The following is a 144,179-nucleotide window of genomic DNA, read 5'->3' on the forward strand; positions in this document are numbered from 1 at the left end:
TTTAGCTTATTATTCAGTTTTTTCCTTTTTTTTTAGTTTTTTTTAGTTTTTAGTTTTTTTAGTTTTTTACCTTTTTTTAGTTTTTTTTAGTTTTTTTAGTTTTTTAGCTTTTTTATTTTTTTTATTAGTTTTTAGTTTTTGCCTTTTTTTAGTTTTTTTAGTTTTTTAGCTTTTTTATTAGTTTTTAGTTTTTTTTGTAGTTTTTGCCTTTTTTTAGTTTTTTTAGTTTTTTAGCTTTTTTATTTTTTTTATTAGTTTTTAGTTTTTTTTGTAGTTTTTGCCTTTTTTTAGTTTTTTCAGTTTTGACGTCACCTGATCCAGTTTTTTCAGGTGACGTCACCTGATCCATCCACAGATCCACAGACAACTTATTTTTATATATATAGAAGATAGATAGATAGATAGATAGATAGATATATAGATATACAGTGGGAACATGGAGTACAAAATCGGTGTGATCACTATATCTAAAATGATGGTCAGAATCACCGATATAATTACACCCATTGGGTTTTCCTTAAACAAATCATCATATGCGAAAAACCAGGCTTTGGCAATTACCAAGCCCAAATTGATGATATTTGTCACCACCAACAAACATGTCGATCTCTGTTTAATCTGCAAAATGTTTCTCACATATTTTCTTGAATTTTGGCTGGATGTCTTCTTTTTGATTATATTGATTATTTTTTTGATTATTTTGACAATATTGCCATCCTTGAAACCTGCAAATCATGGCTTTAAGCGCTGCTCTCGATTGTCCAACAAGAAGCAGAAGATTTTGGACTCAATATCAACGCCAACAAAAGCAAAGGCATGGTAATTAGAGGCTCACCTATTAACATCAAATGTGGGGGTAACGACGTAGAACAAGTGGTCCATTTCAAATATCTTGGCAGCACCATCGAGAACACGGGATACACAGCCAAAGAAGTCATCGCCAGAATTGGACAGGCTAACAGCGCCTTCAACAGAAATTTGATTTATAAAAATGAAGAGAGGTTGTGGATGCCTTTGGAAGGCATATAAAATTCTTCATATTTTGAGTTATAAAGACACTTTAAAACATCATGGAGGGACACAAACCCTATAATAACCTCTCTCTCTTCAGAATTTTTTTTTTCTTTTATAACAAATGCCCTTGTGTCTCGGCTTCTTCCAAACTCTTGGACTAATTCCGATAATGAATTCGTCTTTAATACTTTTGCTTGGACAGAACATGCATCATTTATTTTAAAAACTGTTTTTCCTCCGTCGTTTTTTAGACTCCAGAAGGTGGAAATATCCTTCAATAAGAGATATCCTATGCAGACATTTTCTATGTCTTTTACAATAATTTCAGCATGCCCTCTGGAATGATAATCAAAAAATGTTTCAGGGCTAAGGATATCTCCTTGTTTGACCGTGCCAATGGATTTGCAGCAGCTTTGTAAGCAAGAATTTGTTCGTTTATGTTTCACCTTTTCGATCTGCCTCATAACATCAGCCACAGTGAATTGACAGAGATTTGACCCCAAATCCAAAATTTTTTCTTCCATGGGGTTGATTTCGCCTGCATCTTTTGCCAAAGCAATTGCAGCTTTTAATTGATGTTTCTTGAACTTGGTGGCATGGTTAAGATCTTTCTTCCACCAGATACACGTCAATAATTCCATAAGGTTGCTCATTAAATTTCCAATCATTATCTTACTAGTATCTAGTCTTTTCTTGATTTATAGATTAGTAACGAGCGTAACGAGTCGCAAGAGGAAAAACATACTAATTTAAATCTTTACAGGTATTTTTGGTTTGAGTTAAAAATCGAACATTATTCCTCAGACCCCATGCATAGTTTTGCAGTATGCAGTTAAATAAAATTATTTTATTATTCTATAAATTTTTTTTTTTTTTACAAACTTAATGAATGACGTTATAATCAATTAGATTACAATCAGTTATGACGTGATAAGTGAAAGTAATAGTCATGCACACTTTTCTTTCGACAAGATGATAAAGTAAGAAATATTATAATAGAGAAAGAACTTAAGCCAATTCTAATTCAATCCAATTAAATTTATTCAAAAATAAAAGAAAACACATAACAACAATAATAATAAAGATCCTAGAAGCGAACTTGTTAAGGACCAAAACAACAAAAAATTGAAAATGAAGAAGAGAGATAAAAAAAAAGAAAAGAGAAAACAAGGGTAATTAAAGCAAATTGAAATATAATATCAGGATTTTAGTTTATTGTTATATAGCGTCCGAAAACTTGTGGATAGCTCGACACTGGAGGGTATTAAATTCCATTGAATTATAGATTTATAAATTGGGGATCGCTGGGCGGAACTAGAGATACACCTGGGGACAATGAAGGAACGGTTGGATGAACGGATATAGTGGCCTTCAGAATTATTACTATTAAAATAAGATAACAAGTGGGGAGGAAGATTTTTATGGTAAGCGGAGTATGCAAGGGATAGCTTTAATTTTTTGATGATTTGTTCAAAAGGGATAATACCAAAATCGGAGTACAAGTCCTTGGTGGGATATAGTCGTGGCAACCGAAAAACTGCTTTGACGGCACGGTTTTGAGCGAATCTTAATTTATTGGTAACTGAAGGATAAGTATTGCCCCATATGGATCCGCAGTATGAGATATATGGGTAAGTAAAAGAATAATAAAGGGTGACAAGGATATCGGGAGGAAGAAAATAATTCACACGATTAATCATACTTACCTGTCGCAAAATTATGCTCTGATATAGAACACATGTGTTGCAAATGATAGGCAGGAGTCTATGTGGACACCAAGAAACTTGGCAACTTCGACCTGCGGGAGGAGATTGGTAGAATATTTTAGGCCAAGTGCTGGCTGAGCTTCATTTTTTTGTAAGGGGTTCGAAATAATACCACCTGACTTTTCTTGCTGTTAATGGTCATGCAGTTAATGAGACATCACTCCTGTACTCCATTCAGAAGGGTTTGAGTAGAGGTGACGACGGATGGTAGATTAGGACCGGTGATGAAAAAGTTGCTATCGTCAGCAAAAAGTACTGGGTGCACTGATGGACCAAGGTCCGTAATCAAATCATTAATATAAAGGAGAAAAAGTATTGTACCAAGAACAGAGCCCTGTGGGACGCCCCTCCGGACAGGTAGGGGATGTGAAGTCACCCCGCCCAATCTCACACTCTGTACTCTACCAGAGAGATAAGAGTCGAACCATGAGAAAGGAACTCCGCGAATCCCTAGGTTATAGAGTTTACTTAATAAAACACTGTGATCAACCATGTCAAAGGCCTTTGAAAAATCCAAAAATAAGCCCAATACAGTATTTTTAAGGTCAAGGTGGGAACGTATAAACTGTGTAGCGTCTATTAGTGCATGAGCAGTTGAAAATTTGGCACGGAAGCCATATTGATGAGGAGAAATCAACGAATCTGATGAATGATTCCCAAATACAAAGGGAGAAAGACGTCGGAATATAATTCTCTCGAGCACTTTAGATATAACTGGGAGAAGTGAGATTGGACGATAATTACTTATCTCAGACGGATCGCCTTTTTTTATGAATCGGGATAACAATTGCTGATTTAAATATTTCTGGGAAAACTCCATTGGTCATAGACAGGTTTACTATGTGCACAATGGGTTCACAAATATAGGAAGATACGGTCCTAAGAAGCTTATTACTTATGCCAAAGAAGTCAGGTGTACTACTATTAGAGAGAGATTCGATAACTTGAAGCACCTCTTTGCGATCAGTTGGAGGGAAAAACATGGATCTGGGATTCTTGCTAGGGTGTACTGACTGTGAGAAGGAACAGGAGTTAGCATTTGGAATATTAGTGAAATAATTATTAAAAGCATCCGGTACTGAAATTGGGTCAATTAATCTGCCACTAATGTTCCTAAGGTTGATAGGAACAGATCTTGAATTCCACTTTTTTTGAAAGAATTTCACTTATTATAGACCAAATTTTTTGCAAGTTCCCTTTGCAGTGAGAGATTTTTGAATAATAATAATTTTTCTTTGCTTCTCGGATGAGTTTGGTATATACATTTTTGTATTTTTTATAATTAGTCAGGTCAATAACGCCACTGGTTTTGCAAGCTAACTCATATAGGTCATTTTTTCTGTATGAAGAGATTATCAGGCTATTTGACATCCAGGGGCGTATAAGGGTAGTTTTTCGGTTTGATTTACGAACTGGAAAGGTTGAACTGATAAGATCACTCAATCCCTGTGTAAAACTACTTGTGGCTGAATTAACATCCTGACAATCCATAGTCTTGGACCAGTCGAAGGATTTCAAACAATCCGTGAACCGGTTCATATTCACAGTATTATATATTCTATTAGACGTAGGGGTATTAGTTCTACGGGGTTGAGTAGCTGATAGGGAGAGTAAGGAAAGATAGATTGGAAAGTGATCTGACAGGTCAGAAAATATTATTTTAGAGGAGAGGTGGTTTCCCAGGGAAGTGGATACAAAAATGTTATCAATTAAATTAGTGGTAGACCTCATGGGATCAACTCTAGTAGGAATTAAATAAAAAAAACTAATTTTTTTAGCTGAAAGTAAGGAGCAACATTAAAACTTAAAACGAACAGAAATTACTCCGTATATGAAATGGGTTGTCCCCTCCGCAATCCCTCGCTCTTTGCGCTAAAGTTTTTAATTGTTTTAAAAAGTAGAATTGTGGCAAAGAGTCAAACTTTAGCGTAAAGAGCGAGGGATTGCGGAGGGGACAACCCATTTCATATACGGAGTAATTTCTGTTCGTTTTAAGTTTTAATGCTCCTTACTTTCAGCTAAAAAAAATTAGTTTTTTTTATTTAATTTCTGAACGTTTTTGAATTAATGCATGTTTGGTTTTGGCTCTCCACACATAAATTATTAAAATGAAATGTGTATATTATTTATCTCGTCCTAAATACCTCGCTCTTTATGCTAAAGTATTTTTAGAACCCCCCATATGCGTAATAATCTCTGTTCGTTTTAAGTTTCAATGCTACTCCTTCCTTTCATTTGAAAAAAACGTTTTCATGTTTATTTTTCATTGTTTTCTTATAGTAATCCTAGAAAATCCTGCGCCCTTTTCATTGAATTTTTCTTCCCCCGTGACAGATTCCTCCAAGGAAAGATACTCCAACATAGCCCCCTCCCCTCAGCCCCACCCCCAAACAAAATAAAATCCCCATGAAAACGTCTGAACACTTCCCAATAACCATTACTATATGTAAACACTGGTCAAAGTTTGTAACTTGCAGCCCCTCCCCCAGGGATTGTGGGGGAGTAAGTCATCCCCAAAGACAAAGTTATTATGGATTTTCGAGTATGCTGAACAAAATGGCTATCTCAAAATTTTGATCCGTTGACTTTGTGACAAAAATGAGCGTGGGAGGGGGCCTAGATGCCCTCCAATTTTTTTGGTCACTTAAAAAGGACACTAGAACTTTTTAATTCCGTTAGAATGAGTCCTCTTGCGACATTCTAGGACAACTTGGTCGATATGATGACCCCTGGGAAAAAAAAAAAATAATAAAAAATAAACACGCACCCGTGATTTGTCTTCTGGCAAAAAATACAAAATTCCACATTTTTGTAGATAGGAGCTTGAAACTTCTACAGTAGGGTTCTCTGATACGCTGAATCTGATGGTGTCATTTTCGTTAAGATTCTACGACTTTTAGGGGGTTTTTCCCCCTATTTTCTTAAATACTGCAAATTTTCTCAGGCTCGTAACTTTTGATGGGTAAGACTAAACTTAACTTCATGAAACTTATATATTTAAAATCAGCATTAAAATGCGATTCTTTTGATGTAGCTACTGATATCAAAATTCCATTTTTTAGAGTTTTGGTTACTATTGAGCCGGGTCGCTCCTTACTACAGTTCGTTACCACGAACTGTTTGAAAAGGATTGTGGGAAGAAGACCACTTGAGGTAAATGTTTCAAAGAAGGTATCACAATCATTGTTATTGCAAACATTTAATAAATTACAATTGAAGTCCCCAAAAACTATTGCCTTCTTTTGTGGTAAATTAATAAAACTAGAAAAATCATCCAACAGATTACAAAAGAAAGGTGTCGGAAATGAGGGTGGTTTATAAAATAACGAAAAAATAAAAGAATTCTGGTCTACACTTATGGCGACGATTATTGAATAAATGCATCTATTATTTCTAGGTTGCGAGAACAAGAATTCTCAGTCTAATAGTCTGGTGAATTTTAGACTTGATCGGATATAAAGAGAAATGCCGCCAGAGGACTTAAGAGGTTAATTTTCTTTCAATATGAATAGCTTGAAAGCCAGTGAGGGAAAATTCATTAGTATCATCAATTTCTGAAAGCCACGTCTCCGTTATTCCAATTACGTCGAAAGGGCAGTAACCATTTGTTAAAATTAAATCTTTAAAATTAGCCCACTTATCCCGTATGCTTCTGATATTAAAGCAAATTTCATTAAGTTTGGTCTCTTCCATTAGCTTAGGTTTCACATTTTTCACAAAATCAAAAGTGTCGAGATATTTACAGTTAGTTTGGTTTAAAGAGCTATCGGGGCTAGCTAAGGTGTTGGTGAACAGATTATTTTGGTCATCGTAATAATTAAAAGCAACATTATTGCACAGTGATAAATTAGTAAGAAACGTAAAATCTTGTACAGTACTTGTACTTGCGTTTGTCTGACTGTTCATTTCTTAAGCAGTAGTTTCTGTGCTTCTGGACATTTATACGAATAACAGGGGTGGTCGTAGGAGCCACAGAGAGCACATTTCATGACAAGTTGACACGGGTTTTCTTTGGAGTTCTGGTGGTCACCAGCGCATTTACAGGATCTCGAGGAAGCTTTACAGTTATTTGAAGTATGGCCGTGGCACTGGCATTTGTAGCACTGGGTAGGCAAAAACTTGTACTCAGTTATGGGTAGACGCTCGTAACCAATAACAAGGGGATTCTCAGTGGCATACTTTAGGTGGTCACGTGACTCAAACTTTAATCGAAAAGACCTCGTACTTCCTAACTGAACAACTTCTGTACAGTTATTAGCGAGATCGCATAGGTCACTTTTAGATGTTCCGTCAGGCACTCGGCGTACTATACCGAAAAAGGCAGGACTCTTCACTTTAGCATTAATGGATTGGTCTGCTTTGCTTAATGCATCTGCCAAAGTATTGGCGGCACCCTTGTCCGACAGAACTACTTGCCACGCATCCCTCCTAGGCCTCAAAACAACTATGCTTGAACTGACACCCCTACAAGCTTTATCCAGGAAATCTTTTCGAGCGTCAGGATTATTCAAGTTTTTTGGTGGATTTTTCACAATAACTGAATAGGACGGTTTTGCGGGTGGGGGAGGTTTCATTTCAGGAATAGTTTGCACGACTAACCTTGATTTATGGTGCTCAGCGAAGCTTTTAAATTCCATGTAGAGTTCATTAACCTTTCGAGTTAACGTAGCTGTTGTCTCCCCTGGCACACATGGGACCTGACTTGGCTCAAAAATCAGATACTGAGGTAGGCTGATCTTTTTCTCGTCACAAAGATCAAAGGCTCGAACCATATCGCTTACATAATCAGTCACTTTGAAGCGCTCAGTTACCCTAGTAATAGAGGCGTCAGCCCACAAAATCTTCTTTGCTTCAATTAACATCTTTCCTTTGTAAAAATCGCAAGCAATTTTTACGATATTATCAGCTGAACAACCTGCATTTCTAGCCCGTGAAATGAAATTCAACACGGGATTCAAGACAAGTCTTTCACCTGGCATCATCCGGTGAAATCATCAAAATTCGTGGGCGGGGCCACAATAGTTGTCAGTAAGGGCAATAGCAAATCAGGTAGCAATATTCACAAGATGCATATTCACAAATTGCGTACACAATTTTAATTATCCAAAATATCCAATTATTCAAAGCAAATTGTTCACAGCGCTATACAGCACGTTACACAACTTCAATAGCTGCGTACTCTTTTAATTATCCAATTATCGAAAGCAAATTGTTCCCAGCACTATACAGCATTGTACACAATTTCAATAGTTGCGCAATGAAATAAATATCCAAACAATAATCCTCTGTAAATTGACCAACCAATATAAACTGGTTTTGATCCATATAGGTCAAAGACTGAATGAAGACTGATAATTAAAATATTATCATGGCTGTAGCTGTATCATAGCAGCAACTTAGTAAGAGGGGTAATCATGATTCGTTCAAGGCTCATTTCAAATGAAATTGCCACATTTTGTGCCTTTTGTACCTTAAAAAAGAAATTTTTAAATATTGTAAATTCTGTACGAACTTCACTTTTCTATAACAATTGAATATATTATGTTATTATAAATTATAACACTGTAACAGCAAAACATAATTTTTCACACATGCATGTAAATATAGTTAAATAAAAGGGAATAACTCTTTCAGAGTCTTAACAAAAAATCTGGTTTGAATTGAAACAAGAGTAATTCCTTAAAATTTAAATAATTTTATTTCATGGATCGGGTTAACTGTTATGTAAGCTATAAGATAATTATGGTCTCTGAAAAATAATCTTAATTTTTAAATTAAAAATAGAAACATACCTGAAAATTTAAAAGATTAGTTTTATTTTTTGATCGGTTCTTACTGCTCGACGTGAGATTTTATTGGTATTAACAAGTAACATGCCGTCTTCTGAGCATATATATAAAGGTACAGTTCATTATAAATCGGGTCTGAGCTAATTTCATCAGATATATCTAAAAGCCGGGCTGCAGCGGTAGCTAGCAACATAGTAAGAGACAGTCATGTCCCATGCTAAGAATTATCATAAGTTATTATGCAAATGACCAAAATAGTTAGTTATTAGATATAGGCTATTTTAGTTTCATCGGTATAATGACTATAGAGATAGTAGAAACCTAGCAATGAAAAAAAAGGTATATATACGAAATAGTTCGCTACCTCACTCACTTATATTTTTCTGTTTATGATATAAATGATTGTCGCTCATCTGGGTTGAAGCAGTAGCTAACAAGCTTGTCAGAGACGGTCAGAGAGAGGGAAACAAACATAAGATCAAGCAGGATTATGATACTGATGAAGATTATAAAAACAATAATTAAGAGTCAAACAAAACACTGAGGAGTGTTATTATAATCATTAAGATTAAAGAGAGGTAATCTGGGTTGCACCAATAGCTAGCAACCTAGTGATAGACAATGACGCCCCACTGTCAAAAATGAAAAACGTCATAAATCCAAAAACTAGAATCCGATCAAACGAACTACACTATTAGAACCACCTTGTTCGAAAACCCTGTACAGCGAACTTATGGTCCCTTGTCTCTATCAACAAGGAAATATAATGCCTTGAAAATCAAGAAAAATGGCTGAAAATCAACTACAATTTCTGTATATAAAGCATCTCTTTTTTTCTTCTTCTTCATTTCCTCGTATAGTGTGTTACCGGAACATCATCATAAATGTATTCCTTACAAAAAACTGCATTTTTATGTTTAAGATCAATGAATGACTTCATAATCTTAACAATTTAATCATCATAATAGAGACCTGTTTAATAGCTGACTTTAAAGGAAATTGATGTATATAGAAATCTTTTATAATTAACAAAAGTAATTTTAAATATAAATAAGGTTTTACGAAAAACATTATTTTAGTATTATTTCTGGGTTACAGCTAGTAGACTAGTAAGAAACGATCAGGCCCATAGTAAAAATAGAAATTGGTCATAGTTGACTGCTAGAACCGCCTTGTCTGGAGCCCCCTATAAAGGAAACCTATATTCGTTTGGCCTGAACGAGAAGGGAAATAATCTGACTCAGATTATTGCAAAAATTAATTCTATAAAAAAATTGATTCTATAAAAAAAGAAGTGGCTGCAACCATGATATTCCACATAAACGGCATCCTTTTTTCTTCTTCTTTTCCTCAGATATCGGGGCACAGGAGCATCGTACAGAGATTCTAATTGCTCATTTTAAATGAAATTGATGGGATTGAAAACATTTTATAATTTTAAAAACTTATTTCTAATATGAATCTTTTTATATGAAAAAAATGCATTTTAGTTCACGATTGATTAATAACGTCATTATCGTAGGTATTCAATCATCATAATATAGTGCTATCTATTGGTTTATCCTAAAAGGAAAATGCTCGATATAGAAACCTTTCGCAGGGTTGCAGCAGTATCTAGCAACCTTTTATAGGTCCAATAATAGAAAATGTAATAACCCATAACTCCGAAAAACAAAGTCAGATAAAAAAAAGTACACTCTTAAAACCACCTTGTCCAAAACTCCTATATATGAAACCTAATTTCCATTGGCTTGAACAACAAAGGAAATATATTGGCTTGAAAAGTGTTAGCAATCAGGGTATTCTCAATGGAGGGAATCTTTTTTACTTTTTTTTATCTCCGCTTTTAGTGGGGCACTGGAACATCATAGAGAGTTGTTTAATGGCTCATTAAAAAAAAAATTAAAAACCTTTTTAAATTTAAACAAATATTTTTGAAATAGAATCAATTTTTGCAAAAATTATGTAATAAATAAAGAAATCTTGCCTTTGCTAACCTGTATAGGCAACGTAACTATGTTTAATTGAACGTCGTATATAGCTGTTCGGTGGCTCGTTATAAAGAAAATTACTGCATCTAGTGTCTTTTGTGATTAAAATCGAAATATTTTTTAAACTAGAATCGGTTTTACTAAAAATTCCATTTTTTTATAGCACTATACAAGCTTATGTCATCATATCATCAGGAATAATCGGATTCATCGGATCATCGGATATACCTGAATCCTAGTAAAGTATTTTACATTAGCCTTTTTAAATTAAATAAAAAAACAAGTTTTTATTAAATGAAAGTAAGGAGCAACATCAAAACTTAAAACGAACAGAAATTACTCCGTATATGAAAGGGGCTTTTCCTTCTCAACACCCCGCTCTTTACGCTAAAGTTTGACTCTTTCTCTTAACTCTACTTCTTAAAATAGTAAAAAACTTTAGCGTAAAGAGCGGGGTGTTGAGGAGGAAAAGCCCCTTTCATATACGGAGTAATTTCTGTTCGTTTTAAGTTTTAATGTCGCTCCTTAATTTCATTTTAAAAAAACTTGTTTTTTTTATTTAATTTCTGGACGTTTTTTAATTAATGCATGTTTTGATCTTGGCTCTCCGCACATAAATAATTAAGACGAAATTTGTATTTTTTTTTTTTTGGCTAAATGGCTTTTTCATAGTTTTAATCAGAAGATTTTTAGAAAAAAAAGAGAGGGAGGAAGCCTAGTTGCCCTCCAATTTTTTGATTACTTAAAAAGGCAACTAGAACTTTTAATTTTTTTACGAACATTTTCATTAGTAAAAAATATACGTAATTTACGAATTAACTTACGTAACGAAATTCTATATTCGTAAGTTTTTATTGCGTATATGAGGGACTTCACCCCTCATCGATACCTCGCTCTTTACACTAAAGCTTAAATTCGGTCCCAATTCCTTAAGAATGACCCTTGAATCACAAAGGCCGTAGAATAAATAGTTGAAATTACTAAAAATACTTTAGCGTAAAGAGCGAGGTATTACGAGGAGGTAAACCCCTCATATGCGCAATAATTTCTGCTCCTTTTAAGTTTAAATGCTGCTCTTCGGTTTCAGTAGAAAAAACTTTTCATGTTTATTTTTTCATTGTTTTTAAATAATGCTAAAAAATCCTGCGCCCCCTTCATTGAAAGTCTCTTCCCCCATGAGAAGTTTTTCCATGGAAATATCCTCCCACTTAACCCCCCCCCCCACCTCAACTCTCCCTCCCAAACCAAAAAAATCCCCCTGAAAACGTCCGTACACTTCCCAGTAACCATTACTATATGTAAACACAGGTCAAAGTTTGTAACTTGCAACCCCTCACATGGAGACTGGGGGGGGGGGGGGGTAAGTCGTCCTCAAAGACATAGTTATTAGGTTTTTCGACTATGGTGAATAAAATGGCTATCTCAGAATTTTGATCCGGTGACTTTGGGGAAATAATGAGCGTGGGAGGGGGCCTAGGTGCCCTCTAATTTTTTGGCCACTTAAAAAGGGCACTAGAACTTCTAATTTCCGTTAGAATGAGCCCTCGCGCGACATTCTAGGACCACTTGGTCGATACGATCATCCCTGGGAAAAAAAAAACAAAAAAAAAAACAAATAAACACGCATCCGTGATTTGTCTTCGGGCAAAAAATGCGAAGTTCCACATTTTTGTAGATAGGAGCTTGAAACTTCCACAATAAGGTTCTCTGATACGCTGAATCTGATGGTGTGATTTTCGTTAAGATTGTTTGACTTTTAGGGGGTGTTTTTCCCTATTTTCTAAAATGAGGCAAATTTTCTCAGGCTCGTAACTTTTGATAGGTAAGATTAATCTTGATGAAAGTTATATATTTATAATCAGCATTAAAATCCGATTTTCTTGGTGTAACTATTGGTATGAAAATTCCATTTTTTAGAGTTTCGGTTACTATTGAGCCGGGTCGCTCCGGGCTACAGTTCGTTACCACGAACTGTTTGATTCAGTTTTCATTCAGCCTTTGAACTGTGAGGACGCAAGCTGGATTATACTATGTATTTAATTGGATTGCAGAATAAGCAAAATTGTTGAAAGAAAATTACAAAACATTACGAATATTTTGATAACAAAATATTATAACTTACCGATGGCTTGATCGAATACAGACTATGATTTTGACTATCATTTAGATTATGGGTAAGTAAGTTTCCTTGCCCTCTAAACTTGACTGAGTTTATATTTGTCCAGTTTTAAACTTTCTACAGAGATAAATTGTTAACAAGGCAGGTAAGGATGTTGTTGTTAAACCAGTATTGAAATTTATAGTAAAAGATGCGTTCAAAGAGACGATTGAAATCTATCGCGATATTTTTAAAGTGGATTTTCTTGAGATAGGCCGGGTCTAAGATCCAAGTGAAGCTTTTGTGGCCTACTTTTAACAGTTACAATCAGACCGAATATCGGAAGGTGATTCTTTTCCACAATTTGCGATTATAGACCCGTCAGATATTCTGGTTTTCCAGAGTGAAACAAATACTATTTGTTTCAAGGTTAAATATCTCTGTTTGAATGTTAAATTCCCTCGTTGCAAAACAAGAGTTTGTTAGCACAGATATGGATTAACAAAACCGTTTGTAACTGGTTACAATTTTATTATTCTACATCGTTAATAAACCTAAGCTTTTTCAGTTATTCAGTGCCATCTATTTCTAGAAAAGCATTTTCCGCTAGGTGGATATTTGACAAAAATTTTCGCCTTCAGTGTTGTTCCTCATGATCACAGTAGAAAGAATATATAACATTAAACTGTGCTCATGATCAGTTATCGAAAAGTCAAATATTTAACTATTTTTGTGTGTTAAACAGTGTCAAAGTATAGAATTTTACTGAAATTAAAGGAAATATTAAGGACATCCAGAAAAAGGATCAAAATTAATCAGACGCGGAAGGTAAATCCATATAAGAAAAAAAAGTCACTACTAATTTTTTTTTGTTACTCATAGAAAGGATTTTCTGCAGAGGAAACACGGATGTTTTCATTGCGCCTATACCTCGAAAATAAATAAAACAAAACTATCGGTTCACGTTGTTTCCTCACCTGGTTTTGGAGAGCTTCCAATAATCAGGAACAAGCAATAAGACTAAAACATACTAAACTATAAAACAATGAGAATAAAAATATAAAATCCAGAAGATTTAACTCATAACCGGGGGTAAAGAGGGTAAAGGGGGATATAATTATGCTTCTGTAAGACACACCATTTATTCCAAAGTATACATATAAAACAAAGAGAAATTTATTTAAGAGTGAAGCAAAAAGTTATTTTTAACATTTATCTGCATGGCATTCTTCACCATTGTATAGGCCATTGACATTATATATTGTTCTTATATATTGTATATTTTATATTTTACATATTATATATATATATATATATATATATATATATATATATATATATATATATATATATATATATATATATATATATATATATATATATATATATATCTATATATTATATTATATTATATTGTATATATTATGTATTGCATTATATGTTGTTATGACAATGCTGTACGCAGGATATTTTTTCCACCCTGGGGGAGGGTGGAAATGACAAAGAAAACAAATTATATTTGATAACATGAATAAAAAGTACCAATAAATTGAGAAGATTTTCAGATTTCAGGGGAGAGGGACCAGGCACTAAGGCCACCCCAGCGTATGTCCCTGAACTATAAAATAGAACACTAAAATGTTATTTATAGATATTTTTTACATTTAATATACTTAATGCTTAATAAATGTTTATTAAACATTTAATAAACATTTAATTCACAAAAAGTTTTTATTTCATTTTATTAATATCCTATATTTTATTAGTATCCTCTTGCAGTTTTTTTTTGGTGGGAGCATAATATTAAAAAAATAATACAGAGGGAGAAGGCGGCTAATAATAATTTTTTTTGAATAAAAATTACCCAGATGTTAAAAAAATTTAGGGTTGGGGGGGGGGGGTTCAGATTTTGTACTTTTTAACGAAAGGCTGTTTTAAAGGAGCATAATTGTATTTTATTTTTTCAGCCCTTGATATTATTCAGAACTAATTTTCATACTAAAGGTTACGTAATTCAATTTTCAACTATTTCTATATTTGAGTAGAGAACAAATAAATACATATTTTGATAAATATATATTTCGGGAGGAATATATAGATCCAGTTATCTTCATAGCGAACAGGAGGCAAGAGAATCAGACTAATCAATTGGACCTGACTCAATTGGATGGCCTATAAATCTTATTTTAATAAAAATCACAAGATAGCTATCGAATTCCCAGTTCATCCCTTCATTGCTTGAACTGATAGCTTGTGTGTTGAAATTAATGATTTTAATTGAGCCTAAATTAATCAACCAACTTGTTAACTTCAAAGAAATGTAAAGAAACACATCAGGGCCATATCCAGGATTTTTTCGGAGGGGGGTAAGGGTGGTCACCAGAAACTTTAAAGAATGGATCAAAAATTTGTTTATATTCCTTTTTGGTACGTTTTTACGAGTCAGAATTTTTTTGGGGGGGAGGGTCAATCCCCCTGGCTACGGCCTTGAAACACATACCTTGCAATCATAACAAAATCAAAAGTTTCTATTTTAAATAAATTTAAAAGCAGTTCTTTTTATTACTTCTAAACAACAATTTGACATATTTGTTTAAAAGCTTAAAGTAATTAAACATCCAATAAACAGTTTAACAATGATAGTTTTACACCATAAAAAGCCAAAAATCACAATATTTTTCTGTCGTCTTGTTCTTACACTGCTTAACCAGTCAAAACTATCGAAATTTATTCAGAAATAAAGATAAGTAAAGCGATTCTAGTAGTGTAGGGGCTCCAGTTTTAAACACTTCGCCCTATGTGTCATTGCAAATCCAGCCGCTGTGCCCTAGCAACGAGCTCAAGCGTGTCCTATTAACCAGTACGTGTTATTAATTTTCTTCAAGATGTAGGTGTTTGTTACGTAATAGGGAATTCCACGACGCACATGTCCCACCATTCCACGACACACATATCCCACCATTCTACGACACACATATCCCTCCATTCTGACGACAGCCAGCGGGTGTTATTGATTATAGGCACCTGTTTGTTATGTAATACTATAGTACATCTAAATGTTACGTAGTAGGAGGTTGTCATAAGAATGACGCATTCTCGCGTGACTTTTTAGAGGTCAGGGCGCGCCAGTCAATTGGGGGATCCCCAGTTGCAACTGAGGACAGCGCATACCTGGGATGTTACGCAGGTACACTTGTATGTTAAGTAATAGGAGATTGTTTACCTGTGTGAACGATGACACAATCTTGCGTGAATTGCTAAGGGTCAGAGCCGCCAGTCAATCGGGGAATCCCTGGTTGTAACTGAGGACGGCACACTCATGAGATGTAATGTAATACTTTAAGAGATGTTTCATTTCATGCAAGATTTTCTTTCCTTTTTTTTCTTTGAGACATCTTCTTCAAGATTTTTTTCTCAAGGAACCCTTATAATCCAAAGAGTTTTGACCGCTTTAGGAATTGAACATAAAACGAGAGATTTCCAATGACCAGGTCAGAGGCTTAACCATCTGTACCAGCAAACTATTCATAATATTTTGATTCGGGCAACGAAATCTACGCGAAAAGCTGTTTCCCCCGCCCAGAGAATTTGGTGCATAGTTGCTGGAACGATTAAATGGATTACATGTACTTAAAAGATTGTCACCAAGCCGCACAAGTAGCAAACATTGTTGTTGTCTATTGCATCATTAGACACACCCGCATACCACATTTTTTTAATTCAAATCTTGGTGCTAGCAAAATAATATTTTGAATTGGCCTTAAATATTACACTTTATGCAGCAGAAGCCTCATTTCTTCAAACAGTTATAATAATAAAAAATGTCAACTTCACAATGCGTTTTCTTGCTGGTAAATAAAAGACGCAAACGAACAAAAGGAGACACTTTTTAGCATTCGGTTCAAGATGGGTCATAAATTTAAAAATTACTTTGCTAAATTCATAATCTAATATGCTAGGTGAATTAGGTACGCTCAGGAATGGATTCACAGTCTAAACTAGAGCCCGGGAAGGTGTTATCAAGTACCAATTCCTTTATTTCAGAGGAGTTCATTCTCGCTAAATTCGAAAGCTACTGTGCAAGGTGAGTAATGTGCGCTCAGGAATGGATTCACACTCTAATATAGGGCCCAGGAAAATGTTCTCAAGTACCTTTTTAGAGATGTTTTTCTAGAAAATGATCCAAGCTTGCTCAAAACATTGGAAAATGGTCTTACTTAGAGAATTTTTAGAGATATTCTCTTAGAGAATAATATAAACTTGCTCAAAATATAGAAAAATGGTCCATCTTAGAGAATTTTAGAGTCGTTTCTTAGAGATATTTTCCCAGAGAATGATACAAAATTGCTGAAAACAGGAAAATAGTCCTTCTTAGAGAATATTTAGATGTGTTTTCTTAGAGAATGAGTAGTGACCGCCCTGTGGATTCTACAACACCCATAGTCGCTCAGCCTTTCTCTCTTTCATGATTTAAGTTGAACAGCGACCCCCTTGGGCAAGGTGCAGGTGAATGTTACGTCATAGGGAATGGTTTCTAAGAGATGCAGGTGTCTGTTACATCATAGTTTCTTTGGTTCTTTAAAAACACTTTCAGGGGCCCGCTAGTAGGGAACCTTCAAGACGCTGGACCCTAACAACCAATTCCAACGAGGGACCCTAGCACCCAATTTCATTGGAATTGGATGGACCTAGCATCCAATTTCACAGGGCCCCCTAACCTAACCACCGGAGCCCTAGCATCCAATTCTATCGGGGCATAGAATTCGATTTCATCGGGCCCCTAGCATCAAATTACAACGGAGAGGGGGCTAGCATCCAATTTCACCAGCCTCCTAACCTAACCTTACCAACAGGGCCCCCTAGCATCCAATTCCACCGGAGCCCTAGAATCCAATTTTACCGCTCCCCTAGCCTAACCACTGGGGCCCTGGCATCTACTTCAACCGGGAAACTAGCGAGCAATTCCAGCAGGGTCCCTTAGCATTCAATTCCCATGGAGGGGGAGGGGGCCCTAGCATCCAATTCCATCGGGGAGCCCTTAATAACCAATTCCACCGACAAGACTTTTTCGCAAGACACACCAAGATTTCTTTCGTTGTCATGTAGTAGGGGAATGTTTACTTATGTTAAGATGACGCATTCTAACGTGAACTGCTTCTTCAGGCCCCCTCGGGGAACCTTTATATTACACCTTATTATTTTTTTCGTCAGGATTTCTTTTTATTTAAAGGCGTTTTTTCTTCAGGATTTCATTTTCCTTTGAAGGCACTTTTTCTTTCAAGTTGTTTTTCTCAGGAAATCTTTATACTCGAAAGATTTTATGTACACGTTAGGATTTAGAAGGGATTCCACCTCAACGGATTAGAGCCCTAGACAGTTGGACCAGTAATCTATTCCTAATGTTTTGATTCGGGAAACAGATTCTACGAAATAACCACAGAAACAGGCAAACACAAAATCAGACATACAGGAACAGTGAGAGAGAGACAACAAAACATGCAAACACACAGACAAAAGAAGACAGACACGGAGAAAGGCAATGACAGAGTTAGACACATACGCACGGTGAGAGAGACAAAAAATACACACAAACATAAAGAGTCAGACAAATAAACAACAAAGATAGACACAAAGACAGGCAAAGACAAATTCAGATACACATGCACGGTGAGAGAGAGACAAAAAACAGCCACACACAAAACACAAATATTCAGACACATACAAACACAAAGACAGAAACAGAGACAGGCACGGTAAGAGAGACTACACAGAGGCAGACAGACAGAGAAAGAGAGATACAAGTATGGTGACAAAGAGACTAAACACACACATAAACACACAGAGTCAGGCACAAAAACACACAAAGACAGAAACAGAGCAGGCAAACGCACAGTCAGACGCACAGGCACGGTGAGAGAGAGACAAAAACACATAATAAGACAAACAAGCCCACATAGACTAAGAGAGAGAGAGAGAGAGAGAGAGAGAGAGAGAGAGAAAAAAAATACACACACAAACAAACAGAGTCAGACAAACGAACCCACAAAGCTAAACACAGAGACAGGAAAACAGACGCTCAGACACACATAGAAAGAGACAAAATACATACAGAGACACCGAGTCAGACACACAAAGGCACAGAAACAGACACTAAGACAGGCAAACAGATACTCAACAGACATCTGACCACTAAAAGTATCAGCATCCTCAGCACGGGTACCTACAACCATCCAATAGCTAACCCGCGTATCTGCAACCTACATGTCGCACCCCAGGTACCTGCAGACGACCTGTTTCGATAGCTAGAAAAGCAATGTGGTTCATATGGGTATTTTATGCAAACTCACAATGATTTTAAGGATTCGGCCGTTTTTTACGTGCTATTAGGTTAGGTTAACCTGACATACACAGTTATGCTAGGTTAGGTTAAGTGGCACGCCATTTAACCTAACCTACCTTGTGCAGGTTAGGTTAACCTAACCTAGTAGCACTTAAGAAAAGGTTGTATCCTTAAGAACAAACCCCGTTGTTTTTCTAGCAGTTAAAACAAGTCGGCTGCAGGCACCCGGGGAGCGACATCTTGGTTGCGGGTATCTGGGTTAGTTATTGGTTGGTTGCTGGTACCCGTGCTGAGGGAGGCTTCAACTTTTAGTGGTCAAGTGTCTGTCTTTGTGCGTTTCTATGTCTGACTCCGTGTTTGTGTGTGTGTTTTTGTTCCTTTCTCACCGTGTCCGTGTGTCTGAGCGTATGTTTGCCTGTCTGTGTGTCTGTCTTTGTGCTTCTGTGTGTTTGTATGTGTTTTTTCTCTCTCTATCTCTCTCTATGCCTGTGTGTCTGAGTGCCTGTTTGCTTTTGTCCGTGTCTGTCTACGTGTGTTTCTGTGTTTTTGTCTCTCTCTCACCGTACTTGTGTGTCCGAGTGTCTGTTTGCCTTTCTCTGTGTCTTTCTCTGCGTGTTTGTTTCTCCGAGTCTGTGTCTTTGTATGTCTTTTTGTTTCTTTTTTTCTCTCTCTCTCCGTGCCTGTGTCTTTCTATGTCTGTGTGTTTCTGTGTCTGACTCTTTGTGTTTGTATGCATTTCTCTCTCTCTCTCTCTCTCTCTCTCTCTCTCTCTCTCTCTCTCTCTCTCTCTCTCTCTCTCTCTCTCTCTGTGCTTGTTTTGTCTGGCTCTATATTTTTGTATGTATTTTCGTCTCTTTCAACATGTCTATGTGTCTGACTTTGTGTTTGCCTGTCTCTGTGTCTGTCTTTGAGTGCTTGTGTGTTTAACTCTGTGTGCTTTTATGTGCGTTTTTAGTATTTTTCTCACCGTGCCTGTGTGTCTGAGTGTGTGATGGCCCGTCTCTGTGTCCATATTTGTGTGTTTGCTTGTCTGACTATATTTCTGTATTTTTTGTCTCTCTGTCTCCCACTGTGCCTGTGCGTCTGACTCTACATTTGCCTGTCTTCGTTTGTCTGTCTGTTTGTACGTGTTTTTATTTATCTCTCACCGTGCCTGTGTGTCTGATTGTGTTTTCACCTGTCGCTGTGTGTGTTTTTGTGTGTTTGGTTGCCCGACTCCATATTTTTTTATGTGTTGTTTGTCTCTATCTCTCGCCGTGCCTGTGTGTCTGACTGTACTTTTGCCTGTGTCTGTGTCTATCTTCGTGTGTTTTTCTGCCTGACTCTGTGTGTTTGTGTGTGTTTCTGTTCCTCTCTCACCGCGCCTGTGTCTCTGATTGTGTGTTTTCCTGACTCTTTGTCTGTCTTTGTTTTTGTCCCTGACTCTGTATGTTTGTGTTTTTGTCTCTCTATCACCGTGCCTGTGTGTCTGACTCAGTGTTTCTGTCTGTTTTTTTTTTGTCTCTCCCTCTCACCCTGCCTGAGTGTCTGACAGTGTGTGTTTTTTTCTCTCTCTCTCTGTGCCCGTGGGTTTGACAGTTTGTTTGCCTGTCTCAGTATTTGGACTTTGAAAAAAAGAATCCTGTCCATCTCTCAGAATTCGGCAAAAGCCCTGTTAACCTATTTTAGACACTATTAGACCCCTTCTGACCCCCTATACCTTCATCTCTGAAAATTCCTTTTCTTGCATCTCTGACTTTTGAATAAACATTCTAAACGATGGAGTTGTTAGCGCACCCTAAAAATAATGGAAATATAATAAAGTAATGCAAAAATTTTAAATAATGGCATGTGGGATATCACCTTAAAAATAAATGCTTTGAATCAATCGCATAAAATACTTCATCATGTTTTCTCTCGATATGTCACATATTCCATTTTGGGGTCATGCACAACTTTTAACAACCTCACTATACATTTCAGCATAAAACCATGATGGTAGTAGTAAAGTTAGCCGGTGCTTTGTTTTTCCTCAATCCATCTTTATATTCTCTGGTGATGTTGGCTGTCAATTCCCTTTTTATTCTACTTACGGTTTCACCGTCTATTACGACATTATCAAAACATAGGTTGGAGGTTTGGCAGCTTTAATGCTAATACCAGAAAGATTGCAATAGGATCTACAAACGGGTAATGGGTTACCAAAAGCATAAGCAAGAAATTGCCCTTCGTCATCAACTAAAAGTCTTATGTATGCTTTCTCTTTGAGAAATAATCTCAGGAAATGTTACTCTCGCATATCCACCGTTTTGATGATGGAAATCCTTGGGCACTTTAAAGGAATTTAACCCCTCACTGTCATGACAACGTAAGCATACATTTCCAATAGGATACCCATAATGCTTATTTCGTAGTTCAAATATTTCTCTTTGTCAGCATTCAATGCCACGACAACTTTATCATAAACACACGCTTTCTTGAGAGGTTTCATCTTCACCTTTTAAAATAAGACGTGAGTGTTTATCCTTCCAATGTACAAGTAATTCTGTTCGAAAACGTGCAATAAACTAGCTAATGTCAATGACCAGCCATAGGTTACCCCAGAGGCAGCCGCACACAAAATCTTTGAATCGGTGAAACTTGGAGCGGAATTGGTGGAATCCGAACTGTGGAATAGGGGTCAGAAGTTGGGGATCCGGAACTAACGTAAACGAAAACCGGATCTTGAACTGGGATCGGAGCGGGCACAGTAGGAGCTGGGACCGGTTGAATCGGAGTGGAAGCCAGAATAATCAAAGGTGGACCCGTTGTAACGGGGGGGGGGGGGTGGCAGAAGCGAGGGAATCGGAATTGGATATCAATTTATTGAAAAAAAATCTGAAAAATTTCTTAGGAATTATGAGAGGTGCCATAGTGTGCCAGAGGCCCAGTCATAGTGTGGTGCGGTGGCGTGAATTGACATAATTTAAGCATATTTGTAGCAAGAAAATATCTGAAAAATGTCTTAGGAATGATGAAGGGTGCCAGAGGGCCAGTCATAGTGTGGCACGTTGGCGTGAATTGACATGGTGTATCAAGGATGGTTGGCTTGCGAAAACATTAGCCAATGGATTTAAAGTATGATTTTCAGTATAAAAATATCTGAAAAATGTTTTAGGGATGATAAGGGGTGCCAGAGGGCCAGTCATAGTCTGGTACGGTGGCATGAATTGACATGGTGTATCACGGAGGGTGGAATTGCAAAAACATGAACCAATGGATTTAAAGAATGATTTTTTACAAAAAAAATCTGGAAAATGCCTTAGTAATGATAATATATATTACAGGGATGTCTTGGCGCAGCCACATATTGTCTCGGTGGCTTGAATTGACATGGTGCATCACGTTGAGGGTGGCTTTCGAAAGCACAAACCAATGAATTTAAAGCATGATTTATAACAAGAAAATATATGAAAATGCTTGAAGAATGATGAGGGGTGCCATAGGATCCAGAGGGATAGTTATAGTATGGCACGGTGGCGTGAATTGACATGGTATATCACGTAGAGTTGGCTTGCAAAAACATGAACCAATGAATTGATAGCATGATTTTTAACAAGAAAATATCTGTAAAATACCCTAGGAATGATACTATGTATCACAGGGATGTCACAGTGCGGCCACATATTGTCACGTTGGTTTGAATTGACATGGTGTATCACGTTAAGGTTGGCTTGCAGATGCACGAACCAGTGGACTTAAAGCATATTTTTAACAAGAAAATATCTAAAAAATGTCTTAGGAACGACGAGGGGTACCAGAAGGCCAGCCATGTTGTAGCACGGTGGTGTCAACTGCTACGAGTCATCAGAAGAAACGCTATTGGTAATTTTCCTTAAATTTAAATGATGGATTCTAGTGTAAACTGATGTTTTTTGTTTTGAGCAAGCTTAGATCAGTCTCTAAGGCAACATCTCTAAATATTCTCTAAGGAGGACTATTTTCCTATGTTTTGAGCAAGTTTACATCATTCTCTAGGAAAATATCTCTAAAAGTTCTCTAGAAGGACTATTTTCCTATGTTTTGAGCAACTTTATATCATTTTCTAAGAAAATATATCTAAAAATTCTCTAAGAAGGACTATTTTCTTCCGTTTTGAGCAAATTTATATCATCCACGAAGAAAAAATCTCTAAGCACTCTCTAAGAATGGACTATTCTTCAATGTCTTGAGCAAGCTTAGATTATTCTTTAAGAAAAATCTCTAAATGGGCACCTTCCTGGGCCCTAGTTTAGAATGTGAATCCATTCTTGAGCAAACCTTATTCACCTAGCACAGTAGCTTTCGAATTTAGTGAAAACAACCTGTTCTGAAATAAAGGAATTGGTACTTGAATACACCTTCCTGGACCCTAGTTTAGACTGTGGATCCATTCTTGAACGAAGCTTATTCACCTAGTATAGTAGGTTTTGAATCTAGCGAAATAATTTTCAAATTAATGACCCATCTTGAACTGAATGCAAAAAAGGCTCTCTTTTTTCTTCGTTTGCGTCTTCCATTTACTAGCGAGAAAACATATTTTGAAGTTGACTTTTTTCTTATTATCACTATTGTAAGTAATGATGCTCCTGTTGCATAAGGTGTAATACTTAAGGCACGTTCGAAATGCGATTTTGCTAGTACCAAGATTTAAATTAATACAATGTTTCATGCAGGTATGTCTGATAGAGCAATGGACAAAAACAATTTTGGATACTTGCTCGGCTCAGTTACAATGCTTAGGATACAAGCAATCCATTTAATCGACCTAGAAACCATGAAGTGAATTCTCTGGGTGAGGGGAAACAGCTTGTCACGTAGAACTGTTTCCCGAATCAAAATATTATGAATAGTTCTGGTCCAGATGGCTAAGGCTCTATTCTGGTCATTGGGGGAATCTCTGGTTTCATATTCAATTTCCAAAGTGGACGAAAATCTTTGAATTATAACGCTTCCATGAGGAAAAAATCTTAAAGGAAATTACGTAAAATAAAATGTGTGTGCCGTCCTCAGTTACAACCAAGGATTTGCAACTTGACTGGCGGGCCCTGACCTCGAACGGGTTACGCGAGATTGCATCATCCTTACCAGAGGTAAACAGTCTCCTATTACTTGACATACAGGTTTACGTACGTAACATCCCACGTGGGCACCATCCTCAGTTACGGCCGGGGCTTCCCCGCTTGACTGGCGTTCCCTCACCTCTAACAAGCCACGCGAAAATGCGTCATCCCTAACGTAGGTAAAGTATCTCCTACTACGTAACATACAGGTGCACTACAATATTACGTAACAAATAGTTGCGCATAATCAATAACACCTACTGGCTGTCATCGGAATGGAGGGATATGTGTGTTGTGCAATGGTGATATATGTGTGTCGTGGAATGGTGAGATACGTGTGTCATGGAATGGTGGGATATGTGTGTCGTGGAATGGTGGGATATGTGTGTCATGGAATCGAGGGATATGTGTGGCGTGGAATCCCCTATTACGTAACAAACACCTGCATCTTGAATAAAATTAGTAACACCTGCTAGTTGAAAGGGCCCACTTGAACTTGTTGGTATGGCGCAGAGGCCAGACTTAAAATGGCACATAGGACGCAGCATTTAAAACTGGAACCCTTACACGACTAATCCTTGGCACCATTTTCGAATGATAAAATCGGCCTTTGTTTCAAGTTTTAATCCTTTTTCAGTTATGTCCAATAAAGACAGTTTGAAACCTCCAGCCGAATTTATTCGAGCATGCATCTTAGATCCAAGATTCCCACGACTAGTCGAAGAAATCGAAGAATTCTTGTTGAACCAAAGCAAAATTGGACTGAAGGATAATCACATGAGAAAAGGTAAGGGTAAAAAAGGTAAACTAATAGGTAATGTCGAAAAGTTATAGCTAAAAATCTAAAAAATTAGCCAATAACAGCTGAAAATAATAGTCAATATAAAATAAATAATACAAATATAATATAAAATATATGAACTTTATATAAACATAAAAAAAATAAATAGCATCTAAAAAATAGCAAAAAAATAGCTGAATTAGGTGAAGTAAGGGTGAGGTTTCACATTAAAAAAATTAAGGTAAATGGAAGACGAAAATACGATGTAACAAAATAGCTTGTTTTTGTAAAATGTCGCCCACTTTCTCTTGTAAATTATTTTTTGCTTAAATTTTCTTTATAGCTTCACAATTAACCTAAAACCAGCAAGATTTTTCGATAATAGAAAGTCACCGGTCTTAATTTTCATCCTAAATTTACGAGCCAGGTTTAATTAAATATTTGATATACCGCTAGTCTCTCACAGAGGTTTTACATGTCTATTGGAACTATTGACTATTGGACTATTGGATAATACGTATCAACAACTATTGATAATATGACTATTGGAAAGCGAATCAAATCTTAAAGCCGACAATAGTTATTTTTTTTTATAATTCCAAAATAATTATAAAACCTGTTTCGGGTTTGCATTCTAGATTGCTATACTTGACACTGTTTTTGTGGGGTATCAAAAAATCGAGCAAAAATATTCTATTCAACAATCAGAAAATTATTTCTATAATAAATACTTGCTGGCTGCAGTCCCTTCAAATACTTTACATATTTGTGTTCCGAAGTCAAAAATTCCCCTCAAAAGACTAGATCCAGCAGTAATCGGAGCGTGTGAGAATGCATAAATTACACCAAGGGACTAACCACTCGGATTGTTCAGGAGCGATTCAGTCAAGTGTTAGTTAGTTGCAATCTGTTTAAACAGAGTCTAGAGAATAATTAGCGTGCAGACATCAAACTGCCGGTTAATAAATACACATAAAAAATTATATTGTATAAATAATTACAAGAAGAATTGCCAAGGATAGCCTGTGCCTAGTCGTAATTTTGAGTGAGAAGCCCCTTAAGTTCAACCTTCTTATGGTTGTTTAGTTGAAGCGACAAAGAAAACTGATACATTTGTATTTGACCGAATTGCCGCCTACGGAATAAAAGGCCTTAAGTCCAACTTCAAATTTCGTTAAGCCCAAGTTCTTACTAAAACTTATTAGCCTGAGTGAACACTGTATCTTTGGCAGAGTCTCTAGGTTACTATGAGCTCTTTTTCTGATTAAAAATACGTTCAGAAAGGTCAGCAAATTCAAGTAGACTTAGATGAACATAAATTGGTTAGGCTTGAGTTCTGGATGTAAGATTGGAAGAAATCGGGTTGGAGGGCAAGTTCTTCAAATGCAGCTTTGACCCTAGTCGTGTTTATCTTTAGAGCTTTAGCTTTGTGTAACTCAAAGTCACGTAGGCTACTCAAGGTAATAGAAGCATCATCATGAGAGCAATAAAAAGATAGCCTATTTCTCGCGCGTCCGTTATTTGATTTAATTTCTAATATAAGTGACGGTCAACGGATGTGGGAATGAGCAACGGACAAAATTTGGTAGAACTATATCTCCAGCTTTAAGCTCTATAGAATCTATAATGAAAACGAAGAAGGAAATTCAACTTTACTTTCTGCATGAAATTTTTCACAACATGAAAAATGAGCAAAATTCTTAACTTTCACTTGGCCTTCAATTAGCGCAAGTTTTGCTCTAAATGCCTTGACATGAACAAAGTAGTCACTGATCAAATTTGTTTTGCCTTGCAATTTCAGATTCAAGTGACTCATATGACCTGTCATATCTGCAAAAAATGCCAATTTATAAATCCATTCGCTATCTGATAATAATGGCTGAGGTTTATTTTTCTCTGTGAGAAATAAATCAATTTGTGATCAGAGCTCAAAGAAATGCAGCAAAACCTTTCCACAACTAAGCCATCTACTGCTGTATAATAAGACAAGTCAACAAACTCCGAATCAATTTCTTTCAAGAAATCACGGAACTGTCGATGGTTGAGTGCATGAGATCTAATGAAATCAAACAGTTCGTGGTAACGTGGTACAAACTTTGACCTGTGTTTACATATAGTAATGGTTGCTGGGAAGTGTACGGACGTTTTCAGGGGAATTTTTTTGGTTTGGGAGGGAGAGTTGAGGTGGGGGGGGGGTACGTGGGAGGATCTTTCCATGGAAAAACTTATCATGGGGGAAGAGACTTTCAATGAAGGGGGGGGGGGGATTTTCTAGCATTATTTAAAAAACTATGAAAAAATAAATATTAAAAGTTTTTCTCTAAAAAATGGAATTTTGATACCAATAGTTACATAAAAAAATCGCATTTTAATGCTGATTTTAAATGTATAACTTTCATCAAGATTAGTCTTACCTATCAAAAGTTATGAGCCTGAGAAAATTTAGCTCATTTTAGAAAATAGGGGAAAATATCCCCTAAAAGTCATACAATCTTAACAAAAATCACACCATTAGATTCAGTGTATCAGAGAACCTTATTGTAGAAATTTCAAGCTCCTATCTACAAAAATGTGGAATTTCGCATTTTTTGCCAGAAGACAAATCACGGATGCGTGTTTATTGTTTTTTTTTGGTTTTTTTCCCAGGGGTGATCCTATTGACCCAGTTGTCCTAGAATGTCGCGAGAGGGCTCATTCTAACGGAAATTAAAATTTCTAGTGCTCTTTTTAAGTGACCAAAAAAATTGGAGGGCACCTAGGCCCCCTCCCACGCTCATTTTTTCCCCAAAGTCACCGGATCAAAATTCTGAGATAGCCATTTTATTCACCATAGTCGATAAACCTAATAACTATGTCTTTGGAGACGACTTGCTCCCCCGCAGTCCCCGTGGGAGGGGTTGCAAGTTACAAGCTTTGACCTGTGTTTACATACAGGAATGGGGAGGTGGGGAGGGTACGTGGGAGAAACTTTCCATGGAAAAACTTCTCATGGGGGAAGAGACTTTCAATGAAGGGGATGTAGGATTTTTTAGCATTATTTAAAAAACAATGAAAAAATAAATATGAAGAGTTTTTTCTACTGAAAGTGAGGAGCAGCATTAAATTTTCAAACTAGCGGAAATTATTGCGCATATGAGGGTTTACCTCCTCGTAATACCTCGCTCTTTACGCTAAAGTATTTTTAGTAATTTCAACTATTTATTCTACGGCCTTTGTGATTCAAGGGTCATTCATAAGGAATTGGGACAGAATCTAAGCTTTAGTGTAAAGAGCGAGGTATCGACGAGGAGTGAACTCCCTTATATACGGAATAAAGACAGACGAATATAGAACTTCGTTACGTAAGTTAATTCTTAAATTACGTATATTTTTTTACTAATGAAAATGTCCCTAAAAAAATTAAAAGTTTTAGTTGCCTTTTTAAGTAATCAAAAAATTGGAGGGCAACTAGGCTTCTTCCCTGTCTCATTTTTTCTCAAAATCTTCCGATTAAAACTATGAGAAAGCCATTTAGCCAAAAAAAAGTTAATATACAAATTTCGTTTTAATTATTTATGTGCGAAGAGCCAAGAAAACAACATACATTAACTAAAAAACGTCCAGAAATTAAATAAAAAACACAAGTTTTTTTAAATGAAAGCAAGGGGCGACATTAAAACTTAAAACGAACAAAAATTACTCCGTATATGAAAGGGGCTTTTCCTCCTCAACGCCCCGCTCTTTACGCTAAAGGTTTTTACTGTTTTAAGAAGTAGAGTTAAGAGAAAAGTCAAGAGAAAGAGTCAAATTTTAGCGTAAAGAGCGAGCCGTTGAGGAGGAAAAGCCCCTTTCATATACGGAGTAATTTCTGTTCGTTTTAAGTTTTAATGTCGCTCCTTACTTTAATTTAAAAAAACTTGTTTTTTTTTTATTTAATTAACCACAAAAACAACAGGTTTCATGACACAAGACATATCAACATATTTTAGGCACAATGCTTATTGATGGATAAGGCAATGCAGAAAAATGGGTTTTGAGAATCCCACAACCTCGCAAGTAGTTGTAATTCGCCCAACCAAACCCCGTTTTGTCCCAGACATATTCTTTCCTCCATCAATTGTCACACACTGCACTTGTCTCCATTCCAGGTTATATTCTGTTATAGTTTTACTTACTTCATTGAAAATGTCTTTCCCTGTTGTTGTGCTGTGCATGCTGTGAACTGATGCTAATTCTTGGGTCACCTTAAATTCACTATCAACACCACGAATGAATACTAAGAGCTGAGAGGTATCATACACCTCAGTTGATTCATCCAAAGCAAGAGAATACCAACAAAAGCTTTTTGTTTTTTCCTTTATTTGCCAAATTCTGTCGCCTCTCAAATCTTCAATTCTACGAGCAAAAGTATTTGACCCAAGACTTATCATTTTGAAGAGGTTTACTTTTTCTGGACATACCTCTCCTGCTGCTTTCACTATACACTCTTTTATGATACTACCATCAGTGAAAGGTTTTCCTTTTTTAGCCAACACATAGGCAACTTTGTAACTGGGTCTAGTTGAAGTTTCATTTTCAGATATTTTCTTACTGAAAACAGCTTGTTGAGAATGCAGACTGTGCTGAAATGATTCAAACTTTTTAGTGCGTTCTGCTCCTGTGATGTGAGAATAACTTGAGCCATGTTTAGATTCATAGTGCCGACGAATATTGTATTCCTTCAGAACAGCAACACTGTCTCTACATATGAGGCATAAAGCTTTATCATTTGCTTTCACAAAAAAGTACTTTATTTTCCATTCGTCATTGAACTGACGACACTCACGATCTACTTTTTTTTTTCTTTGTATTTTCCGTATCTGAAAACGTAAGGATAAAATAATTTCTACAGGAAAAACGGCTTGTATGTGGTGTTACAAAGCACACGAAAACCTCCATAGCGAATGGTTCGTTGTGAAGGCCGCCGCTCTACTTACATGTGAATGCCCAAACGCACCGCTGAGCTCCATTCCGCTCTGCTCGTAGTGCGAAAGCACCCTAACCACACACCACGCAGCCGATGACAACACTGCTCGCAACACGTCATCAGCGATCAGACCCTATCAACACTTCAGTTCACTCACCCCCACGCTCTATCTCACATAACCGCACAGAATACAACGAAGCCCCACTCACCCTCCATCCCTACAATATACAGTTGTACACAACTGATTGGTTGTAATGCACAACACATAACTACCAGTACTGAAAGCCCCAGCTTTGAGTAATTCTGCGATGCCAGTCGTACGATAATTTTGTTTTCAAGGCCACCACACGGAGATTTGTTTGGCGGGCATGATGAAATTATGCTGCGGGACGGATGTGGCCCGCGGGCCATAGTTTGGAGACCCCTGCTATAGATAATAGTCCAAGATTAGTTTAAATAGCTTATCTTTTTGACGGGTACAGTGGTCATTTCCAGAGACAGTGGTCACTTTTTTTAGTATATCCTCGCCTTTATAGTGCTACATGTCACATTTTTTTTTTCATTTTCACTGTCATTCTACATCAATTTGGGGAAATTGGCTCCAACTTTGCCCTCCTCCCAGGATTTTGACAAAATTACGCTATCGTTTTTCGGTATTTCAACTGTAATGAATTTCTCTTTATTTCGTAGCCCGTAATAAATTCCATAAATACTTCACAAGTTTGTCCAACGTAGACTGAAGTCATTAAACTTGTAAAATGTACAGGGTTAGGTGTTGATGTTCACAGTTTAATTTTACTTGTGAAATTTTTTCTTATGTCAGTAAAGCGTTATTTTTGATTAAGCTTTATATTTTATTAAAATATAGTTAAAACTAGCATGGGTCACTGTTTACTTATAGTTTGTTGCAATGCTCTGTTTGTGTTGCTCTTTACTTTTCGTAAAAAAAAACACTATTTTTTAATTTAGTTAAGATATACCTCACTGGAAAACCTGTTAACATGTGTAATATGGAAACAGACATAAGAACAGGAGTAAAAAAAATATGACTATCCCTTTCATATGAATTGACTCTGAGGAAAAAATTATCATGCATTGAAGCCTTATAGCTAAATTAGAACTGTAGGCCACACTAGAACGTTGTTCTCTAACGTAATGATCGAAAAATCTATAATGAGGGAAAATTTAATAGAAAAACTCAAATGTTAAAATAGCGTGACCAACCAGAATTGCTGTTTGTTCGTTAATATTAGCGACGACCCTTTTAGACAAAGGTAAAAAATAACTCTTGAAGGTTTCCATAATAATAATATTATACATTAAAATTAGTTTTAAAAAATATTACTACGTCAGTCACAATTACCTTGCACGGCCCGGTATTTGACATGACACCCACGATTAGCCGGCACGTTTACTTCTACTATACCAGCTGAAAGGATTATTTTAAAAATATATGTTAATAGGAAGAATCATAATTCGTTTTTTTAATGTTGTCAAAATAGTTTAGATAAAACTCCTTTTTGTAATATTTTTTTCGTAAGAAGTTGATACTGGAATTGTAATTGCAATTGAATTGTCATTGGAGAACAGAGGCAAGAAATATTTACAAAAATTGAACTTAAAAAATTTAACAGAAAGGTAAATATACAGAAAAGAAACTTAAAACGAGCAAAAATTACTACAAAAGCAATTTAGCGGGAATGTATGTATATATATGTATATGAGATCCAGGAATATTCAGGAAGCAAAGACTACTATAGAAATATTACTATTTCTACCGCTTAATTAAGCGTAATTTATATATTTACTAGTTAATCCGTTGCCTATCACTGCGAGCTTAGAGAAAAGAAAATTTAAGGTAAATCCCCCCCCCCAAACGCGGGAAATTCCTCCGCGCATTAATAAAAAAAAGACGTCACAAAATTCTCCCCCGGAAAATTCCTCCATTGGGGAGTTTACTTCATTTGGGAAACTCGTTTTTAACCCACGACAAAGAAAATAATCCACTATTTTTTTTAAAGCTATTTTCACAAATATCCATAAACTAACAAAATAAGAAACTCACATAGGACATTCTATTGACCAAAATTTCATGTTCTTCTAAATTTCTTCAATTTCTTCTAAATTACAATGTTGCACTATTTTTTTTTCTCAAAATTTCTAATAATTTCAATAATGATCTACTTTTTTACATCACCCTCGCAAGCGATGCAAGTGTCATAGGCAAGCAACAATTTCGCCGTTAATCTGTAAATAAAATTGAGGCCAAGGAAAAATATTGGCGTGCACTTTAAGCAGGGGCGTATTCTCGTAAAAATCCTAGGGGGGGGGGCAAAGTTAGAGGCGATTATCCAAAATCATATGAAGATAGCCAAGTTAGAAATAATAAATGAGTCATATAGTACCATATAGACAAAGGTATACTAAAGAATACTGATCTGTTTGTGCAGATACTTGATTTGTATAGGCATATCTTAGTTTTGACAAGATTTTCAAAGACACTAAAGTTCAGGCGGGGAAGGAGATGCAAACTGAGGTCTGGGGGCAGTTGTACCCCTGTCACATAGTAAATTACATTCCCTGATTTTAAGAGTGGATAAACTCAGCTATTCTACTTTTGACAGAATGAGGTTATGCTTTTCAGGAATAGAGATGAAGCTATATGCTTTCAACGATTAATTACTGCAATAGATAACGTTCTCTTTCAAGATTATAGTGCACAAAAGTGATCTTGGCCACAAGACAGGTTGACATCTTCTAAAATTATCTTTTCTAATTCGTGAAATTCTGGAAAACGTTCTTCTTGGGAGTAGGGATGAACCTATGGGGTTGTCATTGTTTTTAATGATTAGTAACTGCAGTGAATAACATTCTCTTTCGATACTAGTAAATTAAGCCTCTTTCAAAACCCGCACCATAAAAAAAAATAATATTTTTAGGGGAATTAAAATGAAGCTATGGGCTACTATTGCCTTTAATAATTAATTACAGTCAATAACGCTCTCTTTTGAGATTAAATTTTACCTAGTCTAGGATATCAATTTTACCTTGTCTAGGATACCATCCATCCCTTTATCTACAAGCCTGTTTATTAAAAGTTACTACTATCTTTATCTGTCGGTTCTACAGGGGGTACATACTAGGGCCAGATCGATATATCGGCCGACCGATATTATCGGGCCGATATGAGGGTCGCTATCGAATATCGGGAAAAAAATATCGGCTATCGGCTGATATACTTTTTTCAATGTGCAACTTGCCCAGAAGATGGGACCAGATTTTCCAAGTAATTTTGCTTGTTCAGTCATTGGGGGTAGAGAGACCAGCTAAGTCTAACCATGGTGGAGAGAGCAGCAAAGGTGAGTGAAATGAAACCGAATCATATCTGCTGTCAATGCTTGTCAATAGACACCTGGTGCAGCAGTTTTCTAAATGTATTGTGACTTCAGGAACGTACATCTTCTACCAAAACAACTAAAAAAAATAGGCCCCTACAAAAATCATCATTCTGTTCAATGAATGTTTACTTGCGTTTGTAAATGATCCAAGATTCAATGGGTTAAACCATGATTTTCAGTCAAGAGCCCAGCTAAGGGGGACGGTTTTTTAAGGTTGGGAGAGGGGGATTTCCAAGGTGTCTTCACCGCATATCCACACATTGTAAAATTGTCCCATTTGCCTTGGAAATTCAGCTTGTGTATCCGCACTTATTGCCATAGTGGGCAATTCCGTCGATAAATTTTTTAAATACCTTCTCTAACCTTAAGACTCGAGCTGCATCCCTGTATCCCGTTTGCCTAGCATAGATTCGTTAGTAAGGGGCCATATCATATGAATGTAAAGAGAAGTTTTCACATTAATATGTGAATGATTAAAATTCAAAATATCACTATTAAAATTTGGACTTAAATAATCAATTTAAATAAATATCTTACACTTCTTTCAATCAGATTTCATGTATTTGGGTTTATGTAACTAAACTGCCTGCTTTGATTAAGTTTTTTCTTATTTTTCACTATTGCCGTTTCTACCAAATATCTGCCATTTCTCATATGTGCTCAGAAGCTGCTGATGAGAAAAGGTAAAGAAAATCAAACAACTCTTTTTGGAATCCCAAGTGAATTATAGAGGCTCTTCTTTGGTGTGTAATAGAACAGGGACAAACATGTGAGTACGGATATGGGCAGAGAAGGGGGGGGGGTTAAACTTAAGGTAACGTTTTCTTTCGGAGGAGAATTTATCAGAAAATTATATCGGTGCTATACCGGTATCGGTATCGAATCCCAAAAATCCATATGGGTCTAGTATAGGCCTATAGTATAGTATACTAGCACTATAGTATAATACTAATCCCCTAGTGTAGGCCTATACTTCTATGACTGATATCTTGCACTTTTTACTCGTAAAATGAGCACCTAGTACTTTATTACTAATATCTTCCCAACCCAAGAAAAACTTAGCAGCTCCCTTACTCATCATGAGTAATACTCCATGTATTACTCATGATGTCGTTTTCCATGATCACGATCACGATTATCCAGTAACTTTTTCTTGGGTAGGCATGTGGCTATGGGATCACCAATGTCTTCAATGCAAAAACGGGTTAAACAACAAGATAAGGTAGAATCCTCTAAGGCTAATCTTTCTAACCCGTAGCATCCTATAAGCTGTCCTGTTTCGACATTAAGGCGTATAAAGACTAGGTTGATGATGAGACAGGATGATGGTAGTGTGATGATGACATAGGATTGTCAAAATAGTTTCACCTTGATAGACTAAATGTCACTAAATCCAATTATTATGAGAAATTAACTTTCTTAATTTAGTTAGAGGAATTGATAAATCATTAGAATTGTATGATAATAAAGACACAACTCTTAAAAACAAATTCTTTTCGATTTGATGTGAGCAAATTTATGATGAATAACAGGACAGGAGTGTTTAGACAGACATACTCTGGTGAAAATTAAATTTATAATAAGAAATGCGATTGTTTAGACGCATCTTCAAATTCCCTCACTTTAAATGAGAAAATCTTTCTTGAAAAAGTTGCGTTTTATTTTGTCTAATATTGGCTATGTGTCACAAAATGACTTATCCTGGTACTCCCACAATACAAATACTGCACCTTTGTAAACAATCGTATTTTGAGCAATTATTCTCTTTATTTATCTGCATCATTATTCATTTGTTTAATTGTAACAATAGCCATGCCCAATACGAAATTATATTGTTTCCAAGGAAAGTTGTAATATGTTACTATGTGCCTTATTTTTAATCTGGTAAATTTACTTAAAATGAACGAGAGAAGAGATTTATACTATTATCAAGCTTTTTTAATTCGAATTTTCAACCATCTGAACATTATTTCCTTTGAGAAGAACTCACTTTTCATCTGAACTGATCAAAGTTTCACCCATCGAAATCTAATCATCGCAGTACATTTCATTTCTCCTATGAATACAAGGACAAGGATTTACAAGATATTCTGCCCAGTCAGAGAACAACCTAAGGCATTTGACTGAATTCTTATTGTTTTTTAGATTGGAACCCTAATTCTGAAGGGCCAGAGAGAGAGAACCAGCTACGCACCCAATAATCAAAAAGTAGCCAATGCAGACAAGTGTTTACGTGACATCGTCAATCTTTATACTATTTTTTTGTACATAGAAACGTTTTCTAATAAAGATGCAAGTTTCTAGAAAATAAGTGACCAGGCTGTATGAAAATAGTGCATTATATTACAACTAAATATGTTGCTTCGCTGAAAAAGCCGCATGTAATTATATATTTACACAGGACCCCATGGAATGCTACAAACAATCCCTATGATTTACAAGACAGCAGTGTGAAATCTCTAAAATTCCGGTAGAGAAGGCAAAGTATATTTTCTATATCTAGGAGGAGCAATAACCTGTCATTTTTTCAATTCAAATGCCAAAAACAGGCAATTTTCAATGAAAATACCCAAAAAAGGTATTTTCAAAATCTAAGGGTGGAGAAAAATTCAATATTCGTGTAGTGGATAAAATAAATTCGAAAACCCTGGTTTAAAGCCCGATATGACGATAGTAAGAATAACCCTTAGTTCCCACTGAAGCAATTTTTTTTCAACACAAAAAAACTCACGGATAGATGATATAAGAAAATGGCAAAAATGTTCTCATAGAAACAGTTCACTACAGCTGTTGAAGCTCAAAAAATATTACGATATATTTCAACAGGCAAACATAATAGTTTTATGTCACAAAAATATTATGAGATATTTAAATAGTAAATGCATAGGAATAGGCTAAATCCAGTTCTCGAAACATGGGCAGTATTTAAAGGGGTAACCTGTATAAGCCTTGCTAGCTTTACTTAATCAAAAATATAATTCTTAGTTTGTATGTCCATTTCTGTAGAAACCATCCTTCAGGCACTAAGGATTAAAACCTTGGAATCAAAGGACACGTATCCCTTGTTCTTTTGCCGAATATTAGTGGAAAACTTCTGATAAACATTACTACTTCCTCAGTTACTTACAATTCATGGTTCTAAAAAGTTTTCAGTTCAGAATAACAGATACGATTTTCAACGGCTGGCTGTTTTTGTGTAAAATCGCATCAGTGAGAACCCACGGTAAATCAGAGAACCCAGGGTAAAAAACAAATATGTAATTACTAGAGACGTCCCTGTAATTCATAAGATGTTATGGAATAGAATATGTTTATTCACTACAATAGCTGTAAGCTTGTTCAGAAGTAGCAAAGCACCGTAGGGTTCGGATAATTCGATTCCGGTGATGAGATTTTGCGAAAGCGTCATTAATCCAAACAAGAAGAAGGAGAAGTACAGCTTCGAATTCGGTCAAATGGAAAAAAAAACTATAATGCATCTTAATAAACTTAATTACCCTCCTATCAATAAGAAAAGAATGTAATAAAGTTGAACTGAGCCCTAGCATGTCAAATACGAGTAGTAAACTACACATTTTATTCCAAAAATATATTCTACGTAATCAATCTTCTCGTTAGCTATGGTCAATAGGCTACTCCCTAAACACTATTTAGGAAAAGGAACTCAATCATCTATAAAAAAGAACATATATAAAAAAAAGAAAATCACGAAAACACTGTATATCCACAGAAGTTCCTAGTCACGGTTCATACCGGCTAAAAAAAGGTAAAACGGCAAAAAAGGTAAGGGTTTGCTAAACTTCAATTCACAATTTCATGGATTCAAAAACCGAACATACAACTTCAATTTGAACATACTAATTTGATACAAAATACAAACAAGAACTTTTCATTTTGATTCGATAAGAATAATAATTGCGAGGGTAAAGAACTTGAAAACGTTTTAATTTTATAAACTGCAGTTAGGTATAGTGTAGTATAGTTTATCAAGTGGACCTGACGGGACCCATTCAGCGCAAGAGAGAACTAATATCTTCAGATTCTATGGTTGAGATTCCAAGCTCAATATTTTAAAAACCACATTATATTTTAAGTTGATTATTGAAGTATACAATAGTGGATTATTGGTAGTAATAATAAGGTATATATATATATATAGGTATAAGGTATACATATATATATAGGATTACATAATATATATATATATATATATATAGGATTATATATATATATATATATATATATATATATATATATATATCTATATATATATATATAGGATTATATATATATATAATCCTATATATATATAGGACTATATATATATATAGGATTATAAGGTATACAATAATTTGTTGGAACAAATAGGCAAACAATTTGCCGAATAAAATAAAATTGTAGTTATTTTCCAAAAAAAGGTTAAAAAAACTGTTTTTCTTTTCATCAAAAAAAGCTTGGTCCCCTGGTACTAAAAGATCTAGTCTTAAAAATCTCAAAATAACTCTTCATCAGGTAGCTCTTTCTTTTTCTAATATTCTTTGATTTGGTATTATTTTTCTGGATAAACATCCAATTAAACATATAAAATAAGATTCACTGAATTATTTTTTAGCTTATAGACCATCTTAATCCATAATAAAGCCACCAGTACAATCTGTTCTAGATGAGAGAAACCCAATAGTTATTTTCTAGGGTGGGCAAATGCTAAAAAAAAGGAGACATATCACTCTGAGAGGTTCCTCTACATATTTAATTCTCGAAATTTATCGCCGTTCAGGAATGAACCCGTAGCTTTAAGAAATGGAAGAATCTTCATAAATTGGAAGCCGAAGGATTTTGATTTTAAAGATTCAAGGATCTTCAAGATAAAAAAGAGGTTGTTTAAGTACAATAAATTGCTTCAAAATAATCTTGCACTTTTAAAAACAAAGTCACATGAAAAAACAGAGACATTGCTAGTGATAAATGTTATAATTCTAAAACTTCGCTTTTTTTTTACTTCTTTAATATTTCTCATGAAAGAGCCAATAGTCTCTCCAGAAATTAAATTTCCTTATCAGTATAGATATGGTATAACATGACTGACTTGCGAAAATGTTTCACAAAAATTAGAGCACACTTTTAACACTGAAATTTAGGACAATATACGTCATAGATATAAACTAATGAAATTAAAGAGCATTTTTCGCCTCGGAGCTATAGGAAAGTACACTCTCTGTTTCTCTTTCAAAGTATTCTGATTCAAAAAATGAAAACTTAACTAGCTAACAGCAGTTGCTGTTCAAACTTCATTCTTTGTTTCAATTGGTCCTAATTAACATAATTTTTCTAATTTCTTATAATATCAAATACGCTTGAAGGACTGAGAAATATACGTTCTTATGATCGTGACCTTACAAAAACAAAAAACAATTTTGACCTTAAGCTTGTTACACCCACAGAAATAGCAATTATGCTTTAACTTAAAAACAGTTGATGGGAAAAACAGACAAAAGAAATATATTTTCTATTAAATACAATCTTAATGTGACAAAAGGATTTTCACATTTATAAGATTTTGTTGTCCATTTTGGACTGTGATCAGATAATTCTCTGGAAAAGGCGTTTTCAAGACATCAACCAAACCTTCTAAATACGTTACAGAGAGTGTTTTAAAATCTTACTATAGCATTTTATTAATGTTCACATGTTTCACTATCCTTGGTCTAGCTTGGTTTTTTTTCTTATCTTTATCCTACCCAAGTTAATATGGCTCTTTCTTAAGGAGAAAGATATCCAAGACCGAACAGCGATAATATGTTGACACCAAGACCCATCCCCCTCCACTCTCAATTTCCAGCCCCTATGCGTTCTCGTAAATTTGTTTAAGGAAAAAATGCATCCCACAGAAAATAGGCAAATTAGGCTACTTTTAAAACACAAAAATATGAAGGAAAATCTTAAACACACTAATATTTCTAGGAACGGAACAGTCTAAAATTCCCTCTCCCATTTCTTGCATAGATGCATGATGTAACCCCTCCGATTTTTTATGAGTTTTTAGAATTGATAAATTTTCTCAATATACAGTTCTCAAAGTCTTACTAAGGGCTTTCAGGAGCCCCCCCCCCCCAAAAAAAAATACCCCACCGTCGAACTCTTTGAGAGAGGAGATACTCTTTGAAACTGATAACACTAAGGACCTGTCTTCTCTTTACCCTGAATGTTCCAGTCCCACATCCTTAGGTGGTTTTTCAGGCTTTACCAGAATTTGCTTGGGTAAGATTGATGCTTGAAACGTCAACATTGGCTTTCAGAGAATAATCAATTAACATCAAAAACCGCTATTTATGCGTCTCGTCATACTCTAGTGAAAACCTATATAGAGCGTTAATTCAAATTTTTAGCAAACCCCCTACCAAGGTCCTAGAATTAAATGCAAGTTTAGGCAACTAGACTTAAGGCTAAATAGCCCGATGATTTCAGAGGTTTAATTACAATTGCTGCTTCTACCAGTTATCCCCGTATCTAATTTCTACAAAATTGTTTGAGCGAATGAAATGATTTATATATTTTAGCTAAGAAGTCAATTAGATTTTGGTGGATACGAGGTAATCCGTAGATTAAATAGATTTCGGACTCGTTATTGCATACGAGGTTAGGTGGCAGAAGTGTTGAAATAAGCTTGATAAAAGACCACAACGGTAAAGGCAGCACAAAATTGTAAAGGTTTTTTTTTATCATGAATCCCAACTTTATATGCTAACTTCATTCAAGCCAATCTGTCTCTTAAGAAGCTTTATGACCGTGCCCGCACTAGTTACGCACAATTACAGTGCAAATTACGCAACCCGTTAAAAGTATTACGAGTTGAACAATGTTCAACTATTAAAGGATAAAATTCGTAATTGACCAATCAGAGTTAATATTTAAGACACATTTGAAAATTGTGGTTCAGGCATTTGGCAAGTACTCATATTCTCTTAAATAAGTAACTACCGTTCTACCAACGTTTCAGTATCTCGTGACGTCACAAGATAACCAGAGTTAACATTTTAAGAGGGTTTGGAACGCTCTCTTGTGGGGCTCCCACGGTGTCAATAAAGTTAGTAAGGTTTTTCATGGAAGTCTCATGGAAGTGCGAACCACAAAGTTTGTCCCACTCGCACAAGGATTTCACCTTTTTGACTTTACAGCAATTTTTCATAAAAGTAACTGAAATGATCAGACATGGAACTGTGAAAACCATTTTTTAAGCATTTTTCTTTTTGATAATAAATCAAAATATTTTTTTCTGTAACCCTTATTCTTTTACCAAGCAAAATATTTAAACAAGTATACACTATTTTATGTTAATATACACTAATCTGTGTGTGGTTTATTTGAAATTCTCCACAAGTCTTCTGCTATTGGATGAACTATTCGGAATTTCTTGAAAAAACTAAATAAAGCTCCTCTTTTTTCCAACAGCAATAAAGTCAATAAAGATATGCGAGGAAAACGGTTTATTAACTTTGTGGACAGCTTTATTCATCTTAAAGACGCTGGGGGAGCCACGCACTAACCTTTACAATGACATTTTATGATGCTTTTTGTAACACTTGAATTTTTATATCTTATTTTTATCATAATGTATTTTTTAGAATAACAATATATTTCATTTTATTATATTTTCATATTAAATATCGCTTATATATTTTTTTTGCATCCTTTAAGGCCAAACTAAATCAGTAACAGGAAGTTTATAAGGTATTATCAAAGGGTATAGAAAACTGACAAAAGGCAAAAGTAATAAGCAAAAACAAAATACCGACGCCATCTAGCTTAGCCAAGAATAGTCCAAAGCTAAATATCAAAACCTGAATAAAAAAACAACAGGATTTACTTTCACCTTTTCCTTTAGGGCTGAAAATAAACGAATTACTTCCCCAAAAGTTGGCAACAGATATATTTATGTAAATAAAAAAAAAGACTACGGCTTAGTCTCTCACAAGGCTCCAAGGATAGCTTGGGACAAAGCCTATCAAAATCATGTTAAGAGGCTTTCCACACTGTTTCGGCTTACCACTGAATTTATACAATAAAACAACAAGGACTGAGCAAATAGTTTTAAAAAACAGTACCCACCCTCCCTCTATGAAACCGTACCACCTTGGTCGCTATTCTATTTGAAAAATGTCTGATTATTGAGATACATTTAAATGAGGTCTTATGATACTGGACATTATACGTTTACATGATTTTACATGCTCAATGAATTTGCAACTTTAAAACGGTAGACTCACTCCCATATAACATATTTGAAAACCCCTGTACTAAGCCGTGAAAAATGTTTTAACAACTATGCACTTTTAACTAGTAAATATAAATACAAATGGCAGGTTACGTAAAGTCTAGTTCACAAGCATGTCTAGCAAGACATTGATGACTATGTAGCATCATCATCAGCCAATCAGAATTTGCTGTCTCCTTTAATCAGTCCTGATTGATTGAAGGTGATGTTAGCTAGACATTGGGACCTAGCAACACAAGCTTGAGGACAGGACTTCAATATCAAGACTCACATTGACACAAACTTGACATAAACTATGAATAACTGAAAGGCTGTTCATCATCAAAGTAAATTTTACGATAAAGATTCAATTTGGTGAAAAAAAGGGATTTCAAGGATTTTGGGGGGCTAGTTTAAATTATGACATTTTCTCAATTATACAATGTCAAACTAAATCTATAATTATTATAGATATTAGCAAACTTTATGCAGCTTGGTCCTTATTAGGACCTGGAACCAACTGGATTAAAACGAGGAAGAAAATTAAAAGAAAAAAGAAGGAAGGAAGGAAAAGAAAGAAGAGGGAAGAAGGGACAACAGAATAAAAAGAAAAGAGATCTGGCAAACTATCTAGAGCCAAAAAGTAAGTGTAGACTCAATACTTTTGGAACATCCAGTATTAAGCAGAAACGATAATCCAGAACGGATTATCGCCTAAAAATCATTTCAAAAATTACTTTTTTTGTAAAGAAAGTCAATTAAGAAATTTTTCAAGAAAAATCCGTTCTTCAAACCTAGAGCCTTTTTCTTTTTTAGTTTCTATTTAATTAATAATCTTAATATAGTTGATGAAAACTAATTTACTAAACTAAATTAATTTAACTAACTAATTATTAATTAATTAAATTAGAATAACTGGTTAAATAAAGTTAACTAATTAATATACAATTTAATCTTTTAAAATTAAGAAAACTTAATTACTAAATAAATAATAGATTTAATTTCATTTTTAAACATTAGTTAGGGTCTTCGGTCAGGTTAAAAGCTCCGTTGTATTCCTCTTTGAAGTTAGAGGAGGGATAAGCTGGATTTAATAGAATTTTGTTAGGGTTCGTCCAATCACAGATCTCCATCTTCAATCCTTAGTTGCATAGAAAAACTGAGAGATGTAAAATAAACAACAATATAAATAAATGGAATTAAAAGAAACGTGTGCTATTGTCAAGAATTCTTGGAGCTTATACGGCCTCTAAAGCCGTGAAAATTTTCCATGTGAACAAGATGAAATCATGAACAAGCCTAAACATTTTCATGGGCTAAAATCTTTACAACTATCATATCTATTAAAAAAAACAAAATTAATAATTTCAACAAAAGATTTTCTTTTACGATCGGGAAAGTCTGATGGACCTTTAACTTAACCCTTTTCTCAAAGAGAAGCTTCAGTTTTCGTGGGATCAAAAGGGGTGTCCCCTGACGAAACCGTCACTCGAAATAAGATCCCAAAATTACCGGTGGAACAAAGGAGCTTGCGAAACCAATTCGCATAATCGATTGTCGAACTGAAAACTATGGAACAGCTCAATTTATGAGCCCAACCCAAAACCTGGAAAAATATACAATGCTTTTTCGAACAAAGTAGTCAAATTCACAATGTAGATTATAAAATCTTATAATGACAGTAGAACAGCCTTTTGACAGTAGAACAGCCAAATGACAGTAGAACAGCCTTTTCATGATCTAAATTGTCAGTAAACGGCATATTCGCAATCAAGACTATGAATTTACATTCCTGTTCTAAGTTGAAAAACTATTTCCGGTCGAAATTTTTGAATTTAATATTTTTATTTTATTTATAATTATTTATATTATTTTATTTAAATTATTTAATATTAATATTTTTTTCACTCATCAAATCACTATCTAACCGACTGTTTGTCAATCGTTAAATCAATAGACACCCCAGTCTCAATTCTTTCTAAGTAAAAAAGTCGGTACTTGTGTATTATCCAAAAACACACTCAAGAAGTTTGCTCTGTTAGATCTGAGACAAACCGGTTTATCTGTCTACAATCGGTTATAATTAGCTTAGTCTTAGTAAGAAAACTATGATTTAGGTATATTTTAATTAAATATTTAATATATAGAGGTGGTTGGGTTAGGTGTTTCAAATAATGCGTTCTAGGTGGCCTGCTTTTCAAGATTCTTTGTTGTAGTTCCCATAATTTTGTTACTAAAGTCTTATATTTTCATCATATTTTGGTATATTTCAATGTGATTTACCTAACTTCACTTCTTGAGTGTGTTCTGGATAATACACAAGTGCCAAAGAGTCAATAGCCTATTTCTCCAAAGCAGCTCAATATTAACTAAATTAATAAAATCAATCAATTTAATTGATTTTATAGTTACTTATATAATTATTAATTAACTAATATTATTATTAATTAATTATAATTATATAATTAATTATAAAATCAATTAATGTTATATTAACTAATAATTAAATTAATCTATACAAATTCAGTCACAAAGCCGTTCAATAAAAATCATTTAAATTTGACACTCAATTTCAGATAAAAAAAAATATGGGATTTAGGAGTCAGTTTATCAGCCAAAATCATACAAATAATGCCACCCTATTCCACAAAAAAATAGGATTTATCAGCCAAAATCATGCAAATGCTGCCACATGAACCACACGGATTAGTACAATGAAGCCACGGAATATCCAAACGAGAGATGTCGCAGTGGCATTTGATTATAATCACAGCGTTCAGATCAAATTGATTAGTATTTGATTGGATGTGAAGTCCCATGAAACAAGGCCACAAGTAATTTCTAATTTCAATTGGACCTAATTATACTAATCCGTCACTTTCTCTTTATATTGTTACTGATCCATTCCAAGCCCTGGTATAGCCTGTAAAGAAAAAGCTCATGTCAATGGGGACAAACAAGTATGCAATTGCTCCAACTACTAATACTAGTGTGTTGTGGCCAAAGAGCATGGAGAAACTGGTGGGACAGGAAACTTAAATTAACATTGGCTTAATAGGAATTAAAGAATCAAGCGCTATTGACAGTGGCGCATTATCCAGCAGTATTAGAACAACCTGATTTTAATTCATTAAAAATATGGCTTTTAATTAAACATTTAAGTTAATTGTCGTTGTGTAAGCTGTTGAAGATTCAGGAGGAGCTTGGCAGTGATTTTACAATTTAACGGGCTACTTCAAGGACACCTATATAGGTTGTCTTAAGATTCCACCAAGGGATTTTTTGGGTGGTGGATTAATTTTATTGGGCGAGTCCTGGCTGAGTGGTTGGCGCGCTGGCGTGGAAATTCTGTGTCCAAGGGGCACGGGTTCAATCCCAGTTGTGACTAGTTATTTAGTTTGGGACAGGGGTCAGTGGCGTGACTCTGTAAGCTCAGCCAGTCGACCAAGCTCTAAATGGGTAATGGGTACCTGGAGAAATCTGGGGAAGGTAAGCAGGAAGGGTATGTGAAAGCACACGATGGATGGCCCCAACCCCCCATTGCACTTCCTGGCTGAAGGGACATGAAACGGAGACCAGCACCGCCGGTTTGAACCTTAAGGGTCTAGTGCCGTTTTATTTACTTTTTTTTACTCCTAGCACCGCACTAATACATAATAACATGAAACTAAAAAGTGTTATTGTACTGACAGCTAGTTTAGTACAGCGTCTATAGTACTCTTCTACTAAAAAGGATGATAGAATTTGGAGTTGATTTTGTAGCAACAGGCTTGTCTGTACTAATCTATAGACAATAATCTATAGAAAATCTAAATCAGAGAGTTAATTTGAACAGCTTTAAATTTTTTCAAAAAGCCGAAAATTCAAAACTAAAACATTTGTCTAGTTTGGAAAAAAAGAAAAAGTCAATGTTGTCAAACAAACAGTCAGTTATTATTATGACTACTAATTTGCCAAAGCTCAAGAGCGTGGGAAAACTGAAGAGAGAGTAAGCCTCAATGCTATAAGTTGGCTTAATACTAATTTACTTTTTTAAAACAATAAATTATACTTTAGATGTTGTCAGATTTAGGCTACTTTGTGTCCGGTGAATGCAAATTATATTCTCTTGTAAAGGAAGAACTGGAATACAATATTCAATGTTAACAACATTTAATTTCTGCTGATAGGAAGAATCAGAGGTTAGTTGTTGAAGTCCATAGACCTGAGCTGCCATCTATAGCATGAGAAGCAAGCGAAGGGAGGTGACAAAAACGCTTTGCTTGTCACGGCAAAATTACCAGAAATTGTTCAGTAGCTGAAAGATTTGTTTCTTGGATTAGGTTATAGATTTATTATAAGCGTTGGAAAGTGGTTTAAGAAAAGACGGAAAAATAGCAACCCTATAACCGGGCAATACGAAACATACGTCAGAATTAAACTGTAGAAAGGGATTTTGAACGGTTGACCTCTGAAGCGGCCAAAGAAAAATCGGTTTATATCCCTAATTTACCTTGTTTTCTGTCCCCATCCTAAAAATATTCATGCATACATGATTGGTTCTTACTCGGATTGGCGATTAAAGTTTTAAGATCAACATTGAGTTTGGGCGTTTTTTATATTGATTTTTATTTGACTTAATAAAACTAAGCCATCTAAACTTAAACGGATCTTCTTCTTATATTCCGTGTTTCACGCAATCTTAAAATATTTGCAATTCAACTGTTTTTTGCCACAGCTCAAGAGAGTGGGAAAACTGATGAGAGAGGAAGCCCCGATGCTATAAAGTTGGCTTAATACGACAACGAGCGCTACTGACCGTGCAGAATTATCCAGAAGAAACATTTAAAACAAGCTCAATTTTAATTTATTAAGCACGAATTTTAACTAAAAGTTCAAGTAATTGGGACAGAGCTTTACATTCTTCAGAGAGCTAAAAATACAGAACTAAATCCACCGCGCATGTCAATATAAATAAAACAAGGCTATAGCATATAAGATCAACTAGAAAAAGTATAGCCTGTAGGAAAAAAATCACGTCAATGTCAAACAAATATGCAATAATTTATAACAAATTATATAAATATGCAGTATGCTCTGTAAAAAAAGAAAAGAAAGTGGCAGATTTTGTTAAGAATGAAATCAGACATCCCATTTGAGTGAAATTCCAGCAAACAGGCCCATGATTTTGATTAGTTTAAGAATTATTTGGTTTTAATTAAATTTTTTTTTAATTAAACAAATTTATTGCCATGCTATAAAGTTGGCTTAATACGGCAAATATGAAATAATTTCTACTGCTACTCATTCGTCGCGACCCAAGAGTGTGGGAAAGTTCAAAAGAGAAAATCTTCAGTGTTTTAAAATTGGCTCCATAGGACAACAAGCGCTACTGACAGTGTACCATTATCAAACATAGCAAGAAACATTCAAAACAGACTCAGTTTTCATTTATTAAATTTGGACTTTAATTAATTAAAAAAAAAATTCGCATGCTGACCAGTTGTCCTCAGCCATGCACTACACTTCTCGCCAAAAGCAGTGAATCAGGATTTTATTTAAAGTTCTAAGCTAATTCGGATTTTAATCAAAGATCTAAGTTAATTTGGATTTAGCTTTGAATTATTCGAAAAGCCAATAATACAAAACTAAAACAACCGTAAATGTAAAAATAGGTAAAACAAGACTATAGCATTTAAGATAAATTATAGAGCTACAGCCTCTAGGAAAAACATTTAAAAAAAAGCTTTCTTTAGAAGATATGATGAGATTTATTACTGAAAAACGGCTATCACAAGCCCAATTGGGCCGAACTCGCACTTTAGCGTCAATAAACGAAAAAGAACCAAAAACAAACAAAAACGGAAAAAATGTCAAATAATTAAAAATGTCAAACAATTAGAACTCATAAAATTAAAAGGTCAATGCCGAATCAGCTAAATGTAAAAATAATGAAAATTAGTAAAATTAAAAAGAGAATAAAATAACTGAAATAGAAACAATTTATTTATGCTACCAAAAAGTTAAAAGCTCGAAATTTTCAAAATGAAGATTTAAGTCAACTATGTAAGGGATGAAAGTTTCTGTATCATTCAGTGGTCTTGTAAAAGGTCTATAAGACCTTTTCCCTAGCCAGACGTCTGTAAGAGTTTGAGCTGAGACATTTAAGCTCAAATCTTAATTCATCTGTTTTCAGCTGAGTTCAGTCCAATTTAATTACCGGTGTTTCATTCGAGTCTATTTTCAGGTCAAGACAGCTAATAAGTATTGAAACAGCAAAAGTGATGGTATCGAGCCATCTTTTTCTTACAATTTATTCAACAATAAGTATTTTAAATCTGATACAACTGAACGAGCCATGTTTATTTATTTATCTGCAAATTTTTTTTTATCGAATACGGCAAACTTTTTTTTTGTTCTGAAAATTGGCATAATAATATTTTCTGGTGTGGAAAAAAAAAAACGATCTAGATAGGTCATGACTTGGAAAATTTTTTTGAGGGTCTTATTTTTAGGAAAGCCTTTTTCGTATGAATGACGTCATAAACATTTGGAATAGTTGTGATAAATTTTTTTGAAGATGAGGAAGCTAAATATTCAAAAAAGCAAATTACAATTTAATTCAAATGTTGATAGCATATCATTTGTTAGTATAAAGATGCAAAAATGCAATCAATTGGAGTATTTGAATGAAAAACCTTTGAATTATATGAATTAGGGGCACCATAATGTTTCAATTGAGCATATTTGAAATTTAGCATTATATTTCAACTAATAACACGCGAAAAAAAAGTATATGTTTTCAACAGAGAATTGTTATATTACCACTAAAACCAAGATGCTATCGTTTTGATTTTTTCCCCTTTTTTATAAATTTTTTTTTAATTAAAATTTAATTAACTTGACCAAAATTGCCTCGAAACAAATATTAGGTGTATCTATAACATGTTCTACGAATCAACTTCAAAGAGATCTCGGTAATATAATCGAATGCACATGATATTAAGATCAATAGCCAAACTTACCCTCAGTAGAAAAAAAACAGCTAATATACCACAAAAATATAAATTAAGCAAGTTAAGAAAAAACAAATGGCAGTGGAGGGAGTCGAACCCTCATCTCCGAAGAGATGATCTATTCTTGTATCAGAGACGACATGACAACGACAACGGTTACCTAGGCAACATTTTATGTCTGAAACGAATAAAATAAGACGAAATTAAGAGGATTAAATATCCTAAAAACCATTTTATAAGCCTCAACGTCGGCTGACTGTCTCAAAGACAAAAGACTCATTGGCGAATTCTATTGGCGGACTAGTTAATTGAAGTAACTGAGAATTCGTGATGCAACAATGAAATTTGAAAAAAAGACAGTGAAACAGTGTCTGCAAGGTTTTCAATCAAAACGGGAGTATCACAGGAAACTCTCAAAGCTGCTAATTCGTTCAAACGCCATATCCAAAAAATCATTTTGTAAGCCTCAACGTCCGCTGACCGTTGACTCGTTAGCGACAAAAGACAAAAGACTCGTTAGCGAATTTTATTAGCGAACTAGTTATCCTTGAAGCAACTAAGAATTTGTGATTTGACTATGAAATTTGAATAAAAAGACAGTGAAATGTTGTCTGCAAGGTTTTTAATCAAACCGAGAGTATCACAGGAAACTCTCAAAGCTGCTAATTCGTTCAAACGACATATCCAAAAAACCATTTTGTAAGCCTCAACATCAGCTGACCGTCTCAAAGACAAAAGATTCATTAGTGAATTCTTTTAGTGGACTAGTTATCCTTGATGCAACTTGATGCAACAATGAAATTTAAATAAAAGACAGTGAAATAGTGTCTGGAAGGTTTTCAATCAAAACGGGAGTATCACAGGAAACTCTTAAAGCTGCCAATTTGATCAAACGATATTTATTTTCAGCAGGTTTTTAGTGCATTCCTAACAGGTACGCTAGAACATTCTTTGACAGCCCTTCCCTGAACTTTAAAAAGGAAATTCCATTCCGTTTTATCGAAAAAAAATGCACATTTTCTAATGATATGATTTTCAATAAAACTGAATATCTCCGGCCTAAAACGAGAGAATTTAAGAGCTTTAAAAAGAACTTTAAAGCTTTAAAGAGCTTTATGAAGACCTTTAAAAAGGAAATTCTATTCCGTTTCATAGAAAAAAAAATCCACATTTTCTAATGATATGATTTTCAATAAAACTGAATATCTCCGGCCTAAAACGAGAGAATTTAAGAGCTTTAAAAAGAACTTTAAAGCTTTAAAGAGCTTTATGAAGACCTTTAAAAAGGAAATTCTATTCCGTTTCATAGAAAAAAAAATGCACATTTTCTAATGATATGATTTTCAATAAAACTGAATATCTCCGGCCTAAAACGAGAGAATTTAAGAGCTTTAAAAAGAACTTTAAAGCTTTAAAGAGCTTTATGAAGACCTTTAAAAAGGAAATTCTATTCCGTTTCATAGAAAAAAAAATCCACATTTTCTAATGATATGATTTTCAATAAAACTGAATATTTCCAGCACAAAACGAGAGAATTTAAATGCTTTTTTCTAAGAGTTATGACAAAGTAGCCGTTGTCTTTAGTTTTTTGTGGCTTATTCGAATCAATTATTCACGCTCTATAGGTTATGATAAGACCACCCAATCAATTTTCAATAGTTTTTTGCTGCACAATTTAAAAAAGTGTATAATGGATGAGATAGGGTGAGGCATCGAATCCTCTCAAATTTGTTTTACGAAAGTTACGAAAAAAAACAGTTATTCTTTTCACCAAGCAAAGCACGGCCCCCTGGTACTAGAAGTAAAACAGCTATTAATTTGACTAAACAGCTATTAATTTGACTTCTGCGCATTGAAAGGCAACTAACGTGATCACATTTGAGATTGGCAAATTCAGAATTTCAATTGACTTCTTGAGAGTTTCGGAGACTCCTCTTTGAGGGCTGAGATATGAGATTAGGTGGACACAGACTGACCAGTCGAGCAGAGAAAGAATGTTCTTTAATGATGATATCTTCTTTTTAACTATATGCTTCGGCAAGGCGTTTATTAGGATTGAAGCTGGAACTTTAGTCAAAGGAATACACATTCCTCGCCATTAGTTTACGTTTTTTCTATTCCTGAAAGTTTAATTCAGATATTGGAGCAATTTTCCAAGTTGGTAAAATTCCGCGCAACTTGACACTTATCAAAGTCATTTTAAGACTTAAGTTACTTTTATTTTTGCTTGTCATTTTTAGACTTATTGGCTTGGGGAAGCGACAATAAAAGCCATCTAATTAAGCTGGAAACCTCTCTAGTGTAGAAATAGCTTACATTTTCGTAACATAAAAATGAAGATAAAATACAAATTCCAACGGATATTAAGTTAGCAATTTTAGATAGTAAAACAAGAGACACCCTTGAAGTTACTGAACCTGCTCATGATCAACTGCATGGCGGATCAAGCAAACCAAAACAGAAGGGCAGTAGCCCCCCAAGATTTTAAAAATACCCTTTTCATTAAATTAAAATGCCGAGATACCTTTTGTATTTTTATTGAAATAAGGTAAAATGATTCCCCCTCCCACATAGATTTTGAAAATACAATCCCCCAAAACACCCATTACATTTTCGTGAATTCTCGTCCCCTGTGTAATACAATAATTTTTTATACAATAATTACAATAATACAATTATATAAATAATAATATATAAATAATATATAAAATAATATATAAAAAATATTATATAAATAATAATACAATAATACAAATTTTATGCAATAATTTTCGATCATCTTGTATATTAAGTGGCGACAATGCAGAATGGAAATAAAACAATATACATTGGGAGTGTTACTTTCTTTTGATAATTAGGCATTACTACAAAATCATTATATATTTACAAAATTATTATTTAAACACCGAATTATAAGTTGAAATTGACAACTAGTGACAACTTCAAAGGGGTACGGAGGGGAATGAGCATTAGAGCCAAAGACTCCCTTCTCCGCTTGCAGAAAAATTAGTTAGATCAACTACATGGCGTCGCAAGCAAAAGACATGGAAAATCAGAGAAGGGCACTTAATGCATATATTCACTGACATGCTGAGCAGAAAGACACTCTTTCTCGGGTTGTCATTTTAAGTCACAACTAATCAAAGTACGGCTCTTTATGCTAAATAAAGAAAGTTAACCCCCCTCCCAAGCTAGAGTACCAGACTTTAGTTTTCTAATTCCTGTCTCAAATCAGTGGTGCAAGGGGGAGTGCATCTCACAAAAAGATTTAATTAAAAATCTGTGCTCATTCAGTGCTTTTTTCAATCCATTTTACTAAAATACTTTATTTTTTAGATAAATTTTAGTTTTGAACCATCTACGTTTAAATGAGGAATTGTCTGTAGGGGCTTAAGTTTTTACAAAAAAATAGTGTAATTTTCATTGGTTCTTGATAGTTAAAACATATACTTTGTCAAGTTTTATTCCAGATTCCCCTCTCAAGTGACATTTCCTAATACAAATCACACGGCCCTAACTGATAACTCCGCTGTTAATAAACTTTAGTAGCCAAAATTTAGCACTTTCTACTAATTAAAAAGAAACAAAACTATAATTTAAGGCCTCACCGAGCACACCTAGTTCGAATATGCATAAAACTAACGTTCTGAAGTTCTTGTAGCATCGAAACGAGTCAAATAAACTGAGCTTCAGTAACTACAAAAGCGGAAAGGAGGAGCTTGAGAGCACCCCAAATAATGGTCTGCAGCCCCAGGAAAACAATTTTGACCATATAGGGTTAATTATATGCTTATTCCTAAGAAAGCAATCTTGGGCACTCTTTCTCCACCATTTAGTCTTTTGACCTAATTTAATGTTTTTTCTAGATGTCCTACGATCACTAAAATTTAAAATAAAATTCATTTTCCTTTAATGTTTTTCAAGGCGTAAAAAGCCCACTCATTCCAAGGATGACTGCAGAGTTTCCACAAATCCATGAAGTTTGATTAAATACCCACCCGATTTTTGAGTAAAATTAAATTCATTCATGCAAATATTTTTTAAAGAGCGTTGAGTCCCATACTCTTTATTTCTCAAAGAAAGCTAGGTTAGAAACATTTGAGCGCTAGAAAATTACTTTGTGTCAGCATTTTTCAAAAAATGGAGGATCAAATCCTTGCACTGAAATCGCCTTCCCCAAAGATGCTACTCATCCAGATTCTGGCCGCCCCCTACGTACCGTGCCCATGCCCGTACGTACCCGTACCGTGTCGGCCTCTCAGAGTGGCATTCCAAACTTTAAATGAATATTTTGACCCTATTTCCAAGAGCCATCCTCCGCATAACACAAATGAAAATGTAAAAGGGAAACTTAAATTAAAATACGACTTGAAAATGTGCTCTAAAAATAAAATTAAATTTAAAATTAAAAAATAATTTTATTTAAAATAAAATTAAATAAAAATTGAAACTTAAATTAAAATACGACTTTCAAAACTAAAAAAAAACCTTTCGTTTCCTTTTTGTTCAATTTTCTTAGTATTTTATCAATTAAGTTACGGGAAGAAAATGTGCTTTAAAAACAAAACTGAAAGAAGAAGTTATTTTTTGGGCATACTATTTAAACCGGGTGGTGACAGGATAAGAAAAATTCGAAGAAGGGCAAATAAAACAAGCAAGTTTCTCATTTAGGTCTAAGTGAATATAAATCATCTATATGATGCTAAATAATCGATCTTTTTTCTAATTACTAATGCTTTTTTCATCATATAATAATATGCTGTACCATTGAACGTTCAAAAGTACGTTCAGCATCGGTCTGAAACGTGATTGCTTTGGAAGATGGAGGTAGATTTGCAGATGTTCCCCAGAAGTTTTGTCTTTTGATTGTCTGGGGTGCCCGTTTGACTGACTATGTTTCAAACAGTAAATGACTCTGAGCCTGTATCTATCATGTTCCTCGTTCACTCCTTTACTTCAAGATATGAAAGAACTTTGTTCCCTACACTAAAAAAAAAAAAAATCACAAACTATCCCAATAGTTTCCCTATTTTTTGTTATCCAAACCAGTTCCTTCGTTAAACCTACTCTCCCCATTTTGCGATTTTATTGACCTTTTTTATACACTAAAAAAGTCACAAACCATCCCAATTGTTCCCCTATTTTGTGTTACCCAAACCAGTTCCTTCGTTTAAACCCGCTCTCCCAATTCTATGTTTTTATTGACCTTTTTATTATACACTAAAAAAAAGTCACAAACCATCCCAATTGTTTCCCTATTTTGTGTTACCCAAACCAGATCCTTCGTTTAAACCCGCTCTCCCCATTCTGCGATTTTATTGACCTTTTTTTTGTACACTAAAAAAAGTCACAAACCATTCCAACAGTTTCCCTATTTTGTGTTACCAAAACCAGTTCCTTCGTTAAAACCCGCTCTCCCAATTCTGCGATTTTATTGACCTTTTTATTATATACTAAAAAAAAAGTCACAAACCATCCCAATAGTTTTCCTATTTTATGTTACCCAAACGAGTTCCTTCGTTTAAACCCGCTCTCCCAATTCTGCGATTTTATTGACCTTTTCATTATAAACTAAAAAAAAAGTCACAAACCATCCCAACAGTTTCACTCTTTTTATTACCCAAACCAGTTCTTTCGTTTAAACCCGCTCTCCCCATACTTCGTTTTTAGTGACCTTTTTATTTTTTTGAATATTGAACTAATCTATTCCGTCTTTAACCAATTTGATCTTTCATGGCTTGTGACATGTCTATTACAATCCCATGTATATCATTTTTATAAAAAGAGCCGAAATCCTAATTTAATTTTGAATTCAATTCATCTAGTCTTATGATAGTCGAAGAGAGAGAGAAAGAGAGAGAACATACCCTTCGCCAGTCAAAGCGCAGCAGGGCTGAATTTGCCACCTATGAGTTTTGATTGATGTCAAATTCAGTTGTCTTGAAATCTCAGCAACTGACATACAGCCTTTAACATCCTGTTTATTGGCAAACAACAAAATTGCCGCATTTTTCAATTCGTCTTGATTCACTACTTTGTGTAGCTCTTCTCTGCTAATGCTTAGTCGTTCTCTATCTGTTGAATCCACAACCAATATAATAAACTGTGAAACGGAATAAAACAGAATTAATAACTATAATCTATAAAGAAAAAAGAAGATGTTTCTGGGAAGATGAAAGTGAATTGTTTCTTTTTTGTCCTTTTTATGAATGAATTAAATTTTTCGAAGCAACGTTCTACCTACATTTACTGTTAGGGATGCAAAATAATCAGACTCCATTCTTTTACAAGAAGAATTAAAGAAATGATTTTTTATGCTCCGTATGTTCATCGGCAGATTTTTAAAATATTTTTCCTTTTTCTTCAATTTTTTTTTTAAATCCGTAATATAAAATAAAAATAATTTTGGTGACAAAATTTGATTTTCTAACCAGGCGCATTCGCAGCATTTTTTTGGTGCGTGGGAGGACAATTTTACATAAGAATTTTGGGCAGAAAGGCAATAGTGGAAAAGTAATTTAATTTGGTAAAATTATAAAACTTATTTGGACAAAACTATAATCTATTAAAGTCGGATTTAGAAACGACAAAACTGTTTTTAAAGCCATAATACTGAGTTTATTTCAGCATTCCTATATCCCTAGTTTCCCTAAATGGAAGCTGGCCAAAACACCGACACAAGCCTATCCATCCACGCTTCATCTCAATCAGTTTGGATAACAGAAAAATAAAAAATTATTACATACGCTTTAATATTCACAACATGGCAGAACAATGAGCAATCGAAAGAAAACACAGCTTATAATAATAATAATTTATTCTTAACCCACCAAAATACAGGACAAGTGGAATAAATAAAAGATAATGAAAGAAAAATAACACAACTATACGAGAGATAAAACACATACAACCCAACCATAACTCAACTAACGAAAGAACATCTAAAAGATAAAACAACTATAAAACGAAAACAGGTGAAAACTAACGAATAAATAAACGAACTAAAGAGTGGAAGGGGCCTAGAGAAAAAACATAATCCTTTTCCAATTTTGAGCCTAACTTCCGCAAATAAGTAATAATGTCACAACGAGAGAGCAATCATAAGAGAACATAACTTATCCTGACTGTGAAACTTAGATTCAAGATTCTTATTTAAAACAAAAAATAAAGAAACAAAAATGTTCATATAGAGCCAAGAAGGAGCTAAGGTCGAGTCCAAAGACATCTATCATGAAAATCGATTTTTTGATCCACCAAAATACACAAACAAAATAAAAACAATGAAAAAAGCTTAAGACATGATAACTTAGCGCAGGAGAGCGATAAAAAGGCTAAAAAGGATAAAAAGGTATTTACATATTTGCACATAAGAGGGGGGGAATATAGCGGCTCAGTATGTAAAATGTGTTAGGTACAATTATTTTGCATATTATGAAGTAAGAATTGTTTTCTGACTTCAAACTGTCCAAACCTCCTGATAACGACTCTGTTATCAAGGGTAAATAAAATATTCAGTTAGTTTTTTCTTAAAAAAGATCGGTTCTTCAGGTTTTTAATTTAATATTTAATTTGATTAAATTTGCAGTAAAATGGGCTTTTAAAACCTCATTGAAAATCTAGCTTTTTCACAATTCACTGAGGTGAGCTCTACGTTCATTCCAGAACAAGCCGAAAAAGAAGAAGCTGAAACACACTATGACTCTGGCACATAGAATTTAAGCGCTCGAAGTTGTGCCTTGAATTTACGAGCTCCACAACCAACGTTTAATTCACCCATTTCAAATGAAAAAATTGAGCTTCCTTTGCTCTATAAATTAGGCCCAAGGTATAATTAACTTATCAATTTTTCTTCAACATGGTATCACATCTGATATTGGCTTAGAAGAAGTCCCCCAAGAGCAGCAAAGCACCATAGCAGCAAAAAAAAGAGCTTTCCTTGTCCTACTGAGCTAGGTATATCAAGACTGAAGAAGCTTGCTTGCAAAATTACATTAGTACTACGAGAGCTAATGAGACATTACTATAACAGGGAGGGGCCCCCAAAATCATAAATTGCTGAAAATTTTTGGGTAATTCCTTTTCAAATTATTGAAAAAAATAATTCACTTTACTATCCCCCTTGACAAAAATCCTACGTACGACCATAACACTACTACTAACAGTTCATTGCAGCCCAAAGTCGAAGGCTAATATACTTATGCACGGAGGCTTGGAATCTATTCGAACCCTTCTTCTTTACACCCTCTCAAGATTTTCCTATTTTCCTTGAATCTTTTCTTGCGACCTCCACTCACCAAATTGGGGAACGACCTGCGTTTCGTTGACCGACAAGGACGATCTTCGGCAATCTGTCATACTTCATCCACAGAACTTGTCCATTGTAATTTGAAAATTATTATTTTGGTAAAATTTTATATTCCATCAAGCTTTGTGATTTCTTTAAATATTCAACAGCCGAATCCTTATGAGTCTGTCTTGGTTGGCCGATTTTATTAATTGATAACCGAAAATTCAAATCGATAATAAAATATTTCCACCAATGACATATTCTTCCTCATCGTCTATGGCTTCTTCTCATATTTCGAAACGCTTTCCAATCCATTTTGGAGTTTCTCGTCGTTTAGCATACAACTGATAGTTTTAGGAAAAACGCATACTTCCATAATATTGAGGTCCAAATAGGGACGTATCTAGATGGATCGGGGCACGTGCCCCCCCCCCAAGATCAGAAGCTGCACTAACTGCAGGGGCGTAAGGGCGAAAAATACAGACAGGGATGCTCAATTCTCATAAAGGCTCTTCTCAACAATAATTCTGTATCCAACCCTGGACTAAAAACGCTTTCCTTGAGCCTCATTTGTGCTGTAGGATAGATCTATTTCTGAAGATTTCACTTTTATAACTGATTGTAGTTGGCTTGAAAAGGCCATATTTTCATGAGTTTTTCGACGGCATCCATAACCCTGATTCAATCCTGAATCCCAACTAAATTATTCGAGTATACTTTTCAGTTAAAATTTATGTTATTCAGGCATGTTAATAGCGGTAGTTACTACTTTTTATTCGAAAGAAAGGAAACAAATTCAATAGCTCCTACAGATTTTTTTTTGGGGGGGGATTCATTTCCCCATGGAAAAGTTTTCTTGAAAATAAACTGTAAAAAAATGAGAGTCCAAAACGATGAGATTGGCATTAGAAAATGAACATTGCGGAAGTTCTGAGCTAGTTTCCTGAAACGTTCTCAGACAAGTCGTACAAGGGTTAGGTTTATAAAGGGGAATGGCAGAACTTCTCAGCTATTTTTCAACACCGCACTATAAAGAACTCAATCACTTTTATTCCGATCACTTGATCTTGAAGATCAATACACTTTCAGTAATGATGGATAGCAAAGTTGGGTTACGTGAATATTTCTTCACTTACAGCATTTACAAGGAAAAAACCCTCCAAATCCAACAAATGTATATCACTGGTCTTCCAAGGGTGCGCAAGGTTAGTTCGTAAACAATATCAATAAAAGGTATGATTAGTCATCTAGAATTGTTTCTTTGTTTTTCTAGAAAAGCTCTTTTCTTCTTTCTTAAATACGGAGCGTTACAATTTCCTTTCATATAATTCGTTAGATTGATTGCAGAAGTATCCCAGTTATAACTGTACTATTGCAAATCGCCACCTGAGAAAAGTTTTGCCTAAACTTATATTGTAATATTTTTTTAACTGAGCTGTGAGCGCAATCGTGGATTTTTTTTTTTTCACTCAAACATATCAATGTGCAGGGTTTTCTGGTCTTGGTTCTATGAATTGCTATAAAAATTTATTGTCTACCGAATCTATTTTTTAGTAATTTTTTAGGTTATGTTAATTACACGGTTAATAAAAAAAAAGCTGATCCTTCTTAAGTTTTCGCTTGTTCATAGTACATCAACCCCTTAAATAGGTATTTTAACAAATCCCAGAAAAATAAATTTTCAGAGAAAAATAAAGAAACACATTAAACCAAAGACAAGCAGAAATAAAATAAATAATAATTTAAACTTAAAGCAAACAGAATTACATTGAATAATGAAGTCAAACCTATGAGATTAGTTAAAACATGAGTACGACTAACGCCACTAGGCCCTCTAAAGGCCAGAGCATCACATCACTTTACTGAAACAATTTCATTTTGAGCAATGTGTTTTTGTCAAAACGTGAAAAAAAATCACTATAATTAACAAGATAACTGATAAGAGCTATTGAAAGTAGATCGACTGTTTCGGAAATAATGATTTTCATTCCTGGAAGTCTAATCAATTTTGGACTTATTTATGATACAAAAGAGAAAAGGCTAAAAACATTTTTTTTCAAGTTAAGTGCAAATTATGCTCTCACCTTTACAAGGCTTAGGGGCGTTAGTTCCTGTTTTTGGTAAATTCTCTTAGTTTTAAAATGATATAATTCCTTGTTGTAGTTTCTGTCTCATTTATTAATTAAGACTTCCATTTATTAATTAAGGAATCCAATTATTATTTAATCCAATTTATCATTTAATAAATAATTTATTTATTAATTCTCATTTATTAATTAAGGGTCTCATTTATTAATTAAGAGCGGTTTGTATTCGTTTTAACACTGAATTTTAGTTTTCCTTTATTTCTGCTAGTCTTTGATTAGCTCTTTAATTTTCTTTGAAAAACTTCATTTATGGAAATTTTTAAAATTGGTTTCTATTCTTTTTTAATTGACATTGTTTTTATTAGCTGATTATGACAATATTTGCAGAAATGTTTTTATTTTTGCTTAAGAATTAAGATTTTGGATTGCTATTTATATTTTGAAACAAATTTCATTAGCAGTTCTGTCATAGAACTTTGGATGGTTGGGAAAAGATAAACTCATTTAAAAAAATAGATTGAAAAACTGCGTGGATTATGGCCTTCTATATGGCTGAATCCACCCATAACCCATTCCTGGGTTATGGATGGGTATATGTCTAAATATAGACATATTTATATAAACCATTTTATTCAAACTATGGTGTGCTATTGTTTTAAGTGTGTTATCGTGCTTAAGTAAGTGTAAAGCCAGTTAAATGTCATTGTACTAAAAAATTTTAACTGCTTCTATGTTAAATAAACGCATTTTCAGCTAAACACTTGTTTCTTTAAATAAATTCATTTCAGGATTTTGTATTAAGAAGTATGCTAATTTGTTTGAAAAAAGTGAAAAGGAGACCTTAAGAATAAATACGACCAGATTTGTTTCTGGTTGAAGTTCCCTTGGTTCTAATAATTTAATTGAGGTGTCTTTGTGGCCTAAGATTGCAAGCAGATTAACCCCCAAAAATAAACTAAAATCATAATCAGTATCATATTTTTCTCCAGCATTTATTCTCCTTGGTAAACTCTCTTTAGTCCCCTAAGTAAAAACTTAAAATCTACTTCATCCTACCGCTCAATTTCCCTCATAGTTTGAACTGGGCACTTTAGTGATTAATTCACACCTTAGAAATTGAAAATATGCCCTATTGACATATTCCCAGATAGTTTCAACTTAATACCCTTAGCCTTTCCTGGAACATTGCAATTGATAAACTGTATGCACATAGGGTCTCGGTATTTAGTCCAACACCCCCACCAACACTCCTTGAAAGTTTCGACTTCATACCTTTAGCTGTCCTGAGATATTGAAGATACACCGTTTTGATAACCTTGACACATATTATTTTGATTTAGTATAACATCCCCTGAAAGTTTCAACTTAATACCCATAGCCATTCCTGAGATATTTGTTGATTCCCTGGTCGCACATTGTTTCTTTTGTTTAAATTCAAAGTCCCCTTCAACATGCACTGAGTCTCAAATTAATACACCTGACTGGTACTAATACCCTTACTCAATTACAAATTAATACCCACACTAAAAATTAATATCCTTAAAGCAGATGCACATAATGCCTTCCAATTTAATTTCACATTCCCTGATGGTTTCAACTTAATACCCTTAGCCATTCCTGAAATAGTAAAGGTACACTATTTTGACAACCCTTTCTTCACAACCACGCACGTCCTCACACAGCCCCATTGACGGAAAACTTTCTTCAGCACTTTAAGTGGGAAGATGTATAATATATAATGGCAGTGTAGTGGCGGTATAATATATAAGTATCCATCAATGCAATTGATGTTTATGCCAGGAATCTTCACCATTTAATTATGTGGAATTTTGCCTCATCTGATGTGTAAGAGTTAATTACTTTTTTTTTTCCTTGAGAATTTTATTTTACACATAAAATTTCATCTTCAAATATATTCCTTCAAATTCCTATTCCTTAGTATTTCCAAACTTTTGTTGAAAGATGATACTATATATTGAACCATCCTATACAAAAAAAATTGCCCACTGAAAAAGAAGAATAAAAAATAGAACAAGTGAAGACCCCCCTTCCCGAAGGAATTTTTGGTTTTAGATGAAAGCCACTTACTTAGAGTGTATTCCAAGATTTGAGGAGATGGACTTTCTACTAAGTAGCTCCTAGTGTTGACAGCAAATATATACCTCTCTCCTGGGGTGAATGTTGGAAGGGTGTGATTTACTAACACTATATGGGATTAGTAAGGTGAAATGGTTGTGGAATTTTGTGAATTTATTCCAATGCTCTGGATAAGGCGTATATACACCTTATAGGATACAAGTGGGAAGATGTTGAACAACTACTCAACTGTCCAGACAAAGACTCCACTGACTTTCGTTTATGGGTGGAAACACCTACAGCAGCAATTCAAAATTGGAAAAGTGGATTTTTCTCCTAGAATGTTTTAATTTTTCCAAAAGACAAGTCTTTTGAATCACCTTAATGACAGAAAAGAGGGGGGGGGGGGTCCTCTCACCATTCCCTACTATGTAAGCAAGTGTGTTTAATAAACATGTTTTAAGTACCATAATTTTATGTAACTTCTACCTCTTCGGGATTTTTATAGTAAACACACATATTTCTAAAGTGAACAGATTATGATAAACAAAATAGTGGACAAAAAAGAGGGTAAAAAATCAATAAAAAAAAGAATAGGGCTAAATTGACAAAGAAACAACCAAACTAGAAGAAATCACTGAAGCAAAACCATCAACCAAAAGTATATCTAATCATTTTGTACAAATTTGGAAAATAGACTAGGTTGTTTCTTGTATAATACCAGGAAAAAAAAAATACAAAGAGAAAAAAAATAAAAAAAAGTAGAAAATCATCTAACCATATTGAGAAACAAATACCAAGCATTACTTCCAAATTGAACAAGTAATGCATGAGCAATAACCATACTATGACTATATAGGCTAGTATCACTAAGCAACACAATAATGTAGTACAATCTAAATTTTCAGCAATCATACTAGTAACAGCTTACTGCAGCACCCAAACACTTGAGGCCCAGACAACTGTACAAGATGTACGCGTTGCTACCCTCCCATGAAGTTCCCACCTTTCTTTTATATTTTTTTTTATTTAAAATTTTTTTTATAAATTATTACATATTATTTTTTTATTCTAATATTGTTTTTTATTTTTTTATGGTTAATATTTTTTATTTCAATATATATTTTTTAATTTTAATATATGTAAAAATACATATTTTTTATAGCCTCTTACTATCCTCTTTTAGGATATTCAAAAATAATTCAGGCCCTGCTGAATTTCCAAAAAGAGCAATCTGAACATAGAATTAAAAAAAAAAATTACCTCAGTGTGTATATAGTAAGTATTCCATGCAACTCGTAGAGACTCTTGACCACCCAAATCCCACATTATGAAGTGTATATTTTTCCAAACGATTTCTTCAACATTAGATCCTATTGTTGGTGAAGTTTGAACAACATCATTCATCAAAAACTGGTAAAGTATAGTCGTCTTTCCTGCATTGTCTAACCCAACTATGACAATTTTATGTTCTAAAATAGTAACAAGCAAAAACATAAAAAGGTTGTTTCCTTCAGTAGGATCTGGTGAAAACATATAAAAAAGATTGAAGTAAAAAAAGGTGAAGTTTGAACAATATCATTCATCAAAACTGGTAAAGTATAGTCGTCTTTCCTGCATTGTCTAACCCAACTATGACAATCTTATGTTCTAAAATAGTAACAATCAATCGGGTTGACAAGCAAAACATAAAAAGGTTATTTCGTTCAGTAGGATCTGGTGAAAACATATAAAAAAAGATTGTATCCAGTAGAGCTCTGGCACATAAATGCCTTCCCATATCTGGCAAAATGTTAATTCTTCAACATAAAATCTGATGACAACGACGATAACAACCTTGCCTTCTAAAATAATAATAAAAGTCATATTAAATAATAAACACAAACACATGGTTATTTTCAGCAGTATTTGGTAAATACAAATCTCCCTATATCTACATCCTAATCATTGAAAAAGAAGAAGCCAAACATAAGACAAATGCAGATTGCTAAAAATGTCTCCTTTTTTTTACTAGGCTACTCCAAAATATGTGCCATTAATTGTGCAAATGAAAAAAATAACTATTTAACTATTAATATTTGCAATTAATCAACAAAACTGTAAATAGAAAACATTTGTAATAAAAAATTGCAAACGTTAATTAATGTTCAAAAATAACAAAAAATTCATCCAAAATTCCTTCCAATTTCCTGCAGATTAATAACAAAATAGCTAAGCACTGAGTCCCCCCTACTCTGTAAACATTCCTTGATGGAATTAGTGTTTGGTATAGCTAAGCTATAATTAAACAATGGGATGAGGATTTTATTAAGGCCGTGATTAAGTGAACTGATGGAACTCGAAAATCCCATGTTAAATTGAAAATTATATTTAAAAAGTACTCAAGTATTCATTGGCGGAAGATGCCGCTTTTAATATCAGGCCATAGCTTCTTGAAGATGCTACAAAATGTTTGAAAGGATTTTGCTCTATTTCCTCTAATTGCTTAGAAATCTTAGAAAATGTCTAGGTCTTTTTCACAAGTGTACTCGATAAAGGATATTGCTTTTGGAACAAAATCGGTACTATCATGAGCAGAAGACAATAACCTGTAAGATGATTGGAACCATTTTTCGATTTATTTTCCTGTTTTCTAACAGTCCCCTAGAATATTTTCAGCTACCTAAAATATTTACAAGTCGGTTGCCAGAAAGAATCGTTTCAGATCGCCGATAATACCCCCCAGAGACCAAAATGACAAGCTGGTATAATCAGCTGCTTGTTAATAGAGTGTGAAATTTTCATAAATTATTTCAATGCAATGAAGAAACCTAGAAATGAGAAATAGTCAGGAGCCTTTCGTAAAGTTGTGCACACAAAGCTGAAATCATGGGGAAAATTAAATCAAAGCGAGGTATGCAACTGCGAAACTGCGAACAATTTGGGGATAGGCGAGTGGATAAAGAATCGAAAAGAGGCTAAGGCGGACTGTTGCATGGAAGTTGGAAAGAATGGACTAGTCAACCTCAAACGAGGCCACGACTTTTTTTACTAAGTACAATGTCAGCTTGAATGTGCTCAGCTAGATACTTGCTTTTTCATGATTTTTACCCAGAAAGACTTCTACATTTAAAAGATAGACCGTGATCCAGGCTTTTGGACCGATAAGATTTTTCCCAAGCTAAAAGGATTCTTCATGGATGCTTTGATCCCAGAGTTCTACGGGGGCTACCAATACGAGAGCCGTACTTATAAGATTAATCGTCTAGTACCGGTAACAGGAAAATTCATTTTCCTTACATTCTATCCTTCTTTGTATTTACATACTTAATTTTATTGTCATTTGAAATAAAATACCTTTGTTTATATTGCTTGTCCTCCAACTTTATCAAACAGTTCGTTTTAACGAACTGTAGTAAAGAGCGACCCGGCTCAATAGTAACCAAAACTCTAAAAAATGGAATTTTGATACCAATAGCTACACCAAAAGAATCGCATTTTAATGCTCATTTTAAATATATAAGATTCATCAAGTTTAGTCTTACCCATCAAAAGTTACGAGCCTGAGAAAATGTGCTTTATTTTAGAAAATAGGGAGAAACAACCCCTAAACGTCATAGAACCCTACTGCAGAAGTTTCAAGCTCCTATCTACCAAAACGTGGAATTTTGTATTTTTTGTCAGAAGGCAGATCACAGATGCGTGTTTATTTGTTGTTTTTTTTTTCAAGGGTGGTCGAATCAACCCAGTGGTCCTAGAATGCTGCAAAAGGGCTCATTCTAACGGAAATGAAAAGTTCTAGTGCCCTTTTTAAGTGACCAAAAAATCGGAGGGCACCTAGGCCCCCGTCCCACGCTAATTATTTTCCCAAAGTAACCGGATCAAAATTCTGAGATGGCCATTTTATTCAGTGTAGTCGAAAATCCTTATAACTATGTCTTTTGGGGACGACTTACTCCCCCACAGTCCCCGTGGGAGGGGCTACAAGTTACAAACACTAACCAATGCTTACATATAGTAATAATTATTGGGAAGCGTACAGACATTTTCAGGGGCGTCTTCATTAGGTTGGGGGCAGGGGTTGAGAAGAGAGGGATATGCTGGGGGAACTTTTCATGGAGGAATTTGTCATGGGGGAAGAAAATTTCCATGAAGGGAGCGCAGGATTTTCTAGCATTATTTAAAAAAAAAATGAAAAAATAAATATGACAAAGTTTTTTCAACTGAAAGTAAGGAGCAGCATTAAAACTTAAAAGGAACAGAAATTATTACGCATATGAGGGGCTCACCTCCTCCTAATACCTCGCTCTTTGCGCTAAAGTATTTTTAGAAATTTCAACTATTTATTCTACGGCTTTTGTGATTCAGGGGTCATTCTTAAGAAATCGGGACAAAATTTAAGCTTTAGCGTGAAGAGCGAGGTACTGAAGAGGGGGTGAACCCCCTCATATATGTAATAAAAATATGAGAATACAGAAGTTCCTTACGTAAGCTAATTTGTAAGTTATGTATATCTTTAACTAATAAAATTTATTTTTACTAATAAAAAATTAAAAGTTCTAGTTGCCTTTTTAGGTAACCAAATAATCGGAGGGTAACTAGACCTCCTTCCCCGCTCCTTTTTTTACTCAAAATCATTCGATCAAAACTATGAGAAAGCCATTTAGCAAAAAAAAAAATAAATATGCAAATTTTGTTTTAATTATTCATCTGCGGAGAGCATAAATCAAAACATGCATTGATTAAAAAACGTTCAGAAATTAAATTAAATAAAAACAAGTGTTTTTTAACTTAAAGTAAGTAGTGACATTAAAACATGAAACGAACAGAAATTACTTCATATATGAAAGGGGCTGCTTCCTCATCAACGCCCCGCTCTTCACGCTAAAGTCTGACTCTTTCTCTTAACTCTATTTTTTAAAACAGTAAAAAACTTCAGCGTAAAGAGCGGGGCGTTCACGAGGAAGCAGTTCCTTTCATATACGAAGTAATTTCTGTTCGTTTTAAGTTTTAATGTCACTCCTTACTTTCAGTCTTTTTTTTTTTTAATTTGTAAGAAACCTTTGGTTTTCTAAGAATTCTCGAAGAAAGCTTTCAACTAAGTTCGGTGTTTAGTTTCGAATTAATCAACTGAGGTATTTTAAATAGCCTATCCCTAGGAAAAAAAGTGGAAAAAACAATAAATTTTAAAATGCACTCTATGAATGCCCTCACAGTTGCATATAAATGGGCATTTTGTACTTGAGAATGATAGTGCTCTTTTGCTCATTTTCTCTTCTCCCTTGGTCGGTAACCAAGCTTTGCAAGATGCAGCCAAACATATTACTTCTCGGCTGAAGCTTCTCACCAAAGGAAGCTGTCTATCAAAACCTTTGACAAGACTTGATAATTGGTGCTATTTGAAGTTTTGACAACCAACGGTATCTAGAGAATTGAGAGACAGAAGGCTACCCTAACTTTAATTTTGAAGCTCGATGTTTTCAAGTTCACTTAATCACGGCCTTAAGAAGTCCAATTTCTAATGCAAAAAATTCTGATATCTATGTATATAGGCTAGTATAAAATAGATAGAATTATTAAATAAGTAATAAAATAAATTTGATTTATTCATTCTGGTTTATTGGAATATTACTTACAATTTTATTATTGAATTGATTTGTTTGTGGATTTGAAAATTGATTTTAATAAATAGCATAAGAAAAATCATAGACAGCACAGTAGCACTGTCTGAGTGAAGATCACCAACAGGATAAGGTCAAAGTATTGCCACAGATTGTGTAGCATTATATCATGACATATTCCCCACATTTAAATAGCAACCATATTTCAAATTTGACAGTACCTGAAAAATAAAGTTAAAATTATTAACATATCTATTGAGAATTTTTTTTTTCTTACAAAGAACATCCAGAAAATCTGAACAATTCTTGGCACCACTGAAGCAGAAACTTTGAATTAATAAAAAATTGCCCAGGATGCTATTTGGGGTTCAAGGTGTTTACCCCCCCCCCCCCAAAAAAAATAAGGCTTTCCAAATTTGAGGATTTTATTTTATTTATTTTTTATTTTTCATACAGAGAAGGAATTTTGTTACTTGTGTATTATACGCCACTCATTCAAGTTTACACTGTGTAAAAACTCAAGAACCAACCAGTTTCTTTCAGCTTAGTATAAGACAAGTGACAGAATAGATTGGATGCACATAAGGGGGGAGGGTAAAGTTTTTGGACAATTGGAAGTCAGAAAACAATTTTTACTTCATGATATGCAGAATAATTGTACCTTACACATTTCACATGCAGACCCACTACATTGCCTCCCCCCCCCTTATGTGCAAATATATAGCCCAAATTTGTTTGTAAAGTAGCAAGGAAACTATCAAAGGAACCAGTTTGTTCTTAAGTTCTAAACGTTGTAAACTTGAGTGAGTGGCATATCAAACAGTCTGTGGTAATGAACTGTGGCAAGGAGCAACCCAGCTCAATAGTAACCAAAACTCTAAAAACCAGAACTTTGATACCAATAGTTACATCAAAAGAATTCTATTTTTATGCTGATTTTAAATATATAAGTTTCGTCAAGTTTAGTCTTACCCATCAAAAGTTACAAGCCTGAGAAAATTCGCCTTATTTTATAAAATAGGGGGAAACATCCCCTAAAAGTCATAGAATCTTAACAAAAATCACACCATCAGATTCAGCATATCAGGGAACCCTGCTGTAGAAGTTTCAAGCTCCTATCTATAAAAATGTGGAATTTTGTATTTTTTGCCAGAAGACAGATCATGGATGCATGTTTATTTGTTTGTTTTTCTTCCAGGGGTGATTGTATCAAACCAGTGGTCCTATAATGTTGCGAAAAGGGCTCATTCTAATGGCAATTAAAAATTCTAGTGCCCTTTTTAAGTGATCAAAAAATTGGAGGGCACCTAAGCCCTTTCACATACTGATTTGTTTCAGACTCACCAGATCATAATAGGATAGGGTAGGAATCTGTAACTTCTCCAAGTGGGATGGGTAGTCCAAGCTTTTAAAACCCTCTATTAATGTAGTTGCTCACCTCTGGACACTCTCTAGTTTTTTCTTGCCACCTTTATTTAATGGGGTTGCCATACACATACTAAATTCCAGTTTTGGTCAAACAAGTCCTTTGTATAGCTTTGACATCAGCTTTTGTGACCTACTGCAGAACATTCTTTTTTACAATCCTCAGGATCTTGAGTGCTTTAGAGGCAACTGATAGAGCATGCTGGTCAAACTTTAATTCATCATCCACAAGTACACCCAGGTCTCTTTCAGCATAGCAGGAGCCAATCTTTGGCCCAACACCATCTATTCCACACATGTGATACTAACCCTTCACACTCTTTCTGCCAAAATGCATTGTTTTACTTTTCATAATTCAGAGTTTCAGATTCCAGAGTTTTGCCCCATCAGAGAATTTGTCTAGGTCAGCATGTAATAAGGCTTGTTTTTCACCTGTTTTGCAGGGCTGATGATTTTTGAATGATCAGCATACAGGTTCATTTTATTTTTCACAGATTGTGGGGCATTGGTGATATAGATGTTAAATAATGTTGGACCAAGGATTGTTCCCTGTGGGACTCCACTTTCCACTTCAGTACTATCTGAGTAACATACTCAACTGTTTTTTCCATACAACTTTATGCTCTGCCTTCTATCTTTCAGGAATGCCATCACCCAATCAACAACCTCCAAGCTTACCCTGATTGCAATTAATTTTGCCTGTTGTCAACAATGACATACTTTGTCAAATGCTTTGGCAAAATCTAGGAGAACAAGACCTACCGGGGTTCCTTTATTTAGGAGGTCAGTGACAAAATTGTATACATCTATCAGATTTATATCAATGGATTGTCCTGATCTAAATCCATGCTGACTCTGCACAATAAGATTGTTGGAGGTGAGGCAGCTGACAATGGCAGTATTAACTATTCCTTCCAGAATTGTTCCAAAAATGGATATAATGCTAATAGGGCAGTAATTTGATGGAGCTAATCAGTTGCCACCTTTGTGGATTCTTTGTATCCAGGGACTTTTGGAAAAGTGCTGTGAGAGGCAAGGCTAAATCTGCATTAACTTTCTTTAATGTCCAAAGGTGTATTCTTTCAGGCCCTACAGATTTGTTCTGGTTCAGATTTTTCAGTCAATCCTCAATTTCATCTTTACTGACAGGAATTGGTAGCATTGGTTTATCAACTGTATACTTAGGTTGATTGGGAAGTGGATCTCTTTCTGGGGTAGCAAAGAACTGACGTCATTTGTTGTTTTGCTCTTAGATGTTGGAATAATTTCAAGACAGATAAAAAGATAACTTTCCACAGGTAGATATAATAATTCCATTATAATAACCTTGTACAGCAAAAAATTGTTTGTTTTCCAGGTTAGTTCTCCTTTCTTTTTATTGTCATAACAACCACTACAGTATCAGGAAAGTTCTCATCCATGACTGAACATAGGCATGTATGTAGGGGAGGAGCATGTTGTGCTACCCTTGGCCTCAAAGAATCATGACTTTCATGCATACTCCTGTATGTTCCAGTAGATGTTCAGAAATATTTTATAATTATGGCACTTGGTATTAACCCAGTGACATATAGCAATCGCAAATTCTTTTGGTCTGTCCTGGTTTTGCTACTTTAGGCACTTCCAGGTAAGCTAGGACAATGAAATTTGGCAGGCATATCAGGGACCAGACCAGATTAAATTAAAAATAGTTGTTTTCCCAATTTGACCATCTGGGGGGGGGAGTGGGCGGCCGGTTAATTCAGAAAAAAACAGAAAAAATGAAGTATTTTTAACTTCAGAATGGGTGATGGGATCTTAATGAAATTTGATGTTTGGAAGGATATTGTGTCTCAGAGCTCTTATTTTAAAATCCCGACCAGAGATGGTGACATTAGGGGAAGTTGGAGGGGGAACCTAAAATCTTGGAAAATGCTTAGAGTGGAGGGATTGGGATGAAACTTAGTGAGAAAAATAAGCAGAAGTCCTAGATACATGATTGACTTAACTGGAACAGATCTGCTCTGTTTGGGGGAGTTGGGGAGGGGAGCATTAATTCTGAAAATTAGAAAAAATTAGGTATTTTGAACTTACAAAGGAGGGATCAGATCTTAATGAAATTCCATATTTAAAAGGAGCTGGGGGGCGGGGGTGTTTATTTGGAAAAATTAGAAAAACTGAGGTATTTTTAACTTAAGAGCAGATGGCCAGATCTTAGTGAAATTCCATATTCAGAAGGAACTCATGCCTCAGAGTTCTTATTCCAAATCCTGACCAGATCTGTTGACATTGGGGGGAGTTGGATGGGGAAACTGGAAATGTTGGAAAACGCTTAGAGTGGAGAAATTGGGATGAAACTTGGTGGGTAGAATAAGCAAATGTTGTAGATACGTAATTGAGGTAACAGTACTGGATCCATTTACTTTGGGGGAGTTAGGGGGTGGGGTTCAGTGCTTTGGCAAGTTTGGTGCTTCTGGACGTGCTAGGATGATGAAAATTGGTGGGTGTGTCAGAGGGCTGCACAAATTGACTTGATAAAGTTGTTTTCCACAATTTGACCGTCTAGGCAGCTGAAGGGAGAGGAAAAATTAGAAAACATGAGGTATTTATAACTTACAAGTGGGTAATTTAATGAATTTTGATATTTAGAAGGACCTCATGACTCAAAGCCCTTATATTAAATCCTGACTGGCATTAAACCTCTGATTTTCCTTTTAAATCAATCTATTGATTCTCAGAATTTTGCTTGAGCTCTTGGCTCTTCCAGCCTTCTCACAAGTGCCATATGAGCTCTTAGCTCTTGTTTTTATATAATTTACCAACTCTTTAAAGTATTTTAATACTCTATCACATCCCTCCCAAAATACCCTTATTCTTGATAAACATTTCTGCTTATCAGGCTGGCAAAACTGAATAAGTGTTTTTTGTTCTACATGTGTTAATAATTTATCCCCATTTCTCTTTTTGAATTCATTTTGATAAACCACATCAGTGTAAAAGATTTTGTCTCTATGTCTGGAAGTTTTTATAAAAAAAAAGAAAAAAAAAAAAAAAAAAAAAAAATATCTCCTTATATCCTCCTTAGCATTTTTCATCTATTTACATTATTTTTTTTGTAAGTTTCACCTATTTGGTTGAGTTTTTTTCCCACAAATAAGAACCTCCAAGTTTATCTTGTAATTTATACATTATGATCTCATTTTATTTATAAACAGATAGACAATGTGGTCTATATGTTATTTAACATATTGCAACAGACCCTTACACAGGAATGTGTTGATAAATGAATAAAGAATGTGCAAACAAAATCATTCAGTATGTCAAAAAATGTGGACAAATGAGCAAATTTAGATGCCCTGAGTTCTATGTTGTAAACACTGCATGCTGATGCTTTGAGGGGGAGTCACCCCTCCCCCCTAAATGTGCCCCTGGTTGCAGGGAGATATGATTTAAGGTGGCTAAAAAAAATGTTACTCCTACTCTCTATAAAAGTAGGAAAAAATCACCAAAAATTTTACAGCACAATTTTGGAACCACTATCAAAATTTTTCTTCAAAACAGGATAACTCTGCTTAGTTGTGACTTGAAACAATATCTCTTGATGCCTTTGTTATACTTTGACAATGCAAGACACAGACACTATATTTGAGACACCCAGATAAGAAAAGAATATTTAATTCAATCAGTTTCCTGTTTTTGACACAAAATGAGCTTCCAACAATTTTTCAGCTATGTAATGTTCAAACTGTCATTACTTGGTTATTTTTTGGCAAAAAAAAGTCAGGATCAGCACCAATGCATCAATAATCTTCTCTAAAATGTAGCCATATAGGCTTATTTTTGATAAAATAAAGTTAAAATGGCAGCTAATATTATATTGACAAAACTATATTCCAAGTATTGAAAATTCTTGTCTGATGTATTGAAAAACCAGACCAACTAAAAATGTTCCTTCAGCTAAATTCAAATGTAGATATTGGCTTCTATTATGAGATTCATTTCTATTGAGAATATTTAGTAGTAACCTTGTTAAAAATTTCAACAGACAGCAACAGGCCTTGTCAAAATATAGGTGACTATGTCAAAACTTCACTGAAGATGTAAAACAGATGAGAAACAACTGCTGTCAAAATTCAAGGGTCCAAAACAATGTGACAAAAGCATGACGAAAACAAAGTGACAAAAACATGGTTGTTAGATTTATAAGTACTTTCTCAACAACTAGAGATTTTGATGATTATTATTTGTAATGACATTTCATATGAAAAAAACATCAATTTTTTTAATTGTAGTTTAACCAATTTGATGCTAGATTTATCCATCATCTGAGGAACTACTGCTTAGCCTCATGCTATGTCTATATTTTTGAACATTTGACTTGGTTGATCACAACACCTTAATATGCTTATCACTGAAGAAATTTGAAGTACACCCTCTCTCAGTAAATTTTACACATGTTTTCTTTAAAATAGATCCCAAGCTGGAAAATACAATTTTACTGAACTGAACCACTCCCTCATTAGCAGAGAATTCCTATACTACCCAATCCCACCCAAAATGCTTATGAAACATGTTAAACTCCTTGGTGTCATAAACTTCTAATAATCTTAAGTAGGACATGCATATTTCAAGAATTCTGGACTTTCTAGACAAAGGATAGTCAAAACTAAAAATTTTCAAAGTGGATTAAACTGGTAGATTAACTTTGCAATGGTCAAATGTTGACAACACTTTAACTGTGAACAACATAGAAATCTTTACTGGACTGTTAAAGCTGAGAGAAATCAGGCCATTCTAGATAGCATTTATAAAGAGACATATTTCACACATTATATTATGGAGAACTAGGTCACATGATTACACTCCATTTGATTATCCAATTTTGTCCTTATACATAAGGCAATTTTTTCATTTTTTTGCTTCTACTATCTGAGTAACATTTTATACATTTACACAGCTTTAAAAAGTTGCAGAGAAGTAAAAAAATAAGGTAAAAAGAAAAGGCATGTCAAATCCAATAGGATCTGCCCACAAGTATTTCAACATGTGTCAAAGTGGGTTCCAACTTATGTCAAAAATAGATGACTTTTTTGTTCTGTAAAATTTGTAGGTGAAAATGCTCTATTTTTAAGAAAATTGGAGTTTTGTACCCTTTTCTGATAAAACTTCAAACTTCTAATCAAACAGTTGAATTTGTAGATTTTGTTCTATATACTGAAACCCTTTTCAAACCAAAAGTATTTAAATTAAGCCTTCTGGGGTAGAAAAAATGGTTTCTACAGAAACTGTCAAATCATCAGTTTGTTTACCCTACTTTAATTATAAGATACTTACTTGTACTATTCCTAAGTGCAAAACAACAACTTTATACATACCCTCTCTAAATGGATGGATAGCCAATACATACTAACCCAAAATAGGCTATTAATTTTTACTATGCTAGACTAGGATTAATTTCCTCCTTATTATTTTAACAGCAAAAGGTAAATGGATGGCAAGAAAAAAAGATCAATGCTATTGAAAATTTACTGAGTATATTGAAGTGAGCTCAATGAGATAGATTAGTAACAAAGAAGTAAAGTTCATAAAATCAAGAAAAAGAAAAGTAGGCTGCATAAGAAACATGAAATTTGGGCTAGGCCCATGCAGTTCTACACTGGGTGGAGGGTTAAAGGGTAAATGTTTAGTTCTATTACAAGTGCTCTAAATGGAAACTAGGCTATACTGCAAAGCAGCATAGTTTCTAGTTTAGAGCACTTAACAATGCTAATTCTAGAAGTTTATTCATTTCTGGTTGATCCTCCTCTTCCAGGAGGCAAACTAAAAATGCATAAAGTGGGCTTGCTTACAGGTAACATTACCTATAGAGCAAAGCATATCAGTCCATGAGCCGTGTAGGCAGTAGGGCAAGGTATATAGTCTATATTTATTTAAACCTTGCTTGATTTTTAGGTCAATTTCCTGAACAATTGTTTAGGGTCATGGAACTATTGTTAATAGATGCATTTTGACTTTTGGAACATCTTTTCTCTCTTGCAAAATTACCACAAACTTACCATTATGGAGTTATTATATATTTGCACATTAGGGGGGGGGGGGTAAGCAGAGCATATATTAAATACAGCAATGGTTAGTTTTGATATATGCTATGTTTTACCCCCACCCCCCTGATGTGCAAATATATAGCCCAAATTTGTTTCTAAACTATTATAGATTTGCAATTCCAAATATCCAATCAACAAAAAAAGAAATGATTGTAATTCTATAGCCTGTGTGTAAATACAGGATATTTGGGCTGGAATAACTCTACAATGGTGAGTTTGTGGTAGTTTTGCAAGAGAGAAAAGATGTTCCAAAAGTCAAAATGCATCTATTAACAATAGGCTAGTTTCATGACCCTAAACAACTGTTCAGGTAATAGGAACATTGACCAATTTTTTTTGTAAGTAAGCCTAGTTTATGCATATATAGTCTTGTTGGAGGGGGATGTTACAAAGCTAAAAATGTATGTGCTCTACTAAAAATGACAAAGAAACAATATGTGATCGTTATATACAGTAATACACACTTTAGACTGCTTGTTCTGAAGTTAAATATTTACCAGTTAAAGCAAAGTAAAGAAATTTTTAGAAAAATATAGGCTGGTCTAAATATTTTATGATTTTCTAAGTTGTTTTCAGAATTCTGTTGCCTAGTGTTCCCTTCTGAGTGGACCTAACTGTAGACTAAAACTGTAATTCTTTGTGAAAGTGGTAGTACTAAAACAATGCTGCAAAATGCTCCCAAACTCCAATTTTACTGCTGCTTAAAAAACATTCAACAAAGCCTAGCCTAAGATAATGAACAGGGGAAAACTGGTCCTAAGGAAAAATATTTCCAATGCTTTCTCACCTTCATTACCAAATAAGCTCCATAGCTTTGCTAAGAGCATACCCATTTCTAATTAGGCTAGTGACCCAACTACAGAAATTATTCTTTCTTTTTTTGCACTTCCTTGGAAATTTACAAAGTTCTTCTGTTTTTTCCTAAGAAGACACACGATTTCCAAATAAATACATGCTTAAATAATTTTCGGCTAACTGAAGGACTGATTTGAACAAATCAGGAATACTTTTCTGGTCAAGCTCTTACAAAACACAAACTTGATGGTGTCTCTCTGGGGTAAACATCTCACCTGAACCTTACACTGCTAATTTTTATCTGAATTGAAATTATAATTCACGTCTTTATTTGGAAGGGGGGCAGGAAAATGTTGTCCCGGAAATAAGCTCATTCCAGAATATCCACCTCAAGTCATTTTTAACCATCCAATTATTGATCATCTGAGTCTCATGAAAGTAACTTAAGTTTACTTTAAGCTAAACAAAGTTCAAATAACATGAGTAACAGCTAAATCTTTATCAAGGCAAAGATTATGCCAAAGTGAATAGAGGTTTGAACTAATTAAACATCATGCAGGGCCGAAGATAAACATTACACAATAACATTTTTTAATTAGATAACGAAAGTTTATGCATATAGGAAACTAGGAAATTACATTCACCGTTTGGATTGATGTATGAATCTATTACAAGAACAGTTACTTTTTTATGGACTGCGTCCATATGTGGGGACAAATGAACTTCTCTGCGCAAAACAATGTCTCTGAAAATCAGAGGCTATATTAATAACTTTCGTATATTTATAAGATAAACAATTACAAAATTTGACACACTAGTAGGCCAAGTTTTCTCTCACTCTTTGAAAAAAGCGCTGGAACTGTGTATTTCCCGTCAGATGAGTCACCTCTTAATAATTTACTACCTTTGGATGGGCACATTCATCGCTAGGTATAAAAACAAACAACTTATCGATGCCATATTAAACACATATCGATTGCTATCCTTCTCAAGATTAAACAAAAATAAAAATAAAAGCATTTGCCGACTAAAAACGAACAGCAATGTTAAATCTTAAAAAAAAACAAAGTTATCCCATTTTAAGGGGGAATGCCTTTTAATATGCCATGCAATAGAAGGTCAAGGGGGAATTTCTCATTTCAACGACCGTGTCAAGATTTAAAGCTGTAAAGAACTTACCAGGCTCAGGGTTCAAATCTTTCTCCACATTTATCTGAAGAGCTTCTCATAGAAATTTTAAGCACCAGTCTAGAAGTACACTTTTGAGGTTTGAATCCCCCCCCCTCTGTTTACTCCAATAAGGAGTTCCAGTTAAACCTACTCTAGCATCTGTTTTGTAAATATTCAGTGCATATTCGCAAACTAGTACAACTTGGTACAACTTTTAAGGACAAATACAGCACAACTTGGGCCATATATCCTTGGGCCATAAAAAGGTAGAGGTTGACGCAACACACTGTCATCATTTCTTTTACAGCTTGAATTGAATAGAACATCTTTTAATTTTTCAAAGTAATCCCTCTTCCGATTTTCTTTGGCTATTAATTTGATATGATGACCTCTGACAAAAAAGAAGAAACAACAAAATTAGGAATCCATAATCATACTTCTATGAAAAATACAAAATTTAGACTTTTCTTAGGTATGAGCCTATAGCACTCTCTAGGGTTGTTATAAAGTTTGAAACTAATCATATAACTTGCATCAAGATGTTTAACTTTTTGTGAGGGGGGAGATTGAAGCATTCTCCTTCTTACCCGAAAATATGTCCACATTTTTATGCTGACAATTTTGATTCACAACTTTAAAAACTGATTCATTTTATGTCAGAATTACATAAGAAAAACTAGTTTCTTTAACTGAAAGTAAAGAGCGACATTAAACTTAAAACGAACAGAAATTATTCCTTATATGAAATGGGTTGTCCCCTCCGCAATCCCTTGCTCTTTACGCTAAAGTTTTTAATTTTTTTAAAAATCAGAATTGTGGCAAAGAGTCAAACTTTAGCGTAAAGAGCGAGGGATTGCGGAGGGGACAACCCATTTCATATACGGAGTAATTTCTGTTCGTTTCAAGTTTTAATGTCGCTCCTTACTTTCAGTTAAAATTTTATGTAATTTCTGAACGTTTTTGAATTAATGCATGTTTGATTTTGGTTCTCCACACATAAATTATCAAAATGAAATTTGCATATTAATTCCTTTTTTGGCTAAATGGCTTTCTCTTAGTTTTGATCAGACGATTTTGAGAAATAAGGGGTGGGGAAAGCCTAGTTGCCCTACAGTTTTTCGGTTCCATAAAAAGGCAACTATAAATTTTAATCTTTAACGAATGTTTTTATTAGTAAAAAATATACGTAACTTAAGAATTAGCTTACATAACAAACTTTTATATTCTTAAATTTTTATTATGTACATGAGAGGGTTTGTACCCTCGTTAATGCCTCGCTCTTTACACTAAATCGTAAATTTTGTCCCAACTCTTTAAGAATGACCCCTGAATCCGAAAGGCCGTAGAATAAATACTTGAAATTACTATAAATACTATAGCATAAAGAGCAAGGTATTTATCTCCTCCTAAATACCTCGCTCTTTATGCTAAAGTATTTTTAGAACCCCTCATATGCGTAATAATCTCTGTTCGTTTTAAGTTTCAATGCTACTCCTTACTTTCAATTGAAAAAGCTTTTCCATGTTTATTTTTTCATTGTTTTTTTATAGTAATTTTAGAAAACCATGCACCCTTTTCATTGAATTTCTGCTCTCCTATGACATATTTCTCCAAGGAAAGATCCTCCCACATAGCTCCCTCCCCTCAACCCCACCCCCAAAATAAAAAAAATCCCCTGAAAACGCTTTACACTTCCCAATAACCATTATTACTGGCCGAAGTTTGTAATTTGCAGCCCCTCCCCTAGGGACTGTGGGGGAGTAATTCATTCCCAAGGACATAGTTATTATGGTTTTTGGCTATGCGGAACAAAATGGGTATCTCAAAATTTTGATCCATTGACTTTGGAGAAAAATGAGCATGGGAGGGGGCCTAGGTGCCCTCCAAGTTTTTTGGTCACTTAAAAAGGGCACTAGAACTTTTCATTTCCGTAAGAATGAGCCCTCTTGACACATTCTAGGACCACTTGGTCGATACGATGACCCCTGGGAAAAAAAAACAAACAAACAAATAAACACGCACCCGTGATTTGTCTTCTGACAAAAATACGAAATTCCACATTTTTGAAGATAGAACCTTGAAACTTCTACAATTGGGTTCTCTGATACGCTGAATCTAATGGTGTGATTTTCGTTAAGATTGTATAACTTTAAGTGGTTTTTTCCCCCTATTTTTAAAATAACGCAAATTTTCTTAGGCTCGTAACTTTTGATGGATAAGACTCAACTTGATTAAACTTATATATTTAAAATCAGCATTAAAATGCAATTCTTTTAGAGTTTTGGTTGCTATTGAGCCGGGTCGCTCCTTACTACAGTTCGTTACCACGAACTGTTTGATTTTGTTCTTTAGAGTTTTGGTTTACATAAGCAAGGTTCACTTTTTAATTACGAATGAACAGTCTGAAAATTCAATTGCTAAGTAGGCCAACCACTTCTCATGTTTTCTTTTGATTTCTTCTAAAAACAAATTAATCATATTTTCTGATACTTTATAGATAACATTTTTCTGATTTTGTTATGTTTCTTTGTTTTGATTAAAGGAAAATCATAAAAAATTTCAATTAAGCATCCAGAGATTCAAAAATATTATCTAAAAAACAACAGCATCTGTAAGTAAGATGCCCAGGTAGTATTCATATGCATAGCATATCTTGTTTATGAGCCTTAATTAAGGTAAGAGTCATTTTTAAAATTCCGGACACTGGCACTTTAATTAAGCTATTCTTGTAGATATATTTTCCGTAATCTGCGAAGCAATAACCAATATCCATTTTAAGTCTCAGCTTTGCTAAGAACAACTGGGATGATTTAGAAAAAGTGAACAATTTTGAAAAAAATGAAAATTCATTCCATCGTATAAGATAAAGAAAAGTCAAAGTGAGAAAGCTGACGATAAAAACCCGATAAACTATTCGCTTGCCGTTTATCGGCATTTCAGTACCCCACCCCTCCTATCAAATATTCTTTTCTAGTGTTTCCTTTAAAACATGACATAAACGCCACTGTGGTGTTTTTTATTTACAATAATTAAGCTTGAACGTTTAGAACCTATTGCAGCAGACCCAATTTTTGGGGTAGAAATCATAGAGTTATGGCTCTTCTGAAGAAAACACTATGACCACAAAAGGGTAGTACCATTTCATTTTTAATAGACATTCCTTTCAAATGAAATATATGCTGTTCTGACAGTGCAGAAGAACCACCACCCCTGCCCCTAAGTAGTCTTAGATATAGCTCAAATAATTCATTTCTCCGTTCAACATCTCTTGATACTTTGTATTTCTTTGTTAACGAGTGGCTGAATCCTTCACCCGTGAATAGTGTTATCTGATTGCAAGAACATAAAGTTTTTATTTATTTGTGTATGCCTGTTTATTATGCTTGTTTGTATCAGCTTTGTATATAGCTCAACTAGCTTTGACACACGCACATGTATACTAATTAAAATATGCTTATTAATAGAAAAAATATGATAGCCTGATTAATAGAAACCTGCTGCATATCATAAAGAAAATTTTCACTGTTTTAATGTTTTGTATTAGTTTTTCATGTATCCTGACGCTATATTAGTACCCTTAGCAGGAAGGAGTGTTGTGCATTGTCTAAGTAGTGAATGTTTATTTTTGGAAAGACTGTCAATTGGAGAATGTAACAGTAATAATGTTTTTTTTTTATCACAGTGTTTCCTTCAGAAAAACTGTAGCTCTAAAATATTATCTTGTTTTGTTTAAAACGATTATATCAATTTATGTAAGTTTTTACTTAATGAACTAAAATATCTTTAAAACACCATGTCATTCAGAGAGTCTTAAAGATGCATCTCCTAGCCAAAATAGCTTGAAGTCTAAAAAATTCAATCTTAATCCTAAATTCGGCCAACTGGATGACTACAAAATAATCTATTTCTGGGGCTTATATATACATGAAATTTTATTGCCTATGAATTTTTCTACACTATAAAAACGAGAGTACTCTGCCTTATAAACAACTTTTCACATTAAATATTGAAACAGATGTATTCTTTTAACATATGTATTGTTTACGCAGAAGTACCTTACTGTTGAAAGTATTTATGTAAGAAACCAGCCCTCCACTTGAAATAACATCACATCAAGGTATTGTGAAAATATTTCTTAAGGACTTTTTAAACTGCGAGATGGTGTAGACAAAGTTATAAGAGAAAAACAGTGCGGTTTTAGAAAAGGTAGAGGATATGTCAACCAAATTTCCAATCTTAGGTTAATAATTTTGAATTGCTTGAGATATCAAACACCTTTGGTCGTCAGTTTTATAGATTAGGAGCAAGCGTTTGATTATATTGATAAAAGAGCTTTAGCAAAGGTATTATCCTTGTGTGGTATATCAGAAAAATACATTAAGTGACTAGTGCTATGTATGAGAATAATATGGCTATGGTTAAAGTAGGAAATGAGTTTAACAGCTGGTTTCATGTTTAATCAGAAGTTAAGCAGGGTTGTGTTCTATCTCCGTTTATATGGATCATTTTGATAGACTTGGTCTTAAGGAAAAAGAAAAGAATACGGAATCAAAGGCAATGAGAGAATATGGAGTCAATGGGGGAGGAAAACTTTCCTGGACTTAGAATATGCTAAATATTATAGCATCCTAGATGAAAGTGTAAGCAAAATGAATGAAATATGGAGCTAGGAATAAGTAAAGATGAAAAAGTGACGTTGGGTAACTAAACATAGATCAATTAAACAGCTTCACTTGCCTTAGTAGTATATTAGTAATAAAGACGGCGGGGGCAGTGAAGATATTTAAAATAGAATAGCCAAGGCTCTATTTGTCTTTTCACAGTTAAAAAAATATTTGGAAGAATAGGAACATAAGTCTGCAAACCAAGATTAGAATATTGGAAGGTACAGTGATAACAGTGGTCAAATATGGCTCTGAAGCATAGGCGCTCCGAAAGGTGGATGAAGATTTATCAGCTGTTTTCAAGAGAAATTGCCTAGGGATTGTTGTGGGTACCCGGTTGACTGACTGAATTTTAAAGTAGAGTGTATGAAAAATTTGGTTCAATCCCGTTTTCAAGGGCTATAATAAAAAAAAAGTTGAGACGGCTGGGGCACATTCCGTGGATGAAGGATGACAGATTGCTGAGGATTTTTTTTTCTTGGCCAACTGTCTGGGGCTAAACGGAAAGCAGTCTTCCGTAGTTGGGGTGCTATGAAGTCATAAAAAAAAAATTTTAAGTGAAATTTGAAGTTCCCGGAAGGGTGTAATGAAAAAGGTTTTGTATAGATTGGGATTGAGGAGGAGCGTGCGTAGCTGTGTTGGCCTTAGACGGTTTGGTGCTGCGGTGAGTTGTTAGTAGCAATTGTAGTTTTGTTTCAGAAGTCGCACTCACACAGGTTGTCATATTCGTCCTTTAGCATATTAAATAAAAAAACGAGTTTTTTGACTGAAAGTAAGGAGCAGCAATAAAACTTAAAACGAAAATAAATTATTACGTATATGAGGGGATTCAACCCCTCGTCAATACCTCGCTCTTTACGCTTAGTTTTTTTAGTACTTTTAAAACTTATTTAATCTAATTAAGCGGCCATTGTGATTCAGGGGTCATTATTAAAGAATTGGAACAAAATTTGAACTTCAGCAGAAAGAGCGAGGCATTAACGAGGGGTCAAACCCCCTAATATACGTAATAATTTCTGTTCGTTTTAAGCTTTAATGTTGCTCCTTACTTTCAGGCGAAAAAATTTTTCTTTTATTTAATGAAAATTAGAAAAGTATATTCATGTAAGTACGACAAACTGACTTCAAAGTTTTTAAAGCCTATTAAAAACGAAAAGTGGATAGAAGAAACGAGAACAATTGACAGCACAACTCCCAGTACTTGTTCAGGTAATAATGCTATTGTCAATAGATGTTACAGAGACAAGAATACGATAAACACTATCTAATTTAAAGAAAGAAAAGATCAAAATCTGGTTTTTAGGTCAAACGAGAATACTAAAAAAAATACGAGAATAAAATAGTATATTCAAGGAAAATACCAAAGAAAAAAATCAACAAAACAAACGCGGAAGTTCAATATGAAAAAAAAATCAATGAAAACACCAAAAATTAGAAGATAAATAAAATTCAATATAAGCAAAAATTATAAGAATTAAAACCAAATACCTAGCAATATGCAATTGTAATTCTTATAATTTTTGGCTTTTATTTAATTTTGGAAAAGCAATGACAGCGTATACTCTTCTCTTGGGACCAGAGGAAAGTTATTCTGTCCCTTTCCCCCCGAAAAATTCTAAGTCCCCTTCCTCCTACTGATTGACTGTTTACAAAGACTATGTATGCTGACTGTGTGACTGTGTGACTATGTAATGAGAAATACTTGCTTGCTCTCAGTAAAAAAAAAAAAAAAAATATTTACTTTCTTGTCAGGATCGGATACACCATATGGTTGTTTTCAGGTCTATGATTAGCTGGAAGTTACGGGCACTAACCAAATATATAGAGTGACATATAGCCTTACTGTAAACACTAATAAAACAAATAACAAAAACACCAATAAAGGCAGCAGTCACTTCAAAATGCGACAACAAATTACTTGAAGGTTTGAGGGGGGCTTAGGTTTGAGGGGCAAGAATACCAACCTTAATATTGCAGTGATTTTAAGCTTGGGCGAGCTGATCACTGAAATTTTTGTTCGCGTTCATATCATTTCTTCGTTAATTTTAATTTCTTTCTTCGTGGTAATTTCTTCTCTTTTAGGTTGGGATCTTGTACGAGCTAATTTCTGCTGTATTTAGGTTTTAAATTTGCCCTCTACTTTTCATGTTGAATCTTTTCTGCCTTTATTTAATTCAAGGTCATACAAATATAAAGGTTATTTGGGGAACAAGAGACGGATCCCCCCCCCCGAAGATGTTTGCATCGTTCTCCTTGTTAACGCTTTTTTTCAAATTTCTAAAAAACTAATGGAGGGCAATGGAATTTCTTCCCCAAACTAAATACTTGGATTCGTAAAGGAAATTTATTGAAATAAGTACGTCTTACAAATGTCACCATAATTGTTCAATTCCCCCCCCCCCATTTATGCGTGGCTCCCCCTTTTAACACTTTTTCCTCAAATTTTAGAGATTTAACAGAAGGCTATGAAAGTTCTAACCCCAATCAAAACCCTTGGAAACGTGAAGGAAATCAAACAGTTCGTGGTAACGAACTGTAGTAAGGAGCGACCCGGGTCAATAGTAACCAAAACTCTAAAATAAATTGAATTTTGATATCAATAGCTACATCAAAAGAATTGCATTTTAATGCTGATTTTAAATATACAAGTTTCATCAAGTTTAGTCTTACCCATCAAAAGTTACGAGCCTGAGAAAATTTGCCTTATTTAGGAAAATAGGAGGAAACACCCCCTAAAAGTCATAGGATCTTAACGAAAATGACACCATCAGATTCAGCGTATCAGAAAACCCTACTATAGAAGTTTCAAGCTCCCGTCTACAAAAATGTGGAATTTTGTATTTTTTGCCAGAAGACAAATCACGGGTGCGTGTTTATTTGTTTGTTTTTTTTCTTTTCCCCAGGGGTCGTCGTATCAACCAAGTGGTCCTAGAATGTCGCAAGAGGGCTCATTCTAACGGAAATGAAAAGTTCTAGTGCCCTTTTTAAGTGACCAAAAAAAATGGAGGACATCTAGGCCCCCTCCCACGCTCATTTTTTTCCCAAAGTCAACGGATCAAAATTTTGAGATTGCCATTTTATTCAACATAGTCGAAAACCATAATAGCTATGTCTTTGGGGATGACTTACTCCCCCACAATCCCTGGGGGAGGGGCTGCAAGTTACAAACTCTGACCAGTGTTTACATATAGTAATGGTTATTGGGAAGTGTACAGACGTTTTCACGGGGATTTTATTCAGGGGGCTGAGGAGAGGGGGCTATGTTGGAGGATCTTTTCTTGGAGGATTCTGTCTTGGGGGAAGAAAAATTCAATGACAAGGGCGCAGGATTCTCTAGCATTACTATAAGAAAACAATGAAAAATAAACATGAAAACGTTTTTTCAAATGAAAGGAAGAAGTAGCATTGAAACTTAAAACGAACAGAGATTATTACGCATATGAGGGGTTCTAAAAATACTTTAGCATAAAGAGCGAGGTATTTAGGAGGATATACATACCTTGCTCTTTATGCTAAAGTATTTTTAGTAATTTCAACTATTTATTCTACGGCCTTTCTGATTCAGGGGTCATTCTTAAAGAATTGGGACAAAACTTGCGATTTAGTGTAAAGGGCGAGGTATTAACGAGGGTACAAACACCCTCGTATACATAATAAAAATATAAGGTCATGAAAGTTTGTTACGTAAGTTAATTCTTAAGTTACGTATATTTTTTACTAATAAAAACGTTCGTTAAAAATTAAAAGTTCTAGTTGCCTTTTTAAGTAACCAAAAAATTCGAGGGCAACTAGGCCTCCTTCTCCACCCCTTATTTCTCAAAATCGTCTGATCAAAACTAAGAGAAAGCCATTTAGCCAAAAAAAGAATTAATATACAAATTTCATTTTAATAATTTCAGTGCGGAGAGCCAAAACCAAACATGCATTAATTCAAAAACGTTCAGAAATTAAATAAAAAAAAACTAATTTTTTTAGCTGAAAGTAAGGAGCGACATTAAAACTTAAAACGAACAGAAATTACTCCGTATATGAAATGAGTTGTTCCCTCCGCAACCCCTCGCTCTTTACGCTAAAGTTTGACTCTTTGCCACAATTCTACTTTTTAAAACAATTAAAAGCTTTAGCGTAAAGAGCGAGGGGTTGCGGAGGGGACAACTCATTTCATATACGGAGTACTTTCTGTTGGTTTTAAGTTTTAATGTCGCTCCTTACTTTCAGCTAAAAAAAAATAGTTTTTTTTATTTAATTTATTCAAAGAAGCATGTCTTCCGAATGTCACCATAATTGTTGATTTCATCCCCCATATGTGTTCACGGTTCTCCCTTTAAATGTTTTCTTTTTTCGAATTTCTTAAAATTAATGGGTGGGTATGAAAACTCTTGCCCCAGACAAAACTCTTGGATTGGTAAAGAATATTTATTCTTCCGAGCGTCACCATAATTGTTCAATCAAACTATTTGAGTTCAATTAAATTTATGTCCATCAAATTGAAGCAAAATGTACAAATTGTATAGACACCATGTAATAACCTGAAAATTAGTAATTTTATCAAGAAATTTTCTGACGGAATAGATTCATAAAACTTTTAATTGCTTGTAGGCGATGATACATAATAGAAGGTTATATGGGCCCCGGGTTACAAGGTACCTAAAACCAATTCGTAGGAACTATTATATACAGGGTAGGAGGTAATTACACGCAAAATATCCAATTACAATTAAACCTTCTGGAAATTAAAACCTTCCAGGTGTTACAGATGGACCGCGGGAAAAAAGGGTCTTCAACAATCAGTGATGCAAATAATATGGAGGTTAGCTTTGTACCTACACGTATGTTTGTAAATTTTTCCCCATTCTTTCGAGTATTAAATAAAAAACAAAGTTTTTTTAACTGAAAGTAAGGAGCGAAATTAAAACTTAAACGAACAGAAATTACTCCGTATATGAAAGGGGCTGCCCCCCCTCAACGTTCCGCTCTTTACGCTAAAGTTTGACTCTTTCTCTCAACTCTACTTTTTAAAACAATAAATCCTTAGCTTAAAGAGCTGGGCGTTGAAGGGGGAACAGCCCCGTTTTTATACGGAGTAATTTCTGTTTGTTTTAAGTTTTAATATCGGTCCTTACTTTCAGTTAAAAAAACCTGTTTTTTTTATTTAATTTCTGAACGTTTTTGAATACATCTTTTGATTTTGGCTCTCCGCGCATGAATAATCAAAACGAAATTTGGATATTAATTTATTTTTATGGCTAAATGGCTTTTTCATAGTTTTGGTCGGACAATGTTGAGAAAAAAGGAGCAGGGGAGTAGGCCTAGTAGTTACCCTCCAACTTTTTGGTTATTTAAAAAGGCAACTAGAACTTTTAATTTTTTACGAACGTTTTTATTAGTAAAAATACACGTAACTTACGAAAGTAAAACAGTTCAAAATAGGGATGAAACCTTTTTATTGACAGTGAATAGATATAAAATTATTTAACTGGATATTTCGAACACATATATAGTGTTCATCATCAGCAGTAAGACTCTTTTTTTTCATCTCTCAGTAAAGCGTTTAATTTTGAATCGTAGTCCTTGGTGTCCATTAACACTAAAGTGTTACCCTTGTCTGCTTTTGTAATAATAATAGATTCGCCCCTTCTTAAATTATTAAGAATCTTTATGTCTTTGAAAGAATTGGTAGGGATTTCTGGTTTTAAAGCAAACTCTGACAGGGTTTTAACTGTAGAAGCTCTTACTAGGCTAACATCTTTGATTAGGATGGGGTTTCTATGTAAAGATGTTTCTATTGAAGAGATAATTTCTTCTACTGGGACTTTATTAGTTTTAAAACAAAATTTTGGACCCTTTTCTAATACGGAATTTTCTTGTAACATTAAGGTCCTTGATGAAAAATAAATTACACCTGGTCGAAGTGTTGACGAAGGTATTACGGCTTTATTCTCAGATAATTTTGAAAACTTTTAAAGTAATCTTTCTCTGGAAAGGTGAAAGTCCTGATTGAAGGATTTCTTGCTGTTTGTTGAATAAAACAAAAATCACTTGCACTCACCAAAGTTATCTACCTGTTATGTACGTAACTTACGAATTAACTTACGTAACGAACTTCTAAATTCGTATGTTTTTATTACGTATATGAGGAGGTTCACCCTCTCGTTAATACCTCGCTCTTTACAAAAGCTTAAATTTTGTCTTAATTCCTTGAGAATGACCCCTGAATCACAAAGACCATAGAATAAACAGTTGAAATTAATAAAATTACTTTAGCGTAAAGAGCAAGGTATTAGGAGGAGGAGAACCCCTCGTATGTTAATGCAATTATAACTTCTGTTCGTTTTAATTTTTAATGCTGCTCCTTACTTTCAATTGAAAAAACTTTTCATATTTACTTTTTCATGGTTCTTTGAGAAGAATGCTAAAAAATCCTGCGCCCCCTTCATGGAAATTTTCTTCCCCCATCACAAATTTCTCCATGGACAGTTCCCCCCGCATAAACCCCTCCCCTCAAACCCTCCCCCACAACCAAAATATCCCCCTGAAAGCGTCTGTACACTTCCCAATAACCATTACTATATTTAAACACTGGTCAAAGTTTGTAACTTGCAGCCCCTCCCACGGGTACTGTGGGGGAGTAAGTCGTCCCCAAAGACATAGTTATTAGGTTTTTCGACTATGCTGAATAAAATGGCTATCTCAGAATTTTGATCCGGTGACTTTGGGAAACAAATGAGCGTGGGAGGGGGTCTAGGTGCCCTCAAATTTTTTGGTCACTTAAAAGGGCACTAGGACTTTTAACTTCCATTAGAATGAGCCCTCTCACGACATGTTAGGACCACTGGGTCGATACGATCGCCCCTGGGGGAAAAAACAAACAAAAAAACAAATAAACACGCACCCGTGATTTGTCTTCTGGCAAAAAATGCGAAATTCCACATTTTTGTAGATAGGAGCTTGAAACTTCTACAACAAGATACGCTGAATCTGATGGTGTGATTTTCGTTAAGATTGTATGACTTTTAGGGGTTGTTTCCCCTATTTTATAAAATGAGGCAAATTTTCTCAGGCTTGTAACTTTTGATGGGTAATTCTAAACTTAATGAAACTTATATATTTACAATCAGCATTAAAATGAGATTCTTTTGATGTAACTACTGTTATAAAAATTCTGTTTTTTAGAGTTTTGGTTACTATTGAGCCGGGTCGCTCCTTACTACAGTTCGTTACCACGAACTGTTTGATAAATTCTCCATACAAAACCAAAATCCTACAGAGAAAATATTTTTACCATTACTCAAAGTTGTACAGTATTATATTGCTTGAATGTTGATATAAGGACAGGGTAGAAGGTCAACGGGTTTGTACAGTGGGAGGGAAGTTACCAAACTGAAAAGGCATTTCTTGGGAGAATTGCATAAGAGGTCATTTAAATAGAATTTTCTGTTATTCCGTACCTTTACAGAAAACTATCGTGCAAATTCTCATCTTTTTAAATGTCGTAAGACCTCCAGTTTTCCGACACTTTCGGGCAAATTGAATAATTTGTCTTTCAAAGTGAAAAGTTTTGATTTGAAGGCATTACTGTACTTCCCACAAATTTTTTTAAAATAATCTCTCGTGATTGTCTTATCAATCTGTGAAAAAAACACAAGTGTCAGAAACGTTCTAAATCAACAAACACAACTATTTAAACCAGTAATGGTTTTTACTTGTACTGTGCTTCGTGCAAGGCGTGATTTTGATAAGTACTGGAAAAGGAGAAGGATTTTCCAACTTTCAGCTGTTAGTTCATTATTTTAACAGTTATTGTAGGGTAAAGCAACCGGTACTGGGACACAGACCTATTCTGGGACAGAATCTTTAATTCGATTGCAACATTTCCAATACTGGGACAAAAGACTTTAATCTTGGACATCCAATCTACATTTTTCTGGGTTGCTTCCAAAAAAACCTGTTTAGACATTCTTTGCTGATATCTACGACTCGTGCTCTTTGTCTTGTTATTAGACAGTTTAATGTCTTGAAATTCATTATCTTAAATTGGATTTTCCAAGAGAAAATCCATGTTGAAATGTCAAAAAGTCAAATGTCAAGAGAAAATGTCAAAAAGTGTGAAGAGTGAACAAAGTGTCCCAGTACCAGTCACTTTACCCTAGGCTATTAAATGGGTTAATATTATTTAGCCTGTAGACCCATCCCTGAGAGTTTCATTTTCCTAACCTAAACCCTTTCCAAATTAGCAAGAAGTCAATTAACTAGAATTTTACCAATATTTGCAATCGGCCATTAAATTTCTTAGTTTATGCTTTTCAAACATAAGTCAATCTGTTCATTTCTGGCAATATACCCCCACCCCACAATATTTTGCAAAAATGAAAGAAAACCATACAGAAAAGAAATTGTGGTAAAATTCTAGTTAAGTGACTTCTTGCTATCTCAGAAAGGGGTTAGGTTAGGAAAATAAAACTTTTGGGGATGGGTCTACAGGCTTAAGTATATCCCAGGAAGGTATTCTAAAGTACCCATCCCCACTCCTTTTCCCTCTAGAGGGCCCTGAAATTTACCTACATGACAGGTCTGTACCTATGGAAATTTTGAAAAAACAACATTTAACCTTAATTTTCAGTTACCAGTTGCTTTTTCTCTGCCTTTAGTTCTGAAAATGTAATTCTTGTTATTTAAGTAGAATTCTGAGTCATCTCAATATTTTTTTTCAAAATTTAGGAAGTGTATTTGCATATCTTTAAAACCTTATAAATTGCAATTGAGCAAAGTTGTGAAGCTGAAAACAAATTTGTTGTACTTCATTCAAGCAGAAGATCTATTTTGCAAGGTTTCACTTTTATACCACACATATTTCAAAGGTCAGTGCCCTCCAGAGGGAGAAGGAGTAGAGGTGGGTACTTCAAAATACCTTCCTGGGACATACTTTAACCTGTAGACCCATCCCTGAAAGTTTCATTTTCCTAACCTAACCCCTTTCTGAGATAGCAAGAAGTCACTTAACTAGAATTTTACCCCCCCATAACATTCTAGTTGATTGACTTCTTGATATTTTGGAAAGTTGTTGGGCTAAGGAATTGAAATTTTCAGGGGTAGGTCTACAGAAAAAAGTACACCCTGGCAAAGTGTTTTTAGGTCCCTAACTATACCCCTCCCCCCTCCTCTATATAATGCAGCTTTTTGTGCATTACAGTTTATATTTTTGTGAAATTTGATCCTATATTACTATTAAAAATGTAAATCCTTGCTTACCTTAGAAAAAGTCAACTTCTTACTGTTTTTTAAGCTACTATATTCCATAATTGTAACACCAACATTGACCAACAATTATTACCTTTTATGGTATAGTTCAGACTAGAATGTAGGCATTTAAATGAACCATCTGTTTTGAAATAATTACCTAAAGACCTTTAAATAGGGGTAAATAGAGATGAGAACATTGAACTTCAAGTGAGATTATTCAAGTGGAAATAAAGAAGTAACATTAAACTTAAAATGAACAAGAATCTTCCTATTTACAAAGTAAATTTTATTATTCTTATTTTATTATATCCGTGAAAAATTTATAATGATAGAAATATAGTTAAAGACTGCTAACAAATCTGTAAGTTGTTCATAAGTCTTCTTTGTTTTTGTTGAATTGAGAGGTCCTATCTAAGACAGTGTCAAATCACAAAAACTTAGAGGGGTGTAAAATGCATTTTGAAAATATAGCAGGGGGGGGGTAATTTGTCATTCTTTTTCAAAGAAAACAAAGGCATTTTCAATTAAAATATAAAAAAAAAATTAGAGGGGGAGTATGGGTTGGTTCCCTTGTCCCTCCTGTAATTGACACCACTTGTCTCAGATTTCGGTTTTGCCTCTCTTCAGGTTTTTAAAAATCATTTTTGAGCCTTCTTGAACAAATGGACTTTCTCTACACCATTATGATTTAAATGTAGATGTTAATGACTCACTTATACTGTCATTAACTGATATGTTGTCACTATCTGAGGCCAATATTTGTAAGGCTTATTTTGAGCCCTTCCTCTCATCCATTTTGAGCCCTTCTTTTGGCTCAAAATGTACATACAACTTTGCTTTACCTAGCATTTTAATATTCTGATATATTCGAATCTTAAAAATACTTAATTATCCTACTGAAAAATACTGAAAATAAATTAGGCTAAAAAATACATTTTGGGTTCAACAAACAGTTGCTTGTCCAAAGAATTTTGATATATCAGATTTTGAATTTGGAAATTTGATTTGATCCATCAGTTTCTGATGGTATGATAGATAGAAGTAAGTCATAATGGCCTAAACCACAATGAAGCTCCAGAGGAGAATTAAGGTGAAATATATGGGGGACAAAACTTGCTTTTTCATGTCAGAGGCTGCTGTTTAGAGAGGACCCCAGGCCCATGGGTGTCATCCACTATTCTGAATACTCAGACTAGTGGACTCTTTGGAACATCCTGATAGGTATTTTTTTACCAAATATAGTCCAACTTATTAAAACCTGAAATCTACTTTTGATACAATAACCACACAAAATATAAGCAATTAATATTATTCATTCAATGGTTTACTGTGAAAGGTTGACATCAAAGGTCAGAGTTTTTGCTGTATGTTTTGTGTCATCATGCAGATTAGAAAGCATAAGGCAATTTTGCTTTCAAACCCAACAATATTACATCTTCTTCCAGGAGTTTCACAATAGATCCTTTTCAGTCTCCAAGACCTTACTTACTTGTACTTGTAGCAGGACCAGACAAGGATGCCTCATCCAGCTTCTAGGAGACTATGTATGGTTTACTCCCATTTGTTGCAATCTTGTGCCAACTCTTCAGCAAACCAGAGCCAGCAGCTCTCCCACTTTCTGCCAAATCTTTGAAATCCACCAATGGAGTTGAGGCTGTTTTTGGCAGTTGCCCACCAATTTTTTAATTGACTGCCAGGTTGCCTGTGCCAATCTAGCAACAGGGCAGCTAGAAGTACTTGCTTTATGATGCAGTCAATGGGTCTTCTAAGCACATGACCAAGCCAAAGCAGTCTTCTCTTTTTGACAATTGTGGCAGCAGGTTTGATTTGACAGCAGTAGTGGCGCACATCAACATTTGAGATTCTGTTGGAGTATCAAATCTTCAGGACTTTTTGTAGACAGTGGTGGTCAAAGACTTTCAAATCATGGAGATGAAGTGCCTTCAGTGGCCAAGTTTTGACTAAATAAAAGAGGGACAGATTTAACATCCACTTTATATACAGACAGTTTTGTCTTCATGCTGATCTGCTGGCTCCACAAATGGCAACAGAGTTGTGAGAAGATAGCCTGGGCTTTATTCTTTTCTGTACGTCAAGGTTGCAGCCTCCATGAGTGTCTTTACTGAGCCAAGATAGGTGAAGTTATCAACTTTTTCCAACTTTTGTCCATAAAGAACAAACTGATAATCTGACTGTATATTTAGATCATGACTTTAGTTTTGGCCATGTTGATCTTCATACCTAATAGCTGAGAAAAATGTACTATTTCATTTAACATTGCTTGGGCAGTTGCTGGATCAGCAGCAAGAGCGTTGATGTCATCTGCATAGTCCAGGTTAGACACATTAATGCCCAATCCCATAACAACACCATCAGAACTTGAGAGTGCCCTTTCTAGAATCCAATCTATAAAGTAGTTAAACAAAACATGGGACAATATACACCCCTGTTTCACACTGCTTTCTACACTGAAGGGCTCAGTTTCTTTGCCCAGCACTCTTATGATCAATCTGCAATGCTTGTAGTAGGCTTTCAACTGGCATACCATCTTCCATTTTCCAAAAATAACTTACTTTGCTTGGCCCTCCCTCTCCAAATGGAGCAAAATGTAACCGGCTGTGTAAATTTCTATCATATTGTGCAGTAGCATGCCCAGTATGTCTCTTTTCCTTTTTGTAATTTCACAGCAAATGGCTATCAATTGGTGGGGAGAAAAGAATAATGTTGTTATACCAGACTTTTTTTTTTACCAGAGAGGAATAGAATTGGTGTCAGACCTCAAAAAGCGATACCAGTGTACCTGCAAGGCTGGGGACCTTTGCAGTAAACTTTGTTCCCACTTGAGGAGTGGCACTCCTCAAGGCTAGTAAACAACACAGCATTTGCATGGGATTCTGACTGATGGAAAATTCTTCTGTGCTTGGTCTGTTTTGGCATTTGTTTCCAGGCTAATAAACTCTTCCTAGCTAATTTATCTACTATGGGTTGCCTCCTCATAGTTGGATAATATTTGTAGGCATGAATATATAATGAGTTGGTGGTAATAGGCTTGAGATTGTCTGTTCAGAATTTCAACTCTTGTTGATAGAAAAGCATCACCAAGTGCTGAAAACCTGATTGTGACCAAGACAAGCCAGAATTGTACAAATCCCTCACTCATACTGGAGGTCCCAGGGACTCCCTGGTGCCTGGTTCCAAGTGCTTTGGTGTAGACTTAAGAAGATGTTTTGCTGCCCATCCTGCACTGGGTTCTGGGACCATTACTTTTTCTGATGCTTAAAAAATAGCTATCTTATCGACATTTTAACTGACAAATTCAGATGCTTTGAACTAGACCCATCAGGAGCTTCAGAAAATCATATCCCAGGAGTGGGGAACATGAACAGTGATATAGAATTTATTTACTCATGCAGGAAGAATGGGGTACATAGACAGGGAGCAGGGTTCATGATGAATAAGGAAGCTGCTTAGTCTTGTCCAGGCTGGGAAGGTATGAATAATAGAATATGAATTGCTCATTTTATGACTAAAATGTGCAGGATATCAGACATAGCAGAATATGCCCCTTTAAAACTGATTGATCAAAACTGTAGTGACTCAGATGAATTTTGCTTACAGTTACAGGAACAAATAGACAGGGTCCCAGGTAGAGGTATGGTGTTTCATTTGGAGATTTTAATGCCCAGGTCAGTGGAAATAGGGATAGGTAATATCCTAGTCTAGGTAAATTAGACATAGGAAAAGAAAACAGTAATGGCTACAGGCTGCTGCGATTTTGTAGGTATAACAATCTAGTTACAACCAATACAGTATTTGGTCATGAAATATCCCATAAGTTACTATGGTATTCACATGATGGTAAGATAGCTAACCTTATTGATTATGTTATCATAAACCAAAGACTGGCAGGATGAATCCAAAATACTAGGATATATAGGAGTGTTGTTATTGATGTTTGAAGTAAAGACCACCATCTAGTAGTGCCAAGGGTTAATTTAAAGCTGAAATATCCGAAGGCTAACTACCTTCCAGAGTTACAACGTTGATAGACTACAGAATGAGAATTCAAGAGAAATTATCCAGGAACAGTTGAATATTAACTGGAAAGTTTAAAATGAGCTATATTTTGGCTAAAAAAGAAAGCGTCTTGTGAGATAGACAAAGTGAGTGCTCTATGCATCATTAATGGAATTTATGTTCTGATGTGTCATCTCAGCCTCCTCATGCAAATGATACTAGATACAGGTATTGTTCCTTCTTTGTTCTGCATCTACGATCTGACTCTGATTATCAAAATAGGAAAATCTGAGTTGGTATTTCACTCATTCCGTCCCATCACCATCTCTACTACACTTGGTAAAATTTTTGAGCTCCTTTTTATTGATGAGCTAAAACTGGATTGTTACGTTCCCCCATATCAGCTTGGTTTTCAGGTTCATCTTGATTGTTTCCGTACTCTTAGAGCAGTTTTGACTGCCCTTGCTGACGCTGAATCAACAGAAGAAAGTCTGATCTTTGCTGGACATGACCTTAAACGTGCCTTTGATTCATTTGTCCATGCTTCTTCATATGGCCAAGCTATGCGTTAACCCATCTGTTGTCCGAGTTCTCAGGGATTTATATAGGAGTTTTAAAGTGCGTTTTAAGCACCCATCCTGTTTATTCCTGTAGTCGGTTCTTCACCAATCCCAATTCAATTGCATTAATTATCATGTGAGGCCTAACCCTTTGAACGTAAAGAAAGGGACTAATTTTGACTCTTTCTCACAGCTCTATTTTATAAAGCAATAAAAAATTTAAGCCTAGAGAGCGAGGCGTGAGGAGAGGGCAGCCCCTTTCATATACGAATAATTTCTGTTCGTTTTAAGTTTTAATGTTGCTCCATACTTTCAGTTAAAAAAAGACTTTTTTATTTAATTTCTGAACGTTTTTGAATTAATGCAGGTTTTGAATTTAGCTCACCGTACATGAATAATTAAAACGAAATTTGTTTACGTATATTAATGTTACTTTTTTAAACTTATAATAACCTTATGATAACCTAAGTTTGATTTTTGTTTCAGTTGTGTAAGAATGACTCCTGAATCATAAAGCCTATTTAATTAGAATAATAACCCCTTTTAAAAGTTAAAAAAGAAACTTTAGCATAAGAGCGAAGAGGCAACCCATCTCATATATGTTATATTTTCTGCTTGTTTTAAGTTTTAATGTTGCTCCTTACTCTCAGTTGAAAAACTTGTTTTTTATTTAATTGCTGATCGTTTTTAAATAATGTCGGGAAATCCAGCTCCTCCTCAATGGGAATAATTTTGAAAGGCATAGTAACAAAATGGTCAAAGAGATCAAAACTATTTTTATGAAAATGAGGGTCACAAGTTGAGCAATTCTTAAATGACTGAAATGAATGAAAGAAAAGATCTTATACTTAATAATTTATGTTCGTTTTAAGTTCTAATGTTATTTCTGACTTTCAGTTGGAATTTTTTTTTTTATTCAATAACAATCACTAGCCAAAGACATACAATATCTTTGGTTTATTATCACATAAAATCATAGTTATGAAGCTGCTCAAGGTAAAATTAAATGATAAGATTGGCCAGAAAATAACACAAACAAATTATTGCTTGTATTGGCCATTATTTTCATTTTTCGCATGTCCCACTACTGTTTTTTACTGACTTTGTACAATAAATTCAAGCATTTCCAAGACTGGGGGGGGGGTGAATAGTAAATAATTCTTATAATTCATAGGCTATATTCCTTTAGGTATAAAGGAAAAAAAGTGTTTTTATAATTACTATGTATGACAAATTCAAGAATTTACCTACATATATTAATATTTATGATCACAAATATCTGTTTCAGCATTTTGAAGGGCGGAAGAGAAATTGTTACTCAGTAGCTGTCAGATATGTTCATAGGGCATTGGCCTATACAACAAATTCTAGGAAGTTGAAGAAGAAAGCAGTTCGAAGGGTAAGAGTTTTTTCCCTTCATTTTGTTTATTTTTCTAATGTATTTTAGGATAAATTTTTTGCAGTTCATATAATTGACTTACCAATAAAGTGAACATACTACTCAATGCCTTTTTTCATGTTCTTTACGAATATAATAATTGCTTCTGCCGCAAATTCAAGTGTAGGCACTTTTAACCTAACCTAAACTAACCTTTTTATAAATAATTTTAGGACTGAGAAAATGTAGGATTATTTTGTCGAAAACGACCGAGAAAACGGCGCTGAGAAAACGTAGCATTATTTTGTCAGAAAACAACCGATAACTCATGCTTTAATTGAAAATTCGTCATTTTTAAGAGCTCAAAAAATGCTTAAATTTGAATTTGCGGTAGAAGCGATTATTAGATTCGTAAAGAACATAAAAAAAGCTTTAAGTGGTATGTTCACTTTATTGGTAGGTCAATTTTATGAACTGTGAAAATTTTAAGTATTTTAGTAGAAAGGGTGGGATCCGATTTTTACTAAATCGGAAAAACTCTAAAATCAACCCCAGGAGCTTTCTCTATAAACACTAAAAAAAAACTAACAAATTAATTTTAAAACTTTTTTTCTTGCGGAAGTAAATGGCAAAGTTAAACTTAAAAAGAGCAAAAAATTCTTTTGCAGCAAATACTTTGGAAAAGAGTCAACTGCATTGGCTTCCATAAGCACTAGAATTGCACGTTTGCTAATTGCCTGCTTAATCGTATCCGCACTAAGGCTGAGAATTTGGGAAATCTCGTACGTTTTACATTGTAGATATACATGCAGGAGCCGATTTATGTAACCCTAGGTAAGTTATGGTCAAACTTTTATGTAAGTTATGGTCTTTTAACTTCGATCTTTCTTATTAGAGGCCTCAGACAATGTTCAATGTTAAGTCCTATTATATTTAATATTCATATGACCACGGTGACTAGGGCGGTGAACGATGGAATTTATAGTGACATTTGTGACCTTAGTTGTGTTGCAAGAGCAACACTTTGGTTTTGTCCCGTTTTTTTTTTCTATGCCGCCGATGTTGGCTTATTTCTGGAAACTGGTAAGGGTCTAACCTGTGCAGTTTTTACGGAAAGTGTGGACCTCAGGCTGGATTGATGAATATGGCATTACATTTTGGAAAGCTCCACAGAACTCTTGCCTGGGGCCAAAAAGGAAGGTTTTTGCTTGTCCACGAGCCAGAGCCTATGGTGTCCGAACTGAATTGGAGTTGTGTAGCCTATGTCAGAGAGGAGTATCTAAAGTTGTGCAGCCAAGTTTTTGTTTCATCAAACCATGTTTCTGCTTTCGAGTGGAAAGCTCCGTTCTAGCAGGCAAGCAGGCAGGCACCACTTTCAAATTGAAGATGGACTAAAATCTATAAGTGTTAAATATATGCGGCAGTTACCCGGCCCCACAGCCAATATATTCTGCTTTGAATGATAAATAGAAAAAATTACAGAAGCAAAAAAGCGACATTTTCCCACGGGTCTGAAAGTGCTGCCGTGATTTTGTCTGGGTTTATCGTTTGTTTTTTGATAAAAACTCAATCTTGGGATTGAGGTAGAGAAATGTTATCAGATGTACCTCTTAAACTTTAAAAGTTCTGTCATTGCTAAAGAAATTGGAGCTTATCCTTTGCTCCTTTCTAAGTGGTAAGGTTAGAAAGTTGGCCTACAGCAAAAAGAATCAACTTTTGAACTAAGACAGAAATTTTTTTTCGACGGCAATCGATAGCTCTTGATGAGCTGATCAAAGTTTATGTCATCCATTTTTTGGTACAAAAATTCCTTCATGAGATATGCTAGTTTGGAAGTTTCAAGGGGTTGACAACTTCAGTAGTAGGGTACACACTAAAACCAAAAATAAGCCGATACCAATTGTGAGACATGTAGGGGACTTCTAAGGAAAGATCGGCTGTTAGCTCATAATCATCTTCGGCAGTGAGGGGCTTGCAAATTCTGCTATTTGGTGTACCTATTATTTGTTTCTAGTGTATTTGATGGTAAGACCGAGTTGGTTCCAGTGGTAAGACATGTAGGGGACTTGTAAGTAATAATCGTCTGTTAGGCTACAATCATCTTTAGTGAAGAGGGGTTTGTAACTTTTGCTAGTTGGTGTAGCCTACCCATACTCAGTGTAACCTAGAATTAAGTGTTTACGCAACGGGTACAAACGATAACGTAAATCGACGAGGTAGTTTCGTAATAATTAATAGAGTGTCATCTATGGTATTTTGATCCTGAAAAGTTACGGATAGCTTGACAATACCAACTAGATTATATAAGATATTGTTCCAAGTCTTGATCCGTCACGATGTCTACGATTGAAAAGGATAAAGTTCAACTGGCTGCAAAGTCAATTTAGTCCCTTCTTTCGATATTCTTCTGTTATTGTTGTTTTTTTTCAACGCTGAGGAATAGCCTTTGATCATGTGATTACTGATCGCGTTCTTCTTTGAACATAACGTTTTAAAAGCTTAGATAGGCTGACAACTTCAGCGTTTAACCGATAGCAAAGAAACAAAACCAAAGTGTTGCTCTCGCAAAACACTTTATTCGGCGAAGCCGGACAAAGGTTGCCGCAACACTTCGCGTTGCTCAGGCAACGTAGGTCTAGTTAGATTTTCTATGCAGATGATGTCCTGAGTATCAGTTGGAGTCTTCCTACTTTACAGGCAAACCTTGATTCGTTGATTTCTGATTATTAGATTCTCTTTATCTTGCTAATCATGTTCAAACAGGTATTTGAAAATAGGTGCTCGTTCTATTATGCCAATGAATTATCTCTTGTAGTATGATTTTGTAAGTAAATCAATGCTCTAGTTTAGTATGGGCAAGCTTGAGCATCTAAATAAGGGTGTAAACTCTGTAGTTTAGGCAAGCTTCAGTGCCAAAATATGGTGTGCTATCAGAATGCCTATATCATCATTACTGGAAGCGTCGGTGGTTGCCCCAAACCACGCATAGGACTGCTGGCCGAAGGCAGAGAAACAGGAAGCTGGTGCCTGCGCTATACGGACCATTGTCCGCATGCGCAAAAGTTTTTTTCAGATAAAAATGTTACTGACAGGAACTAATCTCTGGGGATTTGTTGGTGAAGAGTGTAAGAATGGGTTTAATTTTTGGAGAGAGCCCGGGTTTATTATTATGTGTAAGATTTGAGAGTAATATTAATAGTAAAGATTGTGAATGTAACGAATATGTAAAAAGAAAGATTGTGAATCCAATGAAGATGTACTAAGTAGAATAGCCAAAGGGCAGAATGTTTTTACATTGTCAAAATTTGAAGCACAGGCAGACATGTTAATGATTTAAGATTCTAATATTGAAAGCCGCGATAATGCCACGGTAATTTAATCGTCTAAGAATAGTTTCAGGGTACTTGTTTGACTAATCGTATGTTAAACTATAAACTGTTTGAAAATTGTGGTTTGATCCCACTTTCTTGGGCTGTAATGAAAGAAGTGTTAAGGAAATTTAAGCCGTTTTTGAACTGAGAGTGACATCTTACATTCACCTTCTTTTTTATATCTAAATTTGGAACCAGAAATATGTTTTTAGAGGTACAGATAAAAGTACAATTATTACATAAAGAAAAAAGCTATCTCTTATTGCTTCAATGAGTGGCCTTAAGAAGAACATTGTTCCGAAGAAAGGAGGATAAAATTTCGTAACTTCTGGGGTAGCCTAGATGTGCTAATCCTTGCCTGAGAGACTAAATTTGCTTCTTTATTTATGGGTATTATTTACAATCCGAATTTTTAGAAAGGAATTTATTCGAGATCTAGTAAGCCTAATTTTCCAGTTAATGTTTTGATGTTTGAGCAAAGAAACTCAATATCACCAAGAACAGTGAAAGTTGAATCTGATTATTTTGATTGGTTAAGTGGGAACTTACTCAACCATAATTGTCTTTAAAAAATTAGGAAAAATGGTGAATTCAGTTTTAAATGAAAAGGGCCTCATATGCAGTTTTTGGTAGTAACACTGCATGGCCCACGCAAAGAACTTAGTAGTCAAGAAGTTTCGTTAATCCGATACAAAACATATAAACAAGAACGTTAAAAAACGCTAAAAGAAAGCTAAAAAAGCTAAAGCTAGCTAAAAAAAAAGCTGAAGATAAAAAAGCTAAAGATAAGCTGAAAATGTGGCACCAAACAGTTTAAGAAGCCGTAGTTTTTCTACAATCTATTAATTAATTATTAATTTATTTTAATCATTATTATTAATATTTTATTAATTATTTTCATTTATTAACTGTGCGTTTTACTTTATTTTAATAAAAATAAAATTTGCAGAATTACAAAATGATTATAACCGTCAGATTGTTTTTTGAAATTTTGCTCTGCTAAAAAATCTTAATCCCGGGGCAATTGCCCTCTAACCGCCTGTGAATTGTCTCTGCTAACAAAACAGATTATTGATTACAGAATTTTTACGGAGGAAAATCCTTGTCAATTTTAACAAATTAATTCTGCTTATTTGTTTTGACAGCTCGACGTTGGCAACCCTGAGAAAATGTGCTATTGTCCTCCAAAGTTTGTTAGTATGAAACAAACAATTTTTTTTAGAAAGTCCTGGGTTTTGGAAGTGAATAGATCTAAAATTGGACGAGGGGGCAAAAAGTTTTCTTTATTTTCATTTTCTTGGTACTTTGTAAGATACAATGATTAAAAGAGGGGGATCACGAAACAAGACTTTCAAATATTAAATTGTTTTTAAGCACATAAAATGGAAAAACCTCTACTCACAACAATAGAGAGCAGAAAAAAGAGAAGAAGCGACAGAAAGAAAGGGACTTCATTCAAATATGACACTGAAAACAGGCGATGCAGGACTCCATGAATTTGGCAAAAAAAAATTGTGAAATCTTGCACATTTACTTATTGCGTCATATATTTGCTACTTCCTATAAAAATATCTCCCTTTTAGAGATGGATAGATAGGATACACGCAGGAGCTGCTGAATTCGGGTCAACCTATGAAGCTCTGATCACCGGCCTCGGACGATGTCATATTTCCCTTAACCATCAAACTTTGTCAAATCTAGCTGTTTGGGAGCCTAGAACGTTTAAGGTAATATGTTGTATTTATGTATATTTTTTATTATACAAATATTTATTTTCTTGTTTATTTGAGAACCAATCGAAAAGACACAAAAGTGAACAGAATGCAATAAAAACGAATTAAAAACGCGAAAATGACAAAGAACAAAAAAAACTATACGGAAATGAACGAAAAAAATTGCTACTTTAGTACTCGCACCCATTCGTGTTGACGAAATCCAGTTTCGCGATTGTCTTTCACACTTTGTCTAGGAACTGAAACTTCGTGGTTGCCTACTTAGAACTTGGCAACAATTTGTGAGCTCCCATGCCATGGAGGCGTTCGAAGTAGATGCTTTGCAAATTAGAACAATAATAATAAAGACATCTAAGTTCATAAAAATAACCTTTTGATTATATATATATATAATGTATGTAATTTATATAATTTATATAATTATATATATATATATATATATATATATATATATATATATATATATATATATATATATATATATATATATATATATATAAATATATATAATTTATATATATATATATATATATATATATATATATATATATATATATATATATATATATATATATATATATATTGATTATATATGTCATCGTTCTTTGGTATTCATGAAACGATCAACCTTTTTGTTTCAAGCAAATTCGTACATAATTCAAATAATAATAAAATAATTCAAATTCAAATAATATACAATAAAATATATAATTAATAATATAATTTAAAATATATAATTCACAATAAATTATTCATTGTTCATGTAAAAATTATTCACAATAATAATTTAAAATATATAATTCATAGTTCAAATAATAATAATAAAATAGTTGCTTTGTGCAACATCCCCTGCCCCATACAATCCCCTACCCCCATACCCATAGCATAAATAAGGTGTGCCCCATTGAAATTAGTCTCAAAGGCCTTCACAGAAAATTGCAAAAAAAGACGGAAGCTAAATTGCTTAGTGTTGTTAATTCCAGAACAGATCTAGGTGGGAGGAAGGCTAGAGGGGATAAGCGCCCCGGGTGGCACACCAGGGGGTGGCAAAAAGCTTAAATTGTTATTATTTGTACAATTGCCCCCTCCTCCATGAGAAAAAACCTAACTTCGTCGCTGTGTTAATTCTACTGCTACTGATAATTTACCGGAGCCTGATAGATTATTTACCTGAGTTCAACGCAGCTATGTAGGTTTCTCCCCCACTATTCTAAGCCTCGTTCATTACTCTTTCCCATTGAGTTCCTACTCATTTTAAATTCTTTATTGTGACTTTTTCACATTGGAGGACGGGCTGAGTTCTGCTTAGCCGAATTTATGTCTTTTGACGATTTTTTCTTTCTTCTTATTTTGTATCTTCTTCTTATTATTTTTCTTATATCTTCTTCTTCTATCTTGTTTTTTCTCTCTTTTGCATTTGTAAAAAGTGCGTAAAAAATTGATTATTATTATTTTTATGTACAAACGCGCGGAAATCATCCTAAATATGTTATTAGTGGGTTTCTTCTTTTATGCAAACCATCTTTTGACGGACTTGTTTTTCTTTTTTTTAATTATAAACCTGCCTTTCTGTCTTTTAGTGGAATAGCGATTAAAACAGGTTTTTTTCAGTCCTTGGTACATTTGTCATCTGCCCGCTTGCGACTGGAACCACCTGAACAACGAGGCTTAAATAACTTAGGTTCAGTACCTTCAGGAGTACTTATACGTGGGATGCTGAAATAATTTTTAGATTTTTGTATATTTAATAAAGCATTTAATAAACGTCATTAGTTTGAGTTCTTCGCAGTTTTAAGCTACTAGAAACAAGTCTTGCTTTAACTTGCGGCTTCCGAAAACGTGTCTCCGTGAAAACAAAAGGTAGAGATATGTTTTTTTTTTTTTGTCGTACTCGTCTACTTGTTACTCTACCGTACTCTGCAATAAGTTCAATTTAGCATGTCAATAATAATGTAAAAGGGAAGTATTTCTAGTTCTGTTTATCTATTTAAAAGTAACTAATTTACCTCTATGCATACCAAATTAGAGAAGTTGTTGCATTTAATTTATTTTCAATCTTTGGTACGAGGGTTATTGTTAAAGTAACCTCCGAATAGTTCTACAAAGAGTACCAAAATAAATGAATGTATGATCTCAAAATTACATCTTTTTTCTAGTTTGTAACATAATTGCCATACACATCGAAGCACTTATAACATCTCTGCACTAGCTTAAAAATTCCATCAGCATAAAATCCTGATGCTCGTGCCTTGAACTAGCTTATAGCATCATCTTGCAGTTCCTGGTTATCAGTGAACTACTGAGACCATTGGTAAATAGGACTGCAACCAGAGAAGGGAAGGGAAGGGATTTTAACCAGAGAGAGGGGGATTGTAACCATAGATAAGTACGTAAATCCTGTGGCAAGAGAATAATCAAAGATGTGGACCCGGTCAAATTCACTTAACAAAACCAAAAAAGCCTCGGCAAGATTTTCTGGCTGAAAATTTATTGTAACGGTTTTTTGGGATACTAAACAACTGTTGGCGGTTCAATTTCAGTACATGGGACAGCGATCACCAAGAATGTATAGTGTCAACGCTGCACAAATTAAAAAAAAGTAACAAACACACACACTGTTGTATGGTATCGCGTTTATTCTTGCATCTCGACCTTACACTACCTGAGTAACCAAGGACCGGCTTGGACAGTTCAAAAAATACTCTTAAGTATCCATCAAAGAGCCCTAGTTTTGGACCCAACGGCAATCATCTCTTTCTATGTATGAAGAAGTGGCTTAGATTTCATTGCTTGGATGATGACAAGAGCTGAAAGATGGATCAAGGCAGAAGCAGCGAATTTTTATAAAATTTCCAAGCTAGTGTAGGGGTATGATAAGTGTTTGGATGGGTTTGGTAATAATTTCCAAAGGCAGAACAAAAATATAGTTTTCATATTGTGCAATAAATCTATTTTGTTTTTTGTTATTGTTGTTCTTTTTATAACTAATCGAAGGTTCCTATCTGAACAAACCTTATACATTAGTCATCTGTCCCCAGATGCCCCTTCCCCTTCTGTATTGATCTCTGAGATCCCTGACAAAAGCTTGAAAACTTTGGACTAAGTATCTGCCTTTGAGGCCTTGAGTACCTCCTCACTCCTCATACAAAAGGACCCTGGAGTTACCACTCAAATACCTGGTGAATAACTATACAATACTGTATAACTGCATGTACGCAGTGTTACTGCATTAGTGTTAATTTTACCGCATGTATAATCTATAATAGCCGTTCATTCTATATTGAATGTATTGATCTGTATTGTAAATATATTTAGCAACAAACATGTGACTACTTGGCACCTAATCTTCTGTATAGGGTAGATAGTTTAAAAAACTGATAGTTTTGACCCGTTGACTAAAGCAGTCGGGCCAAATTGCTGATAAGTGTAAGAGATTACCAAAAATTACCACTCTGTTAATGCCTTAGACCTTAGATTCTTCTGTGTCTCCACTGGCACTTTGGGCATCCAAAAACAATCACGAGTCATTTCTAATCACTCTGGCTACCCAAACATCCTCCTAGTCAGGCTGAAACGTCAGCTTGGTAGCTGCATTGTAGGGAATTTTATGAAATCCTCTTCTTCCGGGCACCGTATAGCTGTTACTAGAGGACAACCCTTGGTTGTCTGGTTTTCCGGCAGGCGAATTACGTTCCCAAGATGTCTCTACTTCCGGTATTTGTTCACTTTGATTATGTGTTTTTGAAACATTTTTATCGTACAGCAGCGTTCATTACCATTTAGGTCCAATGGATATTTAAAATGCGGGTTAAATACAAGTTTTTCAACACCGAACTTATTTTTTAAACTAATTGATCTAGGCACAGGTTCCAGAACCTTATCAAAGTTTGGAGAGGACTTTGCTGTTGAACAGGCTCAACTTTGAGTTGGATGGAGCAATGCTAGCTGTGCCAGGTTTGAGACAGTTTCCTGAAGGAGGTATTTGTCCGGCTGACTCGGGGCTTGACTTTTTGCTGTAAGGATTCTGTGTTGTGTATTGTGCTTCCTAAATCTTCGAATTCCACGACATGCTCTATCGGCTTGCTGTCGAATCGCAGCTCGAGTGAAGACCAAGTGTTCGCCACATGCTTTTTGTCTTGTTTATATTTATTTTTAAGCAAAAAGGTTCGGCGGCGTTTCTGACTTCGTTGAGGTATTGCTAGAGCCTATGCTTGAAGGGCTTTAGGAGACTGGTATATACTTAAGGTTGATTAGAAGTTTGAACTTCCGTCAATTGGTAACTTAGGTAACATGGGTAACTTTGAACTAATTATAAAACCTTTAATAGGCAAATTTAAACTTACTGAATTGTACATATTTGAAATCAGCCATAAAGCCAAATCTTTTAAATGTGCAAGTTAATTGTCAAATTTTTGTTTTTTAGAGATTTAGTTTCTATTGAAAAAGTTCGTCAGTACCATGAACAGTTTGATTACTTATAAAAGAGAAGAACTCTGATTGTAGGTCGAGTGGAGACCCAGTGTTCGCCACATACTCTTCGTCATGTTGGCATTTAGTTTTAGGTCAAAAGGTTTGGCAGCATCTCTGACTTGGTTGAGGCATTACTAGAGCCTGTTCCTTCAGAACTTTATGAGACTGGTTTATACTTAAGGGCGACTAGACTTTTGAACCTCCGTTCTAGTCCTCCTATGGCCAATATTCTGCGACCACTAGTCGAGACAATCACCCTTGGTGATAAAAAGAAAAAAAACGCAGCTACGCAGCTGTGACCTTCCTTCTCATGAGAATTACAAATTTTCATAGTTTTTCGTATAGGTTGCTCCTCCGGTAAATATGAATTTGATGGTGTAATTGTCATCAAGATCATCCTCTTCTTTTTGGGAACACCTCCTACTTTGTGGAATAATATTTGCATTTGTATGGGTAACTTTAAACTAATTATAAAAACATTTATGTGCAAATTTAAACTTGCTTAATTTACATTATTTGGAACCAGCCACAGAGTCAAATCTTATAAATGTGTGGATTAATTATTGTATTTCTTAGAAATTTAGTTTCCATTGAAAAAGTTCACTCGTACATATTGAACATTACCATGAATGGTTTGATTACTTGTAAAAGAGAAGAATTCTGATTGGTCCAAAGCAATAATATGTAGACTTTTCTTCTTAACGATGCACAGGTGCCAACAAGGGCTATTGTCTAATTCGTTACATGGGTTTTTCTATTCCGTCTCATAAATATAGTAGATCAGGTCAATTTTAAGTTTGGGAGGATAACTCAGTTAAATTTTTTTTTTTTTTATGCTAGACTTGATTCATAATTTTAATGTCTAATGCTTTTAGGATTCATTTATTCATTCGTAGTAATTTATATTTATTTGAGAGGGATAAGGTTTGCCTTTTTATTGTCTTTATTTCTGCTTGTTTAGGGATTTAGCATTGCTCTTTACAATTTCTTTGTATAACTTTTTTGAGAGAATTTGTTCCAGATTAATATATTGAAAGAACAAAAAATCGTACAAGCAGTCAAAATTATATTGAACCAAAATTATGCAAAATAAATAGAAATCGAACAAAAGAAACACAAAATAAGTTAGTGAATAAAATATAGAATTGAGAATAAACTGAAGTAAGCCAAGCTCTCTTTTGGCTCGATTTATGCTTTACTGAAAATAAGACATGTTTGGAATACTTACAATTTTCATCCAAACTTAAAGAAAATAAGAATACTAACACAACCAACGAATAATAATAAAAAAAATCACACATTGGGGATAGTACATGGCAATCTTCAAATGGTTCCCCTGAGTGTACGGGGTTTTTAAATGTTGCTGGTGGGAAAGAATTTTGTCTTGGAATGTATTTTTGACATGGAATTTTGATGTCAGATCCCGGTGAACGATGTCAGAGCCCTTAGTGAGCTCCCAAGTACAGTGCCAAAAATGAAGTTACATTACAGGAGGCTGACGAGTGACTCTGATACCAAGAGCATGATATCCGATAATCAACCGTAATTTGAACAGTAAGCCCCATAGACACGGCAATTCACCAATTGGTGACACGAGTTGAACAGGATTTGGAGTGTCAATAAAATGCCTTAGGCATATTTTTCATTGCTTAATTCACGGTGTCAGGTACTATTAAGGACCTGATTTGCCGTGATTTTAGCATCGCTCTATTACGAGGTAATGAAATGACTGTTGATTCTTCTTTTGAAGGGGTAGACACGGAAATTTTTAGGAAAAATTTTTAGGAAGATCGCAATGCAAATTTGAACAAAGCTGTTCTTCAAGTCCTTTGTTCTGGCTGGTGTGCCAAACTTAAGATACTTGGACTAAGCAGTGTATCTTCGTGTCTATCTTATCGATTGGACAATGGGGGGGGGCACAAAACGAGAAAGCTCTACATGAGGATACGAATTTATATACCTGCGAAAAACAACCATCGATGCAACATCAAACCATTAACAGAGTGGAGACAGTCAAGTAGCTGAACCTGCCCTATTAGCCTTGCTTTCTTGAAGTAAGAGTATGTTACAGTTGGGGATCGGCTCCAAATAAGGTTTTGTATTTATATAAGTTAGTAATAAGGCCGATGATGACACATGAAAAAGAGGTTTGGGGACGATTCAGTCCGGATTATGAACTGCTTGACTCCCTTAACCTTGATACAAAAGCTTGCGTGTCTATTGATAACATCAGCATACCATGGAACAGCTCTAGAAGGGATAAAGCTCCTCTTATTACTTCAAAGTATAGAAAAGTTTCTTGAGGGAGAAGCAAAGAAAAAAATGCTGCCAGTTTACAGATAAATAAATAAGACACCCAAAGACAGCATTTACAAAATAAGAAAAGCAAAAGCCATGTCGGCATCTGGACCTCATTCATTCTTTAGTACATAGAGCTGCAGATGTCCGAGAATAATATTATTTCATTTTTAAAACCTGAAAGACAGGTCAAGATTGTTATGAAGGATAGGAATGGAATGGGATAGTAGAATTAATACTAGTAAATTGAATAGTAGATAGAACAGTAGATGATACACACAAAATATGAGAACATGTTTGCCTACCATAATAACTTTTTTCTGTATGAAACTTGGGTAGACGTTGAAACTAAGATTATCATGCTAAAAATGACGCGAGTCTATTTTTAAGATCTTCATATAGGAAATGTAATAAACTCTAGAAATAGAAACAACTCAACAGGAAAAATATTATAAAATATTCCCCATTAACCAAAAGCGCTGTAGAGCCTGGGAAACATGGAGAAACAGCAACGAGAAATCTAACACAAACTTTGTTAGATTTGATAAAAAAAAAAAAAAAAAAAAAAAAAAAAAAAAAAAAAATCATCATCTTCTACCAATCACTCATGCTTAAGAAAATACAATTTGAACCAAGTGTATATCTAGGATTTTCTTCGGAGAGGGAGGGGGGTAAATACAAAACACATCCAGAATTTTTTATATGCATTTTTTATGAATATACGATTTTGAAAAAATTTTGCGGGGGGAGGAGAGTTGAGTTGTATTCCTGTGATCAAACTGGGCTATTATAAAGATTAGAAAGTTCATAGTCTTGCTCTGCTTGTCTATGCTGTTGAGTTATAAGGGAAGAGCAAGTTACCGTCAACCTTGGAGTACTTACTTAAGTAACCAGAGTGTACGACATGCATAAAAGTCTGGGATGGATTGAATGGGAAAGCTATCATTATGTTAATCAGCATCAGGGGGTTGACGCAAGGTTACACAGTTAGTATGTCAGCGTACAAGAAGTGGAGGGTACTCAGACACCACAAAACACCTTGAAAAGAATATTTTTTTATATTCTTTAATTTTCTTTCATTTAGTCGAAAATGAAATATCTAGATGTATTCACAAGCCCCAGCATTTTGATTCATTTATTTTATTTTTTTGCAGAAGAATGATAGTAATAAGTCAATTATGTTTTCATCCGACACAGCCTGTCAAAAATTTATGTATAACAACCCGCTCAATCTTTTAACTTTTTTAACACCAGTAGTCAGACGACACATCTTGGCGACCAGCCTCTTCAACCTACGGCTCATATATTCATGTATGCAAGTTCTTGTGTGTTATAGCAGAAAAAGAAACAATATCTAGAAAACCTACAGCTCCAACAAAGAAACGTAATAGTCTGTTATATACATGGTATGCGACTTGACAGAAAATCAAGTACTGGACTATTAATATACCAGAACAATTTTGAGTTCCTCAGGAAGATAGTTATTTATCACCTGGGAGAATTTACTACAGTTTCTTTACACTGAAATGCTTGGAATATGTAGGCAGCTTGGATGCTGACAAAAATATGACTTAACATATATATGTTAATGGTATATATATGGTATATAATGGTACATATAATGGGTATATATGTTCTAACTGACGATCAAACATGCTTATGGCCATTGCAGAACAAAAATAGCCGGCAAAAGAAATAACTGGACTGCTGTGAAATTCTAATTAGTTTAGCATTTCATAGAAACGATATTACCATAATAGGCAACTAAATGGAAGATGAAGCAGGGAATGCTGGAAAACCATCGATAGTTGAAAAACCAGAACCTTTTATTCTAGTTTCTCAGAGTTGCTGTAAGGCAGCGGTGAGAAGTAAGAGTATTAGAAGGGTGGGTAAAACTGGCATAGAATGGTTGGATGGAACCAGTCTCACTTTGACTGGACTTAACCTACGACTGAAAACACTAAGCTTGACTCTGGTTTGATTCCTGCTGCTATATTCCTGGATGTCTGTAATGCTTTTGATTCTTTAACACATGATATTCTGTTCTATATGCTATTAAACAAAAAAAAACAAGTTTTTCAAATGAAAGTAAGGAGCGACATTAAAACTTAAAACGAACAGAAATTACTCCGTATATGAAAGGGGCTTTCCCTCCTCAATGCCCCGCTCTTTACGCTAAAGTTTGACTCTTTCTCTTAACTATACTTTTTAAAACAGTTAAAAACTTTAGCGTAAAGAGCGGGATAAATTAGCGTAAAGTAAGCGAAAAGAGTTTCGGTTACTATTGAGCCGGGTCGCTCCTTACTACAGTTCGTTACCACGAACTGTTTGATAAGGTCATAACATAAATCAAAAACAGAAACGATTAAAGAACAATGTCTTGAGGAACACCAAACTTAACTTCAGACGAAAAGCGGGAAAGGGAATCTACGGAGATAGTTCTACTTGACAAATAGGAATCAGACCAAACATGAACCTGTCCTCTTACACCATTATGCTATCAAACAGTTCGTGGTAACGAACTGTAGTAAGGAGCGACCCGGCTCAATAATAATCAAAACTCTAAAAAATGGAATTTTTATACCAATAGCTACATCAAAAGAATTGCATTTTAATGCTGATTTTAAATATATAAGTTTCATCAAGTTTAGTCTTACCTATCAAAAGTTACGAGCCTAAGAAAATTTGCGTTATTTTAGAAAATAGGGGGAAACACCCTTAAAAGTCATAGAATCTTAACGAAAATCACACCATCAGATTCAGCGTATCAGAGAACCCTACTGTAGAAGTTTCATGCTCCTATCTACAAAAATGTGGAATTTTGTATTTTTTGCCAGAAGGCAGATCACGGATGCGTGTTTATTTTTTTTTCCCAGGGGTGATCGTATCGACCCAGTTGTCCTAGAATAATGCGAGAGGGCTCATTCTAACGGAAATGAAAAGTTCTAGCCCCTTTTTAAGTGACCAAAACAATTGGAGGGTACCTAGGCCCCCTCCCACGCTAATTACTTTCCCAAAGTCAACGGATCAAAATTCTGAGATAGCCATTTTATTCAGCGTAGTCAAAAACCCTTATAACTATGTCTTTGGGGACGACTTACTCCCCCACAGTCCCCGTGGGAGGGGCTACAAGTTACAAACTTTGACCAGTGCTTACATATAGTAATGGTTATTGAGAAGTGGGCAGGCGTTTTCAGTAGGATTTTTTGGTTGGGGGAGGGGTTGAGAATAGGGGGATAGGCTGGGGGAACTTTCCATCGAGGAATTTGTCATGGTGGAAGAAAATTTCCATGAAGGGAGTGCAGGATTTACTAGCATTATTTAAAAAAAAAAACAATGAAAAAATAAATATGAAAAAGTTTTTTCAGCGGAAGTAAAGAACAGCATTAAAACTTAAAACGAACAGAAATTATTACCCATATGAGGGTCTCACCTCCTCCTAATACCCTGCTCTTTACGCTAAAGTATTTGTAGTAATTTCAACTATTTATTCTGCGGCTTTTGTGATTCAGGGGTCATTCTTAATGAATTGGGACAAAATTTAAGCTTTAGTGTAAAGAGAGAGGTACTGACGAGGGGGCGAACCCCCTCATATATGTAATAAAAACATGAGAATACAAAACTTCTTTACGTAAGCTAATTTATAAGTTACGTATATCTTTTACTAAAAAAAAGATTCGTAAAAAATTAAAAGTTGTAGTTGCCTTTATCTTAATTAACCAAAAAATCGGAGGGCAACTAGGCTTCCTCCCTCGCTCTTTTTTCTCAAAACCATTCGATCAAAATTATGAGAAAGCCATTTAGCCAAAAAAAAATAATAAATATGCAAATTTTGTTTTAATTATTCCTCTGCGGAGAGCCAAAATCTAAACATGCATTGATTGAAAAACGTTCAGAAATTAAATAAAAAAAAAACAGGAGCAAAATTAAAACTTAAAACGAACAGAAATAACTTCGTATGTGAAAGGGGCTGCTTCCTCACCAACGCCCCGCTCTTTACGCTAAAGTTTTTTACTGTTTTAAAAAGAAGAGTTGAGAGAAAGAGTCAAACTTTAGCGTAAAGAGCGGGCCGTTGGTGAGGAAGCAGCCCCTTTCATATACGAAGTAATTTCTGTTCGTTTTAAGTTTTAATTTTGCTCCTTACTTTCAGTTAAAAAAAAACTTGTTTTTTTTATTTAATTCGTTTAAGAAACAGAAACCTACAGACTATTGTCACCTTTAAACGTTTCAATGTTTCGATAACGTTTCAATGTTAAAAAAATCGTCACTTTCACAAGATGATGACACCCTCGTTGCTTTCGCTGATAACAGTACCATTGGTACCGTAGTAGGAACTGAGTCTGAGATGCTTCCAACATTAGTGGACCTTCTTGAGAGAGTCATTCTTTGATTCGATGCTAATTGCCTCGCCCTAAATGTTGCCAAGTCAAGTTCTTAATTTTTTTCCCCCGTACTTCTCTAGCGTGACCTGAGTTAACTGATATCCAGCTTTCAAGGGGTTCTCTCAGTAAACCTAAGGATCGGTATGTACGATTTATCGGTATTCTTCTAGATGAAAACCTGTCATTCAAGCATCATATTCAACTAATTAATATGAAGATCTCAAGGAGTCTTGGAATTTTGAGGAAGCTAAAACACATTTTTCCTGGATCAGTTTTAAAAATTCTGTTACATTGCTCATTTCAGTCCTGCGTCTCTTATTGCCCTACTGCAGGGACGTCAACTTTTTCTTCTTTTTTTAAGTCACTATCTAAGTTATATGATAAGGCAAGAAGGGTTATACAGGAAACAAATTGTTCTACAACTAACCCAACTGGCCCATTACTAGATTTGCAGTCTTTACATATTTTCGTGCGCGTCATTCACTTTTCATCAACTTCATGGTGATGTTCCCACAGCCCTTCAAACTAATCCTTCTTTCGTCACTGATCATCATCTTTGCAATTCAAGGAAATATTAATATTTTATTTCTCCATCGATGAGGTCTGACTTTAATCCATTAATTGCTTGTAATATCGTTTGAAATAGGCTACCTAAGTCAGCTCAAGAATTTCACTTGTTCGGTATTTTCAAAAGAATTTTAGGAAATTCTTTAATGTCTTAATGTGTATGTTCATAATTTTTTTTTTATGGGAAAGGAGAACAGGTGACCCTAGCCTGCGTTAGAAATGTTGGTAGTAAGGGGTGTTGAGTTTGTTTAATATTTCTTGTGGCTTGGTTTCAAATATACATTTGGAGTTTTCTTTCATTTATTTGATATTCCTATGTATATATGTATTTTTGGGGGGAGGGGGGTCTATTATTTTTTGTTAATGTCTGGGTCTTTTTCTTCTTTTTTCTTTTTTTTTGGTGTGTGTATCAAGTTTTTGAATGGTTGAATCGCATTATATTTAAAATATATGATTTATTTTAAGTATCTGTTTCATATTTGTTTCTCCCCTGGTTTTTTCCAGGCCATAGAGCCTTACCATATTCTATTATACCATATTATATTATATATTATACCTATATATATTATACCATAGTCTATGTTGAAGTGTTTTCAATGCCAATATAGGGCTTCTCAGCTGCCAATCTAGTTTAGTATATTTTTTTAGGTATGTAGGCAATTGGCCTTTTGTGGTCTAATCCTTCATCCAAATTGTCCATATGCCCAGATCTGAATTAATATTAAATTAGACATTACACATTTTCTTCATATTTTATCTTCCTTTTGAACTTAAAGGCAGTTAATAATTAAATCACAGAGACATATAGACTCTAAAACTAAACAAAGATATGATGCATTGGTTTCTTATGGCCACAGTTCTATCCTGTATTGGTTTCTATTCTCCCGTTGCACCGTATAGAACATTCTATCTTAGGAACATGAGAGAATACCCTTTCGACCGTATAGGCTATAATCTAGTTTTCTAGTTTTCTAGAGCATCTAGTTTTCTTTTACGTCCCTGGGACCCTGTGTAGCATTGACGAGAACTGTCATGATTGTATGTTAATCAGGCAATAAGTCTGAAAAAAAAACAATTTAGGGGTTGCACAGTGTGTGCCACTCCGGCACATGAAACATGAAATCAGAGGGGGTTCTCCACTTCATTAAAAGACAACTTTCATTAATTTTGAAACAGAGTAAAAATTTCCTGTTTTTCTTTGACAAAAAAAAACAGACTTCGAGTCCACCGAGCGTCGAGTTCAATGGTTTTTTTTAAAATTAATTAAAGAAAAATTCCACAAAATAAATTTTTAAAAAGAAAAGAATAGAACTCAATTAAACCAAAAATAAGCAAAAACAGAGTCAAATAATCTACCAAGTGTCATTCTGCCAAAGATCAACATCAATAAACTAATGAAACCCAAAAACTTACAGAAATACAATAACTAATCGAGTCAGACTCAAAACCAGAAGAAATTTACATGAGTAGAACTCACAACCCATATGCCATCTCAAGGCCAGAACCTAATTTGCACTTTAATGAAAAAAAGTGAATCTTAAATGTTTTCACTTTATAACTTTAATAAAATAAAAATCATTAAAATTTTAAGGATTGAATGTTAGTGTATATACGTTAAACTGACGATACACATGCATTTGTGTTTGTTTTGTTTTTTTTTGCAGGAAAGTGCAAATTATGTTCTGCCCTTCAGAACGCATAGGGGTTTTAAGCCCTACTCATGTGAATTTCTGATCTGTGGCAGTTTTACGCTTGGTAGGTTATTTAATTCAATTTTTTTGCTTATTTTTCGTTTAATGGAGTTCTTTACTTTTCTTTGAAAAACTTATTCGTTAATTTTTAAAAAATTAATTTATGTTCGTTTTTCATGGATATAGCCTTTTTCAAGGAAAAAGAAACTAATAGTTTAAATATTTTGGTTTTTTCTTTAGGAATAAAAAATTTTGGCCTGCTATTTGTATGCTGGAGAAATTTTTTCAGCAATTTTTAATTACATACTCCCTTTTGAAAATCTTGACAAAATAGTAGTGTTTAAATTTGTTTGATACCTCTTCTAGTGGAACTGAAAAACAAAGTTTAACACCATTCCCAAAAATTATATCTAGCCTGGATACACTTACACTCTTTTGATTTTGTTAAATTTTAAGAGCAGAAGTAGCAATCGAAATAGCCCTGAAATTTTGAACTGAATATCCTCAGTCGTTCTTGGGATATTGCTGAGACGTCTTATTGGAAACCAGTTTGACGAACCAAAGATACCCCAGATATATTGTCAGATAGAGTTACCAGACCGTTCAGTTATTCTGAACAAAGTGCCTGTCTTAAAATATCGATTTGAAGTGTCTCGAACATTATGAGCTAAAGAAGATGGCTGATTGCACTCCAGGCGCGTTTGACTCTTGAAAAGGGCACTAGAACTTTCTATTTAAAATAAAATTGGCTCCTTTCAATTATCAATGATATTACTAGCAATAATAGAGCGACGTTGCCTATGATATTCCTAAAATACACTCTTAATACCTGCATGCATACAGTTTTTTTGTTTAGTTGAAACTCCCCCTAAACATCCCCTAAAAGTTTCAGCTTAATATCCTTGGTGTCATTAGTTACAGTAACTGTAGAAGTTGTATTAAAAGTATACACATAGTGTCTTCTGGCTCGTTCAAAATACCCTGAAAGGTCTAACTTAATGATGTAAACCGTTATTGTGACCATATTTGCTTTGCCACTCTTTCTACAATCTACAGGATCGTAGTTTGTGTTGATTTTAGTACAACATTCACCTAAATATTCCTTGGAAACTCCACCTTAATACCTTTAGCTTGTGTAGCAGCAATAGTTGTAGTAGCATTAGGAGTATTAGTAGCAGCATGAGCATATAATTTCTTTTCCAACATCCCCTTCAACACACGATGAAAGTTTCAACCTAGTACCATCACCTTTCCTGAAGCTTTACTGAGACGTTCTTTTGACAACGTATGTGGGCACAGTGTTTTTCGATTTAGTTCAATATAATTTCAATATTGTCCAAAAGTTTCGCCTTAATACCCTTAGCTTTAGTAGAAATAGTAGTTGTACCAGTAGTCAAAGTAGTAGCAGTAGTAGCCAAGTAAGTTGCAAACAGAGCAATAGCCGCATGGAGGTTAGTTCACACGTATGAACTAATCTTGGGTCGGATCATAACCTAATAATTGCCAAACATAAAGTTAAACTGAAGAAAAATGTTGAACAAATACCCTATCCAAACCCACCTTTTCACTCGGATAAACTACTTCATAGCACAGTAAAAAAAAAGATCATCATCGAACTCTTAAATAGATTCAAATCACTTTCCGTGCCGGAAAATCTGGACCAAGAAGAACTGTGAGAAGTAGCGAAAAATTCCTTCCATAACGTAGTGACAGAAATATTGGGGTACAAGAAACGGTCTAAGGACTAATTCCTCTCTGACCGAACTTGAAATCTCATAAGGGATGGGAAATTCATAAAACAAACCCTTCTTCAAAGCGAAACACCAGGCCTTTTGACCTTGAAAAACGTAGGCTATCGTGAAGCAGACAAAGCCGTAGAGAAGAGTGCAAGAAATGACCACCGAACCCTGATCGAGAACAAAGCCAAACTTGCTGAGGAACCAGCCAAGGGAGGAGATTCTAGAGCCGTATATTATACCACAAGTGACATCCTTAGAAAGAATTCTACCGTCAATGGCCCAGTCTGGGGCCCATCTGGCGTACTCATAACCGAACCAGCAGCAGTGAATGAGTTATGGTTATCCCACTTCGAAAGACTCCTCAATAGGTTACCACCCGATGAGCCACCTGACATTCCCGTAACACCATCCTTCTCCCTAAACATTAATGTAGAGCCACTAAGAACTGTAGTGATTCAAACAGCTGCCAAAACATTGAAGAATTTTAAATTTCTTGGAGAAAACCGTATATCAGCAGAGATGATAAAGGTCTCAGTTCTAGCACTAATAACATTCTGGACCGCCTTCTTGGCTACAATGTTGGAAAAAGAAGAGGCACCAGTTGACTAGAAGCGCAGTACACTAATAAGCCTGTTCAAAAGAGTTGTGTCACTGTCCCAGGAAACTGGCGAGGAATAAGCTTGCTTTCAATCATTGTAAACTACTGTCTCATGTCATTCTGAAGATCCAAAATGAGCTCAAAAAGTATCTAAGGGATGAACAATACTGGTTCTGTCCGAAATGTTCCCATGCCAATCTTGTGGCAATCAGCTGTTCAGTTGCAGCACTAATAACATTCTGGACCGCCTTCTTCGCTACAATATGGAAAAAGGAAAGGGTACCAGTTGGATGGAAGCGCAGCATACTAATACACTTGTTCAAACAGGGTGATGCCACTGTCCTAGGCAACTGGCGAGGAGTAATCTTGCTTTTGGTCTTCGTTAAACTGCTGTATCTTTTCATTCTGCAGAAAATCTAAAATGAGCTCGAAAAGCACCTAAGGGATGAACAATAATGGTTCTGCCCAAACCGTTCCAGCGCCAATCCTATATTTACTTTGTGAATCCTCACTGAAGAAAGTCATGAATGGTGCTTAAAGCTTTACATGATTTTTATAGACTTTGAAAAGGTCTTCGACTCTGTAGATCGGGTAAGTTTGTGTAAGATCCTTCTTTATTACGGGATCCCAAGTAAAATCACTGCAATTATCATAACTCTTTACGAGGACATCTCTTTACGAGAAAAATACTCAAACCCTTTTCATGTAGCATCTTTTTCTTCTTGTAGAGTTCACTTCAAAAGGTTAGATTTTGTTTTTCTTTTTGTTTCTTCTGAGCTCTGAGAATGACTTGGTGGAGATCCTTGTCGAAATATTTGCTTGTTTTTCATTTTCATGTTTTGCTACTGGCTGACACATCCTCATTTTCTCACTTATTTGATTTTATGTTTCATTTCTTATATCCTTTCTTTTCTTCTTACGTCATGCATAGCCAGTGTGGTCTTAGAATATATGCACAATGTATTATTTATTTTAGATCAGGGCACTTCGTATAGAAGGAGTTGTCGTATAAACCTCAAACTTGGCTCATTCGGTTAAAAATTGAAAGGACTATTGCCCTTTTTAACAGTCAAAAATGATTGGAGGACAAACAAACCCCTCCCACGCCCATCATTTCCCAAACACATCCAGTCAAAATTTTGAGATGGCTAATTTGTTCAGCATTGTTGAGGCTGAGGACGACCATCCCCCACAGCCCTTAGAGCAAGGGTTGTAAGTTATTCTCTGGGGGCATGTAATGTTATATAGAAGGGATGGTCGTATAACATGAGTAGGGCAGACAAACCGTACCTTTTCAAGACCAGAACATAATTTGCGCCTTACTGAAATAAAAAAAAATACTGTGGATTGACTGTTTAATATACTTATACAGACATTTATTCCTTAAAGTTTTAATAATTTTTCATTTACTAAAGTAAAAAAAAGTGAAAACATTTTAAACATATTTTGTTAGTGTATTTTGTTACAAAATGCATTTCGTTCTTTATTTTGTTGCCAATGTATTTTTATTTTGTGTGCGTATTGCAAAGGCCCAATAACTATACCTTTGGAGATAACTTGGCCCCCCACAGCCCCTATGGAAAGGTCTTTAAGATATAAAACTTACCCATTGTTTCCCGTATATTTTTTATTATTGGGAAGCATGTATATATTTTTCAGGTTTAAGGGGGGAATTTTCTGCTGAGGGTATTTTTTACTGGGAGAGTTTTCCGGGGGGGTTAGATTTTCAGGAGAATTTCACAATGGGGGAATTTGTCAGAATTCCTATTTGAAATTCTTTCTATTTGTCTTACTTTGTCTATCCTGACTTAATTTTGCCCTTGGAGATGTTAAGGGTAATTATCCAAGGCAAATTTTTACCCTGATTTAGTTTTCTTGAGGACTTTCCCATGGGGAGGGGGATTTTACTGTGGATGTAGATCCAGATTTACTGGCATCATTTGAAAAATGATCAGAGATTAAACAAAAAACTAAGCTTTTTCAACTGAAAGTAGGGAACAACATTAAAACTTAAAACGAACAGAAGCCATTACATGTTTGAGGAGGGCTTCCCCTTCTTTAGTAACTTGCTCTTTAGGCTAAAGTTTGAATTTGTTGCTGCTTCTTTAAGAACGACTCCTGAAACATAAGGGTCGCTTAATTTGTAAAATAAGAAACTCTTTTAATGTACTAAGAAACTTTAGCGAAAATGGTGAGGTGATGAGGTGGGGATGACCCCCTGATATGCGTAATAATTCTGTATGTTTTAAGTCTTAACGCTGCTGTTTATATTCAGTTGAAAAAACTTTGTTTTTATTACTTTAATCAATAAGACAAGATAGATGAGATATATTTTAACCAAAAAGCAAAAAAATCAATAAATACAGTAATAATTCAACAATAATCCCATATATGATTATATATCCCGTGTATAATTCCAAATATGACAATAATGACGGTATAACCTTAATAATTATTGTGATTCTGGCTAAAAGATGACCATTAATAGTCAACAGGAAATATGTGATTTGTCCAGGTAGGGGTATGGGTAGGGATCCAGGCAGACAAAGTCTTGTTTTAGCAAACCAGTTTGTTCAATCCACCAAAAAATATTTTAAGCAGTATCACCAATTCATAACAAAAGAGAAGGGGACAAAATAAATTTCAATATATCTGATGAATAATCTATGCGTTCTTTTTCCCTTCTCTTTTGGAAACACAAATAAACGTATTTGACCACAACTTATGATTTTATGGGAAGAAATATTTATAACAATTTTCATCTCGGAAATTCATGAATTAATATATTGCATTCCTTATGAAAGAAAAATCTGTGCTTTTTCATAAATTTACAATGTCTTATTCACGAAAAATCTCACTTCACCAGCTGCATTAGTGTCCGTGAGCATATTATATTCACTTTTATTCTTGGTATCCGAAGGAAATTTTTTGACATGTATATCGCCCAAAAAGAAGGTCTGTGAGTTCCTTAGAAAACAATCTTTTTTAATGTAAGCCTGACCGGGAAAATTAGTAAAGAGTACACATGATAAGGGAATTTTTCGTATGATACTTAAATTAAAGTATATACACATATATATATATATATATATATATATATATATATATATATATATATATATATATATATATATATATATATATATATATATATATATATATATATATATATATATATATATATATATATATATATATATATATATATATATATATATATATATATATATATATATACATATATATATATATATATATATATATATATATATATATATATATATATATACATATATATATATATATATATATATATATATATATATATATATATATATATATATATATATATACTAGCTGTTGGGGTGGCGCTTCGCGCCACCCCAACAGTTGGTGGGGGCGCTTCGCGCCCCCCCAAGCCCCCCCGCGCGCGTAAGTCGTTACGCGCCATATTAGTTACGCGCCATTGTAGTTGTGTCCCTATGTCCCACCTGTGAATATATATATATATATATATATATATATATATATATATATATATATATATATATATATATATATATATATATATATATATATATATATATATATATATATATATATGTTTTTAACTACGTAAAACTTGCGAATATACAACATTCTTTGCTGTCCCATTGTCTGTGCATATAAATAGATTGTCAGGTTTACCGACTCTTGAACATGCAACATATAATGGTCCATGGGAAAACAATCCGTATTCAGATCTATACCTCGTGATTCTAATGATTGCCCTTGAGCTTTGTTGATGGTGATTGCTAATCGACCATTCCCTGAGTCGCCATCGTCATTTATATATCCCCCTGTGCACCCCGGCGTCCCCTTTGTAGTTATGTCCCTGTGTCCCGGTCGTCATTTATATTCCCTGTGTCCCGGTCGTCATTTGTGTCCCGGTGTTCCAGTCTGTGATTTCTCTTTGAGTGTCCCGGGCGTCATTTATATTCCTTGTGTCCCGGTGTCCCGGTCGTCATTTATATCCCCCTGTGCCCCCCGGCGTCCCCATTGTAGTTGTGTCCCTGTGTCCCGGTCGTCATTTATATTCCCTGTGTCCCGGTCGTCATTTGTATCCCGGTGTCCCGGTCTGTATATACATTCGTTTTTTAGTTTTGTTTTTCTCCTTTATTTTTTTCCTTTTTTTCTTTTTTAGTTTATTTAGATTTTTAGATTTTTTAGTTTTTTTATTAGTTTTTCTCGACAGACAGACAGACAGACATAACCCACAAACAACTTATTTTACCTTTTTTAGTTTTTTTCTTCTTTTGTATTAGTGTGAAATAATTCAGACGTCATATGCGGACAAACATGACGTCACCTGATCCATCCACAGATCCACACACAGACAACTTATTTTTATATATATATATATATATATATATATATATATATATATATATATATATATATATATATATATGTAAACTTATTAAGTCAGTATCTAATAGGTTAAATCAGTATTTAATATGATGAAATAGGTGATTTTATTAAAGTTGTACTGCATTGTATTGTTCTATTCCCATTTACACTTATCTTTTTGATAGACTTTGTTCTAAGGAGCATAGTAATTGCTTTATTTTTTGGGGATGGAAAAGGAGTGTACGCAGTTGTGTTTGCCTCAGGTGAATAGGTTCTGCAGCAAAATGTTAGCAGTTGTAGTACTAAATTTGTACATATTCGTAAAATTTAGCTAGGAAGAAACTGAATGCATCACTTGACGCCTTTTTTTTGTGCTTTTTCCAAACTTAATAATCTCCCCTGGGGCAGACTCCATTTTTGAGTCTTTCAAAAGGGTATATAAGCAATATCATAGGTAATACCACTGTATAATACCTAAAAATATCATTGGATCTTTTAAAGGAGCTAATTCGATTCAGAATCAAAAGTTCTAGTGCCCTTCTTGAGGGTAGAAATAGATTAAAAGGGTAGGCAGTCCTTCTCCAAAGCCCATTCATTTCCCAAACGCATTCAGTCAAAATTTTGAGACGACTATTTTGTTCAGCATTGTAGAACGGTCCAGCAACCATGTCTGTAAACCCCACACAATTATGCAATTGACGCATCATGCCTTAAAACTAAATGTTGCTTTTAAACTAAAGGGGAGATCGTTTTGATTTTTTGCTAAACCGAGATCGAGTTGCAGGAAAAGATATGGAAGAAAATGAAAAAGTTTGTGAAACCTTGGATGTGAACGAAGATTTGTTTTGCGAGGAAGAATTTGTGACAGCACTAAAAGGATTAAAAAATAATAAGGCTCCAGGTGCTGATACTGTGGTAAATGAGTTTTTTTTTAAAATACGGCGGCTCTGAGGTTAGAAATAAGTCACTAAAGATTATGAATATGGTTCTTGACAAAGGGGAAGTACCTAGCGATTTTAGGAAAACCTTAATTAAACCGCTGTATAAGAAAGGTGATAAGAGTGAGTTTGATAATTATCGAGGCATTAGTCTGGTCTCTGTAGGGAGCAAATTACTTAGTAATATGATACTTTTTTTTGCTGTCGACAAATTTATAAGAGAAGAACAGTGTGGCTTTAGAAAAGGTGGAGAATGTGTCGACCAAATTTTTGCTCTTAGGTTAATAATTCAGAAGTACCTAAGATATCAAACACCTTTGGTCCTCAGTTTTATAGGTTTTGAGTAAGTGTTCTATTTTGTTGATAGAACAGCTTTAGCAAACGTTTTATCCTTGTATGGTATACCAGACAAATATATTAAAGTGATTAGTCCTACGTACGAGAATAGCGCATTTCGTACTAAATCAGGAGTTAAGCAGGGTTGTTTTCTCTCCCCCTTTTATACGGATCATTTTAATGGGTTTTGTCGTAAGGAGCACAGGAAAGGCAACGGGAGACTACGGAATCAAATGTGCAAGAAAAACTATCCTGGACTTAAGCTGATGATTTAAGCATCTTAGATAAAAGTGATAGCAAAATAAATGATCTTTTAGAGGTGTTGCGAGTTCAAAAGTACTAGCATAGGTTTAAAAATTAATGGTAAGAACACTAAGTCATTAAGACTAAGAATAAGTTAAGATGAAAAGGTGACGAAATAGTTGGTGACGAATAAGTTAAGTTAAGAAAAAGGAAGAAAAAATTGATAAGGTGGATAAAATAATTAAAACTAATGGTGCCCTTTCATTTTCTAATGTTCTTGTTCGTCGGGGCGTACGGCAGGGTGGAGTGTTATCTCCTAGTATTTTCAAATTTTGTATCTCTGGTATTCTTGAGAATATTTCTTCTATGTGTTTTGTTGGTTAGAGTGATATTTCTTACCTTGCTTATGCTGATGACATTCTTCTAATTAGCCGGTCTAAACTCAGTCTATCGCAGATGGTTCATAAAGTTTCTTCTTCTTTTACTAAAATCGGTCTTTCGCTTAATGTTGATAAATGTGAGTATCTTTCTTTCAATGTTCCCTCTTCTCCTAGGCCTCTAATTTTTCAAAATTTTTCTATCCCTCATGTAGATTCGATCCGGTGGTTGGGTATTACACTTACAAAAAATCTTAAAACTCTTCGGGAGCGTGCTGTCTGGGATGCTGGAGTGAAAATCCAGATTGGTTACTCTAAAATTGTAGCTAATCGAGGGAAATACAATCGTATTGCCCTTGGTAAGCTTTATTCTACTTTTTCCGATCATTCTGTTCTTTACCTTTCTGGGCTTTACCCTATATTTAAGAAAAAAGATATTAGCGATATTCGATCTTCTTATTTCCGTTTCTGTAAATTTCTTCTCTATCTTCCTCTGTGGTATAGGAATCGAAAGATAATCAAAAAGTTCCATCTTCCGAATATTACTGAGAAGTTGACTGATCTACACAAAGAGCTCTCAGAAACGGCGTATCGGCATTTGTCGCCTCACCACGGTCTGATCCGTTTGTATGATTAATGTCTTTTGTTGACTCTCGTTTTTTTTTGTATCACATTTTGTTTTGTTTTTTATTTGTTTTCCGTTTTTCTTCAAGTCTTAACTCCACTATTTATCTTTTTGATGTAAGTGGGTTACAAATAAATATATATATATAGCTTCACTTACCTCGGTAGTATTATCAGTAAAGACGGTTGGAGCAATGAAAATGTTATAAGCAGAATAGCCAAGGCTTGAGGTTTTTTTCACAGTTTGGAAACAAAAAAAAAAACTTGGAAGAACAGGAAGATAAGTATGCAAACTAAGATTAGAATTTTGAAAGCTACAGGGATGGAGGTTTTGCTAGGTGTTTTACAGAAAAATTGCCTACAGCCTGTTCTGGCCTTCCTGACTGGCAGGCAGACCAGTAAGGCTGCCAGTCAGTTTGGCAGATTGACTGGACTTATAAATAAGGTAATATTACCTTATAAATACGTAATAAATTACCTATTTTAAAAAGTAGGCTCTAAGAAAAGTATGGTTCAATGTCGATTTTTTGACATTGAAAGAAAATTGAAAGAAAGCTATTTTGAAAGAAAAGTTGAGATGGCTAGTACACGTTAGGAGGATGTGGGATGACGTATCGTCGAAAATTGTTTGGCCAACCGTCTAGGGCTAAACGAAAAGCAGCTTGTCCGCGATTGAGTTGGGAAGATGTCATAAAGAAAGATTTGAAGAAAATGGGAAATTCCTGGGAGAGTATAAAGAGGGAGGCTTTGAAAAGATTATAATAGAGGAAGAGCGTTCGTAGCTGTGTTGGCCTCAGACGGTTTGGTGCTGCGGTGAGCTGTTAGTGGTGGTAGTAGTAGTAGTAGTAATAGCCATTGCCTAATACCAAAAATGTAGTTGACCAATGAATATAAACATAAAGTGAGGTAAAGTTGCTCTACTCTTCTCAAGGTAATTATTTGTTTGGTAAATCATGGTAATTATGGTTCAAATCATCTGGCGAAGGGCATCAGAAAAAAATAATTTAAGTCAGGACAAAAAAGACTGTTTGTCAAATCTTTTTGGCCGTCATTTTTACTCTATAGTCTTTATGGATTTCACAATCCCAACAACGGTTGCCGGAAACAGAAGAAAACAGAAAGGAGGACATCTTGAAAAAGTGAAGACTGTTTTAAAGGTTTAAGACCGGGAAGGGCTTTACCATCTCACCACCCCTAAGACCATCATGAGTGACCCGGAGACACAGCCAGCTGAGGAGCAAACTAAACCAGCCCCAGCTGAGAAAAAAATAATTGGTAAGTAGACTATAATTTATTTTCATTGAAAAGTATTTCAATCATGTGGTCTCAAAAAGTAGGCTAGCTTAGAATTAAGCCAATTGTGAAGATTTTCAGAATTAGAATGTAAATAAAGCAAATGATTGTTCTGTAGACCCTATTTATTTATGGCAGTCACCTGTCACCTCCCAGTGAAGCTTGCTTCAATTTTTGAAGGAAAGAGGATGAATTTTGTGAATGATATCTGGTAAATTTATGTTGTAAGCTGTTGTACTTAGCCTCTCCTGAACTAATCAGTATAATAAAAAAGAGCAGGACCAATTGATTCAACATTGCTATTACCATTACAATTGTGACTAATGCCCCTCATAATAGCTTAGGAACAGTGTAGCTATAGGCTATATACAAAACTCCTTCAAAGATACAATAAGGCCTTAGAAAATTGTTACTTTATAATATGTTGAAAATTTACATGATATATATCCTCTGGGTCACTTATTACATGAAATACCCAATGTGTATTTATTCATTGGGGGGTGGGGTAAATTCTTGCAATGCTCCTTGAGGAATAAAGTAGGCTGAATAGCCTACTATTTTCATATTAAATCCTATTTTGCAAGCATCAAAGAATAGATTTTTTTTGATACATCTAGGCTACTTGTGATGCTTTTTGAAGAACTTTTAGGCATCAGTAAACAGGCAACCACCTCTACTCCTACTCCCTGTCCACAGGGCTTGAATGACTCCATGGCTGAGATTGGATGGTCTATTTCCATTAGGAGTTCTGAAGTGGGGCAGTGTGGTTATTGATGAGCTTGTCATCATAGGCATCATGCTGGTTTGTGTCTTACAACTGCCTTTCTTAAAACTATGTTGGTAGTTGAGCTAAAGATTATTGGTTATCAGGTATTGAATAATGGGATCATTTACCAATGTTTTTATAATTTTAGCAGACAGAGGTCAGACTTATATTTCTTTAGTTTTTAGCATCTGAATAGCCTACTTCCTTTTTTAATACTGGTAGTTCATTGGTAGTCTATCAATTATTGGGGATTATATTGTCATCTAAAGATTTCAATTCAGAATTGTTTAAAAAAAAGTTTTCAGAGTTGCCTAAATATATACAAGATTCCATAATGGCATAGCCTAGGGACAAGGTGATTGTTTAGTTTCATCACAGGCTGTCTAAACTTGAAATGCTAATTCTAGAAGTGCATCCATTTTTTAGCTTTCTAAATTTCAACTTCAACAAACTAAAAATGCACAAAGAAGAGATGGTTTTGAAGCCAAGGGAAATGTTAGGGTTGTACAAAATGAATGAAATTATATTTTAAATAATATTTCTAGTCATCACTGGTAATTTATGTATATTAGTAAGTTGAAAGATAATTAGAAAAAACTTATAGGCCTACATCCATTAATGCCAATTATCCACTTTCACTTTTGAGTTTAAACTTGCCAGTGAATCAGAGCAATTAGTTAAATATTATGTTTATTTTCTGTTGATTTGAAGAAACACCTCCTGGTGGAATGGAGATTATGCAGTTTTTCAGTTTGAGATTCAATTTGTTAAAAAAAAAATGCTTTGGCAATGAGAAGGCCCTGGTGAAACAAATTTGGTTTAATACTGAGGTAACATTGCCTAAAGAGCAAAGCAAATTATCCATGAGCCCTGTAGATGATGGGGTGATGTCTTTATTCTATGTTTATTGAATAATTATTTGATTATTGTTTGAATAATTATTGATCATGGACTAATTCACTTTGCTCTATAGATATTGTTATGTATAAGCAAAATCAGATGTTTACAAACAGCTGGCTAGTTAGACTCAAAAGTGAAAGTGAACAATAATGGATATTCAAATTATTGGATGTGTAACTTTTTTCATTATCTTTCAACTTCCTACTATACAGAAATCACCATTGATAACTAGAAAAAAGTATTTAAAATATAATTTCATTCATATTGTACAACCCCAACTTTACCCTTAGCTTGAAAACCCTGCCCACTTTACACATTTTTAGTTTGTCCCATGGAGGAGGAGGGTCAACCAGAAATGGATGTGCTTCTAGAATCAGCATTTCTAAGTGCTCTAAACTGGAAACTGCTGCAAAGCAGCATAGTTTCTAGTTTAGACAGCTTGTGATAAAACTAAACAATTACCCAAGGTGAACACACTAGTCTACTAGATTTCCATTTGATGCTCTTTCCAAATATAATTATCAGTGTACTCACAAATGCACTTCCTTCTGATGCTTCCATATAAATCCCAAGGGATATATTAAAACTAAAAGAAAACAACAAAATTCTTACTTTATATGATGCAGGATGTTTTTATTAATTAGAGGTAAAATTCTAGTTTAGCTACTTTTCACTATCTTATAAAGGGGCTAGGTTAGGAAAACTAAACTTTCAGTAATGAATCCAGGATCAAAAACAAACTCTGGGAAGGTATTACCTTAAATTGCATCTTCTAGCAACTAAGGTTGAAGAATCTGTAGATGTTGCTAGGTAGCATTGATTCACTGTGAACAGTTTGGTTTCATTGATGGGTGTCACTAGATGTATTTGCAAACTAATTGTGTTTGAGGGCTAAAATGGGTAGGCAGCAACTAATAGACCCTGGTGGATGACACTGGTTTGTCCCACTGCATCTTCAGTGGCAAGCCCCTCTAATCATGGTCAACACCAATCTTGAAGCTGTGAACTGATCTGGCCAACACAGTAGATTTGCAGAGGGAATTCCACAGTGGAACAACATGATTGTCAAAGAAGTTGAACTTCTCATTATTTCTGCTAAATTTTTGGCGCAGTTTTATGGGGTTTCCTCATGTTCTGGTGTATTCACTGTGATCAAAAACAAGCTTAATGGTGTCACTGGTCATCATCTTAAATGCAAGGATGACATTTTCTCTCTTTCTATGATACATTAGAGTAGGCAGGTCAAGCTTTTCTAGTTGTTGCTTGTAGGAGATCTGTTGTTTAGCAAAAGGGAGCTTAGTTGCTCTACACTGGACCTTCCCAAATATCTCCATGTCAATTAAAGTGCAGATTGGCAACCAACAGGCTGAACTCAAGATGAGGACAAACAAAGGCTGTGTAAAGCTTCTTGATATCTCTCAGTTGTTGACTTGTCACACAATGCTTGATCAAATCAAGGACCTTGTTTGCCTTAGCTGGTTGGTTCTGACAGTGGCATGAAATTTAATCTTATCACCAATGATTACTCCAAAATTATGCTCTTACTTGGCACTCTGAATGGGTATATTGGTACCTGCAGAGTCAATCATTTGATAACTATGGGCTGGGGTTGTTTGGACTGTGATGCAGGACTTGGCATTTGTATGGGTTTAACTTGAGCATCCAGGTTGTTGCCCCCATACAGGGGTTGTTAAGATCTTCTTCCAGAGAAGAGCAATTTTCGGTTGAGGCTGCTGGACTGAAGAGTTTAGAATTGTCTGCATACAGTTCCTAGCCATTCTTAACCACCTCAGGAGCATCATTTGCTAAGTTTGGCCATGACTGAGGTCAGGCTAATGGATCAATAGTTCTCAGGCTGGGATTTGATCCTTTCTTGAATATTGGAGTAATTATGGGTGTCTGCCAATCTATGGGTAGGCTATTAGTCTGAAGAGACAGCTTGAATAGCAAACTGAATGGCTTGGATACTATATCCACAAGTCTTTTAAGGAGGCTGGGATGTATACTGTCTGGGCCTTTAGCTTTGTTGGAGTCTAGTTTACTCAGCCTTTTCTTAATCTTGCCTATTGTGATGTAACTTTTTGGCATTGGGTGCTCAGCCATTCCGGGGGCAGGGCATGGTGGCTTGTCAGTGGGGCCCACTGAGAAGTTGGATGCAAATGTGTTGTTCAGCAAAATTGCAAAGTCCTCCAGATCTTCCAGCTTTTTTCTTCAGGGTTGACCAGGAATGGAATTCCTGGAATGCCCTACAAGTTAATCTACTCTTATCTTTAGCAGTTATGTATCTCCAGGACCTTGTTGGGTTGTCTTGATGTTCAATGCCAAGTTATCTTCATAGTCAGCTATGAAGTGCCTAGTCAGTTGCCTCAGTTTATTTCTTGCTCTTGCAAAACAATCCCAGTGGTGTGTGCATTTGCATTTCTTATACTTTGAAAAAGCCTTCTTCTTATGGTTCATAGCCCTTTTAATAGGCCAGTTCAGGTGTGGAAGTGTTTTTGGTGGCTTTACAAATGAATTTAAAGTGTATGTCCTCTCAGATTGGAGCAAACTGGATTAGGGCTTGGTAAAAGGCAGAGGCAGCTAAGGCTTCTGTATAAAGCAACTATGGCTTCTGGGTTAAGTAGCTAGGGCAGCTTTTTCCCAAATACATAGGATACTGAAATCTTTGATTGCAATTGCAAATACATGGCAATCTTCAGTATTTACTGCTAGTTTTAACTCTGTTACTTTGTTTGTCACTGTTCATGTAAAACAGTCTTAGCACTTTCTTCCCACTTGATGAGGTATTATGTCACTTTTAACATTTGTAGATAATGTCTGTTGAGGTAGGGCTTGACCATGAATGAAAATCATCAGCATTGTCATCATCATCAATGCTAACACTATTGTTAAAGAACTAATTACAGTTTGGCTTGGATCAGTAGGCAATGGAGTCATCCCTTAGAAATAACATAAAAGGATCCATCAAGTGTAGTGTCCACCTTCCTTCTTGCAAAGTAACATAATAAGCTATTAAAGTTTTGCTATTATGCTGTTTTCTATAAGAGGTTTTTGTGGCAAAATACTTTATGAGGGGATTTTTGCTATCAGAAAGTTTGTTGAACTAGGGGAGTAGAACCCCCAGAAATGTTTCCTGTGCCTGAAATATGGCTGGCAAAAAGTGAAACTTTCAGAAATAGATCTACAGGGGACATAAGGCTTAAAGAAAGTGTTTTGAGCATTGAAACTTTACTTTCATGATTTGAAAGGTTGTAAAGAATATGGAAGTGTTGCACTCCATTGAATGCAGTTTGAACTGAATTTAATTTTACAAGTTTTTATTGATGACAATTTCATGATTTTATGACATTGACCTTTACTTAAATTTTTGCATTTTTTTTTTCTTTTTTGTACAGACACTAAAGTGCGAATTTGGCCCTTTTTTAGCTTGTGATAGCTGCTTTGTCGAAATAAAATCTTGTCTTGCATTCCAAGACAGCAAGAAGGCATTAGACTAGAATTTTACCCTTGTTTTTTAGTTTATTTATTTACCTTAAATTGCAGCTTGGAGTGATATAAGGATTATTCATCCTTGTGATGCTCCATGAAAAAAAAAGAATTCGTTTGGTGTAGATTGTGTCTGTTAGACTAGACTCTTGTGGAGGACTCTGCATCTTCCCAATTGTAAAGGAACTCCTGGCAGAGCCATTCCCTATCAAGGTGGGACTTGAACATGTCAGTTGAAGTAGCAGAAACTGTTTCCTCAGACAGCTGGTTTGACATATTGATGATTTTTTGGCTGAAGAATGGCTTTACTGTGTCAAAATTATCTCCTGTAGTGACATATGCAGTTGTAGTTTCACCTTGTCACTTACAAGTGTGATTTAAGGTAATAAGTTGACAATGAATAGATGTTAATACATCCCTTTTATATTAGTATATAGATCCTGCAGAACTATTAATGATGCTGCAGGTTTATTCTAATAAATAAATTATTTTTAAACCAAATTATAATTTGTGTTGAATTGTGAAATTTTCATCAGGAGTTGCCACAAGTGCAGTCTTTGATAGTGTAATTAAGATTTGTTCTTATTGGTTCTTCGATTGCAAGAAGTCATCAGTTGTAAGGTTAATGTTCCACCAACTCAAAGTCTGAAATATATCAATAGAGGTATCCTTTTCTCTTTCCCTATATCTGCATATGCAGAAAGGGTTCCTGGAGATACAATCAAATGGTGCCCCCCCAAAAAAAAAATGGCACTTGCTCCTAATAACTGGTTGTTTTTCCCTTGGGAAGTTTTGATGAAGGTACAATAATTCTTGGAATTTATGAATCCATATATCACTATGTTTTATTTTTTAGCCACCAAAGTCACTGGTAAAGTCAAATGGTTCAATGTGAAAAGTGGGTATGGCTTCATCAACAGGGATGACACTAAAGAAGACGTTTTTGTACACCAAGTAAGCACTTGTGTATTTCTGTTGGGATGGTTTTCTAGTGTTGTCAAATAATTTTTATTTATTCACCTAAATATACTAAAATTAAATTAGGTAGTTGATTTTTCATCAGGTGACCAAGTCTTGCTCAATATAGTTGTCATGTTATAAAAAAATTGCTTATGGTCAGTTATTTCTATTTGAAGCACCTAGGATATAAACAGTAGATGATTCCATTCATTTTTGTCCCACCAGCAACCAACAATACTTTAACTGGTTTTTGTTAACAGTAGTGCAGTGATCCAAAGGATAAAGTATATCCCCCTGTCATTAAAAGTGACCACCACTTAAAAGTTGCATCATAGACACAAAGCAAGAAGCATACATAAAAAAGAATATAGACTATGATGTGATTAAGGTTTAATTGAGGCAGATTTACTGGGAGATGACACTCCAGGGTAGAGTCAACAAGCAGTGGGAGAATTTCCCGGCTATAACTTCTGTTTTGCTCAACTCCCATTCAATTCAACTCCTGCAACAGACTAGGTTCAAGGGGATTGAGCTGGATGGACGTATAGTTGCATGGAGGTTGAATTAAATGGGGTTATTGCCACTCAATATTTGTTTGACTGACCCCTCACGCAACTTAGCCCCATTTAACCTAGACTGTTGAATTGGGGTTGAGTTAAATGAGGGTTGAATTGCACACCCAATAAGTTAGACTAGGGTTGAGTTGAATAGGCAGAATTAGATTGGAACCGTGATTTGATATATCTGTAACATTTAAATTCCAATAGTTGTTGGCTTGTGTGTTATCATATTTCTGCTTATATTGCTATTTCTAGTCACTCAAAGATTAGTTAATCTAGTGGCTTCCAATATTGCCACTGTACGTTCTATCACACTTTCAAATTCTGCCTTGGCATGTTTTAATTTAAATTATTCTTTTTTCCTTCAAATTTTTCATTTTTGCATTGTAAACCAATACTTGTTTAGTTTGATACTTCTCCTGTTTCTCAATCTTCTCACCCTTTCCTCTTGTATCATAAGATATTTCTTTTGCACATTTCTCTCAGGTAATTTTCCCCTTCCCCCCCCCAAGTCTGTCTTGCTTTATTTTTAGTGGGACTGGTTAGATAGTTTTCATGTCGTATCTCATTCTCCAGTCACTTTGTTAGAGAATTAATAGATTTTAAATGCTATTGAATTTGTAACTCAAACAAATAAATGAGGGAAGTTCAAACTGTTACCAAGCATGGGCAGAAAAAAATATGTTCCTGATGAATAAACATAATTGTCTTTTTTGACGTGGGAGTAAGAAAAACAGAATAATATACCTAGTTTTGAAAGTATAAGTAAACACATTGGAATGGCTAAAATTAAACTTTCGTCCACTTCCCCCTCACTCTTAAGTATTGGTGCAATACGTTAATGAAATAGAATGCCATATGTTTAATATAAGTCTTTCTTAAAACGGCGAATTAATTACAGCTGAGTCCTGAGTTTTATCACAGTCAGTTTGAGTCCTGAGTTTGAGTTTGGTGACAATTACAGTCAGTCCTGAGTTTAGAATATGCCTCTTTGAATATCTGATGCAAGTCTGTTAGTGTAACTGCATCAAGTTATAGCCTAGCTAGTAGGCACTTTTAAAAGAACATGGATAAACCTAAATGTACAACATGCTCAAAGCAAATACTCAACAAAAACAGTCAGTTGATATACAAACTTGGTATATCAGGAATTGAAAATTTATTCGCCAATAATCTCAGAATGTTTTACAAGACACAAATATGTTGTGCAAAAAAAAATGGCAACACTCAAAAAGGTTTCTATTGAACTTCTGTAAAAATCCTGCTTGAGAAGAAACCAAATACCCCTTGACAAACATCACTTGGCTCAAGAGGAAAGGTTTGGCCAAATTTTTTTCTGTTAAATATGTGCTCTCACGTAATTTTTTTCATTTTAGACTGCTATTGCACGCAACAACCCAAGAAAGGCAGTTCGCTCTGTTGGCGATGGTGAGGTTGTTGAATTTGATGTAGTTGTCGGCGAAAAAGGTAATGAGGCAGCCAATGTTACTGGTCCGGATGGAGAGCCTGTAAAAGGATCCCCTTATGCTGCCGATAAACGCCCAGGATTCCGTCGACGAGGGTTCCGTGGAAGAGGTCGTGGAGGACCGCCCCGACCAATGAGAAGAGACAGTGAGTAGAAATATTTTTTTATTCTTTTGATCACTGAATGTTGGAAGAAGGGTTTTACTGACGCAGCTACTTGAAATTAAGGGAAATGAAGGAGGGAATTCGTAAAAAATCGGGATTGGGGTTTTTAGTAATCCTTGTTTCTTTATTCCTGGTTGGCTACTTCAATAAGATGGTTACTCAAGTATATCTAAATATTCATCCGTGTTGTGGATAATTTGGAAGTTTCCCCCCTCCCCCCGAAAAATGAGCCCTTGACAAGACTATACTTGGTTACAGAGGAAAGGACAAGATGCAACTTACAGTTTTTTTTTTTTTTTTTTTTTTTTTCAGTTGGAAATGTAATGAAAAATAAGCATATTTGTTTACTTGACTTTTAGAATTTAAGTCCATTCGTATTCACTTACTTGGGGTTGGAGGCTTTGGCCCCTACCCCTTTACTGATATCTTTAATATTTATTACCTAATCGCTTATATGTTACAAGCTATTTGACATTTTTGTGTTTTGTATTTAAATTTATGCCCCAACCCCTCCAAGAAAAGAACAAATTTTTACTTTTTTTTCCATATTGTGTAAAACTAGTTAAAATAAGCTGACATATAATATATTGCTATGTTAGTAGAATTCTGGAGAAACAGCAGTTCATTGAAAACTGACACTGCTTCTGTTTTTATAGAACTCAAAATTATCAAAGTCCTCAGCTAGCCTGCAGGGAAGAAAAGACAAATTTTAAGCCTCAATCCTTTTTTACTAGCCATGGGCATAGATAGCTTTTAGTCAAAAAGTATGGGTAGATTATAAGAGTGGAAACTGGTGCCAGTGTCAAAAAATATTAACGCCATTTAGTGTTTGGTGACTTTTTTTTTTTTTTTTTTTTTTTTTTTTTTTTTTTTTTTTTTTTTTTTTTTTTTTTTTTTTAGGCTTCGTATTTGTCTGGAATTGAGATCAAACACTAATTACTAATCTAATATTACCAATTACACTAATTAAATTCATTTTTTTTATTATTACATTTGAACAAAAGGACATGTCACCAAATGCTAGATGGTATTGATAGTATTTCATAAACACTAGTGCTAGTTTCCACTCATAAAGGGATTTATTTTGTTGATATATACCTGTAACGAATACAAATCTACTGTATTTGTAAGCCAGTTCCGTACTGGAGAAATGTCTTAACAGTTAGGATTGCAGCCGCAGAGAACAGAAAAATTCTCTGTTTTTAATTCTCTTTTTTTTTTCGTTTTTTTTTCTCTTTGTTTTTAATGATGCACCCATGTCGAGGTAGCCTCTCGGCCCCCTCTTATTCTTCATTTTAGCGTTGCTTTTTTCTTTTTTAATCAGGTTGTTCTTTGTTGTCATTATTATTACGGCGAGATTTAAGTGTTTTGTTCGTATATCCAACTTCATGAGCCCTAATCTCTGTTTGGATTTAGTGTTTGTTTTTTTTTTGTTTGTTTTTTTTTTCATCCGTTAAGTTGATCAATAAAAAGAGCTGAAACCAGGAGTAGGCCTGAGCTTCTCAAGTCACCGCCGTAGGTGATAGTTTTGTTGTTGACATCGATTTTTTAGTTTTCATCAAGATCACGCCCGTTTTGTTAGATTACTCCTTGTTTTAAAATAATGCATATTTCATGCTTAAAACTTTGGTACGTAAATTTAAACTTCACAAACTTGACATAATTAGGATGAATACCTCAGGAATTAGAATTGCGTACATAGCAAGGCAAACATGAAAACAAATATTGGTCAGTCAAATTAACAAGTGGCTTGCTTAGTTTTTGAATACCAACCATTCGGTCAAACTGTCTGGTACATCAGTTCAATCGTAAATCCGACGTTTATCAGGAAGATATTTTTATAATCAAGGAATAAATGAACTAAAGCTGAGGCGCTGACAAACAGTGTCACCGAAAATTCTAGCTGTGGCTAAACGCTCCAAACATGTAAACATGGCAGATGTAAGGCTCGTAAACTAGCTTATGAAGTGCTTGATATACCCTGCAAGATTTGAGGGGGAAAAGACAACCCCTTGGTGAAGTACTCATTTTATTGTCTGGTGGATTTTTGATAACTCTGCCATTTGGGTTGCCCGTTGAATTGTTCATGATTGTCGTTCCAGTGTTACAACATACGATGCTCAGTTGTGGTTGACATCATGACTGCTATGGTAATATGTAAATAAAGTGACTATAAAAACGAAATGTGGATATGATATATAAGCAGCTATGAACAACTACGAATGCCATCAATTTCGCAATCAAAATAGAATATCAGGTGTGGTGACAGCACGCAAATCCATCAATATTGTGATGAATCAAAACGGAATTTAGCTGATTTCACAACCACTTATATAAATAAATAGAATGAAAATGACACTGAAATATTTTCTATATAAAAATGAATAATTGTTAATTTATTATTGATTGAATGTTATCATGACTAAATTCCGTGACTTCGTGTCTTCTAAGATACCAGAAATACGCACCATGAGTGCTAGCACTTTGTAAAATAGGGCCCTCTTACATAAGTACTTTGTAGAATTTCCCACAATTTTCAAGACTGACTATTTGGCTATATATTGTTAATATATTATTAATTACTATATTCACTAAATAACTTAAGTCAAATGTAGCTAAAATTGAATTAATAATTGATGCTGATCCAAAAAAACTTATTTCTTTTATCATATCTAGAAACGCCAGTAAGCATGCATAGGCAAGGTATGATAATCGAGAAGTGGTTCCAAAATTGGATATTCTCCTTAAATTTTTACACTGAAATAAGTTTTAAAGTTGTCAGACCTCTTCCAGAATCAATGGCTCCATTTAATGTATTCTTCTTCTTTTTCAGCCGAAAATGGAGGCCAATCCGAAGAAGGAGAGGAAGGTCAGCGGGAAGAAGGTGAAGAATTCGGTCGTACTGACGGGGGTGGATACAGAGGCCGTGGGCGCGGCAGAGGACGTGGACGCGGTAGGGGAAGAGGCTTTGGTCGTGGTTATGGTCCAAGATACTACAGACGCCCGCGACTCAGTGAAACTGGTCAAGAGAACGGAGAAGTGGAAGAACTTGATGAAGACAACCGCCCAGTTGGGCGAGGCCGCGGAAGAGGACGGGGTCGAAGAGGTTTGTGCAAAGCCTCTTGGTTATAACTATAAATCGTATCCATATTTTGAAGTTCGTTTCTAATTAGTTATATGAAGCTAATCAAGTGAAGATCCTTGACTTTCATGGATTTTTCACCTAAACACCAGCTATTTTAAAAGGAGCTTATTTAAATAAAATCACCTGTTTTTATTATTATTACTTATTACAATTCTCTAAATCGAGTCATTTTAAGAGTGAAATCGACTAAAATTTTGCAGTTGTGGGATTGGCTGAAAAAAAAATGTTTCAGGCTGGTATTTACTACCTGTTCTAAAAATGAATTTTTTTAAGTGTATTTTCAGGCACAACTTTTTCAAGAGATTTTGTCTAGCAATAGTGCTCGAAAAAAGTGAGGTGTTTTATTTTTTTATGAAAATAAAATATTTCATTATGAAAAAAATTTCCATTATAATGGAAAATTCCGTTTCCCATTATAAATAAAAAAAATTTCATTATAATGGAAATTTTTCATGAATCCCTTGGTAGAACCTCAACACAACTATTCCATTTTGATTCAAAAATTAAAAATTTTAATTAAAATTTTCTATTATAATGAATTTTCCATAATAAAAAAAATTTCCATTATAATGGAAGAACCGAGCGTGAATACCTTGGTAGAACCTCAACACAACTATTCCATTTTAATTCAAAAACTATTCCATTATAATTTTCAAGTGAAGTGTTTTCATGCGTGTTCATATCAAACAGTAGATACTTAGCTATTTTTACGAATTTTCCTTAGATATACTTACTCAACAATAAATCTATTCAAGGTTAAATAAGGAAAGGGTTCTGCATTGGCTGGTGGAGTGGGAGTGATGTCTGTTTACATTTGTTGTTTATATTTTTACAAAGACAATGCAAGAAAGGGCATTTTTTTAGGAAAATATCTCCTAAAAAGATATATTTTTTTTTCAAAATCAAGGGAAGGGTGTAAAAAAAAACATGAATATGGTTCTTTGTATTGTGTACCATATACCATCTTTTAATATGTTCTATATATTGGATAAATAACTCAATATCGGGCATTGAATTCAAGCCGGGGAAAATTGGTTCAGTGTGTTTTGGTTTTTGAGTGTTAAGCTTTGCTGTTGAAAAAGTAAGCAAAAAACTATGAGGCTAGTTTCTGTTTTAAGATGGTGATAAATGCGAGAGGATTAACACAAACAGTTTTTTTTTATTGTTGACATGATTGAGATATTAATAGTATATTTGGGGTGTTGTTCCTTTTGCTGTGTGATAAATCTCTAGATTATAAATGGTATAAGCGACGCCCTTTGTCTCTGTAACCCGGGTGTTAGCTTGATAAACGCTATATCTGTCTATCTTTTTGAAAACACTTCGAATACTAATCAAGAAAGAGTAAATAAGTGAAAGTTTTTAACAGGGTGCGAAAGTCATTTCTTGAAAGGGGATGATGGAAGGTGGGCCGTCCTAGGTGAGTGGTTGGCGCGCTAGATTTGGAATCCTTTTTTCAAAGGGTAGGTTGGTTTCCCGGTAGGGCCGGTTATTTGGTTTGGGACTGAGGTCAGTGGTGTGACTGTAAGCTTAGCCAGAGTCGACACAGCTCTAAGTGAGTACCTGAGTGAGTTGTCAGTAGTAGCAGTGTTAGTCAAACTGGAAATAACTTAATAAATACAAATTTCTTGGATATATATTGAAGCAAGAAAAATTGGTCTTACATTCTAAACAACGAATACTGACAACTAATTACTTGGATATACAGCAGACTGATTTTTCGATAGTAATCAGAATTGAAAATAATAGTTATAGGAAAACTGTAGAAGTAGAAGCACAGCTTCGAACTTTCAGAGGTGAACAGTTCAGAAATTCATTATGGAATAACTCGTAAGTCAGAAAAATAATTCGGTAAAATTTTTTAATTAATCTTACGATTTCACAATAGAAATGCTTCTTGGAGTTTTTCTTCGATTTGATTCATAGCTAATAATAATCATATAGTGTTCCAAAAAGGAATATTTCCACTCTTGTGAATACTTTGGGGAATAAATTTAAAGGAAGACCAGCAATTATTAGGTCAAAATTGAAACTGTGCCTCTAGTTCAAACCCAACCAACCAACCAACCAAACCCAACCAACCCTAATTTTACTAACTACACCATTTGTTCATCAAAACCTTTTGGTGTTGCATGGGAATATTATACAATGGAACAGTGTAGTCATTGTGACTTATAAGGATTATTTGTTGGTATTGCAGCTCTAATTTTTACCCGTTTCCAGGTATTACTCTGCAATTGCGTTTACTGTACCCCTAAAACACCTTACGGTTTCTTCTCACCCTATTTGGAGACGACCTACTTTGTTTGTCCCTAGAGGGATGGCCAAAAAGGGCGATTTTTGGCGATGTGTCACCCTTTATTCGCAAAACGTGTCCTAGTCATTTCAATCTTTCATTATAGCCCTAGAAAGCGAGATGGGACCACATTTTTGGTACAAACTGCAGTTCGAAATACGGTCAGTCAGACGGGTAGCTAAAATAATTGGTAACCAATTTCCCTGGAAAACATCTAACGAATTCTCCATCTTTCGGAGTGCTCTCGTGACCAATTTTATCACTGTAGTTTATATAAACTCTAATCATGGTTCGTAGAATTATCTTCCTATTCTTCTAAATATTTTTCAACTATGAAAAAAACTATTTTCCACAAAACCAGACAAAGGAATAAACGCTCGGTTTGTTAACACCTGTCGGCTATTGCTTAGCTACTAATTTATAATTTTGGACTTAGTAAAATAGATATAGACAAATAAAATAATCTAGATCTCACTTGTTTTCAAAATTCATTGTTTCGAGTACCTGTTGTACGTTTTTTTTTTTTTGCAAAGAAATAGCCCAAGTACCCAAACTTAAAAACAAACACTTGTTCATAGATGTAAACTGTACAGGCCATATTGTTTATGTATTGTAATTCCAGGTTGTTTCTTTTCTTTTTTTAGGCTATCGTGGTGGCTACTATTCTCGTCCTAGAAAATCAGAGGGCGATGAAGGTGAAGAAGAAGTATACGAACGTGGGGAAGGACGCCCTAGGCGACCACGTTATCGCAGACCATTCCGTGGTCGTGGCAGAGGAGGCCGGGGAAGAGGCCAAAAGAACTATGAGGATGAATCACCCGAAGCGGTGAGTTCATACAAAATATTATATCTTCATAAAGAAAGACCCATAACCAAAAGGCATTCTTCGTATGTTCTTTATGGTAAAATGTGCGTCTCCAATAATGATGCGGCCGCTGACGGGCCGCCAGTTGTGGTTCAGGAGGTCTAAGGATGACCTATTGTTGGTTAGGTCTGCTGGGAGACTGGACTGCTATCCGTGGGTAGCTTTGTGAGAAATATCAATATAAAGCATTGTAAACGCAAGTCTCCTGGATTAAGGTGATAAATGTGTACGGGATTACGAGTTTCCTCCCTTTGACACATGTATTATATTAGGAATTTGCAATAAATAATTTTTTAGGTCACGCGGCGTTTTTTATTTACAACTAAAACAAAAATGTGTTAAAAACGGGTAACATTTTTGATTAGAAAATAAAACTAATTTAAGTCTCCTATCTTAAGGTGAATACTGTGAGCAGGGTTTAGATTTTTTTTTTTTTTTTTTGCGCATGTATTATATTAGGAATTTACTGAAAACAATTTCTTAGGTCAAACTGCCTTTTCATTTACAGCTGAAACAAAAATATGTTAAAAACAGGTACAAATTTTGATACAAGTCAGTAAAAATAACCGTTAGTCTTTTGGATTAAGGTGATCAGTGTGAGTGGAGTTTTCAGTTTATTTTCCTTTTTTTATGCTTGTATTATACTAGGGTCACACTGCCTTTTCATTTACAACTGAAACGAAAGTATGTAAAAAAACAGGTAAAAATTTTGATAAGTCAGTAATTCTTGGACTAAAGATACCAATATCATACTTCTCTTTACTGTATTTTCCCTTCTTCAAATAAGTCCATCTAATTTTCTGTTAGTTGAAGCGTATTATAATATCACGGATGTCGAGAATAAGAGGATGTACATAACCTGTGTATCAGCTGTTTTAATTGAATCCGAATTACTTATTTTTTCCCCACATCTTACCATTCCTAGAAAATAAAGTAAGTTGACTCAAGTTTTTTGTTGTATTTTGTATCCAAACCACTTCTTATTTTACAGGATGTCGAGATAATTAATAATTTTGCAGAGGCTAAAGTAAGAAGAAATCAGTTTAAATAAATAATAAATTTTGTTAATAAATGAAAATTTTGCACCGGGCGCAGGAGAAGCCAGATATGCCACTGGTAATTCGTTTACAACTGTTCAAATAACCGAGGGAGGGTTTTGTAGACTTATTGACGCCAGAGGTCGTCAATCATTTTCGAAATCTTGTAGTTATTTATGCTGCAAGTCTGATTGAGAAGAACCAGAATTGGAACATTACTTACAAACCTGTGAGTAAATATTGGCAAATAAAATATTGGTCAGTATTTTGCTACCGATAATCACAAACAAAAACAACAGTTAAGTTCAACATCATTGGCTGGAATTATCCTCCTTTTTGCCATCACATTTTTTTTTATTTTGTCTTGCTTAAACATTGTAGACTAAGAAATTATTTAGATGGTTGTATCCTATTTAAAGGAGAACTTGCTCCTTTGCTCGGTAGGTATGCTTTCGAAACAAATTAACTATACTTTCAGGCTTATTTTTCAGTATTTTTATGTGTCATGCTCCATACTCTTTTTCTTTATTTTAGCGCATCCTCGCAAGCTCCGCTTTTGTTGTGCTATTATATAAAAAATGATTATTTCCAATAAAATTGTTCTACTACTGCTACTACTACCTGATAGGGGAAAGGGGTCCTATGGGAAAAGCTTTTTTGCGCTAATATTTTCTTTATTGTAAACAAATTAATTTTTGTACGCGAGTCGTCTATTTTGTATTTGGATTCTATACTCTTATTTGCGCTTGGGGGTGGGGTTGGGACGGAGGGACAATGCATAAAAGGGATTATTATATCAAATATATTTCAAAACTCGAGGGTTACAAAATTAAGTACACATATAAGCCTAATCCTTATAATAAATACTTTTCTAATTATTTCAAAGCGAAATCTTAGGTTAAATCTCCCAAATTGTGGGTTAGAAATGCAGTATTTTTGCATTTTCAATTATAGGAGCCCAATTGCATTCCTTTTTTTGTATTATAATTGGCAAATATTCTATTTATGATATTATTGAATAGAATAGCCATAGTCCTAAACAAGCGATTCAAAATTGTTAACCTAATAAAATGTGTTCTAAGTTACTGCTTCGATCATTAGTCAAAAATATTAAAATAACAATAACAACAAAAGTCACTAGTAAGGACAATGCGTCACTAGCAATGGCTAGTAATATCTTGATTAGATACCATTTATGATTTCACTAAACTGGCTAGTATCCGAAAATCGGATTAAGTCGAGTTTTAACATAAGCTGAATTTCGTTTTGGCAATCGGCTTTCACGTCACTCAGTGGAAACAAATGTGTATCATGGTGAATATTTGCTTCGACTCTGATTTGATCGAAGTTGAAATATAAGGATCTCAATCAGACAAATGTAAAAGCTTCTAAATGTTAAAGCCTCTTGCCATCTTAGATAGTAATTGGCAAGATGAATTAAACTTTCATCGAGGTATCCAGAGGCTTGATTTATCTCTCGGGAAGACTTTTTGAAGCATTTATCTCCACTCTGTTTCTTCAGAGGGTACTAACCTTTACAATATTTGTATTATAGAAGTGAAACCTCGCAAAATAGATATTCTAAGGCGTAGGAAATTGCATAAAGACAAGTCTACATCTATTACAATCTGCAGAAGCAATACAAAAAATTAAATGCACTATAATTAAATATCATGAAAAGAGAAATCACCAATGCAACAGCACACACACACACACACAAAAAAAAAGAAAAAAAAAGAGAGAGAGACAGAAGGAGAAAAGGAAGACTGTTTTCCTAAATTAGTGATTAATATAGACCAGCACTTGAACGAGGCCTTAACCCTACTCATCCATACAATCACATAGGTCAAACAGCATAGCCATTCACAATCAACCATAAAGAATAATCCATGGACAGGCAGTCCATGGACCTGTCTGTCTTTGCCCTGGAAAGTTTTCTGTCGGCGCCCTTAGTTGTTATACCGTGACTGAAAATAATCATCATGAATGTAACAGTGGCTGCAATCTATTAAAGAACGAAGACAATTCGAATGAGGACCGTCGTCCTCAAATGAAGAACAAAAACCTCGGGATGGTATAGTGGATATGTCTGAGCCGTTAGGATGAACGCGCTCAGGTTTGATCCCGGCTGATCCGAGGAATGTTGACCGACAAAAAGGATGTAGTTATGATACAAAACAAAGAGGAACAAAAAATCTTGAGTCTCATATCTTTGTCCAATCCAAATTTATAAGGTTCTAAACAGCTGTAAATCTATTTCCGAATTTAGAGGGGGGGGGGGCTCATGATGTGGCTTAAAATTCTACTGAAAAAATAAGCAACGCATTTTCAAAACTAAATTCAACGAAAAAGAAATTGAAAGCTAAAAGAAAAGAAATAAGGAAAGGGTGGATATCGCCCCTTGATGCTTGGTAGTGTTATAGGTATGTTTTTTTTTGTTTTTGTTTTTTACTAATAGATATCCCCTTTTCTTTTTTAACTATTCTACATTTACTCATTTTCTATTCTACTTTGTTGACATTACTCAATAGTTTTTTAGCCTCAGTTTTAAATTCTTATATGATTTCATTATTTGGATTCATATATCATCCCGTTTATACACCTTCTAAGGTTCTTATTTTACTGTTTTAGGCTGAAGGTAGCGAGGCACCACCTCCACAACAGCAGCAGCAACAGCCGGTGGAAAATGCCACAACAGCCGAAAGTGCAGCTTAATCTGCTAACAGCAAAAGGATGACTTGATTGTTCTTCTTGAATATAATTATAAGTAATTAGTCATCCTTGCTTTAATAATCCCCCTTCCCTCTTCTACCATCTGCTTTGCTGTTTATTCAACCTCTATTTCATCTTTGATCATCAGATAGCGTTCATTCTATCATTGATTTGTGTAGCAATTGATTTTGTTTTATAGTGTATCATGACCCTATGTCATCATCACAACCTTAGAGAGTTTCAACCAGTGTTTTATTGTGTGTAAGCAGAGCTTTTGAGGGCCGGGCTTGATTTGTAGGAATGTGCTTCAAAACTTGTGTAACCTCTCTTGGGTCATATTTTCAAACATCCAATGTAATCACCCTTTAGGAAATGTAACGGCCCTCCGTTTAGAATTTGACATAGATAGCACTGGTGAATGACATTGTCAAAGATGTTATTTAGCTGGTGAGATGCGTCGATTCGAAAACGTGAGCAGTTTTTGAGAAGAAGCATGTTCAGCGGACTTGTACAGGGTCCACGGTCGCTTTTCAGACACTATTTTCTTTTTTTGTCTTTTTTTTAAGAATGTAATCGAGCTACTCTAATGAAAATTTTGAATGTTTTTCCAGCTGATTTTTAAAAGTTTCATTAAATTACCTTGTCTGCTTTCTTTAAAATGTTGGAAGAATAATTGTCTGAAAAGCAGTTGTTTACCCTAGACTGCTGTTGGGGCTGAGTGTGCTTTGCTAGTAACATCTCCATTGAGTAATTGCACATGTTTTTTCAGCCATTTGATTAGTTGAACTGATTAGTTTGGCTAATTACTGTAACACGAAGTTCAAAAATCTGGTACTATTGTCGATGTTATTTTTAATTACTAACCTGTTTGGTCAGTATTTGATTAGGCAGTTATTTTTAATAATATTTGTACACTGATTTTTTGTTGAAAACATGTGCATTTGCAATAAAAATGGTACAAATT

The 144,179-nt window shown here is 34.7% G+C and overlaps 3 protein-coding genes and 1 long non-coding RNA gene across 5 annotated transcripts in view; 3 read left to right on the plus strand and 1 right to left on the minus strand.

The window, feature by feature from the left end:
- The first annotated feature begins 13,311 nt into the window (after positions 1–13,311).
- Positions 13,312–35,480, plus strand: LOC136025085 (uncharacterized). The gene is made up of 3 exons (XR_010617012.1): positions 13,312–13,486; positions 24,696–24,845; positions 35,328–35,480. It is a non-coding gene; the product is annotated as an uncharacterized LOC136025085 (long non-coding RNA).
- Positions 35,481–40,814: 5,334 nt separating this feature from the next.
- LOC136025090 (ADP-ribosylation factor-like protein 5B) lies at positions 40,815–74,907 on the minus strand. Its single transcript, XM_065700815.1, has 4 exons — positions 74,774–74,907; positions 62,142–62,350; positions 54,296–54,531; positions 40,815–44,356 (listed from the first exon to the last, which is right to left on the minus strand). The coding sequence occupies exons 1-4, from the start codon at positions 74,817–74,819 to the stop codon at positions 44,308–44,310; spliced, it is 540 nt and encodes a 179-aa protein (XP_065556887.1). The 5' UTR covers positions 74,820–74,907; the 3' UTR covers positions 40,815–44,307.
- A 13,265-nt stretch (positions 74,908–88,172) lies between these two features.
- On the plus strand, positions 88,173–102,692 carry LOC136025098 (large ribosomal subunit protein bL20m-like). Of its 2 annotated transcripts, none has more exons than XM_065700825.1 (4): positions 88,173–88,391; positions 95,721–95,831; positions 100,765–100,908; positions 102,526–102,692. In XM_065700825.1, the coding sequence occupies exons 1-4, from the start codon at positions 88,308–88,310 to the stop codon at positions 102,637–102,639; spliced, it is 453 nt and encodes a 150-aa protein (XP_065556897.1). In that variant the 5' UTR covers positions 88,173–88,307; the 3' UTR covers positions 102,640–102,692. The 2 variants fall into 2 exon arrangements, with proteins under 2 accessions (XP_065556897.1, XP_065556906.1); XM_065700834.1 differs by lacking the exon at positions 88,173–88,391 and adding an exon at positions 88,631–88,744.
- Positions 102,693–124,647: 21,955 nt separating this feature from the next.
- LOC136025122 (Y-box factor homolog) overlaps positions 124,648–144,179 on the plus strand; it is a 19,537-nt gene continuing 5 nt past the window's right edge. The window contains exons 1-6 of the mRNA XM_065700867.1: positions 124,648–124,841; positions 130,868–130,965; positions 132,908–133,142; positions 135,994–136,266; positions 139,246–139,427; positions 143,135–144,179. The exon at positions 143,135–144,179 is cut by the window's right edge and continues 5 nt beyond it. Coding sequence (XP_065556939.1) covers positions 124,772–124,841; positions 130,868–130,965; positions 132,908–133,142; positions 135,994–136,266; positions 139,246–139,427; positions 143,135–143,218 — 942 coding nt within the window. The 5' untranslated portion in view covers positions 124,648–124,771 and the 3' untranslated portion in view covers positions 143,219–144,179. The remainder of the gene's footprint in view (positions 124,842–130,867; positions 130,966–132,907; positions 133,143–135,993; positions 136,267–139,245; positions 139,428–143,134) is intronic.

The sequence above is a fragment of the Artemia franciscana genome, chromosome 1 (assembly GCF_032884065.1).
Source record: "Artemia franciscana chromosome 1, ASM3288406v1, whole genome shotgun sequence".
Lineage (NCBI taxonomy): Eukaryota > Metazoa > Arthropoda > Branchiopoda > Anostraca > Artemiidae > Artemia > Artemia franciscana.

What these genes read in the sequence shown, in the direction of transcription:
- LOC136025090 (XM_065700815.1), bottom strand. Translation starts at nt 74,819, where the DNA reads ATGGGTATGCTCTTAGCAAAGCTATGGAGCTTATTTGGTAATGAAG. An exon ending in GAGCTTATTTGGTAATGAAG is followed by an intron (nt 62,351 to 74,773) that starts GTGAGAAAGCAT and finishes TTACTATTTTAG; the next exon opens with AACATAAAATTGTCATAGTT. An exon ending in CTTACTATATACACACTGAG is followed by an intron (nt 54,532 to 62,141) that starts GTAATTTTTTTT and finishes TCCGTTTCACAG; the next exon opens with TTTATTATATTGGTTGTGGA.
- LOC136025098 (XM_065700825.1), top strand. Translation starts at nt 88,308, where the DNA reads ATGGTTTTTACTTGTACTGTGCTTCGTGCAAGGCGTGATTTTGATAAG. An exon ending in AGAAGAAAGCAGTTCGAAGG is followed by an intron (nt 95,832 to 100,764) that starts GTAAGAGTTTTT and finishes TCTCCCTTTTAG; the next exon opens with AGATGGATAGATAGGATACA. An exon ending in GGGAGCCTAGAACGTTTAAG is followed by an intron (nt 100,909 to 102,525) that starts GTAATATGTTGT and finishes GGTTTTTTTCAG; the next exon opens with TCCTTGGTACATTTGTCATC.